The 144,179-nt window shown below is 37.6% G+C and overlaps 1 protein-coding gene across 2 annotated transcripts; it reads right to left on the reverse strand.

Annotated features, from left to right (window-relative positions):
• Window positions 1-20,916: 20,916 nt before the first annotated feature.
• On the reverse strand, window positions 20,917-75,995 carry LOC131042495 (uncharacterized). Of its 2 annotated transcripts, none has more exons than XM_057975804.2 (6): window positions 75,584-75,995; window positions 71,830-71,976; window positions 71,393-71,477; window positions 36,977-37,031; window positions 21,461-21,599; window positions 20,917-21,374 (listed from the first exon to the last, which is right to left on the reverse strand). In XM_057975804.2, the coding sequence occupies exons 2-6, from the start codon at window positions 71,935-71,937 to the stop codon at window positions 21,258-21,260; spliced, it is 504 nt and encodes a 167-aa protein (XP_057831787.1). In that variant the 5' UTR covers window positions 71,938-71,976; window positions 75,584-75,995; the 3' UTR covers window positions 20,917-21,257. The 2 variants fall into 2 exon arrangements, with proteins under 2 accessions (XP_057831787.1, XP_057831786.1); XM_057975803.2 differs by having other exon boundaries at window positions 71,743-71,976; window positions 75,584-75,993.
• Window positions 75,996-144,179: the final 68,184 nt, after the last annotated feature.

Genomic DNA, 144,179 nt, shown 5'->3' on the forward strand with positions numbered 1-144,179 from the left:
AGGTTCATCCACATTAGTATTCAAAGAAAAAATTCAACTTTAATCATCATATGAATACCTTTCAGGTGGTTGTCTATATCTTGTAGACCTTTGAATAACCTGAGTTGGCGGTTCTTCCTCCTCTTCTGAAGATTCTAAGCTATATGAACTCTCCTCACTTCTTACCTATCTAATGGTATTGATTCAACTCTTCAAATGTAGGAAGTAAATTGAATCACATATTCCTATTTAGTCTGTTATGACTGCAATGTAATAAAGGAGGCTTCATTTCTCTAAAAATAACACTTCTACTATGTTGATCTTTTGTGCAACAGGGTCTCAAAACTTGTATCCTTTCAAACAATAACAATATCTAATGAAGGTACATTTCACAACCTTTTTCTCCAACTTTGTCTTTTTTTTGGCATATGTACATATGCCTCATAGCCAAAAACTCTAAGATGTCTCAATAAAGGCTTATGACCCAACCATGTCTCCATAGGTGCTTTGTCAACAATAGCTAATATATGAAACTTGTTAATCAAGTAGCAAGCAGTGGCAACAGCTTCAACCCAGAACTTTTGTTCTAGGCTACCACCACTCAACATACTCTTAGCCTTCTCCATCAGTATCTGATTCTTTCTACAAATCCATTTTGATGTGAAAAATAAAAAGTTGTCTTTTATCTATTAATACAAATGTCTTTATAAAATCTATCAAAATTGTTAGAGAAAAATTCACCACCATTATTAGTCCTCAAATATTTTATTTTCTTTCCAAACTGCAACTCAACCATTGCTTTAAATTCTTTAAATTGACTAAAAACTTTAGATTTACTCTTTAAAAAATATACCGGTCTTTTTATTAAAATCATCAATAAATGAAACATAATATGTGAATTTTCCAATGGAAGGAACATCTATAGGACCAAACACATCAAAATAAATAAGATCCAACACACCATAAGATATATGAGAACTCAAGTAAAACTAAACGCGAGTTTATTTTTTATAAATGCAATACTCATAGAAATCAAAATCAAAATTACAGTCATTCAAAACTTCAATTAATATTTTTATTTTTCAAGGTTCTCCGTTGTGGTCAAGCCTCTAGTGTCATAACATAGTCTTCTTTGTAGGTAACTTTTCTTCAGAGGAAAGAGTGCTCTTAGGTACTCAAAAGCCATGTCCATTTGTTGAAGGCGAAACCCTCACATCATCCAATGAACTATCCATAGCCTTGTTTTTTAAAGAAGTTCTATTACACTCAATAATGTATGCTTCTAGCTTATACAATGTGCCAAATCTAACACCTCTAGCAATCACCATATCACCTCTAACCACTTTACACTATTGCATCTAGAAAAGACTACCTGCACACCTATATCTATTTGTTTTCTCATAGATAACAAATTTCATTTTAGCCTAGGGGTATGCAACACACCGCTAATCCTTTTTACACTACCATCAAGAAACATGATTCTAACTTTATAACTATAACTAGGAAATCAGAAAAGAGAATCAAAAGCATCGACATTAGGCAACCACAAACCTAATTGCAAATGAAATCAACTCCTATCACATTCAATAAAAGAATTGAAGATAAGATATAAGCAAGAAACGCAAACCAAAAAAAATCTCCTTCAATTGACCTCCATCGTTTTTCTCTCCTTTAAACATGTTGTGTTGTGGATCTCACCTACAAAGTAGTATTGCAAGTGAAAGCAAGATTTGCAAGCGAAATTGACAGTGTAAGGATACTCGAAATGTGGTTGTTGAAAATGAGCAATGAAAGCTCAATTTATCCGAAAGATTTTAATAATTAAAAATTATTAAATACCTTCATTTGAAAAGATAAATAGAAGAATAAAATAAATAAATAAAATATCCTTTTATAAGAAAAATAATAAATAAGATTTATTAATTATCTCCTCACAAGAAAAGCAAATTTTTGAAGATGCATACACCATTTTTTAATTTAAAAATTATAATTAAAGAGATATTGCCAAAAAGATTGATTTTTGAAAATCAAGGAAAGATATTAGTTTCTAAATTCGAAAATTAGGAGGATTTTATGAAAAGATTCAATAATTAAAAATTATTAAATATCTGAGGATAAAACAGAAGAATTTAAAAAAAAAAAGGGAAATATCCTCACATGGAAGGATAAATAGAGATAATTAATAAAATTTTATTTATTAATTATCTCCTCACAAAAAACAGATAAAGATGAATTAATAAATAAATTTATTAATTATCTTTATTTTGGCAGAAGATAAATATTCTAAATTAAGAAAAATGATTTATTAATTTATTGCTCATATTAATGAATTAAATAATTAAATAAAATGAATTTATTTAATTAATGGACAAAGGAGACAAATAAATAAATTATTTAATTTATTTATTTAGGACATAGAAGAATTGTTAGTAAAAGGGGGTTTAATTAAAGACTATGCACATGATATGTTAAAAATAGGAGACACGGGTGTTAACCATTTTTTAGTGTCTACAATAACAACAAAACATATCTAAATGAGAATCATCGCCCAAGTACACCTTACCTCCATTAAATTCTTCATATTCAAAAAAACAATCTCTATTGGAAGTCATATGAAAAGATGCATCATTGCATGCATGAGTAGTCAAAGTTGCAATTAATGCCTCTCCATCTTCCTTCTCAAACTCAAAATTAAAATCAAATTTCTTTTTCTTTTTTTCTTCTCTGCAATGCTTACGAAATTGTCCTAATTTACCACAATTCCAACAAATGAAAATGGATCTCCCTCTCAACTTGGATTTATCACGTTTCTCATTCTTTTTGTCTTTTTCCTTAGGTCTTTCATGAACAACTAGGGCTTCCTTAGGTCTTTCATGAACAACTAGGGCTTCCTTCAAATTGAGAGATACCTTCCTATGCATCTTTTCATCAAAGAGGGCACCCACCACATCTGCAAATTTCAAAACAACATATTTACTGTCAATAGCCATAACAAGATAATCCCACAAATTAGGCAAGGAACAAAACAAGATCTAACATTTATCCTCCTCCATCTTGACATGAAGAGATGCCAATTGAGCCACCACCATATTGAATGATTCTAGGTGGTTTGCAATATGTCTTCCATGTTCCATTCTCAATGAATGCAATTTCTTCCTCAAAAATTTAATAAAGATTTGGCTTGATACATCTCAGCAAGATTCTTTCATAGCTTCTTTGCAAAGGTCTTTTCATGGACATTGATTAGAACAAAGTCTACCAAGCATAATTTGATTAGACCCATGGCTTTACGATCCATAATATCATACTAAGGAACCCCAGTAAGATTTGTAGGTCTTGAGACCTTATCATCAACAGCATCTCATAGATCGTGATCTATTAGTAGATTCTCCATCTTCAACTTCCACGTCTCAAAATTACTTTCAAAAAAAAATTCCACCTCTATTCTCCTTGACAAACTTACCATCTAAAAATTCTTGCAATAAGATTAAAAAGTATCTTTTACACAAGTTGCCACTTGAATCTGGATTAGTTCAAAAAACCCAACAACCCATAACTGAAACCAAACATGATCAAGCTCTTATACCACTTATAAGGAAGTTAAGTAGTGAAACAACTTCCTACATTGACCTTGAGAGAAGGGAAATGCAAAAACTTGTATAGATATTTACAACAATTATAGAAACTTAACAAAAATAAACATGAATAGCATGCATACCACAACACAGTGATTTACATGGGAAAAACACTTTTAGGAGAAAAACCCCACACTCCAAAAGCCACTCAATAAATTATTTAGAAATCAAATACAATTTACAATATTCTTGCAAAGCAAGCTTCTTACATCAATATCGCCAACAGAGTTCCAAAGGCAACTCAACAGTTATCAGGCTCTTCGAATACATCATAATACACAATAGTAATACAATGCCCTCATAAATAGGTTTGCCTTCTAGGGCAAACATAGTGCACAAAATATCCTCTGTTAGATCTATGACCTAATGATAAATGATCAATGATTCAATGATAAATTATAAGTGAAGTTTTGTTTCGAGGTCACTGCTCTCGAAAACCCTCAGTGGGGCGCACTACCCTTGGGACCCTTAATTGATCACAAGATTGGGGTTGGCAAGGGGTGACCCCCTTGCATCCCCTATAATCAAGGGTGTTGCCCCCAAAACCCCATAGTTTGGGGCACTCCCATCACTCATGTACCAACAACAACCTTTTTATTATTGCAAGGTTGAGACATTTTTCTTAACAAACACAAACATGAAGTTATAAAACAAACAAGGTTCCAACATGAAAGGAACTCAAACAAGCATTGAATGAAAGACCTCAAGATTTTGGCAAGCCTATATCAACAAACAAAACCTACTAGGGGGGAAATCAAGAAAACTAGAATCTAAAGAATATAAGAGTCAACCCCAAGTTTCATATAAAAACTTGAGCATAATATTGTAATAGGTATAACTTTAGCTACATTAGACAATGTGTGAAATCATGTTTTAAAATTCATATAGAGAGATTTGTGTTGTATAATACAAGTAAGCCAAGCATAGCAAGTTGGGTAAGTACAAGGCATTATGGGAATCCTTATTGGTTAAGGGAGATAAACTTCATGGCTTATATAAGAGGAATGCCCATGTTCAAAAGCAATGCATTATTATATTTTATCAAACAAAATGGGAAGCAATGATTCCAACCCTATTACAAAGCTTGTCTGCACCTAGAGACAAATATGATAGCCTCCAAGATGGGAGTAAGACACAACTACAACCTAGCTACCAAGAACAAACCACCATAGCTACAACTAAAAACCACAACATCAAAAAATATCTAGGGATCCCGCTTAGATAATACCAAACCCAACTATTAAATCTAACACCCTTCACTCAAATATGAGATTGGGAGATAGAGTTGAGACAACCTTTTTTCTACCTTTATACAACCATCCATGAAATATTACTTCTGAATCCCCAAATTTGGGAGAGGTGGTGGGTGTTCCACCACATAGGACCCATTCATGCATGCAACAAAAACAAAGAAATGTCAAGCCAAAGTAGTCAAATGTTAAACAACCATCTTAAGAGCAAACCAAAAATATATCAAAGCTAAAGTAAAATCTGACTAAGCAATCATATCAAAAGGTGGGTGGACTCACCAATAGGATTTGATGAGGGGCAAAAGACCCTAAAGTCACACCAATTGCATGAGACTCCCTCAAAAAGTGTGAGGGGGTGGGAAGAGAACATTCAACAACCTAAGAAAACTCATCATATTGAGAGGAACCCAAAGTCAAAAGTATGAATACTCAAATGATCTTCCTAAGCATTCATCCACCATGTCAGCACACCCTTGTGTCGAGAGAGTGGACAAGTAGAATCAGAATATTTGATAGGAGATCATCATTGGCATCTGAAGGAGAGGCCCTCGAAGTCAAGCAATTAAGTCCAAGGCATATCACTCACCATCAAAACAATAACATATGAAGCAGCTCGAAGATATTAATCTACACCAAGATGCAAGCAAATGTAGAGTGATCAATACAGGAAGTAGAAGAAACAACCTTCAAGAAATGACCAATAGCATTGCCAATGACCTTGTATAGGAATCTTGTTAGAACTAATGAAGAAGACTTGAAACCCAAACACACACAAGTTTAACATTAAGAGGTTCAGAGAGGGGTTTCAAGGAGATAGTTCAAGGCTTGACCAAGAGAAAGTTCTCTCTTCCACATTCACGAGAGGTATTATTGTTTATTTGTGGTTGTGGATTGGTTTAGAAAGATGTGTGTTCTTATTCCTTGTAAGTAAACCCATAAGACGTGATGTAGTTGAATTGTTTCTTCCCAACATTTAGTCTCACCTTTGTTCACCAAGTTCCATTGTCTTAGATGGACTTTTTCTCTGTGAGAACATTTTGGAGTGTAGTGTAGGAGAAAATAAATCTTATTAGTTTGTGAACTGTGTTTTTCCCTATTTTTGGTCTCTCAAGGTCAAACGTTATGTATACTCCATTTTTGCTCTCTATTTTGCTAATATAATCTTCCTAGTGAATATTAAGGCGCGACAATGCATTGAAGAAAATTAGGACTAATATCATGTGTCTTTAACATTATGATCAACAAATTAAATCAATCAAATTGTGATTGGAATCAACTTGTGGAATATCCACATTGAATATTGGTCATTTTTTTATACTAAACACTAATCAACCATTAATAATTATCATAAATGTTTAATGAAAGAAGATTTGTGATAAAAACTCTCTAGAAATTTCTAAGGTATGCTTTCTCCCATGCAATCGAAGATACATGGGCAAGTGGCATCCCTTGGGCCATCTGTAAAATTTTGAAGACCCCAAAAACACTAGGAAAGAGATCAAAATGTCCCAAGGTCACTACAAAAGTAAACTTAGTTTTAAATAATCAAAACAAAATGTTTCGGCCCTATGTTATTATAATTTTGTCAAGCATGTCAGTATAATCGATATTGATAAGTTAACTAAATCAACTGTGGATTGACTGAGAGAAGTATATAAAAAGTTGCCAACATAGCTTGCAATCATAATAATTTCTCACCAACTAGTAAGTTTGCAGCCACGTAACTAGTGAGACGTCATGCAAAAAAATTGTAAACTTTTCACCAAATATAGAGAATTTCATCTACAACTCAAAAAGTCTTATTTGCAAATTTGGTCATTTAACAAAGTTGCTGACTCTTAATAAACTCTATTTTTTTAGTTTTATTTTTTATTTTGTCAGAAACAATTATGATATAACAAGAAAAGATTGTCAAGTGGTCAAATCCATTTATTGACATATTGTAATAAAACAACAAAATAATAAGCAATGAAATGCCCTGTGAAGATTCCTATGACCTTGAAAACCTTAATTTGAGGCTAGAGACAAGGGTTTTGTCCTTGCAGCCACAGGTCATGCAAAAAAAAATTGTAAATTTTTCACCAAATATGGAGAATTTCGTCTACAACTTAAAAAGTCTTATTTGCAAATTTGGTCATTTAAAAAAGTTGTTGACTCTTAATAAACTCTATTTTTTTAGTTTTATTTTTTATTTTGTCTGAAACAATTATGATTTAACAAGAAAAGATTGTCAAGTGGTCAAATGCATTTATTGACATATTGTAATAAAACAACAAAATAATAAGCAATGAAATGCCCTATGAAGATTCCTATGACCTTGAAGACCTTAATTTGAGGCTAGAGACAAGGGTTTTGTCCTTGCAGCCACACGTCATGCAAAAAAAATTGTAAACTTTTCACCAAATATGGAGAATTTCGTCTACAACTCAAAAAATCTTATTTGCAAATTTGGTCATTTAAAAAAGTTGCTGACTCTTAATAAACTCTATGTTTTTAGTTTTATTTTTTTATTTTGTCTAAAACAATTATGATTTAACAAGAAAAGATTGTCAAGTGGTCAAATGCATTTATCGACATATTGTAATAAAACAACAAAATAATAAGCAATGAAATGCCCTGTGAAGATTCCTATGACCTTGAAAACCTTAATTTGAGGCTAGAGACAAGGGTTTTGTCCCTAACTTTCCCATTTATAGCAATAAGGAATGTGCCTAAGTGTTCTGACCATTTCACACATCGCCCCATCAAAATGGGGACCCCCTCTCTTTTTTTTTGGTCTTGCTTTCTCTTAGCTTAGTTTTTTCTCTGCTTACTTGTTATTTTGAGTGAGTTGGTGGTCGCCTAGGCTGGGTAGGTTAGGGTTTCACTCGCAGAGCTTGCCTAGGGTTCCTTTGGAAGCCAAATTTGACCTGGGCTTGGGAAAGTCATTTGTTTTATGCCTAGAGCCCTGATGTAATTTTAGAGGGATCTTGTCTTTTGAAAGATGGAAAATGTATATATTTTGCAAAGTGGTTGAAAGGTTTGAGTCAGGATGAATCAGGGTTGTAAGTTTTGGGGCCAGAGTCTTGTCTTCTCTCGAATCAGAGTCAGTTGAATGAGGCCAGTGATCAAAGTATAGGCTCGCAAGGCGAATGCTAGAATGAGCAAGTCTGGAGAGATGTGATTATAAAGAGTTGGATTGGAAATTGGATGAGAAGGTCAAAATTTAAGCTTAAAATCATGAATTTCGATCCTGGCCCTTTCAAAGGGTCCAGAGCGAAATTCTAGGATAAGTCTTGTCCTTCCAAGGGTTCTTGGACGAAATGGCTAAGATGTTTTTGTAATCCAAGATTTTGAGCCAGGAACTCTTCAAAATGGTTTATTAGAAGTATGATCAATGAAATTGAGAGAACCTTTGAATGTTTGAGTGGAATCTAAGGCAAATTCACCAAATTCGCTCCTGACCCTTCCAATCGGTCCAGAGCGAAATTTCATAGAGGAACTAAGATTTCACATAAGTCATTCATTGGTTAGGTTGATTTGCAAGGATATGGAAGGAAATGCATTAAAAGGTTGAGTCTAAGGTGAAGTCAAGACAATTTCAAGGTGAATTAAGCCTACAATAGGAATTTCGCTCCTGACCCTTCCAAAGGGTCCAGAGCAAAATTCTCCATAAGACATTCTACCTTGATCCAAGCTAAGAACTAACTCATTCCCAGGCATTAGTGAGGGAAAAGCACTTGTTTGGTTGAAGAAATGTGGGAGATGAAGTCAGGATTAGAGCCTAAGGGTAAATTTCGCTCCTGACCCTTCCAAAGGGTCCAGAGCGAAATTCTTGTAGAGCCCTATTTCTTCACAAAATCTTGAAGTAAATGCCAATTTAAACTTGAGAATGATAGGAGGCCTGAGAAGTTGGGACCAAGGCAAAAAATGGGAGGAAAAGACTGAGAAATGAGCTCAAGGGAGAATTTCTCTCCTGACCCTTCCAAAGGGTCCAAAGCAAAATTCTCATTGCCTCTATGTTCCTCCTTGTTATGGCCAAGTTTTTGGACTTCTAAGACATGGTTGGAAAGACTTTGATGTGTTCTTACCTTTGAAAGGTGAATTGAGGCGAGGGAGTAGTGAAAATCAACGCAAACTAGGAATTTCGCTCCTGACCCCTTAAAGGGTCCAGAGCGAAATCCTCAATTTGACCCTCTATCTTGCCTAAGACATTGAAAAGTGAGGATTTTGAGCTAAGTGGATGGAAAATAGACTTGATTGTTGTGAAGAGAGGTGATTTTGATCAAGTTTGAAGGTGGATTGAATGGAAGAAGTATGAAATCAACCCAAGACATGAATTTCGCTCCTGACCCTTCCAAAGGGTCCAAAGTAAAATTCCTCAAAAACACCTTTTTTCCTTTGTGTGAAGTCAAAACCTTGGCTCTTATGGCGTGGTTGAGGGTGGAGTGATGTATTCTTGCCTTTTGAGGTAGATTGGAGTTGAAAAAATGAAGAATCAAGCCTAAATCTTGAATTTCGCTCCTGACCCTTCCAAAGGGTCGAGAGCGAAATCCTAAATAGGTCATGTCCTTGGCCATGGTCTGGAGCAAATTTCTCCTTTCAGGCCTTCCTGAGAATCAAGCGAGTGTTGTCTTCATGAGAGAGGAGTCCAAAGGTGAGAATCATGGCATAGCAAGGTAAGAAGAAGGTAGAGTTCAACCTAAAGGAAGAAAATCGCTCCTAACCCTTCCAAAGGGTCAAGAGCGAATTTCTTCATAAGGCACTATTCCTTGCTCCAATCTACAAGCTAGTGCATTCCTAATCAATTTTGAAGCCCAAATACATGTTCTTAATGACTTAAGGGATGAAGAATGAAGCTAAGTGAGGGAAATCAAGCAAATCATGAATTTCGCTCCTGACCCTTCCAAAGGATCCAGAGCGAAATTCTCAAAATCACCTAATTTGCTCATGATGGAGGCTAAAATATGAATTCCTAGGCCTTGGTGGAGAGAAGATTAGTATATGCTCGTCTTGGGAAGCAATGTGGAGTAAGGAAATGATGGAATTTGGACCTAATCATAAAAATCGCTCCTGACCCTTCCAAAGGGTCAAGGGCGAAATCCTTTGAAATCCCTATTTTTCACCTTGTTTGAGCTAAGTAAAAGGCAAGTTGTAAGGTCATGATGGCAAGAACATTGAGAGGTTAAAGATTAAGATGGTGAAATAATGGAAAGATGGAGTAAAATGGCAAACATCAAATCTTGAAGAAACCTCAACACCTCCTAGGGTTGCCTATGTCTCTTCAAAGGATTCGCAAGCAAGTCACATTCAAGACACATTATTCCTCTCTTAAATTGCTAATCAAACCTCATTTTTTTGAATAAATAATGCAAATCCGCCTTGATTAAACAATTGCCAAATTGGCTAAATTGACCTTTGAGCTTTAAAATTAAAAAAATTCATTCTTTGGTGCCCAACTATATTCTTTTTTAGCTTTATTACTAGGTCGGCCACCTTGGAGATGGATTTTCTAAACTTTATTTATTTATTTAAGAGGTCGGCCTCTTGGGAAAAGGATGAAAGCACCCTATAAAGGAAAGTGAATTTTGCAATCTTTAATCATTCATTCACTCATTCTTCCTAAGCGAATTTGAGGAGCAGAATTAGAGAAGCGATTTTCAGCAGGTATAGGCGAATTTATGATTCAGGAAGGCTGGTCAAGATCTGAGTCAGCAAGGGCGAACCTGAGGTGCAGACCTGAAGCTTGTGAACTCCTTTGAACATCACTTGGAAAGAAGGGGAATCCAGCAGCAATCTCCCTTTTTACCCATCTTTTCAGGTTGGTAGTTAAAATCAAGGATAAGGAATGTACAATCTGATTTTTGAAGATGTATTGAAGATCTGAATCAAATTTCTATATCAATTTTTTTAAGTTAAGTCTTCAATAATCTAGTTTGATTCATAGGTGATATCATTTTGAAAATTCATAATTTTAAGGGTTTATCATTTTATTTTCAAATTAAAGTTCAATTGTTTCTTTAAAAGATCTCAAATCACCTATCTAGGGTACTATACCTAAACCTAACTTAAGCCTTTTTGTAGGTAGCAAATGGCGACCCCCAAGGCAAGTGGATCTACTACCCAGCAAGCTCTCATTAAAGAAGATCAAAGGAGTGACGACTTGGAGACAAGGATCGTATCCAAATGGAGCAGTATTGGAGACACCAACTTAGGGAACTTCAATGTGAAGAAGTTTCGAGAAGCACCCTACATCGGCAAGCCATCACCCATAGCCAAGAAGATAATTGAGAGTGGCATCATCAAGGCCGTCGACTTCCCTCTCGCAGTCAGATGTCATGAGCTAATGATCGAATGTGCGAGGCACTATGATTCACATTCAAGGACAATCGTAGCCCAGGATGGAACTATCCTCGCCTATCTTTCAGAAGAAGCTATAAGTGAATCTTTTCGTCTTCCGGAACCGAGAGATATGATCTACAAGAGCTTAGAAGGAGCTAAATCTATCTACGAGGATGACCCTGATACCTGTCTGAACTTCATCAATAAGCATTGGTTACTCAAGAGTAGGCCTCGCTTGAATAAGATACCCAATACGTCTCACAAAATTGATTTCCAAGAGGAATTCAGAGACTTGATAACCATGCTCACCCGGTTTATAGGTGCCTCTCAAGCCTTCTTTTTCAACAAATGGATGTTCTTCTTTATACAGGTGATTGTTCAAGAAAAGGGAATGTTCAATTGGGCCAGAATTATTAGCAACAACCTAGATGTCCAGTTGAGGAGGCTAGTCCCTACTACGTCGTTCCACATGAGTTCATATGTTATATATTCTTTAGCCAGATGTTTTGAATATGTAGGATTACCACACAAAGGAGTTGTTGGGAGAGGACCCAGAGAGATACGAGTATGTGATTCTTATGCTCAATTGCATCATCCACCTAAGAATTACTACAAGCTAGTCAATGATACTTTCACAATGCATATCACCAGGACATTACAAGGAGGGATCCATCATCGACTATCTCTAGAAGCACAAGAACTCGTGAAGAAACATGGTGCATGGTTCATTCAATTTCCAAAATTCACCTATATCAGGGTCCATGGATGTCCTTCACCTCCTTATATGTTGCCAAGATATCCTACGGATAGAATAATATTACTTGAAGTGACTAGACAGTTGGCAGCTTGTGCTAAAGCATCAAGACATAAGCATGGGAATGGTATCCCCATACCTATTTCACTAGGAAATTCAATTGAAGTGTGTTCTAATTCTCAAGCAACCAAAGATGCAGAAAAAGAACTATCTCTGTATTCATTCACATTCTTTGCCTCGAGAGAGAATTTTGATCATAATGGTCATATGGAAGAAGCAGTTGGGAAGAAGTACGGGCATGTGTCTCAAGTAGAGGACTTCTAGATGAATGTTCAGGATGATGTGGAGGTAAAAAGGAAGATGCACTCTAGATTAACTTTGGATCTTATCAGGAAATGTAAAGTTTATAGAGTAGTTGATCAAGCACATGACAGTGGGAAGATATCTCCAATCCTCCTATGAGAAGGAAGACAAGGAAGTGAAGATAGATTGGGATGAACAAGAAGTCGCAGACTTAAGAACATTGATGGACCCAGTTTTGAATTGTACTAGCAGATGGGTAGATGTCCAGCATCAAAAATTGAAAGAACAGAATATAGCCATGACATTCAGCCTAGAAGCAAGAACAGAAGAAGGAGAAGCGAGTGTAAAGTGAGAACACTTCTCACTCCAAGGGGTCAAAGAGAAATGAGGGACCTGAAAAGAGAGAACCATCCAAGAAGAAACAAAAGGTGAATCCTGATCATCCATCGAGTACTTCTTCTAGACATGAAAAGGAGCTAGGCCAAGGAGAGTATCAAAGAGAGGTGGTGTATGAAGTAGATGAGTCTATGGAATCCACAGTGCAGAATGATAAACAAGGCAAAGGACGAACACCTCAGCACTCATCAAGTTAGTCTCTTCCTCTCCAAGTTGGTGCTAATGAGCAACAAGAAGAAAAGAATGATGAAGAAGCAACATCTCCTTTCAGAGCTGAAGGGCCTTTGCTTGAGGAAATACAAGTAAGAGAAAAAATCTTCCATTCTAGATTGGCTAAAAGAAAGACTTACGAGCATAGTTGTGGTTGAAGGTGAAGAGCAAGTATTCGATTTGGAAAGTCTTCTAGGAAACTCTCAAGAAGAGATCAAAAGGAAGAAGGCTACAAAGATGTCAAAGGTAATTAGAGATGATGCAAGATCCAGGAAGATACAGGTAGCTACACCAGCAGTGGACAAGTATGAGGATGAGATAATGGCAAAAGAATATGATTTAGAGATATTTGATCTTGGTCCACTTACCTCCGAACAAGCTATGGAAGAAGCGACCGATTCAGTGAGAGTAGTTAATGATAAACTAAAGGAAGAAATGGAAAAGAATAAAAGGTTGGAAAAGGAGGTCAACGCTTGGAGGAATTATTTTAGCCACCTTAATCAACCACTAAGGCGACAGGATCCATCAGTTTCACCCTTGCAGGCACTCCCTCCTGAGTCAATAAATGAGGCAGAAAAGATGAAGAACTTAGCCCAACTCATGAGTACATGGATTGATGGATCCTACAAGGTAGCCATGGAATTTGTAGCAAGAATGATGAAGACAGTCCACAGAGCTATCCAAGTCCTTGAGATCATTCATAATCTAGTGGTGACTGTGGATGCCTTCACTCACACTAGAGATATTGTCATCCCTATATTACAGGTGGTAAGAAGGACATCAAGACAGGTTTTAGCACAAGAGAAGATAATTGGTGGAGGAACCCATAATCTTCTACAATGGTCAACTTTGCTCCAAATGAAAGAAGTTCTATTCGAGGACATCAATAGTAGATGCAGCCGAGTGGAAAATACTATCCATCCTATTCAGGATAAGGTGTTTGATGTATTATGTACAATCTTTGACAGAAGGATAGAGATCAAAACAAATGTGGATGTCCAAGAATTGGAAGATAGGATCAAGGTTATTTTTTGCAAAGAGGAGAGCATGATCACAGAATAGCAGCGAGATCAGATGTATGCTACTATGTTCTTGGTCGAAAGAACAAAAGAACTAGAGCACGGATGGGAGATGACCCTTCTTGCAGCCTTTGATCAAGTCCTTCACTTGGAAGAGCAGATGAAGAACTTACATGAGATTCCCATTGCAGGGATCGAAGGGATTACGTCCAGATTCATTGAATATGCCAGAAAAGAACATAGAAAAGGGAACAAAATTCTAGAAGAAAAGTTGTTATGAAATGATGTGGCAATTCAATTCCTATTGGACTATGTTTCCTCGTTATTTGTGCCAATTTCTATTGGCTATGGAGTGATAATACTTATCTAAATAGGGTCATTTTTGTAACAAACCCTAATTAGGGTTTAGGTGTAAAAATATCAGCCTTTGATCTTCTTTAAATCCAAGTCGTTCATTGTATTTGAGAGTGCTATATAAGCCCTCACTCAATTCATTTTAAAGAGTTAGAAAATAGAGAAGAAGAATAAGATTGTTAGCAACAGAGATAAAAGTAGTGAAAAGAGAAAGTTGAACAATTGTTGTTATGTTTTGCTATGAGATCAATGAAATATTGAAGTTATGGTATTTTATTGCAATCTTTGTGGCTTTTTACATGGTTGTTTATCTTCTTGAATCACTTTTAGTGGAGATAGTACTCAGATTTTAGAGTTAGATTGAGTGACACATTGTGTTTGATCTTTTGGTAAAACTCATAGTCCAAACCACTAGCCCCTTATTGATTGTAAGCATGCCTTGTGTGGTCAACTGGAGATATTGAAATAGTTTAAGAGTTCAATCATTATTTAGGATATTGGTATGTATCTTATTGATAGTATCTATTTCCATTAATGATTCGAAAATCATTGAATTCCCTTAGAAGATCGCACCAATTCCAGTAGAGTTGTCGTTCTTTGGCAATACTGAGATTGGTAGAGTTTCACCAAGATCACTCTCCATTTAGTCATTCTTAGGCTTAGTTTAATATAGCCCTCTCGAATCCCCTATCTTTTGCCCCTTTTTTTGAAATATCAGTTAATATTAGGAAAATCCAGTTTCCTCATTGAAAAGTAATTGCAAGAACAAGCTTTCTAAGAAAAGACGTAAGGCCCCTTGATGAAACAGCAAACACAACGACCACTGGTGCTTATCCACAAGTAGAGAACCTACATATCAGAACCTTGAAGTTGCTCTAATTGATCCTTCTACGAAATCTTCAACATTCGGAGAAGCTTTATTCAAGAGAGGATAAGGTACCTTTAGGTATTTTATTCTGTGTTTGGTCGTGTACAAAAGACACATCAACACTAGGGTACTACCATCAAATTATGTTGGTGTGTTTTACCTCCAAACCCTTGCTCAAGTTTTAGAAAGCTAAACAAAAAGACTGTCTTGGTATGCATTAAAAAAAAAAAGTTTTCCCCTATTCTTATTAATTTTTCGTCTCTAGAGTAATTGAAATCTATTTATATTTTTCATTTACGCAATCAATCCCAATACAAATAATGTTATAATTCTCAAAATAAACGTGTGTTATCTCAGTTCATTCTCCATATATCATTACATATTTAACTTTTGTATTTAAATAGTTTATTTATTTTTTTGGTCGATAAACGGTAGAGCCAGATAATTTAGTATTAAGGATTCAAAATTTCAAAATACATAGATATTAGCAGTTAATCAACCCTTGTAGGCCTACCTTGGAACTTAAAAGATCAAAATAAGGAATATTTTCCATCCCGCAAAAATTCGAAAAAGTTCACCAACCTATCTTCAGCCATACTAGAGGCTGAATTCGTATCGTTTAACAAATTCTATAAAAATTGTACCAAAAATTCAAAATCGAATAAACAAATAAATTCATATCTTCGGTTTCTGCTAATGAAATCAAGCCCCAGGCGGGCTACCCAGGGTGAGGACTGCTCTGTCCACTACGACGACCACATCCATGACCATGCCCACGACCTTGGCCCCTATCACAACCATGACCTTGACCGCCTCCATTGCTTCTTTGTGAACTTGTTAGTTCTTCTCCACTAGAAAGGAGGGCTCATTCTTTTCCTTAGGCATGAGAAAGCCATTCAGGATGGCAAAGTCCCCGAATTCTTCCTCCCTATTTGCATCTACGACATTTTTTGATAGAAACTTTCATTTCAAAAAACTATGTGCCGCAGCCACAATGGCCCTATGTTTCATAAGAGATGGGCCTTTGAGATCCAATAAGAAAGGGTAGTAGGTAATGGTTTCTCCTGGGTCATTAAGAGAATCCAGATCCCCCAACCTCGAAATACCAATTCCATGTAAAGCATACTTCATAGCTCTGTCTAAGCTAGACAATAATTCCGACTCAAATAAGCGGATTGCAAGCCCTTTAACCTCTCCCTTAGGAACATTGTCATCGAGCAAGGAAGCCACAAATCTGGAGGAAATCTGAGTGTTATCCCTAGAGTACTCTTTTATGTCCAAATGTGCCCGTCCAAGGACCATTTTTACTGCCACTATAACCAATGGGTCGGTGTTGTGAAGGATTCTCTTTAACGTCTGGTCTGAAATCTCCTTAAAAGTAGACTGTTGATTCGGACTAGCCAGAGATACTGGAGTATCTACTTTGAAGCATGAAATCGGGTCAAGGAATGCCCTAACGATAAACCTTGAGGAGGAAGCCATAGATTTTCAAAAGTGAATTTTTGCTTAATTCTTCCAGACCAAACCAAGCGACCAAATTAGGAATAGGCGGTTTAAAGAAAAGAGGATGAAGAGTAAGAATGAAGAATCAGCCCCAATAAATTTGCAGCTCTGAAAGGACTGCCTTCATTAATGTGATTAGAGTGGGGAAGCTATCAAAACCGCCAAATTTAGAATTGTTGCTCGCCACTTTTTAAATGTATATTAGCTGCGTTTTGACAAATTTAATCTAAACAAAGACAAAGTTGTCTGAGCTCTGCTAACTGGTCTCGAGGGGAGTAAGAGGAATAATCTTCCTTGGATCTCGCCAAATATTTCTGACATTTCCTAAATACCCTCTTGATTGTCATTTGTCAGATTAAATTGAGTTGAGAATGGTATGAACTCAACCTCTAGCTCGACAAGGAATAGGCTCACGTCCAAAGGAAGAGTTGGCATCATAGGTGCATTTAATGCGGCAATCCATTTGGTGTTCTCAACGGATCCAAAATTCAATTCAAATTTTGAAGTTGAGGCTAAACTCCGCTTGAGTACCTTTGCTAGTCGTTAGGAGAATTTATACTAAGCAAAGAGGAAATGGTTTGGCGAGAAGTTTCCTAATTAAAATAAAAATGAAGTTAGCCTCCATCTGGACCATCTTCTGGTAGGATAACTTTGAAATTTAAGCTTGAAAATAGATAAATGTTGACAAAGAAGATTGTGGTCTACCACATCATCATCAGAGGGGAACCATCATTAATTCCTTTGGTTCTTAAGATCATCCACCCACCAACTCAATTCAAGCCCGTCTGCAACCGATTTGGATAGAAGATTTCCTTTTGTATTTGATTCCCTGTAGATATGCCTGCAAGAAAAAAATCAAAATTTTCCAAGGTTGATAAAAAAATTCCCAGCAAAGCATGCAATCTTCAGTTGGGGGTTCTAGTTGTCCTGATAGCATTAATAACAATTGCAGAGTCCCCTTCGACTTCAAGATTCTTAATTCCTCTCTTAGAACATTCAATGAGGCCCAGCAAAAGAGCATTGAATTCAACAATGTTATTGGTATCAAGTGGAATGGAGATAATTATTTTGCCTTTAAAGGTTCGTTCGTGGTCTTTGACAACACATCCAGCACCAGAAGGGCCTGGGTTGCCTTTGGATGCACCATCAAAATTCAACTTAAGTCATCCTTTCTTTCAGGGAGTCCAAACAACTCGGTTTCTTTCTAGATGCTTCTTTCCTATAAATGGAGGGACCTTAATTCCATTCCATCTAGATTTAATCTTGGCATCCCAATCTGTGAAGCCTTTTTTGGTATTTGGATTAAATGCTAGCTTACCATTAATATTTTCCACAATTGATGCTTCAATAGAATTAAGGACTGATTCTAGATTTCTTGCTTTATTATCAAAAGTTCTCCTATTACGTTCCTTCCATACTTCCCATATGAGGCTAGAAGGGTTGATTTCCCATAGAGAACTAAGTAGGCCATCATTTGGTCTAATTGGCCAACCTTGGAATAGGGTGACAATATCATTGGGAAAAGTTGTAATCCACCCTCACTTGGCACATAGCCATCTCTAGCACTTGGCTAAGAAAGGGCAATTAAGAAGGGGATGATCTATGATTTTCTCATGTGCTTTACAAAGGACACACCTTGAAGGGCCCTCAAAACCCATTTTCTTGAATTTCTCAGTTGTTAGTATCTTCTTTTTGGTTGCTAACAAAGCAAAGACACCAGCTTTTGGTATTGGTTTGCTGTTCCAAAAGAGCTTTTTGTGGGATTCCTAAGTCATTATTTTCTGCTTGGTTAGCTAAAAGATGGTAACCTTCCTTGGCATTGTATTGACCTGAATTGGAAGGAGTCCAGATAGGAGAGTCCTTACCATTCCTAAAAACCAACTGCCTGTTCTTAATAATCCCTAACAGTTGATCTATTTCATTACAAGGGAGAGGTAGACCTTCGAAGCTCTTCCAAGACCAATCCAAAGTAGAGTTACCTTTTGTAAATGCTACATAATCTCTAACATAGATACCCCAGTTTTGTTTTAGCCAAGCTAGTGTTCTGAATTGAAATTAAACTGTCTAAATTTGGGTAGCCACCCCAAGAATCTTCCCAAAACAGGCATGATGAGCCATCATGGACATCCCAAAAAAAAAAATTGCCACTAGGAATCTACTCTTGAGAATAAAATTCTAGATCCTAGATCCCTTAGGCAGATTACTTACTCTCATAAAATTTCTTGGTTCTTCAACCACTATGTATTTGGCTTGCACTAATCTCACCCATCTTGTTGTTGGGTCCTTAATCATTTTCTAGACAAGTTTAGCTCCTAATGCCTAGTTTTGGAGTTGCTCATTGCGGATCCCCAAGCCACCTAAGGCCTTTGGTTTACAAATTTTATCCCAAGCTATTAGAGCTATTCTATTCTTCTCCTCCATGCTTTGCCAGAAAAAATTCCTCATTTTCTTAATGATGAAAGCATTCATCCTTGATGTTAATGCCAGATATGACGAGATAAATGGGAAGAGCTGAGATGACTGCATGTAGCATTACCACTCTACCTGCCCATGAAAGCCACCTACCTTTCCATGAATTAATACTCTAATCCATTTTTTATTTCAAAGGGTCCCACAGTTTTGAGTTCCTTAATCATTTGTCTATTGGTACTCCCAAATATATACATGGCAGACTGCCCTTCCTGCAATTAAGAGTTTTTAGGATTCTTCCTTCTATTGGCTGAGGGGTTGAAAAAAAATAGATTTCTGATTTCTCCCTATTAACAATCTTACCCGAAGCTTTACCATATGAGGTTAGGCGGCTTAGGAATTGAGATGCTTCTTTAACTTTGGCTGCTCCTAGCAAAAGATTATCGTCTACAATCTGATGATGAGTGGCAATGAAATTTCTTGTAATCTTAATTCCTTCTATTAACTTTCAGTTTTGCAAGTCTCTAATTCCTCTGCCAAAGGCTTCTGCCATAATAATGAGAAGGAAGGGAGACAATAGGTCTCCTTGTCTGATACCCTTGGAGGATGAGAAGTAGCCTTCAGGTTTCCCGTTTATCAGAATTGAGAACTTCAGTGTTGAGATGCATTCAAACACCAACTTAATCCATTGATTATTGAAGCCAAATGCTTGCATTATCTTGCATAAAAAACGCCAATCTACATTGTCATAAGCCTTTGTTATGTCTAGTTTTATGATCATCCCTGCTTTATTTGTGTTTTGAAGAGTATGGATAGCCTCTTGTGCAACAATTACCCCGTCTAAAATTTCAGCGCAGAGTTTTCTGTGAGTCCAAGTTTTCGAACTATAATTCTAACTATCAAAAAGGCCTTTCATTACTAAACATGAGATTCTTTGTTCAAAAAAAGGCATTTAAATCTTATTTTGGCTGAACAATACACTCCTTAAAATGATCTAAAAGTTTCTGAAACTTCTATTGCTTACAATGCTTTTTCATGTCTAACAAGACAGCGTGACTATTTTGAATTTTACTACTTTAAATTTGTCCCCGTTTATCTTAAAAATGTTAACATAGTATTGTCACCTGCCATCACCAAAAAATGTACACCCAGCATTGTTGCCCAACAAAACACTGCTTACAATGCTTTTTAATGTCTAACAAGACGGCATGACTATTTTGAATTTTACTACTTTATATTTTGGCTGAACAATACGCTCCTTAAAATGATCTAAAAGTTTCTGAAACTTCTACTGCTTACAATGCTTTTTCATGTCTAACAAGACGGCATGGCTATTTTAAATTTTACTACTTTAAATTTGTCCCTGTTTATCTTAAAAATGTTAACATAGTATTGTCACCTGCCATCCCCAAAAAATGTACACCCAGCATTGTTGCCCAACAAAACACATCCCCGCAATACCTGCCATCTCTGCCTTGTCCTAAAAATGTCATAGAACATAGTTAATAAGCCTTTACTTTGGTTTCATATATCCAAGAATCCTGCATGCATACAGTTTAATATAATCCATCCTATCACTGATACACGTTAGTACTCTGTCAGTTACCAAGTAGGCATTCCTAAACATGTGAATAGCTATGTTCTATGCAAGAGAGGGAACTCAGAGACAACAGAATTTGGATGAAAATGATTATTTGGTTCAATGGGGCACTAAATTCTGACATAAATTTGATGAACATAGAACAGTTTAATATGAAAGACTTGCTCATGCATTGACCCAAGTAATGCCAGACAACGAATATAGTGCATATTCCTGTAAAAGGGTTGACTGCAAGAGATGGGTATCTATCAAATTCTTAACTGTGTTTGGGAAAGAAGAAATACCCAAGAGATTGGATATTTTGTGCCTCAGATATCTACTATGGCAAACAATGTACACTTCCATAGAACAGCAAGTTAGTATAATACACAGGACAATCCCAAATTGGCAAACTGAAAACCCATTTCAAACATGAGAAAGCAATAGCCATATGGAGGAGCTGTTAAAATTCTTGGCCAGGAGAAATAAATCCTAATTCCACAAAACAGATTTGCTCTTGAAATCCAAGGTCTGTGCTACTTAGTCTTTACACAAGCGTGTGAGACGAATTTCTTTGAGGAATCTAATTATGAGTGCACTAATTTGTGTACAATAAAAAGGAACAATTTATCTGCAACTCATTTTTTAAATGCCCAAGGTAACCTATCATTTGAACTCTAAGCAAATGAGGAAGACCAATCTCCATCATTTGATTGCTGCAACATTTTATTGGCAATGGCACTGCACAAAGATTTCCATATTGGAACCAACATATCCAATGGTGGTCGCAGTTCCTGATGATCAACATTTTTTAGAACAGAAGATAAGATAAACCAAAACCCACTCTTTAAACAAGACCATAGTTTCAGTATGTGCTCACCTGAAAAACCAAAACGAGCTTTCTTTCATCTCTTACAATCAAAGCCAAGTACCAATAGCAAGTGAAGGGTGTGACAGCTTCATTTATAACTGCTGCTAGAATATTACCCATAGGCACAAAGCGTCGAAAAACTTTCCCACTGAAGAAGAACAGGAATCACAGGTATTCAGACAAACACCTTTAATTAAAAAATTAAATCCTAGATCGTGTTAACAAATGAAAAGTATGACAGAAAATCAATGTGTAGAACGAATGATAAATGCCCGTATCAAGTTATATTTCTCATGCTTTAAAGCCAAATGCATTCTTCTAATTCTTTGCTATATCTCTTTAAACATGCAGTCAGCTAGTAAATGCATTTCAGATGAAACGTTATTATTTAAGAATTTAATGAAATGAACTAGTATTTGAGACAACCATTTTTGTGTGAAATGATGCAAAAAGTTTAGCTGATAACACTATTGAATTCCAGCAATCTGTTAAGAAAAAATCAATAGACACATAATTCTTGCTCATCATTCATATGTCAACTCATACCGAAGACAGGATTGTCTATGATGATCCAATTACCAGGGACAAACTACTATGAGACTTTGAAAACTCTAAAATTTGACTCCTCGATTGCCGATCTGGCAAACCTGAGGGTGCTCATTACTACCACTCTACGGCTCACTTGTAAGATAAGAAAAGATTCTTTTGATTATTTGCTATTTGTAGTCTCCTCCATAAACCTATTATAGCCACACAAAAAAATTCCAACTCATCACAAATATTTCGTTATTTGAATTTCCTAACATCCATACAAGGTCAATTATATTATCCTTCAATTTTCTGAGAATGACAAGTTTCAGAATGGCATGCAGTGACACATCCTGCTTCGTCTGTGCTCCAGGACCATATTTTAGCAAAAGCTTGTAAAAACAAACGTTTTAACCTAACATTTTGTAACAATCTCTAGACCAGTTCACTTTGTGAATTTTCAACTCCTGGCTGACAGAAAACTGCTTGAGTACAGAAATTAACTAAGGAGAGCACAAGTTGAGTTACACATTACATCTCAGTGGAGTGCTCATAAAGCCAAGCAAAAGATGGAGTCCAATGGACCATGGTCTTGTGCTAAAGATGAGCAATTTCCATGTCAGTAACCTGGGTTCAAGCTCTGCTGCGCATGCTCCCTGTGTAATATGTGACAATAATGCAAGCCTAGCCCTACAAGGCTAAATGCAAACTAACATAACTTTTTAGTGAAGATACTCCTTGAATGTTGCTTCCGAGCAAAACAGCATTGTAAGAGAAGATTACATCAAGTGTTTACCAATTTATCAAAATAAAAAACATTGAAGAATAACAAATGTTTGGAGTGATTATTTCTGCACTAGTAAAGAGATTACAAAGTAAGTTGCCAAATGCTACTTGAAACTAGGCCAAATCCCCTAGCCTATCCTGAAATGCCAGGAGAAAGGGAAAATTCAAGGTTACCAGGAGATGGGGGTACTTGGAGACTATGGAGACTGTACCGGTACTGTTACGACTTGTTAATTTTAGTGATCAGAATTAGGTAAACTCAGAAATTAATTCAAAATGCAAACACACGACACAATAGACACCAAAATACCCTGGGAAAACCTCCCTCTTGGAGGAAAAACCCAGCATCAAAGATCCAGATCAAATCTTTTAATCATAAGCAGATTACATGTACAGTATAGATCAGATTACTTCTCTGATTGTGATATCGGTCTAGGGCAGATTCACCAAGACTTTGCCCAAACCAAATCAATCAATTTCGCTGTCTCAGAAAGGCAGAATATCGGCGCTACTTGGAGAGGAAGATCACAGCAATATTTAACCACAAGTTCGCCCACCAAGATGCCTAACAAATTCGCTCAATAATCAGACCAGATCGCAGCATAATGGAGGCTTAGATCGTGCACCAACTTCACGCAATGTTACTCAGGTTCGCACAAACTGATTATCTGATTTGATGATCAGATTCGCTCAAGGTGTCAAGATAGGAGATTCAGATCGCAGAAGATAGATGAGATATTCGCTTGATAGATGGATGATTGATGTCAAAGATGAATCTTGTTTATATACAAGATTCATCCTCATAATTTACCCAAGTCGGCTGGGCAAGGTTGCCGCCCTTTTTCATATTCAAATTACATTTTACAATCTGCCTTTAGCGCTCAATTTAGGGCCTACCTTAATTTTACAAGTTACAATATTGTCCAATTTGGGCCCAGCCCAATAGCACATGTAATCGCTCAAGTTATTACAATATATATTTAAATTTTAATTGCCACTAGGCAACATTAAAATTTAATCAAGTTTAATCCAAACTAGCTATCTATTTTCAACACGACTAATTTTAAAAAATAGGAGACGGAGATACTTGGAGACACCAATTTTTTTTAAAATATAATTTAATAATTTCCAAAAAATATCATGACAGAGAACTTTGAAAACAAGAACAGTGGTAAAGTTTAACATTAACTTTAAAATTGAAATTAAAATTGCTTAAACTCAATACTGTTGGCACACTCAATACTGTTGGCTAAATAGTAAAGGCAATTTCTCTTTAGACTATTACAATGATAAGAAATCAGTTCTCTCAAAAAGTCTACACTATCAATAGATCCAATCATTATAACTTTGCATTGATTTTTGTCTTCCTTAGAAATAGTTTCCTTATTAGTCATTTCCCTACGACTTTGCTTTGCTACAAGCTTATCTTATTTATTTTCCCCCTTTTTTTTTACCTTTTTACTGCATTTTTCCCCAAGTTTTCTAGCAGGAGACATCAATTTTTGGTCGGGAGACTTTGGAGACGACAGGAGATGGCAGCCAAAAGCACCCTATGCATCAAGAAGTTTCCGGAGACGCGTCTCCATCTCCGGTATGCGTCTCGAGGGATAGGAGATGGGTCTCCTGGTAACTATGGAAAATTGAATAAATTTCAATGGGCATCAAAGGCAGTCTAGGTAATGCAGCGATTTGTTGACATATTACAAAGGAGCCTACTACAAGGATTTGACTACAAAAATTAATAATCTTACTCACTTGAAAGTGTTTTATTTATCTCTGCAGAATGCTTTACGGTTTGTCTATGCCAATGTGGCCACTGCAAGGAATTTGTTACATCAAGTTGGACAATATCTAACTTAAATGACATCAAAAGGACCCAATCTCTCTCCTAGACAACCTTCATCAGATTAATGATTTTTTATTTAATTTGTGGCTGACTAACCAACCTGCCTGATGTCAGCCTACTTTCATCTCATTGAATTTTGTATTTATAGGCTTACTAGTTACTCCAGTTGACCATACCACTTTTTTGCCTGCCATTTTCTTAAGGCCCAGCATACTTCCCAAGGCAGCAAACAAAAGAAGAATTTAGAAACAGTTTATAGAGGCGAGTACCAGTGTTGGCCAACTCAGCGACATTAACATTGTGATGGTTTTGCCTTTTGCTGTTGGCAATGTAGAATCAAGCTTTCCTTGCTGTGTTAAACCTTTGTGGTTGTATTGACCTATTTATGTGGCATTTGATTTTCTTCTTAAGTATTGACTTTCTGCAGAAGCATATTGAAATTGGATTTTCTTGTTAATTATTGGCATTCTGCACAAGCATGATAGCATTGGATTTTCTTGTGAACTGTTGACTTTCTGCAGAAGCATAACACATGTTGTTTCAGCTTTGCATAGAGTTACTTTTGAGCGTTTGCAGTTTACTTTTAGAGGTCTACTGACCCCATTGCCTCCCTAGTCAGTTTGTTTTAGATTCTATGTATATATGATACAATCATATAATTAACCAGCAGTCCCAACAAGGGGTTGTAGCAGTGATACTGAGTTAATTAGATAATATTCTTCTTAATATGCTGGCAAAAATGATGAGTGGAGTAGGCAAACACTCCCATATGAGGATGGTCAAAGAAATTATGAATTGAGTGCACAAAAATTCCATAAAGTGGATGGTAGCAGAGACAATGACTTATCACTAAAAAAAATGTAGATGGTTCAGAGATTATGACTTGAGTAGCCAATGTTGCCATGAGGGAGGGGGACATGATTCGGCGCACGGTACCTTTAGGGGATTGTGGCATTATAAAAAGCAGGACTCTTACTCTACAATGACTCAGTATGCCCCAAAAGTAAGAATTTTAGCTTTTAACAACACTAATGAATAATATCAAGAAAAATTAAAATTTAATAAATAGAGATAATATAAAAAATATTAACAAAAAGGAGCAATTCTTATCAAGTATTGTAAAATTACATTTAGGTGCTATTTTTGCAATATATGATGTTTTATTGGGATTCAAATATGTAGTTCTGAAACAATCTTTATCAACCACTATTTCATGAGTAGTGATTCACAAGAACTCATCTCTCATGTGCATGAATCGTCCACTTGGCACTCATTGCATCTAGGCAATGCTCACATGAGTGAAGCATCGAGAGTTCTTGGGAGATCGCCCATTGCAATACTGCTCTGTATCAAGCATGGTTAGCCATGGATTTCTCCCAGAAAATCAAGCCCACTCAGCTTGCTACCCCCTTTGCAAAACCTACAATGGGTGTTGTGCCTTTTGAACCATTCATTATAGAACTCCCTAGCCCATTCATTAACAGTTGTGGTTTTTTTGTAGTGTATCAAATCATATCCCCCTTAGGATTTGTGACATAGTTTAACAGCCTCTTGTGAGATCCTTAACTAGGATGGTAGAGATTTCCTGAATAGATGCTCCTTTTGGGAAAAACAGCCAGCTCAACTCCCTACAATCACATCCCAATCAAAAGGACCATTTCATGTGGACATTGTGTTGTCACTGAAACAAATAGAATATATAAAGTAAATTAAAAAGTGTATTGAAATAAGAGAAGAGGGTGGAGGATACAACCTACATTAAATAAGAATAGTGCAAGTACGGTAGGAATGGTTGCTTGGCTAGTAGGGCATGGCGTCTCTATCCTTGGATGGCTTGATTCTGCAGGTCGTGTGGAAAAACAAACAACTAAGCTACATTAAAACCTCCACGACCCCATAATCAGCTTACATAGGCTTTGTTTGAGAAGAAAAACACGAAGTGAAGGAGAAGAGTATGGACGGAAAGGAGGTTGTACAATCTGGAGTTTGCATAGTAGAGAAGACTGGATCAAGAGAAAAAGAAGTGGTCGATGGTGATTGCTCAAGAAGAGAGGAATGCGGATATGGAAGCATTGATGAGGCATAGGAGGTTGGATGGAATACCTCCAAGGAAATGTATTATCATGGAATACAAGGCTTGCATGAAATGGATTTTTTTAAAAGGCTTAGCAATTTTCAAGCAAACATAATTGGCAAGTGTAAAGCCAAACAATTACCAACATTCTCCTTGACTACATCACATGAGAGCTTTAGAAAAAGTTATGGATACCCGTTAGAGCATTAGAAAATGGCTCAAGTATGGGTGCCCTATTTGAGACCATAAACATCCACTAAAGTAAATAAAAGGATGGTATATGAAATTTAAAAGGACCAAAAAGAAATAGTCATTATAGATAAGGTCCAAATATGGTACTCTACTTTCAACTTTCAGCATCTCTTTGCAATATTAGTAGATTACAACTTTACTTCCGAGGCATTTTCCATTCCTTCCGATTCACATTTCTTGGTATTATTTTCATAACATAATTTAATTTAGTTGCAAAGACAGCTCATTTTACTCCAACATTACCTAGTTTCAAGAGTTCCATATGAAAAAAAAAGAACCATTTGCCTCTAATCTTTGTATCTTGATAGATTCCAAGACTGAATGAGTTTCATATACCACTTACATCTTTTTATTGAAATGAAGAGATTTTTTTCTTAGGGAAATCTTGGGCAAGGATTTGAGTTATATACGGTAAGTGTAGCATAACAAAAATCTTTGACCATTTGAAGACTTATGAAAATGGTTCAAAGTTGAACGTTATCCATTTGAGATTAGAGATCTTGAAATATCATTTTGGTTGAATGTAGCGCATTTGAGATTTAAATTAAATAGGTCATGCGTGAATGTACACAATTGGAGAAAGTTCTAATTGCCTAGACATGGCAAGAGCATGGGAATGAGGTGTCGAACGATTTTTGGGTAAGGTAGAGGATAAGCCTAATGTAATTTAGAGAAAAATGCAACTCCAATTTGCTTAGTGGGCATTCTCAAGATCATTAGCATTGCAGGTTACAATGTTCAGTGGTGTTATGTAGAGGTTCTTTTGGTTAACCATTGATTCATGTGTTTCTCTTGTTGAATTAGACTCTTGAGTTGGATGGGTAGTTTTGTAGTTTACATATGTCTCGCATATCTTTATAATAAATAAATATATTGTATCATTTATAAGCAATCAAAACTTCTTTAAAATAGAGGTTTTTTGAAAATTATGTAAAGTAATCCCCCTAGTAGAGCAATCATTGTGCTTTCACCTTTGTCAGGATATAATTGTTCCTCAAGCTTAGTACAATCAGTTGTAGTGATGGAACTACCAAATTGATAGAAAGACGATAATTCTAATAAGTTGTTGACAATATTTTAAATGGATTGTTCTAATGGGTTGACTTAGTAAAGGAGTATCGAGTTACACCCTAGGATAAACAAAATCAGAAGGTTAAGAATGCTATTATTGTTATGAAAGAGTGTTCGTCTTCTTTTAATGATCTAATGGATTAGGTTTGGTTCGAATCAAGAATTGTTCGTGCTGAAAGCAAGATTATATTGTTATTAAGCATCTTCAGAAAAATGTCACAATATAGTACGATTATGACATTCATGTTATTGAATCATGTTATAGTAGGACATCTTCATAAAGCCATTTGAGGCTTTGCATTATTATAGCATTAAAATTGTATTTTGATTAATTATGTCTTGTGCTTGAATTTGTTCAGACTTATGATTATGTTGACTTCATAGAGCCATTTGAGGCTTTGCATTATTATTGCATTAAAAATGTATTTTGATTAATTATGTCTTGTACTTGATTTGTTCGGACTTATGATTATGTTGATTATGATGTTATGTATATTCTTATGTATGATCTGATTCTCATGATGTAAGCCACTGTCAGTATGAATTGGGTGACAATCAACTTGACTTTTATTTGATAAATTGAAGACAAGTGGGAATTAGAGTTGGCTGAAATGTCCATACATATTAAACCCTGTATTCTATTAGGGTTAGCATGAGATGATAAATAATTGTCACATATGTTGGCGTTGATAAATTCAGCAGTTCATACCCAGTGGGAAGGTTGAAGAGGCTGTAGAGATCTAATGACTCCCTCTATTTATCTTAATTGTCACAATCTATCTATGCAACCAAAAAGAAGTTCTGGTTGATGTGTATTCCACTCAGCCATTATGTTAATGAGATATAAGAAATTCTAGGATGCTCACATTGGATTATGAATAATAAAGGTGGTGAGGCTTAATTTGAGATCTGGATGTCGTTAGATGGAAGTGTTATAGTTTAGGTTTGCTGATGTAATGTCCCCACTTTGAAATAGAATTTGATAATAAATAATAATAATAAAATTCAAAAGAATAAAAATAAAATTTATTAAAATATATAATAATATAATTAAATATAATTAGAATTTAATTAAGTTAATGAATGGTCAAAAGGCAGGGAAGCAAAAGTTGTGACTCCCTCAAACATGGGATATAAAAGGGAGAAGAGAACCTCATTTGAAAAGGGGATAATTGTGGAATCAGAAGTGCAGATCTGATCATGAAGGTTGTGTCCCTTTCAAAGGGACAGATATAATGAAGAGTTGCACTCTTTCAAAGGGTGCTAATGGTGGAAGGGGCATGTCTCTTGCCAAAGGACAGACATGATGAAGAGGTGTGACCTCTCCCTCACATTGAGAGATATAAAGGAAAGTAATCAAAAGCGTCCAGTGACAGCACCATGGATCGGATCAGATCAGAGCTGTTATTAAGTTACAGGCAGTGACATCTTTGTTCTTGGCGGTATGCATGGGGATGAGCTGAATATGTATGCTTAATATATGAAGCCTGATAATGATCTTATGCAGAATTTAATAGTAATATTAATATAGACTGAAATAGGTATGACAGTTTAATAATGCCTTTCTATCACTAACTATTCATATGACAATTAAGTAAATTATATGATGGAGTTTGTAACACCTTTCAATCTCACCATCCAATTTTGGAGGGAGAATACAAGGAAGCAAGAGCACTAGACTCCACCAGGTATGCCAAACCCGATTGTGGACCAAGAGGCCAAGTTGATGAGGTCCTTGGTGCTCTTGGGCTTGTTGGAGAGGGATAGACTCGAGGCACATTGTGTGATTCTCCTTGAGCTCTATAATGAGGACAAGTGTAGGGAGAGAAAGGGTTGTTGAATCCTTCATATAAACTGGGCAATATATAAAGAATGCTGAATATATGATCTATCATAGCATAATGGAAATGTTGACTAACCTGCTTTGCAGGTTCCAGACCAAGCTTTAGTTGACAATAGTGTCCCTCTATTGTATTTACTATGCACTAAAATTGTGATTCAAGGTCTTTCTATAAGAGGGTCCCATTAGAGGACATTGCAGCTGAATAGGGAATGGTGTTGGAATTCCCTGCTTGTCATTACTATTGGGAATCATTTAAAGGAACCTTGTTGGAGTAGGACACAGTAGTTAATGAAACCTTGAGTATGGAAACCTGTGTGTATGTCCTTCAGGAGACCTTGTGAGGAGAACTACATGTGATTCCAATCCTAATTAGAAGGGAGTATATAGAAAGTCCTTCGGCGAAGGATGCCCCTCTGACCTCAAATTCATAGGGAAAGGGTTTAAGGAATAACTCCAAGGTTGGGGTTGTTCCTCAACTTGTTTGACCTTCCCTCTTTAGTAGGATTCAATTTGCAGCTGAAATTTGTATTAGATGGTTATGGATGAGTTAAGAGAACTTGGTAACTCATATCCAATAATGATGTAAAATTTGGCTAATTGGATTTAATTGGAAAAACAACGAATTTTCTTATAAGCTACAAATGGTCTAATTGTTGTAACTATGTGCCTGATTTTGTATTGAGCTTGGGATGACATTCTTTAAGATTGTCTATGCTATTAGTAGGCAAAACTAAAGTATTATTAAGGTTGCAATTTTTTGCCCTTGTATCTTTCTAAAGAACTGGTTAACAATTCAAATGAAATAGATGGATATAACTGCTTTAGAGTCAATATTTGTTTATGTGTACATGTTGAGTATAGGCTATCTCATATGGATTCATTCAATGTGAATCTTATGTGTTTGTGAAATTCAACTCCAAACCTATAGTACTCTATGTATAGACTCCTGAATCACATGATTGTAATAGACATATTTAAGTCCACTTGACCGGTACTTGTAACCCCTATTATATGTAGATTATATGTGCATGGCAATAACACCCACACAAGTGTGAATCTTCAAAATACTTGGGCAATGATAGGCAATCATTGGATCATGCCAATGATCGATGCCTGGGCTACTATAAGGGTTAGCCAACGTTCACATCATTCAAGGAGGTAAAGAATTGCCAAGGGCTACCCTAGTTATGATACAAAAACAATTGAGCCAATAGTTACCCTACTGTACGGGTAACAGTAACTGAAGTTAACCATTGTATTGAGAGGGTTAGCAAGCAGTCACCTATAGCACAAGGGTGATCAATGCCAAGTGCTACCCATAATGTGAAGAAGAGAGCTGACAATATCATTAAGGTCACAAGGTGGTATATGTTGGAAGCTACTTATTCCTAGGTGGACAAAATTGTCCTCAGTGGCCTAAGGGCGATTGAAGTTGGAATCCATTAGGTTGGATAGACTCACTACTTGTGGAAACCTCACTTAAGCCTATATGACCCTTGGGATGGAGGGTCGACCTCCATTGTAGTATGGGATATACCAAATCTTCTTTCTAATTGTTTGATGGTGTCATAAATAGCATGGGATTCTTGTCATCATCATGATTGGAGCAGAAGATCAGAGAAAAAGATGAGACCCACAGTGTAATATGTATGCACCAGCATTCCTTTTCTATTCGGGGTGCATTAAAAGGGTAGCTATTAGTCACTCATAGTGAATGTGTTAGTCACTCACTGTGTACATGTTAATTATGTACTTGAGTAAATGGCCTCAAATTTTGTGCACGTTGTTACTGATGCCCTTGCCAGTGATAACATCAAGTAGTATGGGTTACTTGATCATAGTCATAGATGACGGTGGATTGAGAAAAGGATGGGACCCATGGTGTAGTATGGGATGTATCGACATTCCTTTTTCAAGTGAGATATGCTAACAAATTTATGTGATTGTGAACTAGATAGTGGGATGATGCATGCAGTGGGTTGCATCCATGTGGATTGTTCACAATGGGTATATGTGATGTAAGCTTAATCTTAGTCAATTGTGATGTGTGTATGAGCTAGTCACTATTGTACTTGTGATGTGTACATGAACTCGTCACCATGTACATAAGTAGTGTATGATTGAGCCAATCATTGTATGAACTTGGGATTATGGAATGATATGACCCTTGTGTGAATTTGTGTATACACACACAAATGATTGGTATTTTTGGTATAAGACAGACACTTGATGGCAATTTGTTATCATTTTATTGTAATTGGACTTGATTGAAAGCTTATGCTCAATTCATAGTCAAGATCTAAAGACAGATTAAAGATCTCATACAAGAGAAAAGGATGAACTCTCTCTATCATTAACGTACAAACTATGAAGCCTCTGATTTTACAAAAGGAATACATTTGTAGGGTCATCATGAACGAACCCTCGAGATTTAGATCTGGGTCTAGGTATAACCCTAACCTTGGGAGCTAGCCACTTTAGTGTGTAAGCATATAAGCGATAACGTTGAGTTGACACCACCATGTTGAATGGAGAAGTTATTCGGTCAGCAATCCTAAAGCTAAATGAAAAATGCTTGGTTGATTAAGTTAGCAATCATTGTGAAGTGAATTTTTAAAAAATGTAGGGACCAAGGGGCAGATTGTACGTTAGCAAATATTTATATTTGTTGATATAACCCATTTTTTGAATGGGTAGTTCATGGTAATATTATACGGTATACACTATACACTGTTTGTCTGTCTCATGGTTATGCCTATTTTTCAACAGTTAAAGCAATGAAAATGCCACGTCTATGGGGGAGCAATGAAGATGGAAAGGCTTTGAAATTTGTCTTAAGCAATGAAAGATGCTGGTATTGGCATTGAAGTTTGTGCTGCAAAACAAAATGAAATGCCAGCATGTTGCTCAAAGCACTATGTTGGAAGAAAAAGGAATAGCATGTATATGTTGAAAGAGCATTTCAAACCTGCAGTAAGGCATTAAAAAACCCTATTCTAAGTGTGTGCTAATTGGTGTTGGATATGGAAGTTGCTTGAACATGCTGAAATCTGCTAGTTTGCTGAAACGCATTATAAACGAGGTATGTGATGTGAGGAATGAAAAAGTCTGCTGAACACATTTGTATAGTATATTCTTTGCTGCTACCTGTGCATTTGCAGGTTATGATTTCAAACCTTTAAATAAATTACCAAGCATGCCTAGGGACACGTTTCCGGGTAATTCAGACCTGTTTCGGGGATGAGTATGTGTCCAGGGACGGGGGGATGCTCCTCGGCATTTCCAGTTTGCCGAAAATTGGTGGAAATATATCCTAAGGGTGGGGACGACACCGGAAACATGGGGGGATGACCGTCCATTTCAAGGACAACCAGGGATGTCCCTCAACCGTCCCAGGGGCGGCCGGCTGTCCCCCCACTTTTCAACGTGATTTATGAATTTATGAATATAAATATTTTGTTTTAGAACTAAAATACAATATAAGTGCCACATTATTGGAATTACTAATGTCAGTTTCCCATTGAAGAGATGCCGCACTTGATATCCTTCTCTATACCCAATTTTTGCACTTTAATTATAAATATATGATATTCATTATTACATACGTTAGGTAATAAGTCACAGACTTCAAGTTTATTAAAGTTTATATAGTAGAGTCCTATCCTCGTATAGCTTTGAATTGAATCACCTAGCCGTATACTTCCCACCATTAGGAAACATTAATAGTCTAGGGCTTTCTTGGACAGGGTGGCTTGGCGTAGTTTACCACATAAATTTATGTTTCATTTATCTGATCTTTTGATGTGCGGTTATGTGACATTTGTTTTCTGTAATTGATATGACTAGATATTATTGATTCTTCCAGTTAGAATACTATGAAAAATGAAGTGTTTTCATTCTTATGCATAGTATTAAGTTACATCATGTATATGAATTTATGAATTTCAACTCTCATTTATCAATGTTATCCTGTGAATATATTTGAAATTTCCCTATCTATTTTAAATTTTCCCTATTTTTTATACAGCCATCCCCTCTGCCATCCCCTCCATCCCCTAAAATGGCATTAAAAAAATCCGTCCCGGAAACTCGAGGTAACACAGAAAATTACTTTGAGGTAAAATATATCAGGTTCATTTATCTTCTTCAAAATTCACAAGCAACAGAAAGTATAAATGAGTGAGTTGGCTGTAAAAGTGTTTGATGATCTAACGGTCAAAGAGATCTCATTTCAAATCTTCATATTATCCTTTTGCATGAAGTACACATTATTAAAGTAAAGCATGCAATGGATATCATTTCTCAGTTTTAGAAATACAGCATCAAATGCATGTATGGATGAAATATTCAGAAAAAGCAATTAAGTGACAAATTTGCATTTTACATTCTCATCTATTGCATAGAGAAATTTTTTAAAAGCTTACATTTAGTTTTGAAGTGATAAGGATGTCACTGGAGTAGTATGCATTGTAAGAAGGATCTGCTTGAGTCTAAAGGAAAAAATCCAGTAGTTACCTCCTTTCTATGGCTTATTCTCTCTGTGTGTCAATATGACCAAAATAGTTAGTCTTATCTCAGAAGCAGAAAAATTCACTACTCAGAACTACAATGATTAGAGTACGAACATGGAAAACATGTTTGTTTGCAATGACCTTTAGGATTTAATTGAGAATCAACCTACACCCCCTATTGATGTGACTAAATTGTCTGAATTTCAAAAAATGGACAAGAGAGCTTTAGCACTGTTAAATTCTTCTTGTTTTTTAGAAGTCATCATTCACATAGAGATTTAAATATAAAGCTTGGAAAATGCTTGAGGACTTGTATGATAAACAGCCTGCATATAAGAAAACAGATCCATGATCTGTTAGTGAAATTGCTAAACACTAAACTCAATGATGATGAAGATGTTTCAAAATAGTAAATAAATCTCTAGGGTGGAAAATGTAAAGCAAGAATACATTACTACAAGTGGCAAAATTGATAAAGAGATGCTGATCTCTATTGTTTTGAATGGACTTTGCCAATGACACAAACTTCTTGAAATAGTTACTACTCAATGGTAAATTGCTTAGTCAACATGAGCATCAATTTGCAAAGAAGAGAAGTGTTCCTACAAAGGATGTGTATTTTAGAAAAGCGAGTAAACACATAGTAAAGAAGACAACTGTGAAAAAAGAAACATTTCCCATAGTCCTCCAAACATAAACATAATCATTCTTCTTGGCATCCTGATCAGACAAGTGAAACTTCTTCATATGCCAATTCTAGTAATCACAAATAATCTCATAAAACTAAGGAAAAAAGCACAATGTTATGAATGTGGTTGTTTGGGAAACTAAGCCATTGGATGTCATTTTAGAAATAAGTCCTCTAGATATAACCAAAAGATAGAGGTACGTTATATGTTCTTGAGCGTGGTAGAGATTCCTCTGATTCAAAGACATCATAGCCTGAAGCATCTTGCTTTACTAAGGCTTTTGGTCCAGGCTTTGAAAATCAGTTTTGAGTTCACTACTAGCTCATTTCATCAACAAAGATGATGATATGGTAACATTTTTTATTTTGATTTCTTGATACCATCGATGATGAGCAGACTAGTTATCTAGTGATATTTATGCCACATAGACTCATCGCCTCTCCACTGATTAGGGGGAAGAGATTGTTTTAGTTTTGATTGATCTTAAGGTGATCATAGATTGACAGTGGATTGTCACAACTAGAAGTGTTTACAAAGTGGTTAGTGCCATTGCACATCATGTAAGATGTTCCACACACAAGGTACAGAATTGCTACAGAGATAGCGATCGATGTGATTGAGTATTTCCACAATGATGCTCATACTGCAATACAGGTACAGATGATCAGTGGGATGGGTGGTTCATCTTCATGTCAGGCAAGAGGCTGCATGGTTTGCAGTCAGAATAGGGCATAGGAGGTCAGGTTGCAGTTGCAACAGACATGTCAAAATAGAATGATCAGTACTGGATGTATAGGGGAACAATTGACAAGTTACAGCAGGTGCTGTTGAATAACTTTACAAGCATGCTGCTCCAGATCATCTTTTGGTCCCCTTTGGATAGAACCCCCTGATCCAAGATCCGAAGCCTCAGCCAGCAGGACACCTGTCTGGACTAAGGTGCCTAGCTTCACAGTCCACCTATTTCAGGCTCAGATTTCTGTCATAGGTTCCTCTCTACATCAACCACTAATATCATTCTTGGAATTTTATTGGAAGAGCACAAGCAAACCTATAGAAAGAAGCAAAAGCATACACCAATTGAAGAGACAAGAAACCATGATCCAACAACTAGCAATATATGTTATGCTAGGGGTCTATGGAAAAATTTGAACCATGAATTCCACTGGCCAACAAGGTGTATTATGTTGGGTGATTCATGATTGAGTCATAGATTCTACTAGCTAGCAAATTGATCCATGAAAAAGAGGGAGGCAGAGATTCTACTGGGTGGGTCTAGTAATCCAATTCTTTGTTTTATTTACTTTTAATAAAATAATGTACAGGGCATGCATCTCCTCATGAGACACCCTTCAATATATTAGATTATTAATGCTTTGTTAGTAATGTAGAGGGTAGCTGAGTCCTGCGCAAACAAGTTTTACTCATATGCATTGATATAACCTATTTTTTGAATGGAGAATAATATTATTTGATATACAATAATTGTCAATCCCACGGTTATGACTTATGCCTATTAGAGATACTGCAGATATTAATGAAGGGCAGAGGTGCTCCCCTTCCATGGTAAGGATTCTACAAGAAAGATCTATGAGATTATCAAAGCCATAATTGTCAATTTATAACTTGATTAATGCATATCATACTTTCTGATAATTAATTTGGGAATGTTAGCATGCATTCAAAAGAGTTATTCTTTCTTTTAGCTTCAGTATATGTGTTCAGCATGTTGCAAGATGATTTACTAGGATCTTCTTTTCTACCAAAATAAAAAATGAAACTATTAATGGAAAGTTGAAAACCAAGAACCCTAGCAGATATGGACATCTCTAAACAAATATTTATTAATATCAAAGCATCAATCATTTCTTCCTTTTTTTCTGGGTGATTTTATAAACAAATGAGAAACAGCAAAAGAATGCTACCTTCTATAGTATGTTTCAAGTTGCACACCGAGTGTAGGCATAACCACAACAGACTCTGCACATAAGATCTTATTGGATGAAAACTTATTCAAGATATCTGTCAGAACAGCATATACTTCTTGATATGGTATCACTATGCAATGGTATAAGTTCAGAGGCTATTAAAAGATGTTAAAAGAAAGCTTGCTATGGCAAGAGATACTTTAAAAAAAATCTTGGGCTTTAGCACATACCAGCAAACATCATAAAACCTAAAATTAGGTATACATTTATTTGAAAACAGGAATTACACTATTTTAAATACAGCAATTGAATCAGCTCCATCAGCATGTTTTAGTAAGTTTGACATAGAATTTGGTGTCTCAATACAATAGTGACTATTCAAGGTCAAATGTTATATATACCACATTCACTTTAGATGCCCTACCTAATCATAATTCTACATCCTAATCAAAATGTCTCCACAATATTTGTCTGTTTATCAGATAATTTTTCCTAATCATTTGCATGGTTAGGATTGTGGTGGTTTGTCATTGTTGTACAACACAAAATTCATGATTCAAATGTAATTGTTGTTGCTTTCTCACCCTATCTTTTGTCTGCTAATGTGTATTTTATTATATTTTGAATTTTATCATTCAAAATAGAGCTCTTACTTAGCAATGCACCATTATTCCTTCTGAAACTCACAACCTTTTTCTTATGTCTTGATTATTCAATATTCATGCCCGTGAAGTGACCCAAGAAAAGATCAGAAATGCATTAAATGGACTGGGGAATATATTCGCATGAAGATTATGGATAGCTTAGATGTTTGAAGCCTGTAAAAGATGTGCTGATTTTAAAGTGCATGTTTGCAGAAATGAAATGTTGAGTAGTGATTAATCTTTGAAATCTGAAGTAACATCCAGTATTAAAGTGTGACATTGTTTTAAGCCAACAAGAAGCAGACAACAGATGTATGACAAAGTAAGCATGAAGATCAAACGAGAAAAAGTTGATATCGATGTGAGAAACCATTAAATTGCATTGTTGTAATAGAAAGTGTATTTATTTGGTGCATGAAAAGGCCAGAGACAATCCATAATAGACTAACGTCACAGTCATGAGTATCATTATAAATCTATAACAATGCAATTGAAAGCCTAAAATATTTTCCATTAAATCAGGCCGAGCAGGGACAGAAGATCTAATGAATAACAAATTCAGATGATTGTGAGCAGCAGTTGGCATAAACAGTTAGACTGAGCATGCTGGAATATAGCCGTCACTGATAGAAACAAGGTTCAAGCATGTGCACCAAATGTCATTTTTTGCACAGGAATGCAAAGACCAAAGATTGTGATATGGTAATAAAGCAATTTGCAACCCAAAAAATGCCATCCTCAAAAAACAGAGAATCTGTTTGCACTATTTTCATTATACACTTTATCATACAGTTGGCTTAAATCTGCTAAAAGCTGGTTTCAAATTGAGAAGCAGAGTGTAGTATCTTTATTTTGTTGCAGCACTGTCAAACAAAAAAGTCATGCAAGACCTGTTTAAGTAGTCAAGATTCAGCTACATAAACAATTCAAGGTCTCAGTCCGAGAATGAAGAAATTATACATCAAGGGTACACAGTTGCACCATCAGTGTCTATATAGTGCAGTATGGTGCTTTGGATATCAAATTATGTATATCCAGTATCCTCTATTTAGTGATCTTATTAGATAATACTTAGTATGTAGTATGGTGCTTTTAATATCAAACTACAAACAAGTTAAAGGATACATGAACGATGAGACTCTACAAATTCCAAGCATCATGAATGCAAAGCAATTTGTCATCACTTTGGGTGAAAAAGATATGCAAAGACTTCTGTATCATGGATCTTGGAGGGTTGGAATCCAAGAGAAAGGGGGTAGAGCTTCAAGGCATCAAACATGGAGCTCCAATGTTGCCATGGTTAGGTGTAAGAAATATCAATGGGTGACAATCATGAGCTCTTCCAAAGATGAGATGCTAAATCATAGTGGTATTTGGTCTATCATGCTTCTAAGCTGGCTGCCAAATGGAACAATCGTAAGATGGGTCTTTCTTGTTGAGAATCGCCAACTTGACTTGATATGAATGAGTAATGGTTGCAATCAGTGTTCCACGGAAACGCGTTTCCCCCCTTCCAGGCCCAAGTCCCCCCGTCCCCGAAACTTTTTCCCTTTGTCCCCTCGTCCCCCAAGCCCGTCCCCGCGTCCCCCTGTCTCCCCGTCCCCAACGATCATGGAATAATGGTTGCAATAGATACAAGCGCTTTGAGTATGGTCCCCAATTATAAATCTGCTGCCCTCCACATTACTGGCACTTCCCACGTTTTCTTTGCAGCCAAATAAGAGTTTTCAGTGACATGGTGGTGGAGTTTACAACCAATTACCATTGTTGCGATGTTTATAGCTAGTACAAAGTGGTTTCCAGCCATTACATTTTTGGTTCTGAGCAAGAGAATGCAATGTTATAGCCAATGTATGGAAAATATCTCTTGGCTTAATATTGAGTGTGTTGGACGTTTTTGTCATTGATGTCAAGTGATATGAGTCAAGTGATATTGGATTGAATTGAAGTATCATTTGAGCTGCTTGCCTGCTTGGTTGAGCTGGTTGCCTGCTTGTTTCAGCTACCTGTTTGTCTGGTTAAGCAGCCTATGTGTGTGCTTCAGCTGGGTGTGTCTACATCAACTGCTTGTCAGCTGCTTGCTTGTCCTCTTATCAGTTTAATATGCCATGCCATGTTTGAATAGTCCAAAAGGATGACTTAAGGGTTGATTGCCACGTATTTATTCTCTTTATATCCTGATGGGTTCAGAATTTTGTAAGTGGCAGATTTATTTGAAGCGACTCATCTATTCTTTGAATTGGTTCTTAGCACGATTCTATTAAAAAAGGGACAAACTTTATTAAGTTTGTTATCGACAAATGGTTGTATTGGTAGTTTGCAGTTTGACACATAACGGTCTTTTATTAATATGTAAGCAAGGAGCTAAAAGATAAACATGTCTTTTATTCAGTTGTGTGGTTAAGCTGTGTCATTCCAGCTATTGGACATTGTGTTTCTGTAAACGTTTTTCAACAAATAGCTTTTGTTTTCGAAAAGATTGAAACGTATGGAATATTAGACGTTTTTTTTTGGCAGTTTAGATGCTTCTGGGTGGACAGGTGTTTAATACTGTTTGATTTTATCTTGCTGGAGATTACGTAATCGTAGAAGGGGCGTTTCTTTGATTCGTGGGGAGCAATCACAGTGTTCATAATTTTCTGGCAGAACTTTAAATAGTCTTCACAAACTTTGAGTGCCTGATTCTAAAAAATTGGTGTTGGCTTTAAAACGTTTTTTTTTTTAAAACAGAATAAGGAGAATCATTTTTTGGTGAGACATTTTCTTTCTGTGGAGCTTTCAAGTATCGTATGCTTTGAGATTTTGTGTGAAGCTCATTGCAACTGTTTTCTTTTTTTGCTGAAAGAATAGAACGAAGGGTATTTTTATGTTAAGAGCAGAGATTTGGTTCGGGGATATGAAGAAATTTTTCTTTTTGTGTGACATGATGGTATGGGATACGTGGATTCTCAACACGACTCATCTTGGGAAAATGGTCTTTCACAGTGTGGGAGTTTTTTCTTGATGAGATAGACAGTTCGTTTGCAGAGGATGGATGATGAGGTGACATTTTTTGCCGGAGAGGAGTATGACGGAGTTAGCATGTGGTGGAGAGTTATGGATTGTATTTGTTACTTTGAGGATAACGTGTTTAATTTTTTTGGAATGAAGTAAGAAAAGAAACTAGGGACGGTTTTGGAGTTTGAAAATATATCGGCTGAAGCATACCTCCAGCTGTGTGAAGCTTTCAAGCATATCAAATACACAGGAAGATCTATCTATCATCTTGCGGAAGGGAATCTAGATTTGGAGTTAACTTTTCACATACATGATTTGCATGCTAAGGATTTTGAGATGAGTTAATGAATACAAATGTGGAATTGGTGCAAATAAACAAAGGGTCAACTAGAATCAAATTACTGCCACAGAATTATAGAAAAGTGTTTCCACTGTGTATATCTTCACCAATATCTACATCATTTTCAGTATGATTGCATATGTGCTCTAAGTGTGATTTATTTCGACACATTGAATCTTTTCTTAATTTGAGGTTGGTGCCTTTGTAGTATGAAGTTGGTGCTTCAAGAGGGTTGGTGCTCTTAGTGAGTTGGTGCTCACTTTTGTAAACTGGGTCGGTGCCCATTTGGCTGTTGAAAGATTATGATCTACTATGGTTTTTTAATCTAAAGGGTTTTCCACATGAAAAATTGCGTCCTTGTGTTCTTTATTACTTTTTGCATTTTAATCTCCGATGCTTAGAATTTTTAAAGGATTAAAATACTAATTCACAGTGAGAAAGATATTATTCTAATACCCTCCCTTAATGGTCATCGTTCTAACTACCAAGAGAAATAACAGAGATGGTTGCCCCCTTCTTCTCAGAACACGCTGCAACAGAAGACAAGACCTGTAAAGAATCTCGACCCAACTCAGAAATGAAACACAATAACAATTCGCACCAAATCAATGCATCACATGTAACCGAAATGACATTAGGCAGTAACAAGTAGGTGATTTGCTTAGCTGAAGCTACGCACCAGCTAAGAGTTCTGATCAGGCAGCTACACTCCAGATCAAACAGACTATTATTCCCCAAATTCAACCTGCCTACAAAAAATGAAATTGGATCCCTATAAATACCGAGTTTGACCCTACCACCAAAGGGTAAGTCGGCCAAGCAAAAGAAAAAAAATACGTTTAATAGTTCAGATTCAGTGGCGCCAAAAAAGGGGACCACACAGAAATATTTAAATTTAATGATTAATGTCGAGGGACATTACAGTCCCCTCCCTCAGCTTGTTGCTGATCATCTAGCAACTTCAGATTTGGATGCTCGAATATTTCTATTCCCTCCCAGGTGGCGTCTTCAATGGGCAGGTTTTTCCACTTCACTATGTACTGCGGCATGACCTTGTTGCGTAGCCTTTTTTCCTTAACATCCAGCACTGTCTCAGGCTCGAGGATGAGCTTGCCTCCATCATCAAGAGGGGGTAGTTCCACCAAGGGAGTGATCTGCTGACCTAATGCCTTTTTTAAACACGAAACATGGAAGACGTTATGAATTCTGCTTTCCGGTGGCAACTCCAGTTCATATGCGACTGCTCCAATCTTTCTTGTGATCCTATAGGGCCCATAATACCTGGGTTTCAGTTTTTCCGCTCCATTTCCTTTGAGGGAAGTTTGTCGGTAAGGCTGAAGTCTTAGATACACCATATCACCTGCTTCAAAAACCCTTTCAGTCCTCCTCTGGTCAGCATACAATTTCTGTTGATTCTGGGCACATTGCAGATTTTCTTTTAATGACCTCATAATATCCGCATTCTGCTGCATCATATCCCCTGCACTGGGTACCCTGCTGTCTGAGAGAAGGAGATCCATAAATGATGTAGCCTCGTATCCATAGAGTGCTCTGAAAGGGGTCATTCTGATAGACATATGATGCGTGGTGTTGTAACAAAACTCTCCGAGGTATAGCCATTTCACCCATGCAGATTGCTGCCCTGTCACATAATTCCTTAAATACCCTTCGATCCATTTGTTGACTATCTCAGATTGCCCATCAGTTTGAGGGTGGTAGCTTGTACTAGGGGTCAACTCCGTGTGAACCAAGCGGAAAAGTTCTTGCCAAAACAGGCTGATGAATCAGCTGTCCCTGTTGCTCACTATGTTTTTTGGTAACCCGTGGAGCCTAAAAACTTCTTTGAAAAATAGATCTGCAACTTGGGGTGCCTTGGATTCTGAAGAAATAGCAAGGAAATGGGCATACTTCATAAGTCTATCCACCACAACGTAAATGCAGTCCTTACCTCCTACCTTGGGTAGGCCTGTGATGAAGTCCATTGAGATGCTTTCCCACTTTTGGTTGGGTATGGGCAGGGGTTGCAAAAGCCCAGCTGGTGGTATATGTTCGACCTTGTTCTGTTGGCACACTGCGCATTCCCTCACATGCCACAAAACGTCATTTTTCAACCCCTTCCAAGTAAAACGCTCCCTTACCTGCTTGTATGTCTTGTAGAACCCCGGGTGCCCAGCGACGGGGGTATCATGGCAGGCTTGAATGACTTTGTTCTTGACCTTAGAGAAGGGCACAAGGTAGACCCGTTCCTTATAGAGGATGAGTTCCTCAACCACCTGATATTTATCGTCAGCCATTCTTCCCTCTAAGGTATCATTAGCAAATGAGTCCTTGGCATACTCAGCTGTGATCGCTACCCGCCAGTCAGTGGATATGTTAGACATGGCACATAGATAAGGCCTCCTGGATAGAGCATCTGCCACTATATTGTTTTTACCCTTTACATACTCGATATCAAAATCATAGGCTTGTATCTTGCTTACCCACCTCTGTTGGCGGTCACTCAAATCTCGCTGGTTAAGGAAATACTTCAAGCTGTTATGGTTTGTCCTCACCACGAACTTCCCGCAGACCAAGTATTGCCTGAATTTGGCAAGAGCATGCATGATAGCCAACATTTCTTTGTCATAAATCGAGAATGCTCTTTCAGTCCGGGTGAGCTTCCTACTTTCATATGCTATAGGGTGTTTGTTCTGCATTAATACGGCTTCGATGCCCTCTCCCGAAGCATCACACTCAAGCACGAAAGGAGAAGAGAAATCTGGAATGGCTAAAACGGGACACGAACTCATTATTTCCTTGAGCTTATCGAATGCTTGTTGTGCTGTGTCATTCCAATTGAAAGCCCCTTTTTTTGTTAAGTTTGTTAAGGGTGCTGCAAGTTGGGAAAAACCCCTCACAAACCTCCTGTAGTAGCTACAAAGGCCCACGAACCCTCTTAGCTGTGTCAAATTCTTGGGGGTCGCCCATTCCTGGATTGCCTGGATCTTTTCTTCGTCCACACTAACCCTTTGAGCACTGATCTTATGACCCAAATATAGAATCTCAGCCATCCCAAACTCACACTTAGACATCTTGGCGTAGAAAGAGTTCCTTTCTAGAATATCGAGTACCACCTCTATGTGCTTTAGATGATCCTCCCATGTTTTGCTATAGATCAGGATGTCATCAAAGAAAACCAGCACAAATTTCCGTAATTGAAGGGTGAATACCTGATTCATGCATGACTAGAAAGTAGCGAGGGCATTGGTTAGCCCAAATGGCATCACTAAGAACTCGAAATGCCCAAAGTGACATTTGAAAGTTGTCTTGTGCGCGTCCTCAACCCTGACCCTAATCTGATGGTAGCCTGAACGCAAATCAATTTTGGAGAAATACACTGCTCCATGTAGCTCATCTATCAACTCATCTATCCTAGGAATGGGATAACGGTTTTTAATTGTTTTTTTGTTGAGAGCCTTGTAGTCAACACACATTCTAAATGTCCCATCCTTCTTCTTGACTAGGACAACAGATTACACAAAGGGGGCTAGAGCTTGGGCGAATGTGTCCCATATCCAATAATTCCTTTATAGCCTTCTCTATCTCTTCTTTGTACATCCGAGGATGGCGATATGGGGTGGTGATTACAGGTTTTGCCCCTTCTTCAAGCTCTATCACATGCTGAAACCCCTTGTTAGGAGGTAGACCTGCTGGAACTTCTTGAAAGACCCTCCATCTCTTATCCAAAATCATCTGTATATCACTATGGAATGTTCTCTCTTCATTCGGAGCATTAGTGTTTGTGACTAAACATTCCGCAGCCCAAGCGACTTGATTCCGCCGGAAAGACCGTTCCATCCTTTTGCTGTCACCATCATAGGACCATTTCTCGAGAGCCCTTTGAGAACAACCTCCTTGCCCTCGTGCTGGAATTTTAGCTCCAGAGTTTGGTAGTTGGTAGTATGATCTCCTAAGGAGTGGAGCCACTGCACCCCAAGGACTATATCTGTATCACTGATGTCTACGACATAAAAGTCTTCCTTCACCCTATGGCCTCCCATAATCAGCTCTGTTTGCGGTATTCGTTTTGTGCATGGAAGGATGTCCCCTCCCGCTGCCAGGACATCAAATCCTTCAAAGTTTTTTGTCTCTAAACGCAACCTTGCCACCGTCTTCTTGTCTATGAAGTTGTGTGTGGCTCCCCCATCGATTAGCACGGTCACCTTCTGTCCTCGCAGAACCCCTCTCATTCGGAGAGAATGAAAGCAAGGTGTTCCAGATAATGTTGCCAAAGTGCCTTCAGACGAGCCTTCATCTTGCTGTTCCTCCATGTTGTCTTGTTCAGTGGCCCCCCCTTCACTTTCATCATCGAGAACCACCTCGATGTAATAAACTTGACCCCTCCCTTGGCACCTGTGTTGATTGCTCCATTTCTCCTTGCAATAATAACACAACCCCTTCCTGCGAAGTTCATTCCTTGACAGTCCCTGTAGATCCATAGGCGGTGCCTTTGGTGGGGGATTTGTCTTAAGGAAGGGTGTCTTGGCCGGCTCTGCTGGTGCATTTTTCATGGTGATCTTCCCTTTCTTGGTGGAATCCCCAAGGCTTAAGGCCTTTCGAATGGCATCTTCTAAGGTGGTTGGCTCCAAAGCTCGTACCAAGCCCCGGAGAGAATCAGACAGCCCTTCGATGAAGAAGAAGGTAAGTCTTCTATCTGAGACATCAGATACCATCACAGCGAGCCTTTGAAATTCTAAAACATATTCATCTATGGTGCCAAATTGCTTCTGAGTGAATTCTGCATATGACTTAACTTGTCTGAAACCTTGGGTCACAATGCCATGATGCCACCATTCGTGTGCCAGCTCCTCCAAATGTAGGATGGCGAATTTGACAGCTTCTTCTTCAGTCATGGAGCTGAGGGAAATGTACGTGTCCAACTTCTGTATCCACGATTGAGCTGTCATCTTCCCGGATCCATCGAAAGTTGGCAATGAGAGTTTGTTGATTTTATATTGGAGGTCTCTGTTTCCACGATGTTGTCTTTCGTCACTACGCCTGGCATTGTAGAACTGATCGAAGGTAATGGCTGCTTGGACTTCAGCGCTCAGGTTCAAATACTCCTGCACAATATTGGCATAGCTGCGTTGTTCTCCTTCTGGTCGTCCATCTGAACTGGGCAAGAACTTAGGTTGGGTGTGAGTATGCCCATGCATAGTTCTGCTATGTCCTCCTCCATTCGAATGTTTTGGCCGGCTTTCTTCAGCACTGCTGGAACCACCTATAATGTGGTTAACCATAGCTGTGAGGGTTTGTATGGCCTTCAACAATTCTTGGTTGGTCTGGTCCTGTTTCTTCATGAAGTCGTTCAATTTATCTTGTGGATCTTGATCCCCCATCTTCTTACCTCTATCTCCTATTCCTTGAGCCGCTTCGAACTTCCTCCTTTCCCGCTCTAAGGCACAGATGTCCCTCTGGCTGAAGGGCATAAGCCATAGCCCACAGGCTGGCAGGTCTTAAGCGCTCTGATACCACTGTAAAGAATCTCGACCCAACTCAGAAATGAAACACAATAACAATTCGCACCAAATCAATGCATCACATGTAACCGAAATGACATTAGGCAGTAACAAGTAGGCGATTTGCTTAGCTGAAGCTACGCACCAGCTAAGAGTTCTGATCAGGCAACTACGCTCCAGATCAGACAGACTATTATTCCCCAAATTCAACCTGCCTACAAAAAATGAAATTGGATCCCTATAAATACCGAGTTTGACCCTACCACCAAAGGGTAAGTTGGCCAAGCAAAAGAAAAAAAATACATTTAATAGTTCAAATTCAGTGGCGCCAAAAAAGGGGACCACACAAAAATATTTAAATTTAATGATTAATGTCTAGGGGCATTACAAGAACCTGCCACTAACTCTACCACTTGAGATGAGTCTGCCACCAACCCTCCCAGAAACTACAAAACTTCTGGAGATACCCAAAACAACACCAACCGTCCAACCTGATGTTGGAGAACTGTTCCTCCCTGTAACTAGAGACACACCAAGAACAGTTGTCACGATTTTGAGGAAAAAATGGCAAACCCTCCAAACTATTGCAGATGAGCAAGATGCCTGAAAATAGACTGCAAACAAGAGACTAGTGCAGATGTTCGTACAACTCCAGGTGCGACTAAAAACAGACTACAGCAAAGTACAATTTTTGAGGAAAAAATCATAAACCCTCCCATGATTTGTTTTTTACAGGAACAAAAAATATTTAAAAAACCCAGAGACTTTTTTAAGGGAAAAAAATATTAAAACCCATCAGAATTTTTTTCAGGTAAAAAAATATTAAAAACCAAAACAAACATCTATGCCCATAAGCCATCTCCACGCTTTTCGAGGCACGAAAAACGAGGTATTGAGAAGATGCTAAGTGCACAAAACCTGAGGTACGAGGTTCAATGCACTGAGACAAGTCTAGGCACAAATTACAATGCAAAAAATAGAGGCAGATACAGGTACAAACTTCAAAAAACAGATGAAGTATGGCTAGCACAGATTTCGAGAAAATTTTACGGCTGACCCAAAACAAATCAGAAGACAACCCAGAAATCCTTGCGAAAAACCCAGAAAGAATCTGAAATCAGAATTGAAATCCGCTAGCACGGAAAACGATGCACCCACAAAATTCTGAAAACAACCTAGTTGAGCTCTCAAAAAACCCACCAAGAATCTGCAATCGGAAAAGAAATTCGACTTGATCTGAAGGGTAAAAACCCTAATCTAAAATGCCAATTTCCGTCCAAAAATGGCAAAAAAAAAATTTGCAAGTTGAAAAAATCGCATCACGCGCAGAGGATTAATGGCGTCGTGTGACGAAGGTCTGGTTAAAAAGAAATCTGCCACAGAAAACACGAAGAACAGTAGAAAAAACTGCCTGAAAGAAAACCCTTTAGAAAAAAAAAATTGAATTTCGAATTTTGAAAAAATCACAGGCCCTAGATTTGTTTTTCAGTGATCAAAAATTTCATTTGAAAATTTTTAGAAAAAACAAAAATTTTCTTTCTGCTCTGATACCATAATACAGATGCAAAAGCATATGGATTTCAAAGAATCGATGTTGTTCAATTAATCAAGGAGCCAAAGCTCCTTAAATAGAGTTACAAAGATGATGTTTCTAAAAGAAACAATCATTAACTAGAGGCGAAATTAGAAACAACTTAAATGACCATTAATAACACAAAGAGAAAGATATTATTCTAATACGATCACCCAAAGGGGTAACTCTTGCCTACCTCACTGAAGATGCAATTGCGGTAAGTACTCGGAATTCCCAGGAGTGCAGATATGAAAGAAAGAACCAAGGATGAATATGAGGCCAAATATAAAATGAAGGCAAATGCGTGCATGACAGTTGTAAATAAGGAATGGATGATTGAACCAAGGCCTCACCATTCCAAGGCACCTAAAAGACTTATGTGTACAGATTTCAAGGATGAATACAGTGACCTGATATTCCTACTCAATCGAATGACGGGGATGCCTCAGGGTGCCTTGTTTGAAGGCTGGATGTTTTATTTTATCCAAGATTGGACAAGAGGAACAGTGGTTAATTGGGCCAAGATTATAAGTGACAATTTGGATTTTCAGTTGAGAAGTGTGGAAAAGACTAGGTCATTCGGCATGACTTCCTACCTTGTGTACCTACTTGCAAGATTTGTTACATATAACGGATTGATATGCAAAGGCGAAGTCGGGAATGGACCAAGATAGTACAGAAGTTATGAATGTTATCCACAACTTCATATGCATAAAAGTGAAGACTACAGGAGGGTGAACAATGCTTTCACCATGCACATTACAAGAATGTTGTAGGGCGGGATCCACAAACGGTTGTCCAAGGAGGCAACCCAATTGATAGAGAACTATGGATTGTGGTATATACAGTTTCCCACCTTCACATACCTATGGATTCAGGGATTCAAATCCGCACCTTCAAACTTATGAGGTATCCTACTAATAAGATGATCCTACTTGAGGTGGTGAGACAACTTCTAGAATTTGATTTCATCCAGAAGGAGAAGCATAGAACAGGGATAACTTTCCCTATTGCAATAGGAAAGACTTTAGAGGTGTGCCACACTGCCACTACAGCCAGTTCAGTGATTGATGAGCTTGCATTTTATCACCTTGGAACTTACAAGAGCAGAGATAGATTTGATCTGCATAAGAATGTTGTAAAGATTAGGGGAGAAAGATTCACACATAAGATTGACATTGAGGATTATTGGGCTAATCTCATGGATGAGCAAGCAGTAAGGAAGAGGATGTGGTCCAAAATGTTCGTTGATTTCATGAAGGAATGTGAACTTTTCTCTATTCCAAATCAAATAGTTGATGATAGTGATCATACTCATCCACAGTATGAAAATGAAGTGAACAGGCCTATCCTTTCGCCTAGTTGGTCACAGCCTAAGGTGGTTGATTTGAATGTGCTTATGAGAGAAATTATTGATTTCTCTGGGGAATGGGTAGACAAGTATATGAACCATTTGATAGAAATGGGCATCACCTTCACCTATGAGAAAATGAGATGAACAATCAGCGATGCAAGGATTCATGCAGATGAGGAAAGCCATGCTCCTAAACGAAGGAAAGGTATGCCTAGAGAGTCTAAAATGAAGGGCAAGGAGGCAGTGAGTCAGCAATCAAAGAAGAAACAAAAGCCTAGCACTCCTTTATCCACCCCTAGTTCCTCATCAATGAAAGAGATAGATATGCTAGAGAGGAGCAAAGAGTTTGAACAATGCTCCAATACGATGATTTTAGCAAAGAATATTCAGGAGTTACATGCTACAACAATGTCGGCACCACGACATGAGGATGAAGAGCAGTAGGGATCTCCCACTATCCAATTGGAAGTTAGTGCAACAATGTTTATGATTTGACTAGGGATAAAGAGGAAGATGATGATGTTATCTCAGCATTGAGGGGACTTGATCAAGAGATGTGTCTTGATGATGGGATGGAGGTTTCCACCATTCCCGATTGGTTGCTGCAAAGCATGGAGAAAAGGAAGAAGATGATAGAGACACAGCCCATTAATGATATTGATGATTATTTAGCCAGGAATGATAAGGAGAAAGAACCAAAGAAGGCTAAGATATAATCCAATATAGCTAGAGATGAAACAGGTGTGCGAATTGCACAAGTGGCTATCCCAATGGGTGATGTGACCAAAGATGTGGCTACTCACATGGATTATCAGATTACTTCGATTGCTCTTGGACGAACTACAAAGATGCAAGAGTTCCAAGAACTCGATGATACAATCTGGGCCATCTATACGAGATTGGATAGGGAGATAGAGAAGAAGAATATGTATAAAGAAGAGAACAATGAAGCTTAAGGAACATATTGCAGGGATGAGGTGTGAGGATCCTATTTTTGTCTCGCCTATCGCAGTTGATCGTGGATTTCACTTTGGCCAAGAGGCAGCGAGGAATACACATACGAAATTTGGGAAGTGGATTGAAGATGTGACAAAGCAGGCAGATGATTTCCTAACTTGGTTTGTCCAAGCATTTGACAAATTGTCAATGCTCATGTTTAGGATGCCGTATTTCGAGGGAGCTTGGGATGATTTCCAGACGATACAGAAGAGGACCATTCCTCGCCTTGGGGTGTTAAAGAGAATTTCGATGCCCACTTTGATCCATGAGGGAATTGTGCACGAGGAAGATATTTATGATTTTCAAGGTTGGTATTGTTCCTTAGCTATGACGAAATCCACTTATGAGCACGCAAGGAAGGATTGTGTTGAGATGGAAGGATCGATTCAAGAAATTCAATCAAAGATCCTTACATCCATTGAAGAATTGTTAGGGGTAGATGTCAGTGCTTCCAGTGATCTACACTTAGAAGAATTGAGAGAAAAGATAAAGCTCGTGTACTTCAGCCAGTTGGATTCTTTGAAGAAGGTTCAAATTGATGATTTGGTTTCCCTTTTGATCCATGTCCACAGTTCGTAGAGGCTTATGCCAGATTGGGATGATGTTTTGGATTCATGTTCAAATGCGTTGGATGTGATTGATGCGCAACAGGAGGCTTTGCCTAGCATTACCATGGATAAGTTAGATTCAGTCCTTGCCAGATTCTTGGAATTTGTTGCTAGAGAGAGGAATGCAGACCGGGAAGATTCCCTATTTGATGACTAGCAATCATTCCATTGGATCACATGTTGGTGAATCCTTTTTTATGTAAACCCTAATTAGGGCAACTTTAGGGCTGTGTTGGCATGAACTTGGCCCTTGACTTTAAATGAATCTTGGCCATTCATTTCTTTTGAGACTCTATATATACCCCATTGCCTCTCATTTGTAAGAGAGATTTTTTAGAATTGTCGCTTGCGTGTTGCAGATTTGAATACAATCATTGAAGTTTGGTGATTTTGTTTAAGTGTTGTATGCATTTGTGGTTCTCATTGCCTCCAAGTTAGATTAGAATTTGTTTTCAAGCATTTTAGATTGATTGCATGCTGCAGATTTGAATACAATCATTGAAGTTTGGTGATTTTGTTTAAGTGTTGTATGCATTTGTGGTTCTCATTGCCTCCAAGTTAGATTAGAATTTGTTTTAAAATAGTGCGAGACACGCAATGGATTTCAAAGAATTGATTGATTTACAGAATGAGCAAGACGCTCATAAATAATACAAGAGTATTTACAAGAATAGCAAGTTTCTAATAAGAAACTGTTGAGAAGATCGTAGAAGATCTTACTAAATAGAATATACACTATTGAGCATTAATACTAAAATTAACATTATTTTAATATTCTAATACCCTCCCTTAATGCTCAATCTATTAACTACACCTATAGACCCCCTGAATTTTACAAATTTATCAAGACCAAGGGGCTTGGTGAAGATGTCTGCTGGCTGCTCCGAGGTAGGAACATACAACAACTGGATAGATCCGTCTTCAACCAGCTGTCGAATATAGCGACAATGAGTTTCCACATGCTTGGTTCTTTCATGGAAGACTGGATTCTTGGCGAGTTTGAGCACTCCCTGATTATCGCAGAACAAGGGAGTTGGACCTGCCTGGGAGACATGCATATCCGCAAGCATTCGTCGAAGCCAAACCGCCTCACAAGATGCCTTAACTGCTCCCCGATACTCTGCTTCTGTCGAGGAGAGAGCCACTGCCTGCTGCTTCTTACTAGTCCATGTGACAGCACTAGATCCCAAACTAAACACATACCCTGTTGTAGATTTACGGTCATCAACTAAACCTGCCCAGTCAGAATCTGTGTAACCACTGAGTGTAGGATCAGAACTCCGAGTGTACAGAAGTCCATAATCAGGAGTGCCACTCACATAACGCAGCACACGCTTCGCTGCTATCCAATGATCAGCCTTGGGAGCTGTCATGAAGCGTGAAATGTAGCTCACTGCAAAACTGATGTCAGGTCTAGTGGCAATAAGATAGATGAGGCTGCCCACTAGTTGCCTGAACAAAGATTCATCCACAACTGGTGAAGATGACTGAGCTGAAAGTTTGAGCCTGGGTTCCATAGGAGTAGAGGCAGGTTTGCAATCCTACATTCTGAACCTGTCCACAAGACTTCTGGCATACTTGGACTGAAAGAGAAAGATACTGTTCTCAGTCTGCCAGACTTCAACTCCTAAGCAGTAATGTAGAAGTCCCAAATCTGTCATATCAAAGGTGTGGCACAAATCCTGTTTGATCCCAGTGATCAAATGTGCTGAACTGCCAGTAATAATTAAGTCATCCACATAGACAACCACAAACAGAACATCATTACTAGTATGCTTGATATACAGGTTTGCATCAGATGGACTCCGCTGAAAACCATGATCTGTCAGGTACTTATCAATTTTCATGTACCAAGCCCGAGGAGCTTGTTTCAGACCATAGAGTGCTTTGACTAGTCTACGGACCTTCTGTTCTTGACCAGCAACCTTGAATCCTGGGGGTTGCGTCATGTAGACTTCTTCCTGTAAGTCACCATTCAGAAAAGCACTCTTGACGTCCATCTGATGGACTTTCCAACTGAACTGGGCTGCCAAGGCAAGAACGAGCCGTATGGTACTCATTTTGGTTGTAGGAGCAAAAGTTTCCTCGTAGTCAATGCCTTCTTTCTGTGAGAACCCACAAGCAACAAGACAAGCCTTATACTTGTCTAGGGTTCCATCAACTTTGTATTTTACTTTGTACACCCATTTGCAGCTAATGGGCTTCTTCCCTGAAGGAAGATCAGAAAGGGCCCAAGTGTGATTCTTCTGAAGACTCTGGAACTCAACTTCCATAGCCTGTTCCCACTCAGGTATACCTTTAGCCTCTGAATATGTCTGAGGCTCAAAAACACTGTGTATGTTAGCCATGAGAGCAAAATTGATTGTATGCTGTTGTTTTCTCTTATTACAGGAGGTTCTACCCTCAATGAGCTCAGTATCCCTGAGATCACCAATGGTCTTGGCCCACCATTTAGGTCGGAGAGTAGAAGTGCTAACATTTGGAGGAGCTGGAAGAGGCTCAGGATCAAGAACAGGAGGAGCAGGAGGAGGATTATTCTCCAGAGGGAACTCAAGTAGTGCATCATCGAAAATGGATTCTGCATCATCCCTCCCATCAAGCGAACCTAATGGAAGAAGAACACTGTGAGGTTGATCCTCAAAACACTGCTCAGAAGAAGGGGACTGAAAGAATCCTCTGTCTTCATCAAATACAACATCACGACTGAAGATAAGACGTTCAGTGTCTATATCTATCAGTCTGTAGGCCTTATGATGATCACTGTATCTTGTCATCATGAGTTTCTGACTTTTGGAATCCAACTTGGAGTGCTTAGCATCTGGAATCCAAACATAGGCAACAGAGCCAAAAACCTTCAGGTGGCTGATCTTAGGCTTCCGACCAGACCAAACCTCTTCTGGAGTCTTCCCCTTAACAACCTGAGTAGGTGAACGGTTAAGGAGGTAGACAGCAGTAAACACTGCTTCAGCCCAATACTTATTTGGAACACTCCTGTGTTGTAACATTGAGCGAGCCATCTCAACAACCGTACGATTGCGACGCTCGACAACACTATTTTGCTGAGGAGTGTAGGGTGTAGTCAACTGGCGTTTGATGCCATGAGTATCACAGAAGTTGGAGAATGCAGAAGAACAAAATTCACCCCCATTATTTGTCCTAAGAGTAACGATGCTACATCCAGACTCTTTTTCAACTAAGGACTTAAACTTCTGAAAGATACTAAATACATCTGATTTGTGTTTAAGAAAGTACACCCACATCTTTCTACTAAAATCATCTACAATAAGCAAAAAGTATTTGCAACCAGTAACAGAAGATGTATTCATAGGACCACAAATATCAGCATGAAGTAATTGAAGTACCTTAGATGCGCGCCAAGACTCTCCATGTGTGAATGAAGTCCGATGCTGTTTGCCAGCTTGACAGGCGCCACATACTCCAAGATGCTGAGTCTGAATATCAGGTAACCCTGAAACAAGTCCCTCCCGAGATAGCTGAGAGAGATACTGAATGTTGAGATGTCCATATCTCTGATGCCACAAAGTGCTGAGAGGGGAAACACGAGCTGCCAGAGCCACTTCAGGAGAATCACCAGTGTCAAGAAGCCTGTATAGGCCATGATCCTCTAGACCAACAGCAACAGTAAGACGAGTCTCCCGATCAATGATGGAACACTTGTGAGCACTGAACACAACATCTAGCTGAGGAGAATTCCTCATAATCTGACTGACAGAGAGCAGATTAAGTTCCATACCAGGAACATAGTACACATTCAGGAAGATGAGATTCCTGCCACCAGATTGTATCTGAACAGTGCCTCTGCCAACAACTGTATACTCCTCACCTCCGCCGAATACAACGGAATCACTGAAAGATGAGAAGTCTGTAAACCAGTCACGTCGATGAGAAAAGTGACGTGACGCACCAAAGTCGATGTACCAAGCAGAAGACCTGGCATGATCTGAAGACCTCTTAGCCATAAAGGCATAAAAGGCAGACTCCTTCTGCTCGAAATGTTCAACAACATGCGCCTTCTGGTGTGACCCTCCCTACTTCTTTTGTTCAGAAGCGAGCCTCTGACGGCAATCTTTCTTCATGTGGCCGTACTTGTGACAGTAATTGCACTGCACATTCTTCTTCTCAGCATCATCCTGTGTCTGAGAAGAGCCTTTCTGCTGAAAAGGCTGAGAGGACTGAAATTTGCCTTTATCCTTGTGAAAGGATTTGGCTGTAAAGGCATTTTCCGAGGAGGCTGACGTAGTGCTACTACCAAACTGTTGTTTCCAGCGATACTGCTGCAGAAGTTTGGTGCACAATTCTCAAAACTTCAGGTCAACATTAGTTGAAGTAATATTGAGGGTCTCAATGAAGTGTTCATACGATTTCGGAAGACTCTTCAGAGTGATTACTACCATGTCTTCTTCCTCCATAGTCCGACCAATAGCTTCGAGCTGATCTCGAATGTCCTTGATCCTCGTGAGGTGTTCCTGTAAGGACATGCGTTCGTCCATCATGATGGAGAACAGCTGATTCTTCAGAAAGAATGCTCGGCTCTTGTCAGATGTCTCATGCAATTCCTTCAGATGCTTCCAGATGTCGGAAGTTGTCTTGCCGGAAGGAATTTGCGGTAACTGATCATCAGTCACGGAGAGTTTGAGAAGCATAACTGCCTCCCGATTGCGTTCATCAAACTTATCTTGATCTGCACCAGGTGTACCAGGACTGAGCTCTTTTCCCAAAACAAGCTAGTCAAGACGCCTATATTCGAAAATGGTCAACATACGTTGTTTCCAGATGTTGTAATTGTTGCCATTAAAGCATTAACTGCCTTCTAACATCAAGTTGGTTAGAGAAGCCATTTGCATGTTTCCCAATGCACTGAAAACGAAAAAAATTGAGAAGAGGCGCTGGCACAAAATTCAAAAATTTTGAATCCCACTACAGAAACAGAGGCAGATGCAAGTACAGACTTCAAAAAATGTACGGCTGGCACGAATTTCAAGAAAAAAAATTGGCTGACCAAGAAAAATCCGAAGACAACTCAGAAATCCTTGTGAAAAAACCAGAAGGAATCTGCTGTCGAAATCTGGATCCGTTGGCTCGATAATCAAGGCACAAAAATCGAGGCATCCAAAAAATTCTGACGACAACCTAGTTGAGATCTCAAAAAACCCACCACGAATCTGTACTCAGAAATTTTTTTCGACTGAATCTGGAGGGTCAAAACCCTAGCCGAAAATCAAAAAATGCGGGTTTGACCAAGTTGCAAGTTGCAGAAAAATGGCGGGTCTGTACCGCGCCGAAAAATGCTGAAAACCCTCGCCAGACAGACGCAAATGGGAAGAATCCCGTAACACGGCATAAACACAGTCCAAAACGGATTTTTGAACAAAAAAATTTCGAAAATCTGCAGCAAAACTAAGAGGCCCGAAAAATCTCGGAAAAGAATTCACAAATTCTTTATTCAGGCTCTGATACCATAAAACAGTGCGAGACACGCAATGGATTTCAAAGAATTGATTGATTTACAGAATGAGCAAGACGCTCATAAATAATACAAGAGTATTTACAAGAATAGCAAGTTTCTAATAAGAAACTGCTGAGAAGATCGTAGAAGATCTTACTAAAATAGAATATACACTATTGAGCATTAATACTAAAATTAACATTATTTTAATATTCTAATATGTTTTCAAGCATTTTAGATTGAATGAAAAAGTTGTTGAATACATTTGTGTGGAATCCATTTAATCCATACCACTAGCTTCTTGCTGATTGTAAGTTTGCCTTGTGTGGTCAACTAGAATTTTATTGAACTTAACTTCAATTGTTACACGTCCATTGTTATGCATTGTCTTCATGGTATCAATGTTTGATGGTGATAATTTAAACATCTATGAAGTTTACCTTAGGATGATTGCACTAAGCAGAATTTTATTGAACTTAACTTCAGTTGTTACACGTCCATTGTTATGCATTGTCTTCATAGTATCAATGTTTGATGGTGATAATTTAAACATCTATGAAGTTTACCTTAAGATGATTGCACTAAGCTTGTGTCAAATTGTTCATTGATGGTGAGACCTTGCCTAGTAGGATTCCATTGAATCGTTCAATATTTCTTGTATTCTAGGTTTTAGAATACAAATTCCTAAACCCTTATTCCTTTTGTCCTTTTTTAAAATCCTTGTTAGATTAGATTAAGAGCTCAATTGCAAAATCTTAAGTTATCTGCATAACCTATTCCAATTCCAGATCCATGAAAAGATCCCCAAGTTTGAACAATTACGTTCCCAAGTGAAAACGGCATATCACATCAAACCATTGAGTTACCCACATGTCAAGAACTGGCCGTAGAAACCTTGGAATCGTCTTAGTTGATCAGATATTTAGCATCTAAGGTGATTTTGTTCAAGAGAGGGTAAAATACTTTGGTATTTTATTCTGTGTTCGTATGTGCGTAAAACACACATCAACACAACCCTTCTTGCACAAAATGAAAAGGATATTTGGTATGTTGATAGTGCCTGCTCTAGACATGTGACTAGAGATAAAAATAAATTTCAGACACTCAAGAAGATGGATGGAGGAAAGGTGAGATTCGGAGGTAATTCATCAGCAAAGGTAGAAAATAAAGTTACACTCATATTGAATGATGGTAAGACAAAAGTTGAGAATGTGTTGTTTGTAGAAGGTTTGAAACACAATCTGCTAAGTGTTAGTCAATTATGTGATCAGGACATAGTTTAATTTTTAGTTTAGATTGTTGTAAAATCAATAAAGATGGTGTTCACATTGTTGATGCTAGTAGGGCAGCAAACAAAGTTGCATGGACACGGATACAGATACAAATACGAGTACGGTATCAGATACGAATACGACCATTTTTAAGACCCCCAATATGGATACGGTTGGATACGTCATTCATATAAAACACATACACCTATATTTAACACAATTTTCTAAGTTATTAGAGGACATTTTCATTACTTCAAAAACAATATAGACGCATAATTGCTACAAAAATTATTATAAGTTGATTTAACAATTTACAATATGCAAAAAATAGTAGAGTTCCATTGGAAGATAACCAAAAAAATGGGTCACTGAAATAGAAAAACATTTCGTTTGTCTTTCTCATGTGGTCTAGGTTTTGTTTATACCATTTAAAAAATAAAAAATGCATGAATGAAGTTTTTTTTTAAATTAAATTTAGGAAGATTTACGTCAAATAAAAAAAAAGCAAATCACACGAGATCTGGCATGGTTATAAAATCAAGGTTTTTTGGGCACATGTGGGTACAGTATCCGACATGTATCTAGGTTGTATCGGAGCGTATCCATTTCAAATACGGGGATACGCGTGCCCAAGGAGGGACAAAGGAGTTTCCGGTTACTCTGGCAGCAAATAAGTTGTATACTCTTGATGATGTTAAGAGTGAGACTTGTTTGAGTCAACTTGATGAGTCATGGTTATGGCACAGGAGATTGGGACACATGAATTTTGACAATCTCATTCAAATTAGCAGAAAAGAAATGGTTAGAGATATACCACAACTCTCTAAACCTTTCGGCGTTGTTTGTAAAGAGTATCAATTTGGCAAACAAACAAGGAAGAGCTTCAAATCAAAGGAGTATTCAAGCACAAATCCTCTTAAGCTAATACACACTCAATTGTGTGGACCTACCAGGACTACAAGCTTGCAAGGTGAGAAATACTTCATGCTTTTGATTGATGATTATTCACATATGACTTGGGTTACAATTTTAAAAGAGAAATTAGAGACAGTTGAGAAGTTTAAAGCCTTCGGTGCTCTAGTTGAAAATGGAAAAGGTCTGAAAATTAAATGTTTACGTTCAAACAATGGAGGTGAGTTTAACTCTAATGAGTTTATCACTTTTTGTAAGAAAAATGGAATAAAAAGACAGTATTTAGCTGCTAGGACACCTCAAGGAAATGGTGGTGTTAATGGAAAACCAGATCAGTCCAAGAAATGGCTCGAAGTATGATGAATGAGTCAAAAGTGAGTGACACTTTTTGGAGAGAAGCAGTTCATACTGTTGTCTACATTCAAAACAGAGGGATGATTAGAGCAAAGCACAATAAAACACCATATGAATTGTGAAAAGGTAAGGCTGCTACAATCAAGTACTTTAGTGTTTGGTAGTCCTTGTTACATTAAGAGAGATAAAGACAATCTAGGTAAATTTGATCCTAGAGCTAATGAAAGTATTTTTTTGGGTTATTCTTCTCAAAGGAAAGCTTATATATGCTTTAATAAGAGACTAAATAAGATTGTTGAGAGTGTTAATGTAAAAATTCATGAGAATACTAACACTTGTGACAAGCATGAAAATGACGAAAATAGTGCTCAAAGAGATGAAGTGGAAGGTGCTGTCCAACATTCTTCTTCTCATGTACAAGCTGGGACAGCAAGTGGTAGTGCGAAGAATACATCAGAAAGTGTTCAACCTAAGGCAACAAATACTTCTTCTAAGAGTACACCTTCAAGTATGCAGCTTGGAACAGCAGTTACTTTTTCTGAAAAAGAATCTGAAATTGAACATGATAAGACCACATCTAAAACATCTTTAAAGACTCGTTCTATGTTTGCTCAAAAGAATCATCCTATTGATCAAATTTTGCTTGAGGACAGACCTAGAGCTACAAGAAGAAATGTAAATTATTATGAGGATGAAGATATCTCTTTGTTGTCCATGATTGAACCATAGAATTTTGAAGAGGAAACTGAAGATAAACATTGGGCGGCAGCCATGAAAGAGGAGCTTGATCAAATATAAAAAAGTGAAACATGGGAACTTGTACCTAGGCCTAAAGACAAAAATGTTATAAGCATGAAATGGGTCTACAAAAACAAACTAAATGAAAATGGCCAAGTGATAAGAAACAAAGCAAGACTTGTTTGCAAAGATTATGCTCAAGTAGAAGGTATTGATTATGATGAAACCTTTGCTCCTATTGCACGTTTAGAAGCAATAAAAATGTTCATAGCTTTTACTTCTTTTAAAAGTTTTAAATTTTTTTAAATGGATATAAAATCTGTTTTTCTTAGTGGTAGATTGAATGAAGAAGTGTACATAGAGCAGCCTAACATCTTATCAGAAAATCAGAACTATGTTTGTAAGCTGAAAAAGGCTCTCTATGGCCTTAAGCATGTGCCACGTGCATGGTATGACAGACTTGACAGTTATCTACAGCAGCAAGGGCTCAAAAGAGGGATAGCAGACAACAATCTATACATTAAAGAAGAAGGTAAACGACTGCTGATTGTAGTAGTTTATGTTGATGATCTGATTTTTGGTAGTGATTCTGTTGAAATGTGTAAAGCCTTTGTTACTAGTATGAAGAAGGAGTTTGAATGTCCATGTTGGGTGAGTTGTCCTTCTTCCTTGGCCTACAAAATTTTCAATCAGACAAAGGTATTTTTATCTCTCAAACAAAGTATATTAGAGAGATGTTAAAAAGATTTAGAATGGAGGATTGTAATCCAGTAAGTACTCCTATGGTAACAGGATGCAAACTTAGTAAAGATGATGAGTCTCTTGATGTTAATCAAAAGTATTACAGGTCTATGATAGGAAGTTTGTTATATGTTACAGCTACTAGACCTGACATTATGCAAGTTGTCGATTATATTGCTAGGTTTCAGGCTACTCCTAAGAATACTCATGTTCAGGTTCTTAAAAGGATCTTCAAGTATATGAAGGGTACTATGGATTTCGGTTTACGGTATCCTACAGGTAATGATTTTACAATTACAGCTTATACTGATGCAGATTGGGGTGGTTCAGTTGAAGATAAAAAGAGCACAAGTGGTTTTGCTTTCTTTTTAGGTGGCTATCTTGTTTCATCGTTAAGTAAAAAATAGGCTTCTGTCTCATTATCTACAACTGAAGCCGAGTATATTGCAGTTGTGTCAAGTTGTACACAGGTTCTTTGGATGAAGCAAACACTGAAAGATGTAAAGGTAGAGTATGACCATCCTATATCTATCTTTGTGACAATAAGAGTGCTATTAATATTTCTAAGAATCCAGTTATGCACTCTAGAACTAAGCACATTCTCATTAAATACCAGTTTTTGAGAGAACGGGTTACTAATCAGCAAGTTAAGTTGGAATATGTGTCTACCAAAGAACAGATTGTAGATGTGTTTACAAAGCCTCTACCAAAGGAGACATTTCAATACTTGAGACAGCAGTTCCGAGTGATTTCACTCCATCATTGAAGAGCTGCTCTATCTCAGAAGGAATGTTTATTGTCACATTATATGCCTAAGTTTAGTTTTACAAATTGAAATCAGTCATTGATGTCAAAGGGGGAGTAGTAAGACAGGGGGAGTATCTCGGTTCAGATTGTTTAGGAGCTGGTTATTGGTTCAGATTGGTTGAATTTGGATTGCCATCAATGACAAAGGGGGAGTTTGTTGGACATTTTTGTCATTGTTGTCAAGTGATATTGGATTGAATAGAAGTATCAAATGAGCTACTTACATGCTTGGTTGAGTTGGTTGCCTGCTTGCTTCAGCTACCTCTCTGTCTGGTTAAGCAGCCTATGTGTGTGCTTCAACTGGGTGTGTGTCTACATCAACTGCTTGTCAGCTGCGTGCTTGTCCTCTTATCAGTTTAAAATGCCATGTCATGTTTGAATAGTCCAAAAGGATGACTTAAGGGTTGATTGCCACATATTTATTCTCTTTATATCCTGATAGGTTCAGATTTTTGTAAGTGGCAGATTTATTTGAAGCGACTCGTCTATTCTTTGAATTGGTTCTTAGCACAATTCTATTTAAAAAGGACAAACTTTATTAAGTTTGTTATCGACAGATGGTTGTATTGGTAGTTTGCAGTTTGACACATAACGATCTTTTATTAATATGTAAGCAAGGAGCTAAAAGATAAACACATCTTTTATTTCAGTTGTGTGGTTAAGCCGTGTAATTCCGGCTATTGGACGTTGTGTTTCTGTAGACATTTTTCACCAGATAGCTTTTGCTTTCAAACAGATTGAAACGTATAGAATACTAGACATTTTTTTTTTGGCAGTTTAGATGCTTCTGGGTGGACAAGTGTTTAATGGTGTTTGATTTTATCTTGCTGGAGATTATGTAACCATAGAGGGACGTTTCTTTGATTCGTGGGGAGCAATCACAGTGTTCATAATTTTCTGGCAGAATGTTTAATAGTCCTCACAAACTTTATGTGCCTGATTCTAAAATATTGGTGTTGGCTTTAAAAAGTTTTTAAAAAAAAACAGAATAAGGGGAATCATTTTTTGGTGAGACATTTTCTTTCTATGGAGCTTTCAAGTATCGTATGCTGTGAGATTTTGTGCGAAGCTCATTGTAACTTCTTTTTTTTTAATGCTGAAAGAATAGAACGAAGGGTATTTTTATTTTATCTATCTAAATAGAGCAGAGATTTGGTTCAAGGATATGAAGAAATATTCTTTTTTGTGTGCAATGATGGTATGGGATATTGTTGTGACGTATTCACACATCGCCCCATTGCAAATTGGGACCCCTACTTTTTGCTTTCTAGGGTTAGTCTTCCTAGTTTGGTCTTTTAGGTTCTTGGCTATTAATCTTTGCATTGAAGGGTCGCCAAAGGGCTCGTTAGGATAGGATGGTCTGCTTTGGCTCAAATTGGTCAATAGGTGGTCCAGTTCAGGGTCTCTGTTAAAAGCTTCCTCTTGGTTAGGCCTGGGTCTTGCTTCTAGGGTTGAGTCTTGATTGAGTTTAAGGAAGTCTTTGTGTCATGTTAGGAGTCTTGCCTTTTGAGACCTATGTCTCTGAGTTAAGGAAGTGAATGAAGGTTTGTGAGTGAGTATCATCAAGGATTTTCCCTTTGAAGGTTTGAGTTGGTCAAGTCAATGGATGCTGAGTTCTTGTCCTCTAGGCATTGATTGGTATAAAATTGACCTATTTTGCCCTTAGAGAACCCCTAATGATCAAGGCTAAACTAAAAGTTTGAGCAAAAGGTGAAGAATTTGAGCTAGATTGTTAAATTCGCTCTTGACCCTTCCAAAGGGACAGGAGCGAAATCCTCCTTAGTTCCCTTTTGACTCCTATTTTGGACAAAACCTTCATCCTAAGGCATGACTTGAGGGGAAATTAGCTTGAATCCACCCTTGGAGACGCCTTGGACAAGCTTAGATATGGAAATTTGGAGAAAAGGTCATGAATTTGAGCAGAATCACAAAATTCGCTATTGACCCTTCCAAAGGGTCCAGAGCGAATTTCTCTAAAAACCTCTCCTACTTCTAACATGGGTTAAAATCCTTACTCCTACGCCTCGACTGAGTGAGGAATGACCTACCTATGCCTTGTGAGCAAGTGGGATGAAGAAAATTGGAGAATTTGAGCCAAAAAGCAAAATTCTTGCTCCTGACCCTTCCAAAGGGTCCAAAGCGAAATTCCTCTTTAAGTTTTGTCCTTCCAAGGGTACTTGGGCGAAATTGTCAAGATGTGCTTGTGATCCAGCATTTTGAGCTAGGCGCTTCTTTAGGGTGATTTGTTAGCATGATCTAAAGCCAGGACAATATGAGTGAGGGTAAAGTTTGAATGTTTGAGTGATATTTAAGGCTAATTCCTCAATTTCGCTCCTGACCCTTCCAAAGGATCCAGAGCGAACTTCCTTGGATCTCCCTAATTTGTATCAAGCTTAGGTTCCATAGCATTAATTGAGGTTGATTGAACTTAGAGGCACCCTTAGACATGCATTTGAGTAGGTCATGGTCACTAAACGTTAAGAATTTGAGCAATTAGGCCAATTTCGCTCCTAACCCTTCCAAAGGGTCCAGAGCGAATTTCCTTGGATCTCTCTTCTTGGTCCTAATTTGCATTATAAACCTTGTCCCTAGGGCGTTATTGAGAGAGTATTGATGTGTGCAACAAAGTCGAGTGATGAGAAGGTCAATAATTTGGGCATAATTGCAAATTTCGCTCCTGACCCTTCCAAAGGGTCCAGAGCAAAATTCCCTAAATGACCTAATTCCTCACTAGAAGCTTTGAATGGTGGTCATGCATGGCAAGGAAAGGATTCAAAAATCAAGTTTAAGATAAAGCCAAGTGAAAAAGGATGTGAATTGAGCCATAAAGAGCAAATTCGCTCCTGACCCATCCAAAGGGTCCAAAGCGAATTTCTTCATAAAGCATTATACCTTGCTCAAACCTATGAACTGATCCATTCCCAAGCATTTTTGAAGGCAAACACTTGTTTTTTATGAGGAAAGGTTGAAAATGAAGTCAATGATGGAAAATTGAGCCTAGAACATCAATTTTGCTCCTGACCCTTCCAAAGGGTCCAGAGCGAAATTTCTTCTAAAGACTTATTTCTTCAACATAAGCATTGAATGGACATCACTTTGAGAGCAAGTTGGCATGAGTATGATAAGATAAGGGTGGAAAGGACAAGTCCTAGGCAAGTTGAGTGTGGATAGAATCTAGAAATGCAAATTTCGCTTGCAAATTTCGCTCCTAACCCTTCCAAAGGGTCCAGAGCGAAATTCCTAGAAAGACTCTCTATTTTGCCTAATGCACTAAAAGAACCTTGTTTTAAGCTAAATTGATGGCAAATTGACTTGATCATGATAGGAGGAGGTTTGATAAGTTAAGTTCAAGGCATAATGATGATGAATGGAAAATGAATGGTGTCAAAAGGCAAATTTCGCTCCTGACACTTCCAAAGGGTCCAAAGCGAAATTTCCTAAAACTTCTATTTCTTCCTTGTTCAAATCAAAATCTTGGTTCCTAAGGCATGGTTGAGAAGAGATTGATGTACACTTGCCTTGAGAATTAATTTGAGGCAAAGAGATGATGAATTTGAGGCTTAAAGACAAATTTTGCTCCTGACCCTTCCAAAGGGTCCAGAGCGAAATTCACATAAGCTCCTGACCCTTCCAAAGGGTCTAGAGCGAATTTCTTTAGGAAGTCTTGTAACTTGCCTAAGTCTCTGAACTAACCTATTCCTAAGCATATTCGAGAGCAAAAGACTTATTTTTGATGAAAAAAGGATGAGAAATGGAGTTTTATGAAGGAAAATCAAGCAAAATGTCGATTTCGCTCCTGACCCTTCCAAAGGATCCAAAGCGAATTTCATTATAGGGCCTGTCCCTAGAGAGGATCCAGAGCGAATTTCATTATAGGGCTTGTCCCTGGAGAGGATCCAGAGCGAATTTCATTATAGGGTCTGTCCTTCCAGAGGGTCCAAAGCAAATTGATCCTAATGCCTTCTTGTTGATGATTTAAGGTAAGAAATACTATGAATATATTATGTATACTTAATCATCTTTTGCTCGTTTTGCAAATCAACGAGACCAAGTTGGAGGAAGATCAGGCCAGGACAAGGGCAACCTCTTCAAGTTTCATCATCATCAAGGACACTTCAAATGCGTGAGAGAGGACTCAAGGTGCTTCAAAGTTGGAGGACTTCAAATGTTCAAGCAGTTGCAAGCAATAGAGCAAGCTATCCTCAAGATCTTCATGGAGAAACCACAAGATGTCAAAAGGAAAGATCTTATAAACATTTCAAGGCGAAGTGAGCTACCAGAGGAGGAGTGACTTGACCGTGAAGAGGCTTCATCGAGCATAGGAGAGCCAAGGAAAGGTACACCATTCATCAAGTACATCAAGGACGAAGGAGGATCAACCAAAGCCAGTGCAAGGGAACATTGAAAGAAGCAGATAGTTTCAGAAGAGTTAATAAAAGTTAGCTTCTCATCATCATCACATTGAATATCAAGAAATACAACATTCCTTGATTAGCCAAGCACAAACGCAAGTCAAGGTGGCATCCCAATCACTGTTCCTCCAGTCAAATAGGTCCACATTAGCATGTCCAGATTCAATGTACCTGACTCACCAGTGATGGCAAAAACTTCGAGGCACCTACCCCGATTTCCTATTGGTTCACAAGCATTAAATGTAATTTTCTCATTGGCTAAAGGAGTTTGTTGTAACAAACCCTAATTAGGGTTTTCATCTTGTAATCCTAGCCATTGATTCTAAATCAATCAGAGCCATTGAATTGCGAAGGGCTCTCTATATAAAGCTCTGGCTCTTCAGTTGTAAAGGGTTAATAGTTGGTTAATAGAGGTTAGAATAGCTAATAGTCAGTAAAATAGAATAGCAAATAGAATAACAATTAGAATAGAATAGGAGGAAAAGGCAAGAAATTGTTGCCTAAATTGTAAATGAACTCCATTTTCATTGAAGTTATGGTGAAGTGTGTTGTTTCTTTGCAATATGCATGGTTTCTTGTTGAATCTTCGATTTAGATGGTAAACAATTAGATTGAATGAAAGAAGTTACTGAATGCACTCGCGTGGAATCCGCCTAGTTCAAACCACTAGCCTCTTACTAATTGTAAGTGCGCCCAGCGTGGTCAACTAGCATAGAATGAGCTTAATCTCGAGTCGTTACGCGTCTATTGTTCATGCATTAACTTGAATGGTGATCAGTGTCTGATGGTGTAACGATTTGAATATATTCAAAGCATCCCTTAGAAGATCGCACTGAGTTGGTGTCAGATTGTTCATCTATCTTCTCGCATTCTAGGTCTTAGAGTAGACTTTCTGAGCCCTTCACCTTTTGCTATTTCTTTATTCTTCCCGGTGAGTAAATAGGACTCAAGTTCCAATAGATTAAATGCTCAGACACTCAAATGTAAGTCCCCTTGTGATTCCAGCATAATCACATCATACCACAAGAGCTTATCCACACATAGAGACCCTACATATAAGAACCTTGGAGTTGCCTCGATTGATCCTTAGGCAAAATCTTCAGCATTCGGGGAAACTTTTTTCAAGAGAGGATAAGATACCTTGGTATTTTATTCTGTGTTCGCATGTGCATGAAAAACACATCAACAGATACATGGATTCTCAACACGACTCATCTTGAGGAAACGGTCTTTCACAATGTGGGAGTTTTTCCTGGATGAGATAGACAGTTTGTTTGCAAAGGATGGATGATGAGGTGACGGTTTTTGCCTGAGAGGAGTATGATGGAGTTAGCATGTGGTGGAGAGTTATGGATTATATTTGTTACTTTGAGGAAAGCGTGTTTATGTTTTTTGGAATGAAGTAAGAAAAGAAAATAGGGACGGTGTTGAAGTTTGAAAATATATCAGCTGAAGCATACCTTCAGCTGTGTGAAGCTTTCAAGCATATCAAATACACAGGAAGATCTATCTACCACCTTGAGGAAGGGAATCTGGATTTGGAGTTAACTTTTCACATACATGATTTGCATGCTAAGGATTTTGAGATGAGTTAATGAATACAAATGTGGAATTGGTGCAAATAAACTAAGGGTCAACTAGAATCAAATTATTGCCACAGAATTATAGAAAAGTGTTTCCATTATGTATATCTTCACCAATACTATGTGTGTCTACATCATTTTCAGTATGATTGAATATGTGCTCTAAGTGTGCTTTATTTCAATTTTCAGCACATTGAATCTTTTTCTTAATTTGAGGTTGGTGCCTCTGTAGTATGAAGTTGGTGCTTCAAGAGGGTTGGTGCTCACTTTTGTAAACTAGGTTGGTGCCCATCTGGTTGTTGAAAGATTATGATCTACCATAGTTTTATACCCTAAAGGGTTTTCCACATGAAATATTGTTTCCTTGTGTCTTTATTATTTTCTACACTTTAATCTCTGATCTTTAAAGTTTTCAAAGGATTAAAATATTGATTCACCCCCGGCCTCTCAGTATTTTTGTGTGCTCTTCAGAGTGTAGGAGGTATCACATGTTGGGGAAATATTTAGTGTGGTTGGGGAAATATTTGGGGCCATATATAATTGTTACAGCCACCTTCCAGCCCACATACAATTTAACCCAAACCATCTCGCAAGTCATAAAGCTGGGGACATCATGGTATGAATATTTGGAGTCCAAGGTAAACATTATAACATCAATCTAGAAGAGGGAAGCATAATTGTTGGCATGCATGGGTCACATTTCTTTGATAGGCACACTACAGAGATGAAGTTCAATGAAATGGAAAGCAAGCATGGTGATCCTAAAGGTGCACTGAATGACCTAATGGATGGAATTTTTTAAAGCGACTTGAAACACAAGGAAAAGAAACAAAGAAGCAAAAAGAATGTTTAGGACTAGAACCCCAACAAATTATCAAAAGGGTTGTAAAACTAAAGCAGTCAGTGCATTGGACCCAATTTCATTCTAAGGAATCTATCCTAATCAACAAAAGAAGATTTCTCATATTGCAAAAAAAGATTAATGATGGCCTAAAGAAACTAAGAGGGGAAAATATTCACTTCAGGAATCTTGAGAGCTATGCCACAAGTGTCAGAGCAAAGAAGCAATGAAATCAAAAAAGGAGTTGGGAAAATCTGACGTACAATCAGATAATAAGGTGAAATATGAGGAATAAATACATCAAGGCCACAAGTTGAAAAAAAGGTTTTAATAGTTACTACCGTTGGTTAGCAAGTTGGAAAAATTGACATTAACGGGGAATTAGAAATGATGAATTTAGAGATGATTGTTCAGCATTAGGCCAATATGGATGGTCTAAACAGAAAATTGATTTCCCATCTAATTATAGGAATAATTTTCAGAATTTCCATTGGGTTGTAGATAACACACTATTTGAAATGGACGCAAAGATATTTGTCCACTAGAATAACCCATTTTTTGAATTAAAGGCAGAAACATTTCCTTGTTCAAATTTGGTAACTTGTGATAATAACAGAGTCACGCAGCAGAAGTTGAATTGTGAAATGGTTCTTCATTAAGGAACCCCCACAAATGTTAGAAGTTGTAGGGTGAGAACAATTAGTAGAACTGGATATGACTCAAGGAGTTTTGCAAGGCAATATGAATAGTCAAGCAACATTGTTTGAGGAGTTTTTGAGTAACCACATCAACCGGATTTGGCAACCAATAGATAGCTAATGAAATACAATACATCATTCGAAACATTCATAGTATTTCCAAGATTGGTTTGGGATCCTGGTAACTCTAAAAAGATTCAGCCAAGTGGAGAAGAAACTCTTTATCATCCTAATTGTGATCACTTGAGAACAAGCAATTTTGGGAAGGGTGGACTGTAATACCCCCTCGTTTCTCATGCAATTCCCCTAATGAAGAACGATTAAAGGGAGAATAAGCAGTCTTATAAAAAACTGCAATTTAATGAAATTTAGTTTTATTGAAAAGACAAAAGGCATGTAGATGAAGAGTTGTGTCCATTAAAGAAAAAGGGTCTGTAAGGAAGATCAATCAAGGAGAAAGGAACAACAGTTTGTGAAGACATTATATTTTTTTTTCCTTGTGAATTATTCAGCAACCTGAGAACAAAACCCCTCAAAACACAGAAATTTAAGGATGAAAACCCTTAATTTCTCTTATCGAGTTAGTGGACGAAAACCACTAACATAGACAGAAATTTACAAACATTTGACGACATTTATTCAAGTAAAGGGGCTGCAAATTGGACGAAAGATTACAGCAGAATATAAGTTCAATATTTTCAGATTTGTATTAAAGCTTTAAATTCAAAGTTAATAATAATCAAAATTATAAATTTAAAGTTAAATTAATATTTATAATTAATTATGCAAGGATTATTGTGAGTGTGGGATATTTATTTAAGGTGAAAATAAGGAGTTTTAGAAAAGGGACATTACAACAGTTATGCAATATCATTGCTGAAGAGTGTAGACTGTATGTTGAAGGATGCATTTGAATATCTTGTGTGGTCCTGTATATAAAGTAAAGTAAACGAGTAATTAGTAACACTGTAACAGGATGCAGCTCTCAGGGATCAGGAACAGAATGCAGTATAATGACAAATGTTGAGCAGCATATACACTCATGACTAAATCTATTTTAGATACTTTTATTTTGTAGGATGTTTTATGGCATGCAGTCAAGGCATCTACAATGACCAGATTTCCATGAGTAGTCATTTGTTCTAGGACTCTCTCTCATGTAAATTCACATAATCCCAAAGTAAGTGAACTCACAAATTAAGAAAACACCTCTAATAGATATTAGTGCCAATTGCCAAAGAGAAGGATGACACAAACACATCAACCCCGAGACTTTCACCCCAAAGACTACTTCTGGATTGGCAAAGCTTTTGATGCATGTTTATCATTACTGCTTGATGACAAACTTGTCTCACAATCATAGTTATCAAATCTGGCTGGATCTGGTTCAAATCCATCTGGATTTGAGATTTTTTTAATGGCCAGTTCTGTCTGATTTGGTCTAGGATTTTCGATTCATATATAAATTCTACTGATTTTTTTTTAATTTCAGGATTTCCAAATTATTTTTACCTCTAGAAGGAATCAACTTTTCCAAACCTGATAACTATGATCACAATTATTATCAATGTGGGATAGTAATCACACACCTAACACTTTTTTATATTCAATTAATTGAAGCTTCTGCAGCGAACATTATTTAGTTGATGAATCCTTTATTTTGTAATATTTTAACTGTTAACATATAGTCATCATCCATAAAATATTTTCCACTGCTCATTTCTTCTATGACTTATCTCTTCTGCACATTGAGCAGATTCACAAAGCAAGGGAACCCATAAAGCACACAAGCAACCCTAAGCGATATTAGATCCAGAAGAAGGATGATGCTAAGCTATCAACCCAGGGTATTTTCCCCCAAAGGCAGTCGTTACTTTCAAGCATACAAATCATCCACAATTCATGATCTACTTAGATTAAGAGATCATTTAATTGTAGTGTTGGCTCGGCTGTGAAAAGAAGTACCTCAAATCAGTATACCACATCTATTTCAACAAATTACTAAGAAAGAAAACTACTGAAAGTTCAAGCTTCAAATAGATAACAATCAGCATAATTACTCTGCTACCTAAATAGCTAGAATTTTGATGTGCTGAAAACATTTTATCTGGACTAGAACAAGTAAGCCAAAGGTGCATAGCACATATTAACAAGTTGCTAAAGCAAAAGGATAAAATACACATCCCATAAAACTCAGGCAAAAGTATCATCATGTTTTAGATTCTTAGAAAGTAATACATTTTCTCTTCAACCTAAAATCAGAGAAATATGAAATATCACATACAAAATCTGTCAAATTTCCATCTTCCTACAGCCCAAAATACTCACAGGGAAGCATGTCTTTCAAGTTTAAACATAATTCAATACAACATTAATGCATTTCTAAGACCATGGCAAGCATGTTTAGCAGTTAAGTCAATACAAATGCACCAGGTGGCAGGAAATGTAGAGTTGTTTCAATATCTCTGCAAGGGTACAATACTTCTTCTTTTACAACAAAATTTTCTATTAATAAACATTCAAGCATCTATCTGAGAAACAAAATTTTTAGTATTGCAGGTGAAGTTTCTGCTCACCTTGTTGAATACCATTTCTATGTATGGCTGTGGCAACCAAAATGCATAGAATACACATGCCAATAAAACTAGCTCCTTGTTCCACCTTTCTTTGCAACCAAAACCAAAACACACTAAAATCAGTCACTTAAAAAACAAAGTTATGTTTTCATTCACAAGTAGAATCACTGGAACAGTGCTACTGGGTTAATCCGAGATATATATAGTGCAGAATAATCTATTCCATGGATGCCTTAACAGAAAAATAAATGCCCGACAAGGCAAAAAATGCAAAAAAATGTGCTGCCATAGTGACATAAAGATAGTTGAAATCAGTCACTCAAATGAGAGATGATACAAACAAAGCTTACAGTGGATGAAAGTAATGTGCAAATGCATGCCATCAACCCAAAAACCGCACACCAAAGCAAAAATTCTAGCATCTTCTTCCTTCTTACAACGACATGATGCCTTGTAATTATTTGAAATCCTTGTCGATCTTCACAAACATATGAGTATTTTTTGGTGGAGATCGCAGCCCTCGGAAGCTGGTAATGGACATCCATCACTTTTTCATCCACAAGATCTTAACATCTGAGTCCAACCTGCATTTTATTTCAACCCCAGAAAAGTTTAATTTGATATTCAACCTTGCACATCAAAAAAACCGTTGAGTGGAAACCTTAATTACTATTAGACATACCTTTTGTTTGATGTTCAAAAAATAAAATGAATTTTTCTATCAAATATTTAAAATGAAAAAAAAAATCAATTTGGTTTATCAAGAAACAAAAAAAATGAGTCCGTAACAAACCCAGAAACTTTTATAGCTAAATAGGACCATTCTGGAAATCTCAACCCTTGAATACACTCAGTGTACTGGTAAAAAATTATTTCTGATATCCAATTTTCGAGTGCTTGTGAATGCATTATAAAGCATTCTACAGATCATGCATGAAATGTGTTCTCAGTCTGAAATGCAAAGCATAAAAATAATTATTCAAAAAAGTCTATGTGGGCAGATATTTGATAGCCAAGAAGAGCTCGTCTTTCAGTGCATACTTCAAAAAGTTCAAACCAACCAAAATATTAAGAACTTAAAGCAAGTTAAGGTAAATTTTGTTACGTGGGTAGGGTCACTGACATGGCTAAAAGCAAAATATGGGAAGGTTTTGGTATCAATAAGTAAGATTGAAGATTGCTCCAATGTCATGAAACAGATAGTATTAAAATCCATAGACAAACAGCAAAATAAAAGACAAGCAAGGAAAAAATAAGACTATATTTGTCACACGGTCCCTTATTAGAAAGAAGAGTAACACTTACGCACTTCACGTTTGACTTGATGGCCCTCTCACATAATATGAATTAATTTGATGCAGATGCCAGGGCTAGTGATATTTTTCCCCTTACATAATCTAAATACTAATAGCTAATCTTTGACATTATTTCCACTTAACTTATAATTAACTGAATTTGAATTTCTCGATGGTTAGATATAGAATTGAGTGGGGAATAGCTTCTAGAGGTTTTAACAGTTTGACAATTTCTTGGCTTGATGGCCAACTTTTGAATTTTGATCTTCTTAGAAGGACTATTTTTAATTTGGCCCTTAACTGTAACCTAATGAACAAGGACCATGTAGTGGCTATTCCTGCAGATGGTATTATATTGGTATAGAAATTGTTTCGAATTGGAATATGAGCAATGTAAATTACATTGTAAGTTTCTATTTTAAGTTGGTAAAAAGTGGTCAGAAAAGGAAGCAAGATAACAAAATGGTCAAAAGTAGACATTGTCGATAAAGGCTTGGCTATTTTAAAGAAATGCATTTAGCAAGTCTAAAGCCACAGTCAGCAACTTTTGTTGCCATCTTCCAAAAGCGTGGCCAAATAGAAGTATTTGCAGTTTGGTAAGTCAGCAACTAGTAAATATAAAGGAAAAAGGGTAATCATATATGTACAATGAATCTACAAGATTAGAGACATCTATAGATTATATACAACTACAATGTTTCAAAAACTCCAAACATCATGATTGTTAAAATAGATATAAACTCGTGGTTTTTTTCAGATCTTGCACTTGCTTTTAAAAATATGCAAAGTCATTTGAATTGATATCCTTATCCAAAATTTAACATCTTAAATATAGGCAGACTTAATTAAACAATGTCCCCACTTTGAAATATGATTTAATTATAAATAATAATAATAAAATTAAAATACAAAAGAATAAAAATAAAGATTAAATTAAAATATAAAATAATATAATTAAATATGATAAAAATTTGATTAAGTCAATGAATGGTCAAAAGGCATAAAATGATGAGTAGTGACTCCCCCAAATATGAGGTATAAAAGGGAGAAGAGAACTCATTTGAAGGGGGGAGAATTTGGGAATGAGAAGTGCAGATCTGATTGTGAAAGGTTGTGTCCCTTTCAAAGGGCAGAAATAATGAAGAGTTGCACTCTTTTGAAGGGTGCTAATGGTGAAAGGGTGTGTCTCTTGCCAAAGGGCATACATGATGAAGAAAAGTGACCCCTCCCTCACATTGAAAGATATAAAGGAAAAAGAATGAAAAACATCTAGGGAGATCACCATCAATCAGGTCAGATCAGAACTGTTATTAAGTTACAGGCACAACCAATAATAATTGCCACCGATAAGTGATAACAATATAGAGGAAGGGCAGCCACTAAAGGCTGTGACTGTTGTTTGTGGCCTTCCACCACGAGTGGAGGGGGATAAACAGTCGCCGAGTTTGGAAGAGAATATAGGTTAGGAGGAAAAGATTAGGAAACAGCACAAAAAAGACCCCTTTGGATTGGGCTCATACTCACGTATTAATATTCAGAAAAACATCATTCTGGTATGAGTTCTTGTACCCATGCTCTGTGTGTGTGTGTGTGTGTTAGCATCTTGTTAGAAGTACGATTGCCATTGCACCAAAAGATCGACCTGTTAATGCCCGATACAACCACTAGACTTATAGAATCCACAGGAGGCAATTAAGCCATGTCACAAACCCGAGCGTTGCACTACACAACACAAAGAGACCAAGGGCCCACACCTTGCAACAATCCCCCCCTAGCGCGAGCGAGGGGGTTTGAACCTGTGACCCAGGCTCTAATACCACTTGTTAGAAGTATGGTTGCCGTTGCACCAAAATATCGACCAGTTAATGCCCGATCCAACCAATAGGCTTATAGAATCCACAGGAGGCGATTAAGCCATGTCACAAACCTGAGCGCTACGTTGCACAGCACAAGGAAACCAAGGGCACACACCTTGCAACACACCTATGTTGTTTTGCAATGATAATGTTAATTTCTACATATAAATGACCGATGATATTCTGCAATAATAATAATCTTTACATATGAATGATCAATGATATTCTGCATTTATAATGTTAACTTTTTCATATAAATAATTGATAGTACTGTTCCGCATATGTGTAGTTGATAAGTCTGCATACTCATTAATGCTGTAATAAATTTGACTTATGATATAACTAAGTACTATCAACCATGATAGAGGGAGAAAGGTCTGCAATAGGGGGAACAGTGTTGCGGTCACCCCTAAGCATGCCACCTCATATGTATAGCTGGGTCCACATGAGGCCAAAGGGGGGCAAAGGTGCTATACCTTTGGGATTAGGAGGGTTAGACGTAGGGCACCCTATTAGGGTAAATCCTTATCCTCTCTACCATGGTGATGGATGGAATCATGTGATTGAGAGAAGGTGGCTTGATTGAGGGGGAATGGTTGTAAAGACACCCTATCAAGTTACCCATCCTAGCTTTGCTATGATTGCCTTTAATTAGTTAAGTAACTTTATGATCAATTTAAGTAAGTTATGATCTATGATCTTGGTCTATACATTGACAGTTGTTTGTAATTGTAAATTGCCTTATGTTTTATGTATCATCATAGTTATTTATAATTATTATTCACTTATATAATATGATTTGTAGGTTATTTTCTAACTTGTTTGCCGGTTTTCCTTTTAAGTTGTAAAGGTACTCCTCCTCTAACCCTCCCTTATTGGCTGAGAATTGTAATCTAGGCAAACAAGGTCATTTTACAAAAGGGGACATTGCAATCCATGTGTAAATATATTTTCCAAAGCTCAAAATGTACAATGCATCTAGGTTGGAGAATAGTGCTTGAATTATAAATCTTAGTAGAAAAAATAAAATTAGCCGTTACCTATAATTTGCATCAATTTGATTTGCTAGAGACTAAGTTATCGGGTCTAGCATCAGGAGCCCGGTTGCAGGTCCAAGTTCGAGCCGGGTCCACGTCCACTCCTGGTGCAACTCTGGGTTCACAGCGGGAAAAGGCTACGAGGAGCGGCCCGGTCTTGCGGCATTCAGACAAACGCCAATTCTCTATTTGCGGCGGATCCCCCTCTCCCCGATTCCATTTTGAGCAAGGCCTTCCGCATCACCCAAGAACTTGTGGATTACATTTAGAAGAAATTCGCATAAGAATTTGCTGTGTTCTATGAATTTGATTCCTCTTGCCTTCTCGCTCGAAGTTTTCTGCTTTCGTCCCTCAGCCTTCGAGGTGGAACGAACAGAACAGAAAATGGATAGGAAGGATTTGATATATTATTAATATATATATATATATATATATATATATGATTTTTACATAGTTTTTTACTAACAAATTCAAACATGAGATCTCCAAACCCGAACTCAAACTCGAATCGGAACGGGCAACTTAGTTAGAGACAATGCAAAAGATTCCAAATATCATTTCACAAAGTGAGTTTAACTATGATATGATGTTGAGGTGTCCCTTTCATTAAAAGGCGGTGTCCCCATTCTTAAGCGGTGGAGCATTTTCTAACTTTAGACTACTTGGTGTACACACCTTAATGGTTGAATTTCCCACCTCCATCCTTTCTTAGTTTTATATAAACTCGCTACCTAGCTTGTATTTGGCATTATTTTGCATACATTTTGATGCTCTTCTAAAGGTTGACATTCATGTACTTTATTTCATGCTATCATTCTTCTACAACATCTCTTTGAGCTCCTATGCAATTTTTTCATCTTGACATTTGCACATCTATTGGAATGGGTTTGTAATTGATTTTTTTTATTTATAGTTTTATAGATTAGCTCTATCATAGAAAGATCTTGGTTATGCATATGTTTCATATCTATAACACTCCTTAGAACCACGTCTCGCTCATAAGGCTAGTATTGTCATCAAGAGAGAAAATAGTTCATCAACATAAAAAATGAAGGGTTTAAGGTCAACACTATGAGAGTGGGTTGTCTCTTCTACGCTTCAAGCTCAACTTAGACTTGGGAGGGTGTTCCTAGGGGTATACCTTAATAGGTTTTTACGTCAAACAAAATGGACAACCAAAATAACTACAACAAAACCCAAAAGTAATCTTAACCCCAAATACTATCGCATAATCCCATATAGTTGATATGGTTGTGCAAGAATGACCCACATAAAATATAAATATTGAATGATCACCTAACGATAATTCCATCGTTATATTGATAATGATGGGTGCATAGAAAGGGCCACCCAAACTAAACCATTGATTGACATTTTCTTTTTGTTTCGAATGATTTGAGATTGGCCACATAGACTAGAGATTGGTGCCCATACACTTGGCTATAAAAGCCCCTAATAATAGGAAAGAAAATAATGAAATGAAAAAAAAAGAATTGATTTGGGTACATATGTCTTCAAATCACAAACATGATATAGAGATTATACTCAATTTTTCATAATAATTTTACTACATTTACTACATGTGGATTCATTAAGTTCAACTTAAAAATTTTCCCTAAAGAAATACAAACAACAATGGAGACATCCTCTACATAATAATTTTAGCATGTATTCTACAACTATTTCAATACTTCATTATGTATATTCAATTGTAAATGGTGTTATTGAAACCTAAAAAAATTCCCTAAACTTGTATAGTCTATGGTTGTCACCAACAGAATCAACCTCTTCGAAATGATCAATAATATATCTTATAAAAACTTAGCGATCCAAAACCCTATTCTGCAACATTGTGCTACCTTCAAAATCTATGGTTGAGGATGAATCTCACCCAAAATGGGCGTTCTAGAATGAAAGAATATATCTTTAAATAATTTGGGTAGCTGTGGAAAAGGGCACTATTACTGTGAGACGTTGGAGCATATTAGTGAGGAAACATTATATCAAGCCCAAAAACCACTAAAAACTTAACTTGTGCCAAGAAAAGCCAAGAATGATTTGGCATTAAATTTGTGGACCTGTGTCAAAGGAACAATAATCCTTTAAGGGTCAAGTAATTTATGTGTAGTAGGATCACATGCCAAGCATGCTAGGAAACTAGCAAAAAGAATTTTAAAAACTATACAAGGTGCTTCATCATTGAACATCATGAATCAACCTTGAGTCATACCACATGTAGAAGGTGGAAGGAAGGTAAGAAAAAAATTGAAAGTCTAAACACCACATGACTTAGAAAATATTACTACTACTTTGTTGACGATCAACGGTTCACTAGCAATTAGGAATTGATCAATGGTTCCTATAGTTCCAAGAACCATCATGAGCTTTAAATTTTCCATACTTGCACATGTTTGCCCAAAACTTCACCAAAATTAAAATGGGAGTACCCATTTAGCCAATCTATAAGTTGAACCTTTGAAAATATGCTTACCTTGCTTATTTCACCCACGCCAACAATTTTGACCTCACCAAGAACCAAATCAGCATAAAAGGGGGGTCATGAACTAGGTCAAAGGCTTAGATGGTTCCTAGAGCCACTATAAGCTCTAACACCAAAACTTGTTCATTTTTTCACCCCTTCACCGATGCTTGCACTGTAAACACAAACATGAACCATTGATGGTTTCAGTGACTAAAAGTTGGGAACCAAGAAAAGTCTCAACAGACCTTGCTTCATAAAAAAAATTGAAGGTAGAGAAGAGGTTAGTGGTTAGTGAGATGCAAGGAATTGGGAACCATTTGGTGGTTTTGATGGTTCTAGGAACAATTGTTATTATTGATGGAGGTTCCTAGAACTAACAAAAGCTTTGATTGGCTATAACTTCTTCAATTTAACTCTAAATTTTCCAAGCTAGAACTACTACTCAACTCCCAAATAAAAGAGATTCAATTAGGTGGCATCTCTTCAATTTTCCAAAGTGGGTGCCTAAAGAGGTGTCTTTTCAATTTTCTACGTGGCTACCCAATACATGTGAATGTATGACTCTTCCTCTTCCATAAATCCACACCAAGATGGGGATTTTCTTGATTTTAATAGTATAAATGATAGAAATATGTGCTCTTACATGAAAATTACAAGTGCCTTTAGACATAGGCCACAAATATTAATTAATTTCAACCCCCTATGTTCCCTTGGACACTTTCCTAGGTGCATGGTGATATATGATAGCTTGCATTTAGCTCTTACTGAAAATACCAAACTTAACCAAATTAAATAATTTTTTTTGGTTCATGTAAGATTTCTCTTACACCCCTATATGCTCTTGCATCGTGAACCTATAGGAGAGTTGAGATATTCAAGCTAAATGATATGGGTGGAGTTTTATTCAAGACCCCAACATCCTTAAAGAGAAGTGTTAAAGTATAGGTTGCTAAATTGTGAATTATTTATGATATTTTAACTATTGTGAACATATTAAATAAGGGGAATCATTAATGAAACCTTGGATATGAGAACCTATGCAATATCCCTTGAAAAATAGTTGTGATGAGAACTACATATGACTTTGATCCTATTTGAAATGGGGTATGTAGATAGTCCTTAGGTGAAGGATGCCCTTGTGACCTCAAGTCCATAAGGGGGGGTTTAAAAGGATAAAGCTAAGGATTGGGGGTGATTCCTTGACTTGTTTGACCTTCTCTCTTTAGTAGTATTTAGTTTGAGGCTGAAATTAGCATTAGATGTTATGAATGAGTTAAGGAAACTTGACAGGTTGTATTTAATAAAGATGTAAAATTTGGCTAGTAGGATCTAATGGGGCAAACAAGATGTACTCTTACTGGCTATAAATAGGTCACTTGTTGTATGTGTGTGACCAATTTTGGATTGATCTTGAGATGACACTCATTAAGATTGGCTATGTCATCTATAGGAAAAAACTCCAAAGTATTACTAAATAAGGTAGTATATTTTACCTTTGTTTGTCTAATGAAGAATATGTTTTTGAAAAATGTGTCCTTGATAACAATCTAAATGGACTGAGTGAATCGATTATTTTTATATTTAATCTTTATTTATATGTACATGTTGAGCATAAATCATCTCATATGGGTTCATTGTGATTCTTATATGTTTATGAAATTCAACTTTAGATCTATAGGACTCTATGTATAAGATCCCATGTTACTTGGTTGTGATATACATATCTTGTCCACTTCAATACTTGTAAACTTATGTTACATGTGTAGATTATATGTACATCAATTATGACCCTTATAAGTGTGACCATCTAGGATGCCCAAGCATTGATAATAAATCATTAGACCATGCCAACGATTGATTCTTGGACTACTACAAGGAATTAGCTCTCATTCACTTGGTTCACAAAAGTGAAGGATTTCCAAGGGCTAGCATAGTTATGATATGAGAATGGTTGAGCTTTCATTTATCCTATTATGTGAATAATGGTAATCAGAAGTAATCATTAAATTAGGAGGTAAGCAAGAATTCGTCTATAACACAAGGGTGATTGGCGTCAAGAGCTACTCATATTATGAATAAGATAACTAAAAATATCACAAAGATCACAAGATGTTATGTTTTAGGAGCTATTTCTTCTCGAGCAGGCAAACTTGTCATCAATGGCTTAAGGGCAATTAAAGTTGGAACCCATTAGAATGGATAGTTATACTATTTGTGGAAATCTCACTTATGCCTATACAATATTTGGGACGGAGGGTCCTCTTCCTAGTCATCTCATTGTGCCACTATTAGTATGCAATGCTTGCCATCATCACGGTTGGTGTATAAGATTGGGGAAAAGGATCCACAATGTTATACTTTTAATGCACTAAAATCATTTTTCTATTTTGGATGCACTAAAAGGATAGGTTTTAGTCACTCATTATGGATATGTTAATCACTCATTGTGTATATGCTAGTCACTTATTGCTTGTGTAAATAACCTTGAGCAAGATTTGTGCACGTTGTTACAATCATACCCTTGCTAGTGATGAAATTAAGTGGCAAAGGATGCTTGATTTTCATAATAGATGGTCGTGAATTCAAAAATTTATGGGAATTGTGGTGTAGTATGGGAAGCATTGACATTCCTTTTCCAAGTGAGATGTACTTACAAGATTATGCGATTGTGAACTGGAGGTAGTGGGATGGTGCATGCAATATGTTGCATCCATGAACCATTATACTAGTGATGTTAATGTGAACATGTGATGTATGCATGAATTTTTCACATTGGATACATGTGATGCATTTTTGAGCTAGTTAATGTTGTACTTGTGATGTGTGTATGCTCTAGTCTCTATTGTACTTTTGATGTGCATATGAGCTAGTCATTGTTGTACTTGTGTTATGCATATGAGCTAGTCACTATTGTACTTCTAACACTAGTATGAACTAGTCACCCTATATATAAGTCATGTATGATTGAGCTAATCACTATGCGAACTTGGGATTATGGAATGATATAACCCTTATGCGAATATATTGCTGTTGGTATACTTATGATCAGTTTGGAACAAACACTTTACTAGATGTGTTGCTATGATTCTAGTGTAACTGGACCAATTTAAAGTACAAGATTAGTTAATAGCGATGATTTAAAAGAGAAATATGAAATCTTGTATGGGTGACCCCACAATAGTGTGTCCCACCTTTTAGCCAAATTGGGACATTAAACTAAAAAAAATCACCAAATTTTCACTTTTTGATACAAGAATGGTTGAGCTTGTAGCACCCAAGAGATTTAGTGTTGCTCATTTTGGTTATTGTGTTGCACTATTGTGTCTTATAAAACATTCGGTGTTTCTCATCAATGGTGCCTCCTTGTCTTTAGTGTTTCTATTTGAGGATGCTTCATCTCCTTTTGATGTTGGCTTATTGATCATTTGGCACCTTTCTTATTTGATGTTGCTCTATGATGATAGTGATGTATTGTTATTGGCATATCTTTATTTGACGTTGTATAATGATTCATATTGGTTATGTGATATTTATGTTGATTTTTTACTCAATATTGGCATTCGTATGAACCTTATCTCTTATTCCTTCATTGTGTGAGTGTTTAGGATATGTGACTATATCCACAGACACAGGGGGTGGAACTAAGGGTTCCACATGGTTGGGTGGCATTGCAAACCACTGTTGGGGATTAAAGGACTCGGCTTGGAGGATCAAAATCAAGAGTTGATCTTCTCTTTGTCTCCTTCCTATTCTTGATCTTCATTTCATGTAATTGTAAACTATGTAATGTATTCAAAAGTAATGTAATTATGTAATTGTATATTGGGCACTTGATTCAGAGGTTGATGTATTCTATTGATAATTGGATATGGATTATAGTAGATTTCATGCTTTGGTGTTAGTATCAATAATGATTGATATGTTATCTTTCTCTTGTTCTCATTGTTTCATATTGATATTATAAGTAGGAACAATTCATTTAGCGCTTAAAATGGACCTAGTTGGTATCATGTGGTGTATTGAGGGTGTCTTAGTCTCCTCTCATTTTTGTCTTATGAATTCAATTGAATTTAAGTGAATCTAGGTAGGATTCATGTGTATTGGTGATATTTCAGGTCCGTCTTGGACAATCTGAATGACTTTGTGAAGTGTCCCATCATGATTTTTAGGTTAATGGGGCTTTTCTGAGAGTTTCAGAAGTGAACTGGGGAATTTTAGGCTGGATTGGATATGATTATGGTCCACCTGAGTCCCACATACGCTTGTATGTGTCACCTTGTGGCCGAAGGTGTTGTTGGCAACCTAACTTTACATCTTTTTATTGAATTCCCTTGATTTGAGTATTGTATAGGTATATTGTATTCACCAATGTGTTTGGGGTGTTTGAGGCTCCATTATATCCAATTGGGAAGATCACTAGTCACGATAGTTGTGCGTCTCAAAGGACAATGGTGTTGGTCACCAATCCCAAAGGACATAAACATAGAATAAGGACAAATGCATGAATTAGGGACCCTAGCACAGGTTTGGAACACTATTAAACTATGGTTGTGTCCTACTAGTGTGTAATTTTCCTTTTTGGGTGATTGTATCCAATTTGGGCACCATAGTTATATAGTTCAATCCAACAAGGGTTTTGTAGCGTCCTAAAATTGCGACACTTGCAATTTCGACTGCATTTTGGTCTTCACGATGGCGACGCAACACGCAACCTGAATGGAGACCCCAAAACTTGCTCACGACACCAAAAACTGCATTTTTCAAGCACCATTGGCCTGAACCTCCTTGCACCCCGCTGTCCCGGAGGTGGGACCAGAGCGCCCAGCGCCCTGGTCCCTGGGTCCTATTTTGGGCCCGGTTTCCTAAGTGATATCGGGTCTTTTTTATTGCAACTTGGAAATATACTTCCCTGGTCGGCCTAAGGTCGGGAAAATCAGTCTATCAGCCCTAATTGACAAGTATATAAACTACATTTTTCTCTCTCATTGAGCATGAGGAGGATATATGTAAAAAGCGTGGAAACTATATTCAAGCATTCAAGCATTCAAGCATTCAAGCATTCCTTCTAAGTCTCCATTCAAGGCTAAGTGTTGCATTCAAGTCAAGGATTCAACCATTGAAGAGGAGATCATATACTACATGTTACATACAACATCTATACCTTCGCACATAAGGATACAAACATCCTTAGAACAAGGTATTAGTACTTGTTTACATTACAGTCATTTACATTTACAGCTCTTGCTCATTTCTTGGTTAATTCCAAAACCGGGGTTTGACCTAAAGGCAAACCCCTAATCCCTAACCCCCCAATCGTCTTCGCTTTTCTGTGTGTAGGTTGCAGGTACGCGGCTGAGATTGAAGATCTGGAATCCTTGTGCAGAGACGAACCGATCCCCCTTCGTTTGACGGATTTTTCGGAGGACTGTGGCGCCGGGCGCCATCGTCCCGACAACTTTTGCTCAAATTTGCAGGACAGCGCCGTATCGACATTTTACTGCTAATTCCAGGTCCGCAGCTTCATCCTATAACCTAAACTCAGTTTATAAGCGAATCTTTATGACTTTCTATGCATGATTAGCTTAATTCTTCTATGCACATTCTTTACAAAAGAGGGTAGCCTTGCTTTCCTAACCCTTGAAATTCATTTAGCACCCAATCTTACATTGTGTGGGATTGAATCTTATGAGTTTCAACCCCTCTTTTGAATGTAAAGTCTTCCCCCTAAGTGAAAACCCATCGAATCCTAGCGAACCTCCCTTCTCTCTCCTCGGAGTCAGAAGAGGGGAGAACAACTAGGGTTCGACCGCGATTTTCCGCTTTACATTTTGGTGAACCCGACGTGAACATCCTTTCTGATTTTTCATGCTTAGATCTGAAAAGTTGATTACATTTCCATGTTTGATTTTTTGCAAAATTTTAGAGGTGATTGCATAAAAACCCTAAATTTTCTTTTTGAACATTGAACTTGCGAAATGTTTAATTGTTAATGCTTGCTTCAGATCTGCTTTTCTATTACAAATTATCAATTCATGTCTGTACTTTAATTTTGAAAATTAAGTGGTTAAAAGTCAAAACCCTAATTTTTGAAACCCTCTTGATTCAACCTTTGTCCGACAATTTCACTGATCAAAACATCTCCAAATCAGTTGTAACTTTGGATTCTGCAATAAAATCACATTATCCTTCATCCCTGAAAATTTGGAAAAAAGTTGCGAGGACCGTGTTGCACTCCGAGCGCCATCGTCCCCGACATTTTTTCCGAAATTTCGGGAGCGACATCTTACTGTGTTTTTCTGCTAAAATCCAGAATTTTGGCTGATTTTATCAATTATAACACCTTCAAAATTATAGTCAAAGTTGGTCTTGCGATTGCTTGGTCTAAGGCTCCTAATCATTCAAAAATCATCGAAATTGAAATTTTGTGTCAAAATCGCGTTTTTATTATCATAAATCTGAAAAGTGTGTCTACATTCATTCGAAATTTCAGTGCTTTATTCAAATTCTTGCAATTTATGACTTTTGAAATTAAGTGCTTAATTACAACAACTTTGATTTCCGCTTTCAAAATTGAATTTTGCGTGAAATTGAGTCAATTTTTAATTTTCAAAATTTGCATTGCTTTTGACATTCCCTCTAAAATCATAAAATTCAAAATTTCAGTTTCCCTCTCTTTTTCAAAAATTCAAATTTTGCATTTTTCGACAATCTTGATAGGGTTCAATTTTGAGATTGCAACTTTAATTTGGCCTATCTACAGATCGTAAAATCCCTCAATTTTTTCAGATTAGCTCTAAAATCATCATACCTTTCATCCCTGCAAATTTCAAAAAAAGTTGCAAGGACCGTGTTGCACTCCGAGCGCCACGGTCCCGGACATTTTTTCCGAAATTTCGGGAGACTGTTGTGAATGTATTTAACAGCTTAAATCTGGAAGATTGGCTGGTTTTACTGAAAATTGCTACCTCTAAGATCAAAATCTTTTCTCTCTCTCTAGTGCATGAGTTTTACAACAGTAAGCCCTACTTACACTATTCCCGTTAGACGAAGCCATAGAATTAAGTCCTTCCGAGGCTTAACTACCGAGGAGATGGAACCTAATTTGAGTAGCCTTTTTAACGAGGATATGGGTAATTCCTCTAATCCTCCTAATGATGAAGAAGCTCCCCATGAAGTTTCCGTTGAACAACTTTCCAAATTGGATAACCAATTTGACGATTTTCACCAATGGATGTCTCATGAGTATCCCGATAGTCAAGCTCTTCCTTTAATTGAGGGTCTAAAACGCATGCTTCAAAGTGATAAGAATGGAATTGATGTTTTACGTGGTATCGCACATATTGTGGATTCGAATATGATGCCTATGAAGAGTTGTGCTGAATCTTTAGGTTATACACAACCTCCTACACAAGTCAATCATTCTATTCCTTTGACAACTACTATTGCTAGTATACCTACCTTTACATCAAACATCATGGCTACCTCTATACAAGACATTCCTCCTGTGATCACTAGTCATGGGGGCAATCCTCCCTCTTCTTCAATTAATCCTCTTCCTTCATTCAATCCAACTTCTTCGTACATTCCTTCAATGAATGTTCCTATTACATCTTCACAAATGAACATGACGCAAGGGGGCAATTCATTTAACCATTCCATTCCTCCTTGTAGTGTTCCTCCTATCCAATCATCCCCTATGGTTGACTATCATAGGGTCCCACCACCTTACTCTTTACCTTCTTTCAATAACATCACACTTCCATCTCAATCTAACACATCCAATATGAATTCTTCGACTGAAGCGACCATTAACAATCTTGCACAAACTGTCTCTTCTTTACAGCAACAAATTGCCTCTATGAATCAATCTAAGTTTAGTGTGCCCACATTTGACGTTGCGAGCCCACTTTCTCTTGATATTGTTCGAGCTATTCCCCCTAAACATGTTGAAATCCCGCATTTGGAGCTTTATAATGGTAAAGGAGATCCTCTAACACATGTTAAGACTTTTCAAACAATATGTACCGATTTTGCTTATGACCAAAGGTTGCTTGCAAAACTGTTCACTAGAACATTAAGAGACAAAGCCTTACAATGGTATTGCTCGTTGCCTTCTTATTCTATTAATTCTTTCGAACAACTTGCAAATGATTTCATTCAACAATTTCAAAACAATATAAGTCCTAAAGTTACTTTGATTGATTTAATGCATTGTAAACAAGGTGTTAAAGAAAAAGTGACTGATTTTATTGGTAGATATAAGCATTTGTATGCTCAAATTTTTTTTCCAGTGCTTGATAATGATATTCAAAGAATCTTTATTTCTAATTTACAAAAAGATATTCGAGACAAACTTCTGTTTTCTGAGTTTACTTCTTTCCAACAGTTGTGTGCCACTCTTCACAATTATCAACTGACTGTGAGTCAAATGGAACAATCACATCCTATGGCTCCGAGTGATAAGGGTGATAGTAGTCAACAACCATTTGGGAAGATTAAACCGAACAGAGATTCCATCAAATTCAATGAAAACATCATCAACAACAATGTGAATGCAGCATCAGGTGTGCCTCCTATTTCTAAATTTTTCAGGAAAGAAAGAAAGTATACTCCTTTGAATGAATCATTGCATGATATTATGAATAAGTTATTGGGACAAAATGTGCTTACTCTTCCTCCTGTACGACAAATTGATCCTGCAAAGATTACTTCACCTTATTTTGATCACAAAGCTTTTTGTCATTTTCATCGTCAGCCTGGTCATGATACTGAAAAATGTTTTTCTTTAAAGGGTAAAATTCAGGATTTGATTGATAATAATACTATTTCTGTTTCTGGAGTGAATGATAAAGGCAACACATCTGTAGCTCCTCCTAACCAAAATCTTCAGATTTTCACTGATCCATTGCCTTCTCATACCTCTAATGCAATTGAGGCTAATGATTCCTCTCTTTCATCTGATGGTCTTGTGTCTATGACTCCGAATGTGATTAACTTTGTAGAGCAGCAAGAAATCCCTAAAGAACCTTCCATCACATTTGATTCTAGTGAAACCATTAGAGCACCTGATGGTCCTTTATACATAGTTGCAAAAGTCAAAAATACACCTTGCCGTGGAGTGCTTATTGATCCTTCGTGCATGGTTAATGTTATTACTGAAGAATTTCTTTTTACTTTGCAATTGAATCAAGTGATCTATGACAAAACAGATGTGATTGTGAAACTATTTGATGCATTTTCTTCTCCTGCAATTGGTTCTATTACATTGCCTATTGAGGTCCATAATAAATCTCTTGATGTGAACTTTGCTATTATTCCTTCTTCCGAACAATTTCGTGTGAAGCTTGGCTATCCTTGGCTATCTTCCATGAAGGCTATTGCTTCTCCTATACATAAGTGTTTGAAATTTCCCCATAATGGTGAAGTTGTTACTGTCAATCATAGTCTCTTTAAACCAGCTGAAAGAACCTCTAGTGTTCCTATTGATTACTTTTGGCCTAAACAATTCCAATCTCTTCCCCCGCGAAGTGATCATCTTTTCAAATCTTATCAAAAGTGGAAAACAGATATGATCTTATCTTTAAGTGAACCTAGAACACCTAAACTTGACATTCCTATCATTCTTGAGAAGGAAATTCTTCCTTTGAAAGATAAAACTAATGTCTTTCCTCAAGAAGATTCCCAACCCGTCCCCATGGATGTGACTATGTCTATGCCTGATAAATCTTCTAAGAGTAGATCTATACCTCCTCGTCATGATGGACTTGGTCTTCTCCCTAAACCAAAAATTCCTCCTTTATATGGAGCAGTTCCTCCTCCTGTATTTTATAGAGAAAAGAGACCTTCTTCTTCTCCTATTATCCAGCCTAAGAAACCACAACCTAAACACCCAAGTGCTAAGGATGAGAACATTCCTCCTCCTCTATCTTCTACACTTCCTACTAAGACTAGACGTAATCGTTCTGCACGCGAACGCCGACGAAAACGTCGTCTTAGGGCTCAAGCAGCCGCTTCTCAAAATTTACAATCTCCAAAAACACCTTCAACAAGCATTATTCCATTTTCTCCTCAGCCGGATATTGAGCCTAAATCTCCTATACACAAGATACATGATGGTCTTGATCCTGTGCGAGTTAAAGATCCTATTTTTATAAATCTTGATGATGATATAGATGAAAATGTTATGCATGATGAAAATGTTACTCCTCTTGCTTCTGATAGTGAATATGAACTTGTTGATGTTGACAACCATTTATCTAATGAATTTTCAAAAGCACTTATCCTAGCTCCTAGACAAGAACAACGTGGCTTGGAACATGAACATAGCCCTTGTTTGGACCTTGTGATAGCTCCATCTGCTGTGTTGGATGTTCCTCCTCTAGTGTGTTCCCTGCCTTCCCGAAACATTGATCAGCAAGATCGGGGGGTAGATGATGTGCTAGACTAGTTACATTAGCATGGCAGATTCTCTCCCCCTCCCTTTTGTTACTTCTTCTATATGTTATTCTCATTCTTCTATTTGTCGTCCTTAGTGTTGTCTACTTGAGGACGATGCAAAGCATTGAGATCTCTTTTGTTGACTCAAAAGACACATGTGTTCCCTTCTTCTAGGTGACCTTCCTTGATTGGGGAATGAAGAACAATTATGCATACATACATATGATATATACATGACTTATCATACAGCATACTGACCCCGAGGAAAGCGAAGTCACCTCGTGCTTTGTGTTTTGTGTCTATTATCCTTGGGTTTATCTCACACTTGGGGGCTAAATCCTTGCGATAACGTGCTCCTTTCCTTTCTCATTTCTTATGTGTATCACTACGTTAAAACAATCACCCCCGTTGAGGCGCGTGCGATCGCTTTAACGTAGGGGGGCATACACCCTGACTATCCCTTCACGATACTTGAAAATTTCTTGGAGAACTTAGCTTTGCCTTGAAAATTTTCGGTATTTCTCTTACATGACTCATAGTGAGGGAATCTTACTACTGACAGTCATGGTTCTCCCTCGTGATCTTCCCTTTTACTTTGTCAATCGAAGTCGTAAGATCCTTAGTCCACTGGGGGCTTGGTGTATCTTGCCTTCTTGACGTGGTGAAAGTCTTTCAATGTTGTTTCCTTGTACTTTACCGGAAGTATGAGCATACATACTCCCGCTAAAGTGGGGGCTAAATGTAGCGTCCTAAAATTGCGACACTTGCAATTTCGACTGCATTTCGGTCTTCACGATGGCAACGCAACACGCAACCTGAATGGAGACCCCAAAACTTGCTCACGACACCAAAAATTGCATTTTTCAAGCACCATTGGCCTGAACCTCCTTGCACCCCGCTGTCCCGGAGGTGGGACCAAAGCGCCCAGCGCCCTGGTCCCTCAGGACTAGAGCGCCCAGTGCCCTGGTCCCTCAGGACCAGGGCGCCCAGCGCCCTGGTCCTCCAAGACCATGGCGCCCAGCGCCCTGGTCCCTGGGTCCTATTTTGGGCCCGGTTTCCTAAGTGATATCGGGTCTTTTTGATTGCAATTTGGAAATATACTTCCCTGGTCGGCCTAAGGTTGGGAAAATCAGTCTATCAGCCCTAATTGACAAGTATATAAACTACATTTTTCTCTCTCATTGAGCATGAGGAGGATATATGTAAAAAGCGTGGAAACTATATTCAAGCATTCAAGCATTCAAGCATTCCTTCTAAGTCTCCATTCAAGGCTAAGTGTTGCATTCAAGTCAAGGATTCAACCATTGAGGAGGAGATCATATACTACATGTTACATACAACATACAACATACAACATCTATACCTTCGCACATAAGGATACAAACATCCTTAGAACAAGGTATTAGTACTTGTTTACATTACAGTCATTTACATTTACAGCTCTTGCTCATTTCTTGGTTAATTCCAAAACCGGGGTTTGACCTAAAGGCAAACCCCTAATCCCTAACCCCCCAATCGTCTTCGCTTTTCTGTGTGTAGGTTGCAGGTACGCGGCTGAGATTGAAGATCTGGAATCCTTGTGCAGAGACGAACCGATCCCCCTTCGTTTGACGGATTTTTCGGAGGACCGTGGCGCTGGGCGCCATCGTCCCGACAACTTTTGCTCAAATTTGCAGGACAGCGCCGTATCGACATTTTACTGCTAATTCCAGGTCCGCAGCTTCATCCTATAACCTAAACTCAGTTTATAAGCGAATCTTTATGACTTTCTATGCATGCTTAGCTTAATTCTTCTATGCACATTCTTTACAAAAGAGGGTAGCCTTGCTTTCCTAACCCTTGAAATTCATTTAGCACCCAATCTTACATTGTGTGGGATTGAATCTTATGAGTTTCAACCCCTCTTTTGAATGTAAAGTCTTCCCCCTAAGTGAAAACCCATCGAATCCTAGCGAACCTCCCTTCTCTCTCCTCGGAGTCAGAAGAGGGGAGAACAACTAGGGTTCGACCGCGATTTTCCGCTTTACAGGTTTTAAGAGCTCAAAGTGTTTGTTTGACTTTGCTTTAGTTGCATTTCAGATCGAGTAGTGTCTTGGAACCCTCAAAGGTGTCTTGAGTTGGTTTAAGGAATCTTTGAGTGGTGTTAATGGCATTCGAGTACAAGTTGGTGCTTGTGGAGCCCATTGGTAAGACCTAGGACCAAGTAGTGTTGCAAGGTGTGTGCCCTTGGTCTCCTTGTGTTGTGCAACGCAACGCTTGGGTTTGTGACATGGCTTAATCGCCTCCTGTGGATTCTATAAGTCTAGTGGTTGTATCAGGCATTATCGGGTCTATCTTTTGGTGCAACAACAACCACGCATGTAACAAGTGGTATCAGAGCTTGGTCACAAGTTCAAACCCCTCGCTTGCGCTGGGGAGATTGTTGCAAGGTGTGTGCCCTTGGTCTCCTTGTGTTGTGCAACACAGTGCTCGAATTTTTGACATGGCTTAATTGCCTCCTGTGGATTCTATAAGTCTAGTGGTTGTATCGAGCATTAGCAGGTTGATCTTTTGGTGCAATGACAATTGCACTTGTAACAAGTAGATGGTCCTATTTTTTGAATCAAGTCTTGTAACATTAGGAAGGGTCTTGTATGAGTCCAACCACCTTGTTGACCTTTCCTTAGGTGTTTGGAGGACTTTCCCTGTGTCAAATTAACATTTCTTATGTTAAAGTCTTATCCCTATATAGTGTCATATGTCGACATGATGTTGTGTCCTTCAGGTTTGAGCTTTGGAGCTTATATATCATGCACGTGTTACAATTAATCACTAGAAAAAAAATTATTATGTGCATTCTTATATTTTTTAGCTCATATTCCTTGGTAGGGCATTGCATATGGTATTAGAGCCCATGTTGCAGCATTGGGATCTCTGGTTACGTTGTTGCCCATGAATTAGATGTTGTTGTTTCTTATTTTTGCAGGTTTTGTGTTGTGAGTCAGTGGTTTAGCTTGTTGTTTGGGTGCCTAGTGTGGAATTTTCATGAGTTTAGGATGAACTAACCCAAGTAGCATGTAGTGGATGAAGAGTAACTCCTAGACCTTTTGCACCTTTAAGGGATGTAGAGATACCCTCGTGTGAGAGCCTTTTGAGATGGCTAAGGATCAATTGTTGGTGCATTGCTCCTTGCATGTAAAAGCTTGCTTGATCTTCATATAGTTTGGAGTGTTTGGATGCTTTTGGTGACAATAGTTGTGTTTCCTTGTTTAACCTAGCATGACATGTTGATAAGTGTATGTTCTAAGGGTTAGTTAGACCCTTGCATGTGCTGAGAAGTGACTTCTAGTGTAATGGCGTCCTTAATGTTTAAGTCTTGTTTGGTAGGAATGTTTAGTGAACCTTGAGTGGTCCCATTGCTTTTGAGCCCCTTTTGGGATGGCATTATTGATTACTTTGTCTTATTTGACTATGATTTTAATGATTGGTTCCTGATTGAGCATTGCATACCGCATTGCGTGTGAGTGTTGCATTATATGTGAAGGAGATTTAATTGATTCATAATAGTGAGAAGTTAATATGGTTGTGCTTGCATTAAGTGCATTGAGTATTAGATTTGGTAATAATGCATCATTGCATATGTGAAATGAAATGATCATAAGTGAAAATGTGTGGATCATCATAATAGATCAATTGGGTTAATGGCCTATGTCCCCAGTTTGCATTGCTTGTTGCATTCATATGAGAATCTATGTGGCTTATTACCTTGTAGCACTATGACAGAGTTAACTAATTCATCTACATCATGCATATCTAGCATTGTGACCCATGGATTTGTGTTGTTCTTACCTTGCAAGAGTGTATCATAAGGTGTTGTAAAGATCATTCAACATTGTTGGTCGTAGCCTTGTGTTGACTTTGTTTTGTATAGTGCAACTTGTATTGTTGATGTAAATCCTACATCGAGATATCTTTGTTTTGATGTGGAAAAGTACCTTTTTGCACTGTTTGTTCTTGTATGTGAATATTAATATATACCTATTTGTGATAGTGATTCATGATGTGAGTTTAAACATGACCTCGTGTGGAAGTTCCTATGTGGCATGGGTGAACTCACAAAGTTGGTTCCCACTTTTTGGTACGTCCTGATTTTTGCTGAAATCATGCATTTTAAAAAAAATATAATGATTTAAGATTTAAGAGGTCCCATTTGAAGTAATTAATTGAAGAGAGTTAAATCAAAGGCTCTTAGATCAAAATTTCTTGGATAGAACCTCTCTACTTCTAAATCATACTTGCAATGGAGTCTCCTTTGCATCTATCAAATGCTGATAAAAAACCGATTTTACATTAGCTTTTGGGGGGTCAAATTAATTCATTTAAAAGTTTTTGTTTTTTAAGCATTTAGTCCTTATTATAAACTTTCCAGATAGTATAACTTTTAATATATTTAATTTCATTAATATATTTTTATTTTATTTCTTATGAATGTAGGTTTTTCATCGAACATGAACTTCTTTGTTCAATGCATTGAGAAAAATAGTAAACTAATTCAAAAAAAATTTGAAAAATATCTATGCACTAGGTATTGGTGTTTTCTTTCTAACAAAAAAAAGAAAATTGAATTTTGATATATATAGAAGAAGTTATGTGTTCAAACGTACACCTATATCCAAATTATAATTAGTCAAACTTCAAAACTTAATAAAATAAAAAATATTCAACATATCACTATCAAACTAAGTGTATGCCCTGGGTATTGATGTTACAAACCAAAATTCAAAAGAATTAAGTTTTTATCATTTATAGAAAAAAAATTATGCGTTTCAGGATACACATCACTCTTAAAAAATGTTGTTTGCTGTAAACAACTACTTTTTGAGGGAGATGGAAAAATCAATAAAATTTTATTCAAACAAATTTGCAAAAAATATATTTAGAATCTACAAACAAGATGTTAAAAATCACTAGTTTATATCATCTTCAAATTCTTAACAGTTTAAAAGTTATAGGTGTCAGAAAGTGAAGGTTTTTTTTGAAATATTCATCTAAGTGTCAAAGTTGGTCAAAAAGTGGGAACCAGTATTGTGAGTTCACCCGCATATGTGAGTACCATTTGTAAAGTACCCTTGTGTTGAAATCATAATGTGCCTTGAAGTGGCCTTGTGTCATCAACCTATGATGAAGGGATCCTGCATATCTTATCCACGTGATCATAAATTCCTTTGTAAATGTGATTCTCTAAGTGATTCTAACCCTTGCAAGTGAATATATTTCATGTGGATGGGGTATGATTTCTCCCTTATATGTTTTTTGCATGAGAATGTGATTGTAATGCATTGAAATAGTAAATTCTCGCAAGTGAGTAGAAAGCATTATTACATGAATCGTTGCATAAATGTTGCTTAGTATTGAGGTGTAGATGATTCAATTGTTGAATGTGCTTGGGTATGTCCTCTAACGCTTCTAGTGTGTTGTATCCTTTGGTGTCATGCAACGATTACTCCCTCAAATGTGGCTAATACTAGCCACTTCATTATGTGAATATGTTTCATGTTGGATGATTTCTTTTGATTATTGATGAATCATTTCATGTTTTGTATGGACTAGCATTGAATTTTTAAACTTTCTTATGCCTAGAATTAGTCACCAAACCCTTCTATCTATCTATTTTGTGACACTTGTCACACTTTATTTATTGTTGAAATTGTGCACATTTTTATGATTAATGTTGAAATTGATGATTCTCCCACTTGGGTTTTCTCTTTTCAAATCTCATGGTAGCTATTCTGAATGTTTGATACTACTAGTTTTGTGTCATGTTCTAAAAATATTAAACTGGAGAGGCCCAAACCTTACATAATCATAGAAAAAGGCAACAAAACCAGGGACTCATGACAAGTGAGAACACATGACCAAAAACCTACTATTAAAATTGATCCAACAGAAACCACAAACACAAACAAACCTAGAAACTAGAACTAGGAAGCAGACACAACAAAGCAACAACAAAAGAAACATTATCCAACCGAAAGCATGAACCAATGACTTACCAGATGGGAGAACGACAAACACAAACAAACCTAGAAACTAGAACCATGAACCATGAACCATGAACCATGAACCATGAACCATGAACCATACACAACAAAACAACAAAAAAGAAACATTCTCCCACCGAAAGCATGAACCAATGACTTACCAAATGGTAGAGAACTTAAACTTCCTTTCCAAATAGATATCTTTGTCCTTCTCCAACACAAAGAGATTTTTAGATGAATATGTCTTAGAGGAAACAGTCGGGGAGTCCTGTGTTGCTTTCACCCTTAGGGTAAGTGCATCAAGATGGTGAACAGAAAAGTGGCCACATGCAAAAAAAAAATTGAAATTTTTCATAACCCGTGCGTGTTCTGGAAATTCAAAAATGTGTTAGGCTTGGTAACACCAAGCCTAGCCAAAAACAATTAAAAAACAAAAAGTTCCTCAAAACCCATACATTATATTTTATAGTAAAAAATCAAAAGTTCCTCTAAACCCGTACTGGTTTTGAGGAACATTATATTTTATAATAAAAAATCAAAAGTTCCTCAAAACCCATACTAGTTTTGAGGAACATTATATTTTATAATAAAAAATCAAAAGTTCCTCAAAACCCGTACCCGTACGGGTTATATAAAACTAGGAACTAAATAGGAAGTGGGGAGATGGGGAGAGAGAGAGTAGGGAGTAGGAAGAGAGGGATAGGATAAGGAGAGGGGGACGAAGAGAGGGAGAGATAGGGAAAGAAAGAGGGGAGAGAGAGAGAGAGTAGGATATGGAGAGGGAGAGAGAGGGAGATTAGGAGAGAGAGAGAGAGAGAGAGAGAGAGAGAGAGAGAGAGAGAGAGAGAGAGAGAGAGGGTAGGGAGTAGGAAGAGGGATAGAATAGGATAAGGAGAGGGGGACAGAGAGAGAGTTCGAGACAAAGAGAGAAGGGGATAGGAAGAGAGGGAGAGATAGGGAAAGAAAGAGACGAGAGAGAGAGAGAGGATGGAGGGAGAGGGAGAGAGAGAGAGAGGGAGATTGGGAAAAGGAGAGGAGAGAGAGAGAGAGACAGAGAGAGAGAGAGAGAGAGAGAGAGAGAGAGAGAGAGAGAGAGAGAGAGAGAGAAGGGAGGGTGAGAATAGGATTAAGAGAGGGAGAGGAAGAGAGAGAGAGTAGGGAGTAGGAAGAGAGGGATATAATAGGATAAGGAGAGGGGGACGAAGAGAGAGTTAGAGACAGAGAGAAAAGGGGATAGGAAGAGAGAGAGAGAGAGAGAGAGAGAGAGAGAGAGAGAGTAGGATAAGGAGAGGGGTATGGAGGGAGAGGGAGAGAGAGGGAGATTCATAAAAATAGAGGGGGAGAGAGAGGGAGATTTGGAAAAGGAAGGAGAGAGAGAGAGAGAGAGAGAGAGAGAGAGAGAGAGAGAGAGAGAGAGAGAGAGTAGGAAAAGGAGAGGGGGAGGGAGAGAGTGGGGGGGAGAGAGGAGATTGGGAGAGAGGGAGAGGGAGGGCGAAGATGGGGAGAATAGGATAGAGAGAGGGGGAGGGGGAGGGGGAGGGAGAGGGATATATATATATATATATATATATATATATATATAGAGAGAGAGAGAGAGAGAGAGAGAGAGAGATGAGAGAGAGAGAGAGAGAGAGAGAGAGAGAGAGAATAGGATAAGGAGGGGGAGTGAGGGAGATTGGGAAAATCAGAGGGGGAGAGGGGGGGTAGAGAGAGAGAGAGAGAGAGAGAGAGAGAGAGAGAGAGAGAGAATAGGAGATAGGAAGAGAGGGAGAGAATAAGATACAAAGAGGGGGAGGGAGAGAGAGAGGAGATTGAGAGAGAGGGAGGACGGAGAGAGAGAGAGAGAGAGAGAGAGAGAGAGAGAGAGAGAGATTAGGATAAGGAGAGGGGGAGGGAGGGACATTGGGAAAAGGAGAGGGTGAGAGGGAGAGAGATAGGGATATGAGAGAGAGAGAGAGAGAGAGAGAGAGAGAGAGAGAGAGAGAGAGAGAGAGAGAGAGAGAGAGAGAGAGAGAGAGAGAGAGAGAGAGAGAGAGAGGGTAAGAGAGAGAATAGGAGATAGGAAGAGAGGGAGAGAATAGGATAAGGAGAGGGGGAGGGAGAGAGAGGGCAGAGATGGGGAGGAGGGGGAGAGAGATGAGATAGAACTCAAGGAGGATAATTAGGGCTTAGAATAGACAAATACAGTGATGGGGAAGGAAGATGAGAGAGAGAGGAAAATAAGAGAGACATGCATGTATACAAACATATATACATATATCTATATTAATATATATATAACTATAGATATGCATATATACATACATAAACACATACTATATAATTATGTATGTACATATGTGTAGTAAATGCTAAGTTTACAAGCATACATTATTATGTCTTCATAACCCGTACGGGTTATGTAGAACTATGAATAGTACTTTTTGGTTTTCAAAACCCGTGTAGGCTAAGAACTATGAATATTATCTTTTGTTTTTCAAAACCCGTGCGGGTTATGAAGAATTGTGAATAGTACTTTTTGTTTTTCAAAACCCGTGCGGGTTTTGGCTTGGTAAGAGGGTTGGAAAGCGACCCTAACGCTTGCAAGCCCATTTTCCCCCCATTTTGTCCCTTTACATGTTTTTTCATCTTCCAACATGATTTCTCGACTTTGTCATCATTAGGTTTACAAATGATCAAGTGGGTATCTCGAAAATTACCACCATAATCTCACACATCTTCTCAGTTTTATGACCATATATTTTTTTTCTATTTTTGGACAACATTAGCATAGTAAACTTTAATTTTCTTTACTAATGCCTTGACAGTTCTCACAGACATATGTCTACCATTTTTTTTATAACTTTTGATATACCTGACCAAATTCAAAATAAATTACATATTATTGTTCTACACTAGATTCTATACACTTTAAAAAAAAGAAGTTTTCATTTTCGATTATTTTGATGCAAGTTATGCCCAGCGCACGAATAGGTACCAAATTTTCAAGATGGGGTCACTTCAAAAAATCATTAAAAAAAAAATACTCAACAGAAAATTACAAAAAAATACACAACTTCTATATGTCACTCTTACCTATCATCCTACCAAAGGGGTTTTCAAACTAGTAAATCTAACTATATATTTTGTGCAGCGCACGAAAAAAGTTATGTTATATTTTTTCTGAAAAAATCAATAACAATTTTTTATGCGTGAAAGGTTTGACCCTCTTAATCTTATCCATTTTTTTTTAAAATTAGTAGTTTAGAAACTAGATTCAGAGCACTACAATTCTTATTGTTTTCTCAACTTCTAGTTTTTAGTGCATGACCTTCAAATATCTCTTTGAAGTTCAGGTTTACCCGTTTTCAGAAGAAAAAAAGAAAAGAAAAAGTGGCCACTTATACCCCCCTTTTTGTTCACCATCTTGGTGCACTTACCCCTTGAAAGAGACGTTCTAGCCCCATCCTAGTTTTGTGTCATGTTAAGTTCTTTTATTTATCATGTTCATTACAAACCTCAGATAGTATGTACAAGGGAGTACATCAAAAAGAATGTACTATAATTGAATGTTGGTTAATTAGAATTATGGTTAAATTAAAAGATGATTTTTATGATGAAATATGAATGAAGTCTCTTGAGTTGTATGTAAATGGTTAAGAGATGTGTGACTGATCATATGTGAATTGCATAGTGTTGCATTTAGTTAAAACCATAATGAATTGCAAATTTCTCGTTCTCATTGAATGTAAATGCATGTCTTGTGTGATACTTGTTGGCATTAATGCCATCTGATGGATTTTGAAAGAAGTGTAGTTGGATTATCTTAACGTGCTTGATGTATTCATGCATCAGCTCATGTTGGGATAGTAAAATCACGTGTATTCATCATGCTTGATTTTGTCTAGTATTAGATAAATGGGTTGAATTAATCCACTAATGGTGCTTGTTCTTGCTAGAGTAGTCTGGTGATCGTGCTCTTGTTAATGCTTCGTGCTCTTGGAGTGGTGACCTTGGTGTTAATTCATTGTTAGCCTTATTATTTTATTGCTTTTGGGTACACATTGTGTCGCCTTAGAAATGAATTACCTAACTACACATATGGTCAACATAGTGTAGGGATGGTAAGTGCCCTAGTTAGTGCTTCAACGCCTAATGATTATATATCTATCTACTATATTGATATGTATATGTCTTTTGTTAGAATCCTAGCTAGAGGTTGATTTTGTGTTGGAGAATTTTTCCTTAGTGGTTTGTGTTGTCCCTAGGATAAGGTTGGAAGAGGATGCGGTTCTAATGACCGGAATTGGCTATCTAGTGTGTGGTTGAAGTGTGAGGGTGTGATAATTGGCCCTTGTGATGGTCCTTCATCATCTCATTGATCATAATTCTATGATCTAGATGAGTTGTTTAACCATTGTTTAGTCCTATTTGAGATTTTGGTGGTGAATACATATTACTTTGCTCCCATGCCTTGTGTTTAGTTGTTAGTTATGTTGCTCTGCTTGTGAATTTTGGGGTATGTTGAGCCTCCATAGTGTAGGTGCTCTAAGTTGTGAGAGATAAAATTTACATATTCATGCCTCTAAGAACCCCTAAGTGGCCTCTAATTTCTTGAAGAGAGGCAATTGTGCAAAGTAAATTCTCATTACTCTAGAACAAGATTGAGAAGATGAGACCTTTTCTAGAAGTGAGCTATGTTCAGAGTGAACATAGTGGTGTTTTTCAATATTGTGGGAAAATCTCTTTCTCTTATATGTGGGTTTTAGACCTAAAAGTGTAGTGCCTTGGTCTAGTGAGAGACCATAGAAGCCTCATGATGAGGTAAAGTGGCTAGCTTTTATGTTTTTCTTGGTTGAGTTGGTGGCTAGATGGAATTTACTAGCACTGACAATGGATCCCTTTTAGGACCTCGAGAGTTGTTGATGCGCACGAAAAAAGTTATGTTATATTTTTTCTGAAAAAATCAATAAAAAAATTTTATGTGTGAAAGGTTTGACCCTCTTAATCTTATCCAATTTTTTTTAAAATTAGTAGTTTAGAAACTAGATTCACAGCACTACAATTCTTATTGTTTTCTCAACTTCTAGTTTTTAGTGCATGACCTTCAAATATCTCTTTGAAGTTCAGGTTTACCCGTTTTCAGAAGAAAAAAAAAGAAGAAAAAGTGGCCACTTATACCCCCCTTTTTGTTCACCATCTTGGTGCACTTACCCCTTGAAAGAGACGTTCTAGCCCCATCCTAGTTTTGTGTCATGTTAAGTTCTTTTATTTATCATGTTCATTACAAACCTCAGATAGTATGTACAAGAGAGTACATCAAAAAGAATGTACTATAATTGAATGTTGGTTAATTAGAATTATGGTTAAATTAAAAGATGATTTTTATGATGAAATATGAATGAAGTTTCTTGAGTTGTATGTAAATGGTTAAGAGATGTGTGACTGATCATATGTGAATTGCATAGTGTTGCATTTAGTTAAAACCATAATGAATTGCAAATTTCTCGTTCTCATTGAATGTAAATGCATGTCTTGTGTGATACTTGTTGGCATTAATGCCATTTGATGGATTTTGAAAGAAGTGTAGTTGGATTATCTTAACGTGCTTGATGTATTCATGCATAATCTCATGTTGGGATAGTAAAATCACGTGTATTCATCATGCTTGATTTTGTCTGGTATTAGATAAATGGGTTGAATTAATCCACTAATGGTGCTTGTTCTTGCTAGAGTAGTCTGGTGATTGTGCTCTTGTTAATGCTTCGTGCTCTTGGAGTGGTGACCTTGGTGTTAATTCATTGTTAGCCTTATTATTTTATTGCTTTTGGGTACACATTGTGTCGCCTTAGAAATGAATTACCTAACTACACATATGGTCAACATAGTGTAGGGATGGTAAGTGCCCTAGTTAGTGCTTCAACGCCTAATGATTATATATCTATCTACTATATTGATATGTATATGTCTTTTGTTAGAATCCTAGCTAGAGGTTGATTTTGTGTTGGAGAATTTTTCCTTAGTGGTTTGTGTTGTCCCTAGGATAAGGTTGGAAGAGGATGCGGTTCTTGTTAGGGTTTCAAGCAGATCCGAAGCAAATATGAACTAACAATTATATGCAGATTTAAATACAAAAGATAAAGAAATAAAAATAGGACACAGATAACACAGATATTTAACGTGGTTCACCCAAAATGGGTTACGTCCACCATACACAACCGTCCAATCTTTCTTATTATCCAGCAAAAATAGTACATCAACCTTACAATGCCTTAAGCATCCCATCCGCTTATAACATGCGTTTTTAGGGCAACAAACAAAGTCGGCCTTTTTTAGGGTTTTATTACAATGTCGGCCTTTTTTAGGGTTTTATTACAATGTCGGCCTTTTTTAGGGTTTTATTACAATGTCGGTTTTCATCAACAAAAAACGGCAAAATTTTTTTTTCTCGGGGGCTGCCGCCCCCAAACCCCTGCTTTCTCGAGGGCTGCCGCCCTCGAACCCCTGCCCAGGGCCTGGCCCGGCTCGGCCCCGGACCCCGGCGAGGATACGTGCTGAGTGTACAGTACTTTGCTGATCAGTCGCCACATTTCAACAATCTCCCACTTGGAGACTGATCAGGCTCCACACCGAACAATCTCCCACTTGGAGACTGATACTACACGACACCACTGTACATGCAACATCCGCTGGATAAAACACTAGGACTTGACTGGTATAAATTCCACAATTATTAATCAAGAAGACCAACAGAAACTGATGAAGAAATCAGCTTCTCCTGTGGAACTGCCTTTGTGAACATATCAACAGGATTCTCACTTGTGTGAATCTTCTCAAGCCGTAATTGACCCTCCTCCAAAATAGTCCGGATGAAGTGGTACCTGAGCTGAATGTGCTTTGTCCTTGAATGAAAAGCAGAGTTCTTCGCAAGATGAATGGCACTTTGGCTATCAGTATACACTGGGCTATCCTCTTGTGTCTGACCCAATTCCTTCAGAAAACATTGCAACCAAATCATCTCTTTGCTAGCTTCTATAGCAGCAACATACTCAGCTTCAGTGGTTGAAAGTGCAACAACCTTTTGCAGCCTAGAAATCCAACTGACTGCAGTTCCCCCTATAGTAAAAACATACCCTGTAGTACTCCTTCGTGAATCAATATCACCCGCCAGATCAGAGTCAACAAATCCACTTAGAGCAGCATTAGATCCTTTGAAACATAATGCCTTCGTAGTAGTTCCTTTCAAATACCGAAGAATCCATTTCACAGCATTCCAATGTTCCATACCCGGATTACTCATAAACCTGCTCACAACTCCCACTGCATGTGCAATATCTGGCCTTGTGCATACCATTGCATACATCAGACTGCCAACAGCTGATGAATACGGGATGTTAGACATTTTATTAACCTCTTCCTGTGCCTTTGGACACATCTCCTTAGTCAATTTGAAATGACTAGCCAAAGGTGTACTAACTGCTTTTGCATCCTGCATGTTAAATCTTTTCAACACCTTCTTTATATACTCACTTTGGGACAAATTTAAGGTTCTATTTTTCCTGTCCCGTGTAATCCTCATACCGAGAATTTGCTTAGCTGCACCCAAATCCTTCATAGCAAATGACCTGGCTAATTTTTGTTTAAGATCATTTATATGTTGCATGTTAGACCCAGCAACAAACATGTCATCAACATAAAGCAACAGGATAATATAACTGCCATTATCAAATCTCTTAAAGTATACACAATGATCAGAATGACATCTATGATAACCGTGTTCAGCCATGAAACTATCAAATTTTAAATACCATTGTCTGGGTGCTTGCTTTAGGCCATACAGACTTTTCTTCAACCTGTACACCAAGTTCTCCTTACCTTTGACCTCATATCCCTGTGGTTGCAACATGTAAATTTCCTCCTCCAAATCTCCATGGAAAAAAGCTATTTTGACATCTAATTGTTCAAGATGTAAATCATCTGCAGCCACAAGACTAAGTACAGTTCTAATTGAAGTCATTTTTACAACTGGAGAAAATATTTCATCATAATCTATACCCTTTTTCTGTGCAAAACCTTTTACCACAAGTCTGGCCTTATATCTTTTCTGACCTCCTTCCTCCTCCTTCAGTCGATAAACCCATTTGTTAGGCAAGGCTCTTTTTTTTGCAGGTAAAGGAACTAAGTCCCAAGTCTTATTTTTCATCAGGGAGTCCATCTCCTCTTTCATGCCTAGCTGCCACTGTTGTTTGGCATCCACCTGCATTGCTTCTTCATATTCTTCTGGTTCACCAGAATCTGTTAATAAAATAGAATACAAAGAAGGAGAAAATCTTTCAGGGGGTCTACTTGTCCTCGTAGAACGTCTAACACTTGCAGGAGTTTGTGGGACAATCTATTGTTGCTGAGCATCAGGTACCTGTGGCATTTCATTTTCAGGAATCTCATCCAACACCACATATTCTTGTTTGTCGTGTTCATGCTTCTTTTCCTGCATCTGTTCTTTATACATAACCTTCTCATTGAATATAACATCTCTACTTCTAATTATTTTCTTATTTTCAAAATCCCATAACCGATAGCCATATTCATCTATCCCATATCCAATGAAGGTACATTTCTGAGATTTAGCATCAAGCTTGGTTCTGTTTTCTTTATCAACATGGACAAAAGCTTCGCAACCAAAAGTTTTTAGAAAAGAATAATTTACCTTTTTACCAGTCCATGCCTCCTCTGGAATACCACCATCCAAAGGGGTTGAAGGTCCTCTATTTATCAAATAGACAACAGTATGTACAGCATCTGCCCAAAAATGTAAGGGCAATCCAGCATGCAATCTCATGCTCCTCGCACGTTCCATGATGGTCCTATTCATTCTCTCTGACACACCATTTTCCTGTGGAGTTCCTAGAACTGTTTTCTGCTTTCGAATCCCATTTAAAGAACAGTAATCTTCAAATGCTTTGCTGCAATACTCACCTCCATTATCCGATCTGAGACACTTCAACTTTTTTTCTGTCTCATTCTCAACCAAAGCTTTCCATTTCTTAAAAGTTTCAAAAACATCTGATTTTTGTTTTAGAAAATATACCCATGTTTTTCTGGTTGATTCATCAATTAAAAATAACATAATAACAAGAGCCACCAAGAGATGATACCTGAGCCGGTCCCCATACATCTGAATGTACAAGCTCTAACTTCTCACTCTTCTTCTCTTTCCCAACCTTGAGAAATCTGACTCTTTTCTGTTTACCATAAACACAGTTTTCACAGAACTCTAAATCAATCTTCTTTAGTCCTGGCAATAGATTTTTGGAGTGAAGGATTTTCATCCCTTTCTCACTCATGTGCCCAAGCCTATGGTGCCACATTATCGAATCTGTTCTTGCAACATTTATTGTTGTTGTCCCTGCAGTAACTTTATCTGTAGCAGCTAAGGTAGAGTAAGTGTTACCAGTACACAGATATAATGTGCCTACCTTCGCACCTTTAGCTACTACTAACGATCCTTTAGTGACCTTCCACATATTGTCTGAGAAGGTAACTATGCAACCTTCACTACCTAGTTGCCCTGCAGAAATTAAATTTCTTCTTAAATTAGGAACATGTCTTACCTCCTGCAGAAACCAGTCATTACCATTCTGCAACTTGATCTTTATCTTTCCTTTTCCAACAATTTGACAGGGCTCATCATCACCCAAATATACCTGTCCAAAATCACCTTGAACATAATCTAGAAAATATTTTCTATGGGGTGTAGCATGAAATGAAGCCCCAGAATCTATTACCCAGGAATCATTGACATTATCCAAACATAAGATTAAAGCATCTTGTAAAGTATTACTTGCAATATTAGCTTCCTTACTGTCATTTTCATTTTTGTCTCCTTCTTTGTTTTTCTGAGACCAACAGTCTTTCTTTAGATGACCAGGCTTTCCGCAGTACCAGCAATCTTTCTTTCCTCTAGATTGAGAGCGTCCTTTCTTTGACTTCCCTCGTGACTTCTCATTCCCAGGGCCTTTTCCTCTTTCCTTTGATCTTCCTCTGTTCTCCACATTCAAAACACTACCCGATGATGTTGGAGTCTCACCTGTGCTTTTCCTTCGCATTTCCTCGCTTAGGATAACACCAACAATATCATCAAATACCAAAGTATTTTTACCAGAGACAGAGTTACTTACAGCCATAACCAAGCTATTCCAACTTTCTGGCAAAGAACATAAAATCAAGAGAGCCCTAACCTCTTCTGCAAAGGTAATTTTTACCGAAGACAATTGACTGGTAATTGTATTAAATTCATTGAAGTGCTCCGCTACAGATCCTCCCTCACTCATTTTCAAATTAGACAAATGCTTCATAAGAAATACCTTATTCGAAGCCGAGGGTTTCTCATACAGCTTAGCCAATGTTGCCATCAAATCTATAGTCGTTTTTGCTTCTGTTATATTGAATGCTATAGATGACGCAAGGCACAATCGAATGGATCCTAGTGCCTTTCTATCTAAAATGTCCCACTCTTCATCTGATATTGTGGTCAGTTTCTTTGCCTTTCCTTCCAATGGCCGCCACAAATCCTTTTGATACAGGTAATCCTCCATCTGCATTTTCCATAACTGATAATTCTGGCCGTTAAACTTTTTGACCTTGAATTTGGAATCCTCCATTGCTCCCACTCAAATTTGAAAGTCCTGCCAATTGTTAGGGTTTCAAACAGATCCGAAGCAAATATGAACTAACAATTATATGCAGATTTAAATACAAAAGATAAAGAAATAAAAATAGGACACAGATAACACAGATATTTAACGTGGTTCACCCAAAATGGGTTACGTCCACCATACACAGCCATCCAATCTTTCTTATTATCCAGCAAAAACAGTACATCAACCTTACAATGCCTTAAGCATCCCAGCCGCTTATAACATGCGTTTTTAGGGCAACAAACAAAGTCGGCCTTTTTTAGGGTTTTATTACAATGTCGGTTTTCATCAACAAAAAACGACAATTTTTTTTTTCTCGGGGGCTGCCGCCCCCAAACCCCCGCTTTCTCGGGGGCTGCCGCTCCCGAACCCCTGCCCGGGGCCCGGCCCAGCCCGGCGAGGATACGTGCTGAGTGTATAGTACTTTGCTGATCAGTCGCCACATTTCAACAGTTCTAATGACCGGAATTGGCTATCTAGTGTGTGGTTGAAGTGTGAGGGTGTGATAATTGGCCCTTGTGATGGTCCTTCATCATCTCATTGATCATAATTCTATGATCTAGATGAGTTGTTTAACCATTGTTTAGTCCTATTTGAGATTTTGGTGGTGAATACATGTTACTTTGCTCCCATGCCTTGTGTTTAGTTGTCAGTTATGTTGCTTTGCTTGTGAATTTTGGGGTATGTTGAGCCTCCATAGTGTAGGTGCTCTAAGTTGTGAGAGATAAAATTTACATATTCATGCCTCTAAGAACCCCTAAGTGGCCTCTAATTTCTTGAAGAGAGGCAATTGTGCAAAGTAAATTGTCATTACTCTAGAACAAGATTGAGAAGATGAGACCTTTTCTAGAAGTGAGCTATGTTCAAAGTGAACATAGTGGTGTTTTTCAATATTGTGGGAAAATCTCTTTCTCTTATATGTGGGTTTTAGACCTAAAAGTGTAGTGCCTTGGTCTAGTGAGAGACCATAGAAGCCTCATGATGAGGTAAAGTGGCTAGCTTTTATGTTGTTCTTGGTTGAGTTGGTGGCTGGATGGAATTTACTAGCACTGACAATGGATCCCTTTTAGGACCTTGAGAGTTGTTGATGCTCTTTTGTACCATGTGGTCCTTTTCTCAGTTGCAGTGGTGAACTCGGTGAGTGATTTGTGTGATGTGGCCTAGACTCATGTGTAAGTTGAATGACCATTTTTGTATGTTTTGTGTGTTTGTTGGATTGTGCATTGAGTGTGCCTTATTCTTGATTTGTAGGCTTCCAAGAGTAAGCCTAATCTTGGGGGGGGGGGGTGTAATGCCTCCCCTTTTTTCTCTTTTGTGTTGCATATTTCATGATGTGGTTTTGGCTTTGTGTATGTTGTTTTACCATTTGTAGTTTGGTGATGTGGATAATTTGTAATGTTGTGACCATGTGTATGGATGCCAAGTCGTGCTTGTAGATGCATTGTTGTAGTATGTGACTCTTGAGTGCTTCTCTTGTATTATGCTTTGATATGTATTTCATGAATGTTTTGGCTTGATGATATATATGTATTGCTTCATGGTGATCACTTTTGTATTGATGCATTGACATGTGTGCTTAATTCTTGTGCCTAGGTGTGAGAACTTATGTGTTGTGGTTGATTATGTTCCTAAGTGTGATGTGATGTGACATTTTACCTAATTTGGATTTTAGATCTATTGATATTGGTGAAATAGTTTAATGTGGACTAATTGTGCTTTCAGTATCATATGGTTGTGAGATAGATCATAGATGTTGTGATTGTAATGATTGTATTTGAGATATTGATATGATTGCAAAATGCAATGTTAATTTGACTAGCCATTGAAGTGTATCAAATGATATTTTATGTTATTTTATTCAGCTTAAGATATTAAATGCTTATCATTGAAAGTGATAATATACATGTTAGATTTAATGATTTATTATATTCAAAAGGATATGGTTATAGTATGTTGCACTGATGATGTTTATAATGTTGTAATTGATATATTGTTTAGGTCGTGATGATTGATATGATCATATTCTGATGTACCAACCATGTTGTTATGTTGACCCTAATTGGGGAATTCTAATATTTATATATGTGCTTTGGCTATGATGAACATGCATAGGTACCCTTTTTGTTACAGGTGGTTGCAAGTATAAGGCATTAACTCCACTTGGTTCTGTAGGTTGGAGCATGCCCATTTTCCCAATGGTGGTTAATTGGAGATAACACGTTGGCCAAAATATGTTTGAGCCTTTAGCGTCCTAAAATTACACCCTTGTACAATTTTGACCGCATTGGCTCCCTACCTTAGTGTTTGCACCCCTTATCTTGATTGGGACCTGATTATGCTCATACCCCTCATGAATTGCATCATTTTTTACTTTTTCTATGCACTCGACATCTATCATAGCCCTAAATAGGGGTAGGACCAGGGCGCCACACTTTGATCATAATTAGGACCAGGGCGGCACACTTTGGTCCTAATTAGGACTAGGGCACCACAATCTTGTCCCCCCTAATTTGGGCCCCCTTTAACCCCTTTGCCCTATTTCCAAAATGAGCAGGAATTCCAGCTCTGTGTCGGCTCATGTCAGGAAATTAGCAATTTATCCGATGAGCAAGTATAAAAGGAGGTTTTCCCCTCTTATTTGATGATCACATCAATCACGCATACATTATACACACATGAGATCAAGAAATCAAGCATTCAAGAGCAATTGAGCGTTAATTAGTCTTCCTTCAAGCCTTGGAGCAACAATAAAGTCAAGAATCAAGCATTGAAGTAGACATCTTTCATCCTATTTTGTTGAAGACTTCATCAGGCCCTAATTCTATGTGGAGACAAACAAAACTTCACAAGGAGGTATATCATTTGATTTTCAGTCATTATTCAACATCTCCCTCAAAAGGAGAATCTTCCATTACAACAATTTCAATTATTTGTATGTCAATTTCATGGTTAATTCTAAAACTGGGGCTTGACCTAAGATAAACCCTTATTCCCAACCTATTTCCCTTTCTTTATGTGTGTAGGAAACAGGTATAGAGCTGTGATCTTCAGAATAGGCGTCATTTGTAGAGACAAATCAACCCTCTTTTGTGTGCGAAAAGTTAGGAGGACTAGAGCGACGAGCGCTCCAGTCCCGATATTTTTAGAGCTTTTTCGGGGATCAATTCCAAATTTGCATATACTACTCAGATCCAGGTGTGTCTTAGTCCCGCATCTCTAGCTCACTGTTTCCGCATATTTACCTTTATTTTCTAGCACTTTATCTTAATTCAGCATTTAAACTCACAAAAGAGGGCAAACAAATTCACACTCCCCTAAAACCAATCAGTATTCAGTTCTTATCATTTATGACTTGTGTCTAAATCTATTGGATTTCACCCTCTTTTGAATGTAATGACAGATTAGTAGTTTTCATACATCTAATGGTGGAAACCCTAAATTTTCACCACTATAGAGCCAAAACCCAACATTCTTTAAAATAAGGACAATTTTCTTGTATTTTATTATTTGAGCTTCAACTGACGTAGTTGGCAGTGTTGGGAAAACCCAGTCATCATGTGTAGTTGGCCCATTAAGTGTGTTTGAGCATTTTGGTTTGTTTTCAATTTATCGATGCATTTTAATAAATAATTTTTTTTTAATAATATTAATGGCAATTTAATAATTAAATGTCTTAATATATCGTATATTTATTTAAAATAAAGGCAATTGCCTAATTTGAGTATTTGGGGAATTAAATATTGATTTGAGTTATGATTTAATTTATTATTTTAATTCATTTCAAAAGTGGGCTTTTATAATGAAAAGTTAGAATCGGTGATTTCATACTTAGCCATTTTATTTGCATTTTTGCTCTACATAAAAAACCACTACATTGGGAATTAGTTTTGCTTGTTGGGAGAGATTAGAATAGAAAAAAATTATGCGTAGAGGCTCTTTGGATTTGTAATGCCAGAAGATCATTTTTTTGTCCAAAATATTTGATTGTTCATGGAGTGCAAGTCTTCTATTTGAAATTTGCTCAAGTTGAGGTAGGAAAAAACTTGATTTCTCCCTGTTTGCTCATTCTTTTTATTCTAGTTTGTTTCTTTAGTTTAGAAAATTGATTTAGAGAAATTTCATAGTTTGAATCGAACAAATTTATGCATTGTATGGTTATCTTTGTTTGAGAACCCAAAAACGTGCCTTATGTAGAGTAATGCCATCAAAATTGAGATTGATTGCATGGATTGTGAAATTTAATGTTGGAATGTGATGTTACACATATTAGAACCATAAGAGTATTGTTACATTTTGGAATTTTGCATTTTCAATTTTGAAGCTTTTTGGAGGTCCTTTAATGGCGGCAAAGCCACAGACTTGGTTATTGGTCATTTTGTGAAATGAGTGAAAAGTGAAATTTGAGTTTTTGAGATGATATTATTATGTGGAATGGTGGATGTTATATATGGAATTTCATTTGTAAAAATTGGATGTGTTCTTGTGTGACTATGGACAATTGGACAAATTTGATTATATGTGGAAATGATGATATAATGGGATAATGTGTCTTAGATTTGGCATTGGTTTATGCGATGTTCATTGGTTGTGATATGTTCAATGGAATCATTCATTGCGAATGGGACGAGCCTAGGATTAGATATTAGGTTGGGTCTAGGGAGTGGCTCCCAATGTGTCCTCGACTTGTAAGTGGTGCGCTGGCAATCACGTTTTAGGAGTCTCTCAATCAAGTGAAAACCTATAATTAAAACTTGGGGTGGGATAAAAGAATAATTAAGATAATTGGTGCCCCAAACATGCCTTGAGCACTAGTACGATGCTAAGGATGTATTAGGAAGGTATGCCAACAAATGTAGACACTAGATCTTACTCGAAGTGGTATGCTTGCACATGTAGCATCAAATCTTGCATGATCGCCATTCTCGTCTACATGAGAGAATGCTTGGTTTCATGTGGTGCACTCTCATGAGCGCACACAATGACATCCCCACACTTGCACTCTATTATCTAAGTCTTGGTAGTTTGAGCACCACTCAAGAGATTTATTATTATTGCTTATTTTTGTTATTGTTTCTTATGGCAAAGTTGGTGTTGCTCATCGATGATGCCTCCTTTTCTTGAGTGTTTCTATTTGAGGATGATTACTCTTCTTTTATGTTGTCTTATTGATGATTTGGTACCTTTATTATTTGATGTTGCTCCATGTTGATGATTATGTATTGTTGTTGGCATCTCTTTATTTGATGTTTCCTTTGATTCATGTTAGGTATGTGATATTCATGTGGAGTGTTTACTTCATATTGAGATTTGTATGAACATTATCTATTGTGCCTTTGTTGTGTGAGTTCTTAGGCTGTGTGACTATCTGCACGAGCACGAGGGATGTACCTAAGAGGTCCAAATAGTTGGGTTGCATTGAAAACCACTATTGGGGACCAAAGGACTTGGCTTGGAGGATAGACATCGAGAGTTGATCTTCTCTCCCTCTCCTTCCGCTTCTTGATCTTCATTTCTTGTACTTGTAGACTATGCAATGTATTCAAAATTAATGTAATTATGTAATTGTATATTGGACATTCCATTTAGAGGTTGATGTATTCTATTGATGATTGGATATGGATTAGAGTAGATTGTATGCTCTGGTAATGGTATCGAGCATAATTGATATGCTATCTTTCTCTTGTGATAATTGTTACATATTGAAATTATAAGTAGGAACACATTGTTTTGTGCTTAAAATGAATCTAGTTTATGTCATATTGTATTTTGAGGGTGGCTTAGTCTCCTCTCTTAGTCTTGAGAATTTGATTGAATTCGAGTAGGATTCAAATGTATCAATGATGTTTTGAGACTGTCTTGGACAATTTGAATGACTTTGCAAAGTGTCAAAACATGATTTTTAGGTAAATGAGACTTTTATGAGAGTTTTGGAAGAAAAATATAGAATTTTAGGGTGGATTGGATATGATTAGAGTCCACCCAAGTCCCGCCTACACTTGTAAGTGTCACCTTGTGACCGAAAGTGTTGTTAATGACCTAACTTCACACCTTTTTTTTAAAAATCAAATTCTCTTGATTTGAGTGTTGTATATGTATTTTGTATTCACCAATGTGTTTGAGGTGTTTGAGGGTCCATTATATCTAACCGAGGAGCTCACTGGTCAAGAGAAATGTGCGTCTTAGAGGATGACAGTGTGGGTCACCAGTCTTGGAGGACACCAATGCGTAAAAAGGAAAAATGCATGATTCAGAGATATTATCACAAGTTTGGGACACTAGCACACTATGCATGTTTCCTCTTGGTGCACATGTGTCCTTTCTGGGAACCCATGTCTAGTTTGGGTGCCCTAGTCCTACAGTTTAATCTGACCTGGTTTTTGGGAGCTTGGTGTGTCTATTTGACTCTAGATTTCAGTTGTGTTTTGAATATAGTAGTGTCTTTGACCCCTTAGAGGTTTCTTGATAAGGTTTAGGGTGAGTTTGAGTGGTGTCTATGGCATTTGGGCATGAGTTGGTGCTTGTTGGAGCTAGTAGATGGTCATGTTTTTCGAATCAAGTCCTATAACTTCAGAAATAGTCTTGTATTAATCCAACCACCTTCTTGAAATTTCCTCATGTGTTTTCAAGCCTTTCCCTATATCCAACTAGCATTTCTTATGCTAATTCTTTCGCCTGTGTGATGTTGTATGTTGACATGATGTTGTGTTCTTGAGGTTTGAGCTTTGGAACTTATATATGATGCATGTGTTACACTTAATCACTTCAAATAAAAATTATTATGTGTGTTAGCTCATATCCTTGGGGGTTCCTTGGTAGGGCATTACAGATCGTCCAATTTTTTTCCATATGAAGGTACTTTTTGAGTCATGTTTAAATGAAGGTACCTTTGTTTGAACAAATACTTTCAAATGAAGGTGTCTTTCACTTTTCACCTCCATGTGAATGCAAAAATGTGATGTCTCAAGTTTGAAACTCACTATTGTGGGTTTACTCTGTTAGAATTGTATTTTCAAGTTGTTGGTTCCCAAATCAACAGACTGAAAAGTTCTAAGGTTATACCAAATCCTATCTTCAAACCTCCTAATTGATTTGGCCAACTAACAAGAGTAACCAAAATATGGTTAACTTCCCCTACACTTCAGGTTCTGTAGGACCCAGGCGGGTATACCTACTCACCAACTGATTCTTTAAGTTGATGCTCTGTATAGAAGATTAGTCACTTCTATCTGGTTTTATTTTCTATCTCAAAATGTCATAAGTTTCTAAAATAGAACGGTTTGATCACTAATTGTTTACTTTTACTTTTCTTTACTCTACTCCTTACTCCTATCTCCTACTTATATCTCCTAACTGAAACTGAAAATGTAAATGTTTTGAATTAATTGAATGTTGTTTGATGACTGATCAATGCCTTCCCTCCTCTTGGCTACAGAGTCACTAATTCCTAGAATTTCACATATAACCCATGTGAGACAATTTTTAAATCCACTACTGATATGGATTTGTCAACTATTCCAACCTCCAATACTACTCCACTATTTTCTTGTCACAACAGTTAGTCTAACTGAATTTAACGTTTACTTGAAAAGACCAGCAAGACAAGAATCATAAGGATAAGAAAGTCTCAAAATGAGTCTTGTTCTTCTAACTACTACAACAATGAACCGTTTTTTATATTAAGGAAACCGATTGATGCTCCTTTGTCATGTTTCTCTTCCTTTTTGTTGACAATCACTGGAGTAGCAAAACATCGAAGAAGTTGATGTCTATTTTTTATTTGACAGCATTCAAATACCTTTCTTTTGAAAAAGAGATCAATAATGCCATTTCTTCCACTCTCATGATTGAAAAAAATATATAATCTTCACTACAAGCTTGCCCTACAGAGCACTTAAACTCCTGTTACTGTTTGTATAAGAGCATGATACTGATTCAGGTGATCGGCCGCCACAGAGTAGTTACCACACTCAAACTGGAACCTAGCATATTGATATAATGCTTCTATTTGATCAGGTCCAATCTGATAGCAATCGTTGAGCATCAATTTGTATATATCTGCTCGTGAATTTTAAAAATGTTCCAATAAATCTATTTGGTGAATGTCATGCACCATTGCATTTCGTGAGATGAGCACCTTCGAGGCAAGTCGTTAAACAGTTCATATGCACTGTCTATGCTTATACATTTCACATTATGTCTTATTGGGGCAATTGCAACTTTAACACAATTCCTCTATCATTTATGCTTTGGTGGATGTCCACAATCTGCAACGAGTCTTCTATTATGGCGCTCATATGGAAGATGATATCAGAACTATGAAACTCAATTTTGGTAGTGTGCGTTTTAATTCCCTTCTACTCCATCAACACAACTCTCTCCATCGATTTATTTCTATACAATCCTTCATCCCAGTCACCATCGTCGAGATTTTTCGTCAGGGAGATGCATGCAATGTCTTCCCGATTTTGTTCATCTGACCACATTGGATCTTCTGATCGCTGCAACATGAATAACTTCTTCCCGATATGCATGAATATGTTCAACAAGGCCATGGATGATGTTTTAATCAGTGGGACATTTATAGAGTCAGCCCGATTCAGTATTAATTGCTTTTATTGTTCTGTTTATGTGGTAGGCATGATCTCTCAAAGGGGTTATATGCTTAAGGTGATAGGTACTTCCCGGGTATTTTGAAAGGGATAGGATAGTAGTGGTAAAATTATGAGGATTATTATGGATAATAGTGGTAAAATTTGGGTAAAATGATGACACCAGATGGGATAATTAGTTGTTTTTTTCTAGGTGCTAGCACAAGTATCATAGGGTTAGGGTTTTTAGTTTGCCTTGGTCATCAAATTCTTTTTAAAAAAAATTTGTCGGGTTTTTATGTTTTCTCATTGACCTCCTTCCACGGTTACCTTTGGCTTAAGTTTTTTCCTTATGGGTCTTTTGTCATTTAAAACGAGCCCCGTGTCCTAGCACTTTCATTTCAGTCGGTAATTATAACCCATGATTAATCCTAAGTCCTTTGCGTCCCTTTTAATGTTTTAATAATTTTGTTTTTTAATGTTTTAAGTTGTTTTTAAGTCGATCTTAGTTTTTGTAGCCCTCGACACTCGCTGTAATGTTTTATTTGATTCACCTTGTCAAGCTTTCCAGCTCTATCTGATGTGGCAACTTGGTAATCTTCCAAAGGGGTGACTTGGGACTCAGTGAAACATTTTAAAGCATTTCATTGAGCTCCAAGTAGTGTTATCTTTCACAGAAGTTCCAATAGTTCCCACTCGGGTACTTGGTGAGCTATTTCAAAGCTCTTGTCGAGTCCTGAATCTTATTGAAGAGCACAAGGATTAATGCACTCAGATTTTGCTAATGTCTTTCTTTTTCCTTGGCAAGCATCCGAGGAAGGCGACCACATTGTGATGTGTGAGGTAACTCGGCACTCGTTGAGAGGCTTTTCTTTTTCTTAGTGAGTTCCCAAGTGAGCAATAAAAGGGTGTTCCGCCAACAGATGAAAAGAGTACAACATGTGAACTCGGGACTCATTGAGATCTTGTGTGTCCTTCAACGAGTCTCCAAGAAATGAAGGAGCAGTTAGCTAGAAGACTCGAAAATCATTGAGATTTTTTAAGCGATTTCAATTAGTGTCCAAGAAAGGAAATGAGAAGATGGTAATTTTGAAACCAGGGGTCATTGTGTATGCTTGGTAAAGCTTCAAATAATTCTCAGCAAGATTGAATGATAAACATTCTCTCAATCAAAGCAAATTTGAATCTCATCGCTAGTGGTTGATTGCGTTTTGATTGATGAATGAGATTCAAACTTGTGTTTCTACCCATTTGCACCATAAAGCTCACACAAATTGCACTAATGGAAGAAAAGATTGAGGAGTAAAAGAAGTTGTTCCTGTCTTTCGATTCATTGTAAAAGTCTAAGGCAAAATTCGAAGCAAAGAGGAGGTGAAGCTAGAGTTTCTACAGAGAATTTCAATAATCTCCAATGCTTTCATCTAGCTGCTCAAACGAGTAAGTTCTATTCTCCCACTTCTTTGCTATTAGTTTGTCATAATTTTAGAAAAGGAGTAAGGATAACAAGTCAAAACCCTAGATTAGGGTATCCGAGTAAATTGAATAGAGTTTTCAAAAGAGTATACAAAATGTCAACCTCCTCAAAATTTTCACAATCAGGAGAACCCAGGGCTAAGATACAGAAAAAAAGAATCTTTATGATGACTTAATAGCCCTACTACCTGGGTCATCCTATAGGGAAAAAATAGGTGCTCGTGTCTCAATTTTTTTTGAAAAACAAAGTGTCTGTAGAGAGAGCTATTATAAGGTCATGGGACACAACATTTTTAAGTTTTTCTTTTTGAAGTTAAAGTATGAGATTACGGGATGTAATCCATGGCGACTAGGGATTGAGAGATTAACGGTCCCCCATGTTTTTGTCAATTTGGATTTGATCAAGGATTTAGCAAGATTCTACAACCCTGTTGGTAGATTTATTAGGTCAATAAATGTAAGTTTGCGAGAAATTAGCAAAGACAAGATACTAAATGTCTTTGATATGGAAGATTGCAGGAAGTAACTTCAAGGATTGATATTGCAAGTTTGAAGGAAGAGTATGAGGCCACTGAGGGTATGTATAGAAGAAAATGGTTACCCATGCATAGGCCTAAGTATAGGGGAAAAATACAAAAATTTGGAAGAGTTCGAAGAAACCCCCATACAAAGTGGATTTGTTTTACAAGTATTTTGAAATGACATACTAAGCAATAAGCCAAGTGTTAGGGTATGAAGGAGGACCACTTATACTTGAGGAACTACTTGTATTAACCTATGATGTTCAAAGTGTAACTGACAATAAAACATATGATTATCCTTAGTTTTTTGTAGATGCAATCCATAATGCATTGGTTGCAATTCAACAAAATGACACTAAGATAAATTTTAAATGGTATTATTTGTTGATGCACATGTTGTTGTATCAAGGTCAGTAGTTTAAAGTTTGGGGATCTGAGCTCCATGTTAGTGTTTTTGACCACAATGGTATCAAGAAGCTAGTCCAACTATGAAATTCAATTTGGGAATGTGGCTATGAAAACTCCCAAGCCCTTGTGTTTGAGTAGAGCTTTGTCAGGAGAATATATATTGCTTGTGGTATTGAAATCCCAAGGTTGACAAAGAAAGTGATGAATTTCCTAAGGCCAAAGGGAAAGGAGAAGGAACTCAAGGCCAACATTGATCACAATTGGGTAGATTGGTATATGGCAGAGCAATATACACATATATCAGGATATATGGATTCTATGGTCGACCTCATGTATTGCCTTTCATTGTGCCAAATAGATTGGTTGCCATAAAAATCATTTGGCAAATATTTGAAGCCTCTACCCCTTTTAGGGAGCAATCCAAGGGGTCTTTTCTTCCATTTTATTTGGAGATTAAAGTGATTATATCATTGATATTGTTAAAGGTTATGGACAAGCTAAAGAGTTGTTAAATTCTTTTCATTTACCAATCAGGCTAACAACCAAGCAGTTTGACACAGAGGGATATTATAATTCTGCCAAGAAATTTGCTACATTGGGAGCGAATGATCATGATTTTTTGTTGAATGAGGAACTAATGAGAAAATGCCAATCTTACAAAGAATTAAAAGTAAGTAAAAGTAAGAATATCTTATTTCAAGATGCAGAATATTGAGAGCATAAAGAGACTTAAGGACCCATCCTACTTAGGGTTATTTCAAGATGAAAGTGATAGGGTTAAAATGATGGAGTTATTTATTCATAATGCTAATGCTATTTTGGCCAATTTGTCTATTCCTTGTCTTGTATCCCCAAGCCCCTCTATGTTTGAAGTAGGAAGTCCAGTGGTGGCTTCACCTTTAGCTCAAATGTCCCTAGCCCCATCTACTAGTATTACAATATCACAAGGAATTGATGAGGGATTGGAACAACAAGAGCAAGAGGAGGTGACACAAGAAGTAAGGTCGCAACCCTATGTGCCTCCCAATGAAAAGAATGATGACATCATGGATAAATCAAATTATCTAACAGAAAAATTCTCAGAAAAATTCTTGTTTGATGATGAATTCATTCATTCAAAAGAATTCAAGATGTTTAATTACAAAAAGAAAGGAAGGGAATTGATTAGAAAACAAGTTGATATTCCTATGGAACAACATGAAGAATATAACAAGAAATTCTATGAAGGTGTAAAAGAATAACTTGATAATATGACACTTGAGAAAGGAAGAGAGATGTTGAAGAAGGTTGGTTGCTTGCTAATTCCAGGCTTGGACCTTGCATCATGCGTTGTTTTTGATAACTTGATAAGATGCGAAGGAGTTGATTTCAAGTTAACAGATGAGGGGTTAGACAAGTTGCGCTTTGGATCAGACTTCATGCCCTCAAACAAAGCTCTTTCAATGTGGTGCATGTATCTAGAAGGAAAGAGGCCAACCACAATAAATGACCCACAACAAATTTTAGGGTAGTTTATGGTATACAAGCTTAAAGACATTTCAGCCACTGAGGTGGCACACTTAAATGTAAAGACAACCTTGTTCAACAGAGAAAAAGTAGAGGAACAAGATCAAGCAAATACAAAGCTTAGGAATGAGAATAATGACTTGAGAGATGCACTAAAAGTGTCTTCGTGTAGAGGCCTCTTGTTGGAAGCAAAGGTCACATCTTCAAAATTAAAAACTAATGTTATTTTTGAGAAAGGGAAAAGAGAAGAAGCAAAAAGGCAGCGGCTCAGAGCCCAACAAGAAAATGTGTCCTTGAAGAAAGAATTAAAGACTGGCAAGTTCAAAATGGCTCAAAATTTGATTAAAGCCAAATTTTAACAAATGTTACCACATATGTAGCTTATGTGGACAAGGTATCAAGAGATTGACCAAATCATTCGAAGACAAAGAAAAATAAAAATCTATTTGAAGCTTGTAATAAAACACTTATAAAAAAGCAACAATTATTTTATTGTTTACATAAATATTCCGAGAATGTTGAAAACGAAGGAGATAGGCCTAGGAAGGCATGATTGATGAATTGAAAACCACATTGTCTGAGGTAGATGCATTGTTGGTTGAGCATCACAAGTTCCATGGACACATAGAAAAATCTCTTACCAGATTCAACAAATTGTAGGGAACCACTCCTCCACCATTTGTCAAAGACACTAGAGAGGATAGGACATAACAATAATAGAAGGTTGAACTTGGCAGAGTTTTGTTACATAATGTGATTGATAAACTTATAGATGATGCAAACAAGTTAGAGGAGAACTTGCATAAATAGTTGGATGGCCTGTATGGGCTTGATTACAGTGTAAGAATTATGAATAGACAAAATGCAATTGTGGTAAGTCCGGTTTATAATGCTCACCTAGATGCCTGCAATAAGTTTTTGTTGAAAGAAAAATGAAGAGTAGAACAAGGGAATATTTTAGTGCCTTGGTCATTTCTAACCAAAAATATTGTCTTATTTACATGTTACTTCCAATAGGACCTGCAAGTGCTAGCTCACCTTTTGATTTGGTTTTTTCTCCAGCTCAACATGGACATGTTAAGACCCAGGAAATCACGTTAGGAGTAATCATTAGAAGCCACAGGTTGAGTTGTTTCCATACTCTCTCATGTATTTAAGGTCATGTAATTCTCTTGGCATATTCTTTTGTAAGAAAGTTGAATTTTGACACATGGAAAAGTAACTTGAAGCTTGTTGCTCCCTTGTGTTATAAAAGGGAATTCAAGGTTACTTTGCAAGGGTTCATAAATTTTGTAAGGGGCAAGTTGATAGAATAGAAAGTTCTTTTTCTTAGTGAATTTCATAGAGTTTATTATTGATGAATTGCATGGTTGTAGATTTAAGAGATCAATGAAAATATCACTATAGATTGTTTCCCATTTTATTCTCTTTTTGTCATATGAATTTGTCTATCAAGGATAGGTGAATTTGTCTTTGTGAATTTCTCATGAATATGTGGCATAAATAGGGTTTTCTTCAAGGAATCTTAATGAAATACCATTTGTATCTTACAGTGACTTTAAAAGGATGGTGGTGATTAGATAAGTATATGATCCATATGTGTGACAATTGGATGCATTTGTAATGCATATGTATTTAGGATTATATATGTAACTTTTTTCAAATTCATTGAATATGTGGCTCTATTCCAATGATATAGAAGGCACTAGTCCTCATAGTATGTATTTTCAGTAACCAAATTGAAATCAAAGCAAATTTCCTTTATATTTGTTGTAGGTTAGAGTTAGAATAGGAGTTTCACTCTCAAAAATACATTTAATGATATGCACTCAAAATAGAGCCAATTCTGAACGAATTCATATGTGTTTTGAATTATTTTTGATGCCCTCCTAAATGGCACAAGATTAGTCTATGATCAAATAACACAAAAACACACAAAACATTAGTGTTAGTCAATCGAAAACTAATCTAAAAAGGCATACCAAAAGAGAGACTACAAGCATGCAAGCATATTTAACTATCAAAGCAAACATGATGAGGCATCTCCAAATACCTCCTAACATACTCTTAGTTCCTTCTCCCTTGTTCCTCTCCTCTCCAAGTTCCAAAATAGTGTAGCTCTCAATAGCTTTTTGCACTATGGATGCTTATGGAGGATTGAGATTTAATATTAAGCTTCAAATATGAAATGAAAAGCTAAATACTATGCTATTGATGCTAAAATGATATATTTTAACCAAAAATGATAAGATGTTAGATTGCTCATGCTAAATGCTCTCTAAAAATGTCTATAGCCTAAATGCATACAAGTTTTCAGGATCTGGATTATGAAGGAATGGGCTCTATTTATAGGAAAAATGGAGCAATGGATGGCCAGGATTGAAAGGTTTAATCAAGGGTCAAGCTTGAAAGTTGGGGATCCATGTGCACAATTTGCACCAATGAAATGGTGACAAGTGTCAACATAAGATTGGGTTGAGAGAAGAGGTTGGAGGCATTAAAGGCCTGAGAAGACCTCATGGTTATCTAAAGGCTAAGGGTCAAGTCTAAATTAGGATTACCCACTGGATTAGGAGTTAATGCAAGGATAAACCTTTGTGCAAATGATTAAGAGATAATCATGGTCAAAGCATTAAAGGCTTGATGAGACCCTTGGGTTGGGTAGAGGTTGAGTCAAAACAAATGTTTTAACCATGTGGGAGGGTTGAATTAACCATTAATGGTTATTGGAGACTTTGGGGATTAAGTGGTTGAAAGTTGGAAGCCTTCAATGGTTATCAAAGACTTTGAGCCATTTAGTGGTTGAAGGTTGAAAGCCTTTAATGGTTATCAAAGACTTTTAGGCTTTGAGAAGTGACTCCATTTTGTTTAGGAATGTGACAATAATTAGGGGATGGATTAGACTAATTAGGAAGGGGTTAGAAGAATCTAGAAGGGGATTAGATTTTTGCAAGTGGATTTGGTGGGTGAGGGAAAATAGGATTTTATTAAAATAAAAATTCATTTATTTCAAAATGTGTGCAAGTTGCATTTGTAGGAAAATGCAAGTGGGGTGGGGATAATGATTTAAATAAATGTTTTATTTAATTTATTTAAAAGAGGAATAGGGGGATTTAATTAAATAAATAGATTTTATTTATTTAATTGAATGGAATTTGATTTAATGAATTAATTAAAATAAATTGAATAATTTATTTAATTAATAGAAAAATGTTTGGAGATGAATTAATTAAATATTAATTTAATTAATTGATGGTTAGTGGATTTTTAATCAAATAAATACGAAATATTCATTTAATTAAAATGGACAGATTTATGTGACTACATTTGCCCCTCTTTGAGACGGTGCGGTTTATCGCGTCGTTTCAAAGAAAGAAAAAAATAGGTGTGAAGAAATGCCCCATAAAATGTTAATTTAATGGGTGGTATGCCCCCTCGAGAGGTGGGCCGAAATTTTTTGAAAAATCGGGCGATCTCTCGAAAAAGAATGAAAATTGGCAGGGTGGTAGAAGAGAAGAAATTAGCAACAACAGTGAAAGAATGGAAGAAAAATAGAGTGAATACGGAGAAACAACAAGCCAGCGAGTACCCTGAGGTCATGCAAGAGATACATAGCAGATGTAGTGTGGGGTTTGGATTGATGCTATACAATTGATCAAAATTGGTTGGACAATCTGGTGCAATCGGTTGAATTGCCCCGGTCAAGTCAAAGCATGACAGTTGATGTCAGTTGGTCGCTTGGACATGATAAAATCTGAGTAAGTGAATCAAAGTGACCTGATGTGACTTAGACAATTGATGTAATTGCCCGATGAAGTCAAGGTATATGAAGCAAAATACTCGTTGAGACGTAGACAATTGATGTAATTGTCCATTGGATTGTGTTTGATTGGTTGATCAATTGATGGTGTGTGCATGTGATGGATGGTGGTGGGGAATCATGGCAACCCCGTTGAGACTAGGTCATTATGATAAATGCCTGATGTAGTCTAGGATTACCATAATCGATTACTTGTTGAGACCCGAAGATACGTGATCAGAGTATCTGTTGATAGTCTATGTGTGTGGGAGTCGATGTATCTGTGTAGACAGAGTAACTGGCTTAATTTTGTGGATGAGTGAGGATGGGAAGCGATGAAGGGATTAGGATGATGTTGATGATCAAGATAGGGAGGGTGAGGGGGGGGGGGTTCAATGTTAGATAGAAGAAATGGAGAACCTATGACTCATTCCTATGGAAGAAGAGGAAAATAGAGTATGCATTATTATGACTATGTATGCATGATATGCAGCTATTATGAGTGTATGGATGGGTTGAATGCAATGAAATGCGATATATACAGATGAGATGAGATGACGATCCATAGTGCTCTATTTTCATCATTGAGCTTTAAAATGTTGGGAGAGAATACAAGCATCTTGACATAATGATTCAAGATGACCTGAGTATTCCTTACATGGATTTTATATAGCAAGTTAATACAAGCAACTTGATATAATGGATCAAGTTGACCTGAGTATTGCTTGCGGAACAGACAAGGATTATCTCCTTTCATGCATGACTTGGATCGTCCTCCTTGATCTTAGGCTGATCATATCCTGAGACAAGTGCATACCGTACTAAGAGATAAAAACCTTTATCCAGTTTGGATGAGGTAGGAGGAACCAAAGGAAGAGCATTGTACCTGCAAACAAATAGTATATACATAAAGAATAAAGAATAAGGATCCTTGGTAATGGTTCATGCCCATATGGTCGAGGTATACGCTGTAGTCAGCAAGCCGTAGTGATCTAGGATTGCATTTGGCATAAGATCACGTAGCTTGGTGAACTTCCCACGTAGACACCATTAGTACATGCCCCAAAACTTCATCGGAATAATGTGTCGAAGATACACAAACAATGCCGTAGGAACCTGATATAAATAAACGAACGATTGTACTCACAAATCAACCAAGTATTTGATAGCTTAACGTAATTTTCTTGTCAAAGAAAACGTCATCTTGTCTTTGTTTTGGTAAGGAAGGATGCATCCTTGTTGAAGACAGTTTTGAGTGTTGATGTTGATTGTGTGGTCGATTGATAAATGGTCATTGTGTGAGTAGTTTGTCAATGTTTGTTTTGCATCTGCTTGAATGAATATGTACAAGGGGTTGCCATGTTTTTGTGTGATTTTTGATGTTTTCTGATGTTTTTGGATTTTGAATTGTTTTGACTGTTTTTGGTATTTTGTTGAGGCATTTTCCAATGTTTTTGGTATTTTCTGATGATTGCCTGAATGAAGAGCGTAATGACACATAAGACAATGTAGAATCCACTTCCATCAATAGGTTAAGGGTATTGCCCCCAGTTTGTAGATCGGACTATGAAAAGGTGGGATGTTAGACACATGGAGTACTTTCTTAATTGCAGGTCAAATAACAAGCCATGGTTGGGATGGATGGATGTATGTATGAAGTGATCGCAACGAGCCTGAAAGATAATGGAGCCATAGCCTTTATGAGTGGCGCCTGTTTGCCAGGTTTTCACCACCGTACTTACCCAAGGTGCCACCGGAGTGTTTGTTCACCGTTTGGATGCATGATTTTTCTTTACTTCTTTTTTTTTTTTTTTTGAATGTTTTTGGATTTTCTTTAGGACATTTTTCTGAATGTTTTTGGTATTTTTTCTGATATGTAGGGGAGCCTGATGCTCTGTACACCTTAGGTATAAAACCATTTGAGGTGCATGCTATTGATTGGATCTGCGAGCGGTTCTCCTTCTGATGTAGCCAACTGATATGCCCCAGACCTGAATACAGCAGTGACAACATATGGGCCGAGCCAATTTGATTCAAACTTGCCTTGATGTTCTCTATTTGGTTGGTTGCGAGGATTTTCTCGAAGAACAAGATCACCTACCTCAAATGTATGAGATCTAACTTGGTGATTGTAACTTCTGCTCATGCGCTGCTGATAGGCTTTGAGGTGATTGTATGCAGCTTGTCGTTTCTCATCAAGTAACTCTAAGTCTTGAAGACGGGATACTCTGTATGCTTCATCATCGATGAGATTGTGCAAGGAAACCCGTAATGATGGTATCTCAACCTCAATAGGTAAGATAGCTTCAGCACCATAGACCAATGAATAAGGAGTTGCACCTGTAGGGGTCCGAATGCTAGTTCGATATGCCCATAGCGCTGGATTTAGTTGAACATGCCAATCTCGACCGGCATCATTGACTGTCTTCTTTAGGATCCTCAGTATGTTTTTATTGGATGCTTCGGCCTGACCATTGCCTTGTGGGTAATAGGGAGTGGAAAAGCGGTGTTGGATATGAAATTTCTCACAAAGCTCACGGACATCCTAATTTTTGAAAGGAAGACCGTTATCTGTGATGATGGACATGGGTACACCATACCGACGGATGATGTAGTTGAGGATGAATGAGGCGATCTGCTTGCCAGTGCTTGGGTAAGTGGAACAGCTTCGATCCACTTTGTGAAATATTCGGTGGCGGTAATAATAAATTTATGGCCATTGGATGAAGATGGATGAATTTTACCCACAAGGTCAAGGCCCCATTGACAGAAAGGCCATGGTGTTGTGATTGGTTGCAGTTCCTGTGCTGGTGCATGTACCAGGTCACCGTGAATTTGACATTTCTTGCATTTCCTGACAAAGTAGTAGGAATCCTTTTCCATAGATGGCCAATAGTATCCAGCTCGCATGATCTTCTTGGCTAGTGATGGACCACTTGAGTGAGTCCCGCAAATTCCTTCATGTACCTCTTCCAAAGCCTTTGTTATCTCATCCTGTTCCAGACATCGAAGGAGAGTACCATCAAGACTACGTCGGTATAGGGTTTCGGCAATAATGGTATATCGAGCTGTTTGGCGAATGAAGGTTTTTCGTTGGTTATTCGATTGGTTGGGAGGAAGGGTATGATCGCGAAGATAGGTGTAGAACTCACCGTACCATGGTGATTCGGAACCAACAAGGCGACATATCATTTCAGATTCGGGGATAGCATAAGCGGGGATCCAAAGCTGTTCGACCAAGAACTCGTAGCGTGTTGAATTCTGTGGAAGATCTAGTAGAGATGCGATGGTAGCCATAGCGTCAGCAGCTCGATTCTGATCTCTTGGTATCTGCTCAAAAGTGATAGTAGTAAATGATGTCTTTAGAGTGTCCACCATTTGCTTATATGGCATGAGTTTATCATCTTTGGTCTGATATTCATCTGTTGCTTGTCGAATGACTAGTTGGGAATCGCCATATACTTGTAGTTCTTGTAATTTCCATTGTATGGCTAATCCGAGTCCTGTGATCAAAGCCTCATACTCTGCTATATTGTTTGTGCATGGAAATGTGAGCCTCTAAGACTTCGGGATGCTATCACCCTGAGGTGTGATAAACAGAATGCCTGCCCCCGAGCCGTGCCTAGTGTATGACCCATCAAAATATAGTTTCCATGGTTGTGCTGTTGTGATCATGAATATCTCTTCATCTGGAAAATTGGAAATAAGAGGATGATCACCTGTGAGTGGCGCATCGGCCAACTGATCTGCAATGACCTGACCTTTGATAGCTTTACGGTCCACGTACTCAATGTCAAATTCACTTAGAATCATTACCCATTTGGCCAAGCGGCCTATCAATGCTGCTTTGCTGAGTAAATACTTGAGTGGATCAATCTTTGCGATGAGTTGTACCTTGTGCGTCAACAGATAATGTCACAATTTAGTGGCTGCTAAGATTACTGCTAGGCAAGCTCGCTCAATAGGTGTGTAATTGAGTTCATAGCCAACCAGTGTGCGAGAGATGTAGTATACAACACACTCTTTTCCTTCTGTATTATGTTGTGCCAGTAGCACACCCAGTGTTGTACTTGTTGCTGAGATATAAAGTAACAACGGTCTAATTGGATCTGGTGGTATCAACAATGGTGGATTCATGAGATAGTCTTTAAGTGTCTGAAATGCTTGCTGGCATCTGTCGTCCCACTGAAAGCGGATGTTCTTGTGTAGCAGGTGTGTGAATGGGTGACACTTATCAGCCAATTGTGCAATGAATCTTCGGATGGATTGAAGCCGTCCTTGTAGTGTCCTTAGCTGACTGATATTCTTTGGAGGTGGCATGTCCATGATAGCTTTTACCTTTGCTGGATCGACCTCAATACCTTTGCTTGAGACAATGTATCCTAGAAGTTTCCCGGAGGTCACTCCAAAGACACATTTCTTTGGGTTGAGTCGAACATGGTATTGTTCCAGTCTATCAAAGATTTTATCTAGGATGTGGAGATGTCCTTTTCTGGTGAGTGATTTTGCTAGTAAGTCATCCACATAATCTTCCATCATAGTATGCATCATGTCATGGAAGATGGTGGTCATTTCTCTTTGATAGGTCGCTCCTGCATTCTTTAGACCAAAAGGCATTACATTCCAGCAGTATGTGCCCCATGGACATGTGAAGGCTGTCTTATGTTGATCTTCGGGTGCGATCTTTATCTGGTTGTATCCTGAAAAGCCATCCATGAGTGAAAGCATGGCATGTCCTGCTGTCAGATCCACTATGATGTCGATATTTGGAAGGGGGAAGTCATCCTTAGGACATGCCTTATTCAGGTCTCTGAAGTCTGTACAAATGCGGATGCCCCCTTTTGGTTTGCCGACAGGCACAATATTGGAGATCCATTCTGCATAATCAATTGGTCTAATGAAACCAACATCCAGGAGTTTCTTGAGTTCTGTTTTGACTAGCACTGCAATCTGAGGATGCATCTTACGAAGCTTTTGCTTGACAGGTTTGGCTCCTTCTGCGACAGTGAGGTGATGCATGACTAAATCAGGATCAAGCCCAGGCATGTCTGCATATGACCATGCGAAGTTGATCTGACGCTTCTGGAAGAACTCTATGAATTGAGGCTGTTCCTCTAGAGTGAGAAGAGATGCCAGATGTATGATATGAGGGTTTTCAGGAGTCCCCACATTGTATTCTTTGGTTTCTTCGATAAGAATCGTTGATCGTTCCTGTTGTGTACTAGCAGGGAGAATGTCAAACCCTTCATCCTCAGGCGCCTCAGAGAGGTTTTCACCGTTGGATACGCTCTTTCTTTTTACTTTTGTGGGATCAAACAGTGCCACAGTGTGGTTTTCACTGGAAGATCCATGTTTCATTGTTATATTTTTGCAGCTGAAAGGTTTGGCATCCGCCCTGAAGTATGCTGCGCTATTAAGTTCAATGGCGAATCCAGCTTTGTGATCCCCGCTTGGTAGATTATCCCGTAATTCCAAAAAGTCAATGATAGCCTCATCGTTTTGGAAGAAGTCAAGACATGGGGAATTTGGTTGGTTCCATTCGATGAGTTCAGGGTGGATAATGGGCATTACTTCATCGATTAGGTTAAGTTCATTAGAGGTATCAGTGAGGGTTAAGACAGTGTGGTGAAGGTTGTTGATGGTACTCGCCCTGTTAGAATCAGGCGTAGGATGAGACGTAGGGTCTGTGGAAGATGTTTCCAGCTCAGGTACCCAAGTGGTCTTTATCTGTGCTTCTCCGTAAACAGGTATGTCTTTGCGGGGCGGAGGTGGTGATGTGTCTTCCTCATCTGAAGTGTTAAGCTGTACAGAATCAAATTCCCACTCATGTGAGTCGATCTCTGAATCACTTTCCAGCATCCGATTGCTATACCATACTGGGATGTCTTTGGAGTTGAACACGGCAGGTGTGATTGGTTTATGTATCTTTGTGGTGACCGGTGCTGCAGGAACCGTGATGGGGTTTAAAGGATTTGTTACTGGAAGTATTCGTAATGGTGACTCAGCGGTTTCTGTTGGAACTACTGGTGCCATAGATGTTGCTGCGGGTTCTGATACAGTTGCTGCTGCTATTGGTGTTATTGATGGGATTACTGGTTCGTTTGGTGGGATGAATGATATTGTAGATGGTTGTGGTGGGTTTGTGAGCCTCGATGGGGCAGTGGAGATAGTGCTTGATGGTGCTTTGATTATGAAAGGTGTCCTCTTTGCAGTAGGTGGGCAAAATGTTTTGCTAGGTTTTCCTTTGAATCTGAGTTTAGGAAGGATCTCTTTTTCAAAACCTAGGCCTGTATTACCTTTGGGCTTGAATTTCGGCAGCAGAGGTTCATGTCGTCCTTGTTTGTAGTATCCTAAAGCACTCTGACCATCATATCCCATTCTTTGCATAATGAGGAGGCCTTTGCCATATTGTTCCGTAGGAAGTGTAACTTGCGGTTTGTCAGTGGTGATGGGATCTTTATAGATACAGTCCGCTAGGTCCTCATCTTGTGTTTCTTCCTCTTGACTCTTTCCAAGGATGAAAGGCGTCAAGGCACATGCTGGCGTGACTAGTGGTTGCTGGAGTAACTGCTGTGGCTTACCATGTGTTCTAGGAGAAGTGAGCATTTGTCCCACACAAAAGGGCTGACTCAAGTTGTATTCTCCAGGACCTTCCTCTGCGATCTTCATCTTAAGCTTTTCTTGCTTCGGTATAGTGGTGTGTGAACTGGCAAGAGAGGCAGGATTTATATATGATGTGGAGGAAATGACTTCTCTATTATTAGGAACAGTAATCTCTGGTTGATGGCTGATATTATGGCAAAATGCAAAGGGATTTGCATCGCCCAGGATTGTGATCTCTGCACCATTATGTGGGAACTTGATATATTGATGGTAGGTAGATGGAACGGCTTGCATGGCATGTATCCAAGGTCTCCCTAATAATAGATTATATGGCAGAGGAAGGTCCAGAACCTGACAAATTATGTGCTTTACCACAGGACCTACTCGGATTGGTAGTACCACAGCTCCTTTGGATGAACGCTCTGCATCATCATAGGCCTTGATGGTGATCTTCTTGCGAGGATCCACTGATTCTATTGCATATCCCAATGCTGTGACCAACTGTAGTGTGCAAATGTTTAGGCCTGCTCCATTATCGATCAAGACTCGCTTGATCCTGTGTTGGTTGACAAAGCCTTCGATGTGGAGTGAGGCGTTATGAGGTTGCTGGAAGGAAGAGTTGTCACTTTCGGAAAAAGTGAGACAAGGTGATGACTTTAGATTTCCAACCATGGCTTGAAATTGGTCCGTATTTAGATTTGCGGGGATTGACGCTTCTTGGAGTGCTTGATCCAAGATAGTTTTATGAGAGGGTGACAGACGCAAAAGCTCCAAAATGGATATAAGTGCAGGGGTTTTGTCTAATTGTTCCACAAGATTGTACTGCTTTGGGATGGAGGTGGTGCCTTGTGGAGCTGCCTTTATGGTGATCTTGCCACGACGTGTAACAACATTGCAATTTGAGGTGGGATTTTTGAAGGTGATAGTTGCAATTTGTTCACTGGCATCATACAGGTGATTTACAGTGTAGTTATACGCAGCCTGCGTATAATCAGTGGTATCAGTGCCTCGCCTGGAAGTGGAAGGACCCCTTTGATCTTGTGATGGAAGTGGATTCTTGAACATCTGATGATCATTATTGGTTGTTTTTGGGTCATGCCCTTCAATTTCAATTTCTCCTCGGTCAATAAGATCCTGAATGAGATCTTTCAATCGGTGACAATTACTTGTCTTATGTCCTCTTCCTTGATGGAACTCACAATGTTCAATATCCTTCCACCATGCCGGTTTGACTTGAGGCTCATAATTTGATAACTTAGGTAGAGTGATCAAATTCTGAGAAATGAGTTGTCGCATCACTGTTTCAATGGGTTCTCTTAAGGGAGTGTATGTGCGTTTTTGTTTTTGCTGACGAGGTCTTGGTTCATCATGAGACGTGAAGCGACCTTGATTGGAAGGAACATTTGTGTTATTTTGAGGTGGAGGATTTTGTCCTGCAAACTGAACCACAGGTTGTGCATTTTGGACAGTCCGAGCATCCACAACTCCATCGTTGACGATATTCTTATTCTTATTCCAGAAGTTCGGTTTATCACTATTGAAGCGCGGGCGAGGACCATCTTTGGGTTCATTAAATATTTTGATGAGTCCTTTCTTGATGAGTGCCCTTTCACATTTTATACCTTTGGTGATCATATCGTTAAAAGAATCGGTGTCTTTGACATCCAGGTGAAATTCCATTTCTTCGTTTAAGTTGGAAATGAAAATTTCCACTAGTTCTCATTCAGGTAACTGAAGAGAACGTCTGCTAGACATTTGGCGCCATCGTTGCAGGAATACTGAGAATAATTCACCTGGTTTTTGTTTGGTGTTGCATAGATCAGCCATGGTGATGTCGCGTTCAATATTATAAGAGTAATGAGATAGGAACTTCTGGATGAGTTCCTCAAATGTTCTAATGCCACCTGGTAGTCGGGAAAACCATGATGTGGTTGTTCCTCCCAAGCTTTGGGGAAAGAGGCGCTTTAGGTATGTGTCCTCATAAGCCACTTCAAGACAAGCGGAATGAAATTCTCGGACATGATCACGGGGATCTCCCTTTCCTCTATATTTTTCGAATTTGGGTGTTTCGAACCCGCGTGGAAAGGGTGGCATATAAAGATTCCTATCAAACGGATAGGGACAGATGTCGTTAAGTGAGAATTGATTGGTCTTAACACCACTATGAAGTTGTTGGGCGAGATTCTCAACTTGTTGCCGCAACATCTCCATTTCATTAGGAGGGGGAGGTGGTGGGTTACCTCGAGGGATGTTATATCTGATGGGATCTCTACGCCTTTCCTCCTCATGGCGACTTTGTCTTTCTGATGCTTGTCTTAATTGGGCAAGATCAAAGTCTGAGGGGAGTTTGGCTCCTTCTTGAGAAAGTTTTAAGAAGTGAGCATCTGCGTTGCTCCTTAGTATTTCATCAAATAATCTGTTAAAATGAGGGTTATGCTGAACCCTTTCGATTGTTGAAGGAGTGGGTGTACTTGGGTTTTCATCATTCCCATTTCCTCCAAGTGCCTCTTGAAATTCATTGAGGTTGTCCTCTTCTTCCTCAATTTCTATTTCTCGTTGCCTTGATCGTGATCGGGTTTGAGCCATTTTGTTTGCAAGTTTGTTTTTTGAAGTTGATTGAAGATGATGATGAGTTGTTTGATGAAGGATGGATGATTTAGTGGATTGGTGGTATGTAGGTCCCTAGCACTCTAAGGTAGATGTAACCAAAATTCCTTCTTTAAATTGCTTGCTTGTTTTGATAAGATTGGATGTGATAAGGTGCAGAGAAATCTGAGATGTGTTACAGATTTAACTACCTAGTAATGAGAGGATTCACTCATGAACTAGTTTTAACCTGCGTAGATGTGTCTCTTAGGATGAGCTTATCCTAGATGTAGAAACAATCTAAAAAGTGATGTGATGCGTTTGATTTCAAGCAATATCTAAAAAGGGATCTTGGGACAAGAACCTCTGAATGTTTTGAGAGTTTTTGGGATGGATTGATGATGAAGTGATGATATATGAATAAGATGCTGGATGTTTTGTTTTTCAACTTTCAATAAAAACTTTGTGTCACAAATGGAACAAACTCTTCTTCTTCCCTTTCAGGTGTTGGTGGCATTTCTCGAGCTGTGTTGTAGGTGATACAAATGTTTGGGAAGAAATTGGGATTAATCTTTCCTCCTTGATTTTTGTGATAACTCAGAGCTCTATATTGCATAAAAGCTCTGCGGTTTAATGATTCAGAATCAAATTCGTTTGTTTTACCTTGAAGGTATAGACGCATGCGATGTAGAAAAACTCTATGTGAGACAAAGATTTGTCTATTGAGATAGAAGAATTTCCTCCTTTTGATTAAAGCCTTTGAGCTCAATGGTCTCCTTTTCAAGTTTATATTCTGATGACACTTCTTCTTTCGCAAGATGTGAAGAATGGTCATAAAAGTTGTGACTCTGTGTTGTTTGCCCTTTGTTTTTGGTATTTTTGGTTGTGTTGATAGATGTTGGATGAGTACTTTGTTTTTGAAAGTGATTTTCTGATTTTTCCTTGACAAGAAAACAAAGCAAGCACACAAACACAAGATTGTAGCCTCAAAGGCACAAATGAGTATGGGTCTAGATCAACCCAATCCTTGGACTTGTTTCTGACCCTTCCTTTAGATGTATTTTAAGGTGTAGTTCCAAAGCCTGAAGTCGGCTCAATTCGCACTAGGTCTGTAAAATGAACACACTTCAAACACTTTTTATCCCTAAGGTCAAATGGCCAGTTGTGATAAATTTAGCCCACATCTTGATATTTCTTCGACTTTGGTACTACATACCTTATGAATCCCGCCGTGGCAGGTAAGGATGTGATATACTAAGTCTTGCACGAGCATAACAAATAGATGATCCCTATGATGGGGGAGTCACCACTTTTATCAAGCCACAAGTGACTTTTCAAAAAGCTATGTTTCTACTCAAGGAAATATGTACGGTGAGTATCTTGGGAGCAAAACCATCTATGCTCTTGCACTAAATTATACCTCAAATATCCTCAATCAATAGAACAGGTGGGCTACTACCTAAAGGTGTTTAGTCATGTTCGATGGCTTTGGACATAAGTTCATTCTGCAGTGACTCACTTAAGAGCCTTGTAACTGGTGGTGGGGCCCATTTGTCCTTTCGGCCAGTTACACTGTAGGAACAACTATACCCAAGGCTACAGCTTTCGCTCTCACCTGATTTCTATAGCGGCTCGAAGGATTTACCGCTCGAGGTCGTTCCCAAGAGTATCGATCCCTTGGCAGGCCTCTCTTAAAAAGATAAAATTTTGAGTGTTACTAACACTTTTCTCTTGCACCTAGGACCACGAGAGCCAAGGGAGAGGATAGTGTGTGTTAGAAGTAGGTCCACTCGACTGACTTTTTGCACAAGTGTGCCAAAACACGTAAAACACTTGTTCTTTTTAATCCAGCATTTGCAATGTGATCTAACTATTTGGAGATGTTGCTCCAACAGCCATGGTGTTCTTTTTAACTTTCAAAGGCAATGTGTTTTGTAATCTAGAATTGGGAAATCCTGGTCAACTTAATGAAAAACACGTTTGCATGAAGGAAAATTTGTTTGCCAAAAATAAATCAAAAACAAGTGGTTTGTCAGTTTTATTTGCACCAAATTTTTGAAATGTGGATTGTAAATTTTAGGTCCCCATTGATGCAATGAAATCAAATTTTGTGTTGTTAATTTTAAGCACCAAGGAAAATGAGGCCTAACTAGAAAACAATGAAAAACTGTTTTTGTTGTGTTTTTTTTTTTTTTTTTTTTTTTTTTTGGTTTTTTTAAGTTCTTTTTAAGCACTAAATGAAAATTTTTGTGATTTTTGTTGGGTTGTTAACCTGCACAAAGAAAAACAAGTCAATAAAAACCAATGCTCAAGGGGGGGCTTCCACAAGCCTAAGTTTTGATTTTTTGGTTACAAAGTGAATCGGACAACATTCTGTCGCAATAGCGCTAGTCTGTGTTTCTACAGAAGTGCTAATTTACATAATAGCGCTAGTCTGCGTGAGCAGAAGCGCTAATTCGCACTGTAGCGCTGAAAGAAGGGAAAAATCCGAGAAGACAAAAGCGCTGGAAGTGTGTCAATAGCGCTGAAACGGTGACAATAGCGCTGGAATGTTGTCAATAGCACTGAAATCTTTTCAATAGCACTATCTTAGGGTCAATAGTGCTAAAAGAAATTTTTGCAACAGCGCTAAAACGCGTTCAATAGCGCCGAAGCGCGACCTGTGTGGCAATTTCAACAAGCAAAATGTTAATTTTCAAAAACAAGTATCAGAAGGTTGCGTGTTCGATTCACGTCGGGTTAACCAAATGATGCCCTCCTAAATGGCACAAGATTAGTCTATGATCAAATAACACAAAAACACACAAAACATTAGTGTTAGTCAATCGAAAACTAATCTAAAAAGGCATACCAAAAGAGAGACTACAAGCATGCAAGCATATTTAACTATCAAAGCAAACATGATGAGGCATCTCCAAATACCTCCTAACATACTCTTAGTTCCTTCTCCCTTGTTCCTCTCCTCTCCAAGTTCCAAAATAGTGTAGCTCTCAACAGCTTTTTGCACTATGGATGCTTATGGAGGATTGAGATTTAATATTAAGCTTCAAATATGAAATGAAAAGCTAAATACTATGCTATTGATGCTAAAATGATATATTTTAACCAAAAATGATAAGATGTTAGATTGCTCATGCTAAATGCTCTCTAAAAATGTCTATAGCCTAAATGCATACAAGTTTTCAGGATCTGGATTATGAAGGAATGGGCTCTATTTATAGGAAAAATGGAGCAATGGATGGCCAGGATTGAAAGGTTTAATCAAGGGTCAAGCTTGAAAGTTGGGGATCCATGTGCACAATTTGCACCAATGAAATGGTGACAAGTGTCAACATAAGATTGGGTTGAGAGAAGAGGTTGGAGGCATTAAAGGCCTGAGAAGACCTCATGGTTATCTAAAGGCTAAGGGTCAAGTCTAAATTAGGATTACCCACTGGATTAGGAGTTAATGCAAGGATAAACCTTTGTGCAAATGATTAAGAGATAATCATGGTCAAAGCATTAAAGGCTTGATGAGACCCTTGGGTTGGGTAGAGGTTGAGTCAAAACAAATGTTTTAACCATGTGGGAGGGTTGAATTAACCATTAATGGTTATTGGAGACTTTGGGGATTAAGTGGTTGAAAGTTGGAAGCCTTCAATGGTTATCAAAGACTTTGAGCCATTTAGTGGTTGAAGGTTGAAAGCCTTTAATGGTTATCAAAGACTTTTAGGCTTTGAGAAGTGACTCCATTTTGTTTAGGAATGTGACAATAATTAGGGGATGGATTAGACTAATTAGGAAGGGGTTAGAAGAATCTAGAAGGGGATTAGATTTTTGCAAGTGGATTTGGTGGGTGAGGGAAAATAGGATTTTATTAAAATAAAAATTCATTTATTTCAAAATGTGTGCAAGTTGCATTTGTAGGAAAATGCAAGTGGGGTGGGGATAATGATTTAAATAAATGTTTTATTTAATTTATTTAAAAGAGGAATAGGGGGATTTAATTAAATAAATAGATTTTATTTATTTAATTGAATGGAATTTGATTTAATGAATTAATTAAAATAAATTGAATAATTTATTTAATTAATAGAAGAATGTTTGGAGATGAATTAATTAAATATTAATTTAATTAATTGATGGTTAGTGGATTTTTAATCAAATAAATACGAAATATTCATTTAATTAAAATGGACAGATTTATGTGACTACAATTTTACTGAGAGTTATCTACTTGCATGAAATATTTGTCATTACTTATTTTAGATCTGTTAATATTGCAAAGGTTTACCCACCTAGGTCTTGTAGAGCCCAAAGAGTAGAAGAATCGGTTGCACTCGTAAGTGATTCTTGTTAATTGGTCATTTGTCTCAGATTTATGTTGATAGGAGAAGGCTAATTCTTAGGAAATCTTGAGGAAACAAATGAAGGAACCAACATACCCATTTAAGAGAACAAGAAAATCTCTCTCTATCATTTGGTGTATGAACTGTGAATCCTTTTATTCCAAAAGGAGATACATGGGAAGGGCCATCATGAATGAATTCTCAAGCTTATGTTTGGGTCTAGGGATGAAATTGACATCAATATCCTACCACTTTCTAGTGTAATAGTTGGAGTGCTTGCATGGAGTTATCACCATGATAGTTGTTGGAGAAACTTTATGAAGTTGGTACTTCTAGATCAGTTGGAAGATGCTTCATGGATTAAGGTAGCTATTGTGAATTGGACTTAAAAAAAAAATTAGTAGTAGAGGGATGTTTTTATAGTAGGTTAGGATAAGAGAGGCACACAAACATTGCATGAATGGCTTTAATATAGTACTCAACCATGCATGAAGAAATGACATAAAGAAAGAAATACTTTATGAAGTTAAATGTGCACATGGTACTATAATCAAGGAGACACAAAAAAATATTGACACTCGTGACTTGAAGTAAAATAATAAATGTGCATGTGGTTCTCTAAATAAGTACTAGAATCTCACAAATATTGATCAATTAAAAAGTAAAGGTTGTTTTGCTAAATCCAAGGAAGTATTAACATAACCATGTGATGATACCTCCATAAAACTAATAAGGGAGAGGAATTGGAAAATCAACAAAAATGTGGCATGAAAGTGTGCAAAGTAATGTAGAAGCAATATCAGGTCTAATATGATTTACAAAAAACTAAAAATGAGTGTACAAAAATCAAGGCACAATCATATGAGGATATAATCTCTTGGATTCTTTGTTGTCATGGAGGGCCAATTACTTGACAAAGTTGTGAAGGCAAAAACCAAATATGTATACAACCCCTCATGGCATTTAATCTCACAATATTGATCAATTAAAAGTAAAGGTTGTTTTGATAAATCTAAGGAAGTATTAACATAACCATGTGATGATACCTCCATAAAACTAATAAGGGAGAGGAATTGGAAAATCAACAAAAATGTGGCATGAAAGTGTGCAAAGTAATGTAGAAGCAATATCAAGTATAATATGATGTACAAAAAACTAAAAAGGAGTGTGCAAAAATCAAGGAACAATTGTATGAGGATATAATCTCTTGGATTCTTTGTTGTCATGTAGGGAGAATTACTTGACAAAGTTGTGAAGGCAAAAACCAAATATGCATACAACCCCTCATGACATTTAATAACTTGGTGACAAAACAAAAGCGACACAATATGTTGTGTAAAATTCCTTCCCAAGGAATAAAAACTAGATTGATACTTTATCTCAGTGCATTTACAAATAGATATCCTATTATAGAGTTCTTACAAATATTGAAAAACAAGAAGTTTAGACTTTGTCATGAGGTGACCACAAGAAGACATCTGCCTTATAACCTCAAAAATGATAAAAATTACAAAGCTAAATCCCACATAATAAATAATGTTGAAAAATATGTCCCCAAGATTAAAAAAACTATAAGGTTTGAGTATATTTATATGATTTGGGAGCCTAACTCAACCATTTATAACACATGATAGTTTTATAATTTTTTAGGAAAAGGAAAAAAATTACTCACACCATTAGATTCCTTGTGTTTATATATATATATATATATATATATATATATATATATATATATATATATATATATATATATATATATATATATATATATATATTAAATTAATAAATTTTGATATCATGATCAAGGTTATGCCTTGTTGATAAAATGCCATAAAATAGAGTAAAAACAAATGTTTGGAAGTAAATTTTGGAAAATATAAAATACTGGGAAAAAAATTATTATAACACGATGAAATAGTCGTAAGCAACTTTTTACCACTCAAAAGAAGTAAAAAAACTAAAGTTCTCCTTGAGTGTAAGTTATGACAAAAAAAATAAAATTGCCCATTTAAGAAACATTGTGTAAGCTCTATTGGCTCTATGATGGTCCCACGGTAGTGTCTTTTAGGTGGTTGGTAGACCAATGGTTCTTGGGGAGAGCTAGGCCTATGTGGTGCATTAGTGGGGAAGTGGTAATGATGATGAGTAACACTACTCTTAGTAGTAGGTGGCAAAGGTCTTTGCCTGATTGTAGTGACTTGTGGGTTGGGTTAAAGTGGCATGAAGGCTGATTGTAACTCAAAAAGGACTTGTAGATAATGCCAATAATTGATGGATAAAGTGTCAAAATCGTTATGCAAAATAATGCCCCCCTACAAGTAAATACTAGGTGCGAAATTGATGGTCATAGGTGTCAACCTTACACAAGTTGATAGGTGATATTAGTTCTTTGTAAGGTTGTACTTGCATAGTAATGTTTTTTTTTAAAAACTAAAGGTGGCCTAACATGTAGTCTGAGAAAGCACTGACATAGTACAATATAATACATATGATTGTGCAATCATATAGATCCATATGGATTGTATGGATTTTTGTACAACCTTCAGAAATGCACTCCTAAAATTATCAAATTTTTTTATCACCCTACAAGTTTTTATTAAATGATCTCTTTTGTTTTATTTTATAATTTATTATATAAATATACCATATTGATGTTGGTAGGTCAATATTATAAGTGATGTGTGTGTGTGTGTATTCATACATACATACATACATACATACATACATATGTTGCATATGTATGTATGTATGTGTGTGTGTGTGTACGCGGGCGCACACACACACACATGTATATGTATAGATATGTGTGCACACACACACATATATACATACATACATATGTATGTATATATACACACACACATACATATGTATATATATATATATACATTAACATATGTATATATATAGATATGTGTGTGTGTATACATACATGCATATATATACATATGTATGTATGTATTCATACAGTATATATATATATATATATATATATATATATATATATATATATATATATATATATATATATATATATATATATATATATATACTGTAGACGTATAAAAATGACCATATTCCTAAATGAATATTTTATGTTCATTTCTCTATTTAATTAAATCCAATTTAATTAAATTACCCACATTCCTCTATTTAATTAAGTAAATTACTCAATTAAATTCATTATACCATTTAATAGGATAAATTCATCTTATTCAATTAAAGCCCCTATCCACTTTTTATTTAAATTCAAATTTAATTAAAATAGTCATCCTAAATTAAATAAATCTAATTTATTTAATTACAACCAAATTGAATTAAATTCAATTAAAACCTATTTTCCCTCACCCACTTGCAAAATCCTACACCTCCCACTTGCATCCTAACCCTCTTTCTAACCTCTTCTAGATTCTTCTAAACCTAATTAATTAACCCAAACCCATCCATTATCCCTTTTCCCTAAATTTGAGGAGGCCACTTCTCAAATTTGGAGCAAAGTCTTCAAAATGCATTAAAGCCTTTATCCATTCAACAAGCTAACTTGTTGAATACCCCCAAATTTGGAAGGACTCTTACAAATTTGTCCCCAAAGTCTTCATAACCATTAATGGTTAACTCAACCCTCTTACATGGTTAACGAATTTCCATAAACTCAACCTCCATGTAACCCAAGGGTCTCATCAAGCATTTATTGCTTTGACCATGGTTGTCCTTAAACCTTTGCACAAGAGTTTATCCTTTGGGTAAAAGCTTTATCCAATAGATAACCTTAACTTAACCTTAACCCTTAACCCCTAGGGTAACCATGAGGTCTTCTCAAGCATTTAATGCTTCTTACATCTCCTCTCAACCAACCTTATGTTGACAATTGTCACCATTTCATTGGTGCCAATTGCAAACATGGATTCCCAGCTTTCAAACTTGGCCCTTGACTGCCTCTTTCAATCCTGACCATCCATTGCCCTATTTTTGCTATAAATAGAGCTCTCATTCCTTCATTTTTAAGAATCCAAGTCTCTAAGCATCACACGTATACTCAAATCCATTCAAGCTTCCATATTTCATATATGCCCATCATTTAGCCTCTCTTTTAAATAGGAATTAATCTAAATATGCATATTCAGAGTATGTTCCCTATCATTTAGCTTAAATCATAAACTAATATAGTATGCTAGGATAGTCTTGTTTACTAACCTTGTCATCTTATAGCTAGTTTATTGCATTTGTAGCATCATGCATAGCTTAGGATGTATCTCATCTTAAAATCAACAAAAACATCCCTCATTCTTGCATTTGTCATCCCTAAACCATTTTGCTCAGTAATCTGAGAGCAAAAACATTGGTTTGAGGGACCGTGCAAGATAGAGAACCATGGAACCATCCTTGGGAAGCTGAGCCATACTTCATGACTCCATAGCTTGTACCAAGAAGTCTTGTGGGTGTGTGAGCAAGGCTCCCTAGAGCTCCGTTTTTCACATATTGAGTTCTATCGACTTGCTTTTCCCGCATGCATTTCTGGCGCCCACCGTGGGGCATTACCCCATATATCAAATCAGTTTTTAAATTTAACCACTTTTGCAGGTCCCCGGGAAACAAGAATCAGCACGTGGGAAACATTCCCTAGCGCATCCGGTTTACTGTTCAACGCGTGGGGTCCATCATCTAGTGCATGAAGTCTGTTTATTAGCGCATCATAATACTAACCTTTTCTTGTAGGTCTCGGTGCGGGAGAAAAATAGAGCAGCGCTTCCGGAACACAGAGTAGCGCATGTCGAAAACAGTATAGCGCATCACTGATTTCTTTTAGCGCATCACTGTTATTTTGTAGCACGTACAATTTGTTCTGTAGTGCATCATAGACAGACAAAAATCAGAAAATTAAAATCTGTAACCGAGGGTAAAAATTAGACTTGTTAAAGTCCACCGGTCATCTAACGTTTTCAGCTTGTTCTTTGGCAGGATTCTAACAATTTTGTTGCAGATAGGAGCTTAGTCTTAAGATTATTAAGATAGTTAGAATTTTCACTAACTTAGTTAAGTTAGTTTAAAAATCTGAACTTCTTTTATTCTTAAAATTGAACTCACTCTTTTTTTTTGGGCTATAAAAAGAACCACAAATCAGAAAAATTTCTTGCTTTCATATAAGAAAAACTTTGTTTTTGGGCTTTAAAAAGGACAATACAAACCTTCCTTCTTGCAAAAGTAGCTTTAAAAAGAACCTCACCATCCTTTGGTGTATAAAAGGATTCATTTCTAAATTTTGCAAAGGAAAAAACTACACTTAAGAAGTTTTTGTTACAATCAAAAGAGGGAAGTTGTTCCCCTTTTGCCGGTTTCCTTTTGTTATCCAAAATCGAACTTTTGCTTTGTTGACTCGATTATTTTCCTAGATTAAATAATCACTGATTTGGGGAAATAAAATTAACACCATGCTTTTTGGAGCAACATCTCCCAATAAAAGTTAGCAAATCATTTGTCTTGAAAGCAAAAAAAAAAAATTGTTTGCCTTGTCTCGAAAGTGGCAGGTATATGCTCTCCCCTTAACTGGGTGATCAAAAAGCCAAACCACTCTTAAGCTTTCTGTACTTCAAGCATTATACAACCTTTAGCAGGCCTGCCTTCCCGAGGAGTTGGAATCAACTCTTAAAGCCATTTATGGCCGGTGTGAAGGGAACAACCTAAGTGGGGAACGACTTTGACGCCAAGTATTCCAACCCACTATAATCAAAAGTGGAAAGTGATGAAAGTCCTTTTCAACGGTTGCACGCAGTGATTAGTCTTCCCCCAGGTGCCTTGAGATACGTAAAGCCTTTGTTCTAAAGGTTGGGAAGCCTCCTGAGGGAGTTTATCACTGACGGCCGAACAGGAAGCCTGATTACGAACCATAGAAATAGAAGCCTTGAGCTGAGTCAGTAACCAGACATTTATAACATCATAGTGCAAGGGTGGGGAAGAATCCGCCCCCAAGATCGCTCACCCTATATCTCCCAAGATAACTACTCAATTGTGAAGCGATTCACTTTGAGTTAATTTCTGACAAAAGGCAAAAAAACGGGCGCCCTCTAGGGGGTGACACGGTTGTTTGAGCTGATTAAGTATCGAGACTAGTGGGCTATGATGTTATTTATGACCTTTGAATAAATAGTCTTCTTGAAGTGTATTATTCATATCCAAACCTGTTAAAACATTGGGGATTTGAACACATCCTCGCAGAACATACACTTTTTGTTAGATTAAGCAAAATGGTTGTCTTTTTTGTGATGTGCTTGCATTTACTACTTTAGAAAATCATCCATCACAACTGAAAAATTCATAACAAAAATCCAAAAATTACAAAAACCAAGCAAAGGAAAATACCAGGGCAGTTTAGCGCGTGAGAGCAACTTCTTAGCACGTGAGGTACTTTTGTTAGCGCATCAAAACATCAAGTTAGCGCGTCCAGTCAAAACAGTAGCGTTTATTCAAAATTTCAAAACAGTGTTAAACAGTTAGCGCATCTGGAAAACAACTTGGCACGTTGAGGCATCAGCTTAGCGCGTAGGAGTCAAACTTTAGCACGTAGGGTTTAAAAGTTAGCGCGTGGCAGACCCATACTAGCATATAACCTTTTGATCTAGGCAGAAAACAAATTTTAAATAGGCGAAAACTTTAGCGCGTGGTTGGGGGCAGCTTAGCGCGTGTGGTCCTTTATTTAGCACGTGAAGTAAATTTGGTAGCAACTCTTGTCTATGTTTTAGCGCGTGACCAAAATCAGAGAAACAAGGGGCAAAACAGTGAGGAATTTTGAAAATTTGGAAAACATCTTTGGAAGCTGTTGACGGGAATAATCATTATGTTATGTTGTTATATTATGTTTATGTTGTTGTCGGTAATAATGAGTTACGGCGGTCAGTTAGTTAGCCGATGGGTAGGTAGTTGGAGTCGCGACGGTTGTGTCGCACCCCTTCGGGTATTATATATTGTGTAACTTTTCTTCGAAAGGATCATGTTAGTCGTGTCAGATGTAATGTTATAAGACCTTATTGTACATGGACTGTGGAATTAATATAGAGGCTGGTTATTTAATATATTTCCATTATGTTCTGTGCATTTACGTTCTGCATTTAACCGTTTACCCAAGAGGGCAAACATTTGGCGCCGCTGCCTAGACGAACTCGGGAACGGAAGACACAGATGGCGCACAGACACAATGGGCCTACCCATTGGTGAAGTAAACCCTGAGGCCGACGACGCGCGGACAGAACTTTATACAGGAGAAGACACGGCAACGCGAGAATTTTCAATTTTGCTCCAGGTAGCCATTCAGACATACGTTCGACGAGAAGCGGGGGAGGCAGAAATCCCACCAAGTGCCGTGTGGACAGCGCTGGAGGTTAGCCCGACAGTAAACTGGTTGATGAACCACCTGCCCCGGTTGCTTGCACAGGCATCGTTGGCACAACAGGCCCACCTGGAGGAGATTGCCCAGGAAGAGCGACGACAACAAATCCTGCAACGCTATGAAGAGAACAGCCGACGGGAAATAGAACAAGATGGCGCCAGGCCAGGAGGAAATTGAACCTTGTAATAATCCCGACACACTGCTGATATAAATTGTGGCCGAAAGGCAAAATAAAAAATAAAAATAATAAAAGTTTTTTTGTGTACATGGCGTGTGTTTGCTATGTATGGAAGTGACTTATGCCCAATAGACTAAATAAGGACAAAAATAAAAAGATACAGAGTGACAAATGGGAAGTGGCACAAACCGCGTTGAATCTCAGATAGCAGATAGAACGAAGGCGTAGGCTAAGGCAGCTTGCCGAGGGACGACCGGCCGAGGGGTTGCTTGAAGGGAACCCAGGAGGTGTCACGGAGGTTGCGGAGGCAGAGATAGACGGAGAGAACTACACTGTCTACACTGTTGTAGGGCTGCCAGAAGGAGTCATGGAGGGTGCCGAAGGAGAACTCTACAGTTCGCCAGAATACCACCGTATGGTAAGAAGCCGCGAAGAGTTGGTGGAACAAACAAGGCGAAGTCTAAACTTGATCGACGCTACCAGAGACTTGCTAAAGAATTTGTCCATTTCAGAGGACAACCGGAGGGAGACACCGGAAGGTGACGGTACGACCGAAGGTGCCGAGGGAGCACAAGGGTACCGTACGGGAGGCAATTTGGTTGGTTCGGTGTCAGCAACTTTTTTCGGAGGACCCACGAGTGGAGGTTCAGTTGCAGGAGGCGGAGGATCACCAGGTACAAGCACACAAGGAATTAGAGGAGCGAGACCCAGCAGTGGGATGGCGAGTAAACAAAAATTGCCAAAGTTCACAGGGGAGGGCAAGGAAGACCCCTTACGGCACTGCCGTACATGTGAAACCATTTGGTCCGCCAACGGAGTTACAGACCAAGATGACTGGGTACAACAGTTTCCAACCACGTTACGAGGAGTTGCCATAGATTGGTACTCCGATGTGGACAAGCAAAAAGTGGCCACGTGGGCCAATCTACAGAAGGAATTCACGGGGGAGTTTCGGTTGCTCCGTGATGACAATGAAATTGTAACGGAGATATACAGTACCAAACAAGGTACCAGGGAGACAGTACGGACATACAGTCGGAGGCTGAAAGAACTCTTGGGTAAAATGGAAAGCCAACCCGCAGATGGATTGAAGAAACGATGGTTCGTTGAAGGGTTGAAATCCTCCCTACGGAGGAAGATGAAAATTGTACCCCCGACGTCATATGACAATGCTTATAATAGGGCGATGGACTTGGAGAGTGAACACAAAACATCAAAGAAGAAGAAAAGTAATAAATCCTCATCCGAGGATAATGACTCTTCACAGGAAAGAAGTAGCGACGACGAGGCTGGCAAACGGGTGCAAGCGCTCCAGAAAGACATGGAGCGAATGAGAAAGGAATTCAAAATAATGAGAAGCACTGGTCGAAACGAAGGGGACATATGGTGCACTGAGTGCAAAGAGGAAGGGCAACAAAGGGTACTTGCCAAAAGAAGACATTCTGCGAGATTTGCCAAGTAATGGGACACTCCACCAAGGAGTGCCCATACAACATGAAAACCCGAGGTACGCAAATAAACCAGGTGTTGTTCACGGAGCAGGCCACAACATCCACACCAGCGGGTACCGGCCAACATACTAACACAACGACATCATCTGGAGGATACCGGGA

The sequence above is a fragment of the Cryptomeria japonica genome, chromosome 1 (assembly GCF_030272615.1).
Source record: "Cryptomeria japonica chromosome 1, Sugi_1.0, whole genome shotgun sequence".
Classification (NCBI taxonomy): domain Eukaryota; kingdom Viridiplantae; phylum Streptophyta; class Pinopsida; order Cupressales; family Cupressaceae; genus Cryptomeria; species Cryptomeria japonica.

Bases quoted from the DNA above. Each gene is read 5' to 3' on its own strand.
- LOC131042495 (XM_057975803.2), bottom strand. From the start codon at position 71,937: ATGGATGTCCATTACCAGCTTCCGAGGGCTGCGATCTCCACCAAAAAA. The intron at 37,032-71,392 runs GTGAGCAGAAAC...TCTTATGTGCAG, and splicing joins TAGAAATGGTATTCAACAAG to AGTCTGTTGTGGTTATGCCT. The intron at 21,375-21,460 runs GTGAGCACATAC...GTTGATCATCAG, and splicing joins AGCTCGTTTTGGTTTTTCAG to GAACTGCGACCACCATTGGA.